The sequence below is a fragment of the Equus quagga genome, chromosome 1, assembly GCF_021613505.1.
Source record: "Equus quagga isolate Etosha38 chromosome 1, UCLA_HA_Equagga_1.0, whole genome shotgun sequence".
NCBI classification, from domain to species: domain Eukaryota; kingdom Metazoa; phylum Chordata; class Mammalia; order Perissodactyla; family Equidae; genus Equus; species Equus quagga.
Window position 1 is genome coordinate 105,663,960 of NC_060267.1, and position 114,829 is coordinate 105,778,788.

General features: G+C 42.4%; 5 protein-coding genes across 8 annotated transcripts; 2 read left to right on the forward strand and 3 right to left on the reverse strand.

Moving 5' to 3' along the window:
- Positions 1-5,433: 5,433 nt before the first annotated feature.
- VHL (von Hippel-Lindau tumor suppressor) lies at positions 5,434-10,589 on the reverse strand. Its single transcript, XM_046663819.1, has 3 exons — positions 10,038-10,589; positions 7,622-7,744; positions 5,434-6,358 (listed from the first exon to the last, which is right to left on the reverse strand). Exons 1-3 carry the CDS (start codon positions 10,348-10,350, stop codon positions 6,162-6,164), a joined length of 633 nt encoding a protein of 210 aa, XP_046519775.1. The 5' UTR covers positions 10,351-10,589; the 3' UTR covers positions 5,434-6,161.
- A 10,395-nt stretch (positions 10,590-20,984) lies between these two features.
- Positions 20,985-29,236, reverse strand: BRK1 (BRICK1 subunit of SCAR/WAVE actin nucleating complex). The gene is made up of 3 exons (XM_046679136.1): positions 29,079-29,236; positions 21,905-21,987; positions 20,985-21,631 (listed from the first exon to the last, which is right to left on the reverse strand). The coding sequence occupies exons 1-3, from the start codon at positions 29,194-29,196 to the stop codon at positions 21,605-21,607; spliced, it is 228 nt and encodes a 75-aa protein (XP_046535092.1). The 5' UTR covers positions 29,197-29,236; the 3' UTR covers positions 20,985-21,604.
- Positions 29,237-32,979: 3,743 nt separating this feature from the next.
- FANCD2OS (FANCD2 opposite strand) lies at positions 32,980-36,293 on the forward strand. 2 transcript variants are annotated; one of them, XM_046646388.1, is made up of 2 exons: positions 32,980-33,045; positions 35,496-36,293. In XM_046646388.1, exons 1-2 carry the CDS (start codon positions 32,988-32,990, stop codon positions 36,038-36,040), a joined length of 603 nt encoding a protein of 200 aa, XP_046502344.1. In that variant the 5' UTR covers positions 32,980-32,987; the 3' UTR covers positions 36,041-36,293. The 2 variants fall into 2 exon arrangements, with proteins under 2 accessions (XP_046502344.1, XP_046502352.1); XM_046646396.1 differs by lacking the exon at positions 32,980-33,045 and adding an exon at positions 33,229-33,270.
- Positions 36,294-37,072: 779 nt separating this feature from the next.
- Positions 37,073-84,983, reverse strand: FANCD2 (FA complementation group D2). 3 transcript variants are annotated; one of them, XM_046668557.1, is made up of 44 exons: positions 84,963-84,983; positions 83,155-83,247; positions 81,823-81,963; positions 80,919-80,986; positions 80,643-80,746; positions 80,198-80,258; positions 79,206-79,258; positions 76,277-76,355; positions 75,241-75,365; positions 74,379-74,466; positions 73,726-73,830; positions 73,140-73,240; positions 72,674-72,782; positions 72,173-72,208; positions 71,775-71,918; positions 69,526-69,660; positions 68,208-68,339; positions 66,191-66,301; positions 62,348-62,457; positions 60,788-60,842; positions 60,016-60,135; positions 59,525-59,598; positions 59,084-59,230; positions 58,445-58,545; positions 57,901-58,016; positions 56,754-56,862; positions 55,365-55,475; positions 55,005-55,117; positions 53,891-54,034; positions 52,504-52,620; positions 51,346-51,474; positions 51,115-51,233; positions 47,904-48,014; positions 47,160-47,290; positions 46,202-46,295; positions 45,586-45,708; positions 44,647-44,740; positions 43,874-43,945; positions 43,123-43,161; positions 42,068-42,142; positions 41,027-41,101; positions 39,907-40,053; positions 38,674-38,769; positions 37,073-37,495 (listed from the first exon to the last, which is right to left on the reverse strand). In XM_046668557.1, exons 2-44 carry the CDS (start codon positions 83,216-83,218, stop codon positions 37,421-37,423), a joined length of 4,353 nt encoding a protein of 1,450 aa, XP_046524513.1. In that variant the 5' UTR covers positions 83,219-83,247; positions 84,963-84,983; the 3' UTR covers positions 37,073-37,420. The 3 variants fall into 3 exon arrangements, with proteins under 3 accessions (XP_046524513.1, XP_046524505.1, XP_046524523.1); XM_046668549.1 differs by having other exon boundaries at positions 84,816-84,967; XM_046668567.1 differs by lacking the exon at positions 59,084-59,230 and having other exon boundaries at positions 84,816-84,967.
- A 76-nt stretch (positions 84,984-85,059) lies between these two features.
- Positions 85,060-104,636, forward strand: EMC3 (ER membrane protein complex subunit 3). The gene is made up of 8 exons (XM_046668579.1): positions 85,060-85,397; positions 93,313-93,370; positions 93,709-93,802; positions 95,257-95,361; positions 96,091-96,172; positions 97,960-98,039; positions 99,051-99,133; positions 103,439-104,636. The coding sequence occupies exons 1-8, from the start codon at positions 85,243-85,245 to the stop codon at positions 103,565-103,567; spliced, it is 786 nt and encodes a 261-aa protein (XP_046524535.1). The 5' UTR covers positions 85,060-85,242; the 3' UTR covers positions 103,568-104,636.
- The last annotated feature ends 10,193 nt before the right edge of the window (positions 104,637-114,829 follow it).

The window sequence follows — 114,829 nt, forward strand, 5'->3', positions numbered from 1 at the left end:
CTGGGATCTCCACAATGACCCTCCAAGGCGGGTTTATTGTTCCCTTTCTACAGATGAGGAAACTGAGGCTCAAGGCAATTGTAACTTGGCCTGGTCAAATTGGCCAAGTGACAGGATTCAACCAAAACCTGACTCCCGAGGAAGTCCTCCTTCTGCCCTAGGATTCTGCCTCGCCACCAAAAATTTCCTCTGATCCTGTGCGGTTCATTTCTTCCCCTAAGTAGCTATTTTCCATGGCTAACACCCTTTCCACCAGGATCAGTTAGGAACAGTTATTGAGGCTGAATGTAATTAGCTATATAGTTATGTCATTTTGACCTGTTTGTGTTTAAGTCCCCTGAAATTACTCAGTGGTTTGCAATCGCGGCCGCACATCAGCATTATCTGGGGAGCTTTAAAAAACTGCACACGCCCAGCCCTGCCTCCAGAGCGCCAGACTCAGTTGTTCTGGGGTGGGGCTCAGGCACCAGAAGTTTAGAAATCTTCCCAGGTCATTCTAATTACGTGCAGGGAGAGTTGAGAACCAGCATTACATCAGGAGGCCGTGGCGTGACGGAAGACTGATGAAAAGGGAAGGACAATCATAGGCTTCCCTGTGTACTTTGCACACATTTTTTTCTTTCCTAACAATATCTTTATCGGCTTTTTTGATGGTACATGATCATTGTCAAAAAAAGAGAATTAAGAAAAAACCCAGTCCTAGTCTTTCCTCCTCCTGTGTAGGGAAAAACCCAACGGTCCCTTCTCTTGTGTGTTTTTCCTTTACTTTACACAGAACACTTTCTGTACTTCTGGTCACCAAATGTGTGAGGGGTTTTCCCCACGACAAGCAATTCTCTCCGACGTTGGCTGGGTGTCCTATAATTTAGCTCAGTTCTGACACTGTCTGTCTGGAGATAGCGTCAGATCCTGTAGGTTAAGGGCTCAGTCCCACAAGACTGCCCCCACTTCAGATGCCAGTCACAAGTAGTTGGTCCCCAGGCTCCCCACAACTTCTGCCCGACTTGGCTACAAATCAGAGGTTCAAACGACCCCCTTCTCAGGTTCAATTAATTTGCTAGAGCCGCTCACAGAACTCAAGGAAACACTTACTTATGTTTACCAGTTTGTTAAAGGATATGATAAGGGATGCAGATGAACACCGATGAAGAGACAGGTAGCTGAAGTCTAGGAGGGTCCTGAGCGCAGGAGCTTCTGTCCCCATGGAGATGGGGTGCACCACCCTCCCAGTGTGGATGTGTTCACCCACCTGGAGCTCTCCGAAGCGCACGCTATTGGGATTTCAAGGAGGCTTCCTCACATGGGCACGATCAGTTACTGACTCCATTTCCAGCCCCTCTCCTCTCTCTGGAGGATGGGACGGTGGGGCTAATCATGGCTTGGTCTTTCTGGTGACCAGACTCCATCCAGGAGCCCACCCAGAGTCACCTCAACAGAACAAAAGATGCTCCTAGTGCGCTTTTTTTTTTTTAAAAGATTTTATTTTACTTTTTTTCCTTTTTCTTCCCAAAGCCCCCCGGTACATAGTTGTATATTCTTAGTTGTGGGTCCTTCTAGTTGTGGCATGTGGGACGCCACCTCAGCGTGGTTTGATGAGTGGTGCCATGTCTGCGCCCAGGATTCGAACTGACGAAACACTGGGCCGCCTGCAGCGGAGCGCGCGAACTTAACCACTCAGCCACGGGGCCAGCCCTCCTAGTGCTCTTTTCATGTAGGAATTTACAAGCGTTTTAGGAGCTCTGTGCCTTTTATTATGTCACAGAGAGAGAGAAAATGAACGCTTTCCCACAGTCTCATCCCTGATGGATCACCGTTAATAGTTTGGAGTATATACTTTCCCATGTTTTTTAGACTTCTATAAAATTAACTTTTTAAACATGAAATTTTTAAAAACACACTTAATTTTCTGTAATTTTTTTCAATTAATAGCTTTTCATATCAACAAGCAAGCATCTACCTCTTCCTTTTAATGGATTGTTTGGGAGCGCCATACTTTATTTGGCCAATCTCCTGCCAATGTACATTTCTTTCCAGCATTGGGGTATGTGTCGGAGGGGCCTGCCTTCGCCTGTATAGAGGGGGTAGGAGAGTCCTAAAGTCGACCAAGGAAAACCATAAACCAACATTTAGAAAACTGCTGCCCCGGGGCACACACCGGCCCACCCTCCAAATTCCTCCCTTCTGCCCGTAGCTGCTCTGGAGCTGCTAGAATGACCCTCACCTTCGGGTCCTGCCTGCTGCTGATGAGCCCTGGACACAAGGAGAGGTCTCTCCCTCTCGCGTTGGACCTGGGTAAATGGGCCCCTCCTACGAGCGAAGAAGGTCACCTCACGTCACTCTCTATCAAGCTAACTGCCGCTAAGCCATCCTTTGCCCAACTCACTCTCCTTCAATTTATCTGAGGATAAAATGGTTCACTGTGATTCCCTCTGGGCCTTTCGGTCACCTCATTCTGTTATTAACATTAGTGGGGCCAGCCCCAGTCCTCTAGGACTCAACATCTCCCAAGTGGAACAAAACAATCTTTTTTATTTTCTACCTGAAGAATAGGGAGAGAGCATCTGCTGTTTGTATGTTAAGCTGACAGACTTTCCTGAGGTTTCATGTTCTAAAGTCTGAAACAAGTTTTGTGGGTTTCTCTTTTACATATCCAGCATTACTGCCCAATCCTTTTGATTACCATCCCAAGTGTGTCTAATTTTCTGCAATCTGCCAATGGATTACTGGGTACGTGTGGTGAGTCAGGGAGCCCCCAGGAAAATGTTTTGTTGGGCAGGGAGTTAACTTAAGGTGTATCATAAGTTTGGACAAATGTATGATGACATATATCTACCATTATAATATTATACAGAATAGTTTCACTGCCCTAAAAAATCCTCTGTATTCTGCCTATTTATCCCTCCCTAACCCTAAAACCCTGGCAACCACTGATCTTCTTACCCCATAGTTTTGCCTTTTCCAGAATGTTGTATAGTTGGAATTGTACAGTATGTGGCCTTTTCAAATTGGCTTCTTTCACTTAGTAATATGCATTTAAGTTTCCTCCACGTCTTTTCATGGTGACGGCTCATTTCTTTTTAGCACTGAATAATATTCCATTGTCTGGATGGACCACAGTTTATTTATCCATTCACCTACTGAAGGATATTTTGGGTGCTTCCAAGTTTTGGCAATTATGAATAAAGCTGCTCTAAATATCCAAGTACAAGTTTGTGGACATAATTTTCCACTCCTTTGAATAAATACCAAGGAGCACAATTGCTGGGTCGTACGGTAAGAGTTTGTTCAGTTTTGTAAGAAACCACTAAACTGTCCTCCGAAGTGGCTGGACCGTCTTGCGTTCCCACCAGCGATGAGTGACAGCTCCTGCTGCTCTGCATCCTTGCCAGCATCTGGTGTTGTCAGTGTCCCAGATTTGGGCCATTCTAATAGGTGTGTAGTGGTATCTCACTGTTGTTCTAATTTGCATTTCCCTGATGACACAGGACGTGGAGCATCTTTTCATGTGTCTAGCTGCCACCTTAGCTCTTCTTCAGTAAGGTGTCTGTTAAGATTGGTTCTGTTTTCACGAAAAAATACACCACCACCTTTGTTCCCAATGTGAATAGTTTTCTTCTTAATATCTTTCTGTAGTGCTTAAATTTTTTTACAAAGATATTTCACTTTTACAAGAAAAAGAAAGCTAAGAGAAACAATTTTTTTTAAAAAATCCAGGGTTGGAAAGAGAAGGGACTGAGAATGAAGCTGGTTGCTTGTGTCTGCCAGCCCCTCCCCACCTTACGCCTTTAAACAACCAGCTTTCAAAATTCCCCAAGAGAGAAGAGCCTGGTTAAAATAACACAACACCCCCTACCTATTTCCTTTACTTAGCACCATTTAAGGTATTAAAGAACAGCTTTTTTTTTTTTTAACTCAAAATAGGAAACATCACAGTCTTATAAAAGCAATACATTTAATACATTCATAAGATTTCAAATGAAAGACGTGTATTATTCACACTACAGGTTTTCCATCTTCCTTGGACAACACAAGAAACACAGGACTCAAACCACATGTTTTAACAAGACGAACATGAAATCTCGTTTTGACACAAAGACAGGTAAAAAAAAAAATAAAAACACAAAAGCCAACGTTGAACTAATCCAGCAGCAGCAACTTCCTTAAATGCCCCATCTCTCCCACTCTCGGGCTCACACAGCTGCCTTCTGTAGCAGCATTTCTTCTTCCCTACCCCAGAATTCAACAAAAAAATTAGACATTTAGCGGGGTGTCACTGAACGAGTACTACAACATGCTGAAAAAAAAGGCCAGCGTATTTGCTGAATGTTGAAAGAGGGGAGTAAGATGAGGTGAACAGACGACAGTGGGGGACCCGGGGGCCTTGGCTCCCTTCCCTTCACTCTGATTTCAGGGCACGGAACTGCGCCCAAGGGTCAGCAAGAGGAACGAAAGACGCCAAGAAACATCCCAACAGTATCTAGAAAAGGAAGACCGTCTATGAAGAGCTTTTAATACCATGGAAAAATGTTTATGTTATAAAGGTAAATGAGAAAGCAGAACACAAAACTGTATATTCAGTATGATCTCAGCCATGTAAACCAAACCAACCAAAAGATGCCCTAAAAGGGGCTGAAAGTTCAAGATATTAGGTTAGTGGTTGTATTTAAGTAGTGTATCTACTGTGATCTTTTTTCTTCCTTTTACTTTTCTATCCAAAATTTTCTCTACCAGGAGGATTTTTTTTAACTATTAGTTACAAAAAAGGAAGCCTGACAGAAGTATTGAATTTGAGTTGATGACTTTAAGTCCAGCCTACAAGAAAGGATTTATACATTTACAAAACTAAAAAACATTCCAGGCGACTCTCTGAATCCACTGTGTGTTATCGCTTCTCAGCCTTTTGGCTAAGATTAGGTGTGAATCCACTGTGTGTTAGGAATAAGTTCCCAGAGGTGGGAGGGCTTCGGGCTCTCCTCCAGCCAGATGCAAAGCGTCACCAGATCCTGCCTGATGAAAAATATTGAACCCAACAGAAATGTCATGGCTTTACTGAAAGGAACAGAAATACCCACATTTGGCAAAAACCCATTTACAGTACAGTAGTAGCTCCTTAATACAAGAATTAAACAAGAGGACGGTTATTTTCTCTTATTTTCTGTGCAGATGTCAAGTTTCAAACAGCCATCATCACAATTACTGTAGAAAGCTAAACCTGGTTTAGAAACAGAAATGACAGCACTGCAACAATAGTGGACAGAGAAAAGCACAAAATTTAGAAAATTATGAAAAGTGCTTTCTATAAAAAGGATTCCTTTTTTTTCTTTTTTTGGTGAGGAAGACTGGCCCTGAGCAAACATCTGTTGCCAATCTTCCTCTTTTTGCTTGAGGAAGATTGTCGCTGAGCTAACATCTGTGCCAATCTTCCTCTATTTTATGTGGGATGCCACCACACCGTGGCTTGACGAGTGGTGCTAGGTCCCCACCCAGGAACCAAACCTGCAAACCTGGGCCACGAAAGTTGAGCACCAAACTCAACCACTACACCACAGGCCTGGCCCCAAAATGATTCCCTTTAAGACATGTGTTTACTGTACACACTTTAAGGTCCCTCCTCCTCCCCGACAAAAGGGCAAAACCTCCAAACATTTTCTACCCACATATTCACTGGTTTGTTCATTCAACAAACACTGACTAAAGGCTCATAGTGTGTGAGGCACTGGGGTCTCAAACAGGAGACAGACGTGTCCCTGCCTCAAGGCCATCCCGGTCTTCTCAGAGCAGGAGGTGGATACATCATCAATCATTATAAGCAATTATAAGCAGATGCCACTGCTTTCTTATAATTAAAGAAGATGCTGCAATTCTCATTGAATTACTCACACAAAAGTCCTTACACAGAAACTTTCCTGACTTACTAGGAAGCAAAAATGCACCTACTTTCCCTTGATAAATACTTCCAGAAGGAGCAGGCACTAAATTACATTTTGTGATATTTGCCCCTAAACATCACGCCCAGTGAAGTCAGCTAACTTTCTGGTAAGCAATGCAGCAGTTTCTACTCCAAGCATGAGACACCTGGAGACCGAGAATAAGTGAGCAGTCCCATACCTAGGTCAAGACGAGTCAGTGCCATCAAAAGCTGAGACTCAAGAGCACAAGTTTCAGTTAAAATCTGCAGTCTCCTCTTCCACCTGCTGATTTTCAATGTGCTCCTGCGTCAGCCGCTCCAGGTCTTTCCTCACATTCGGGTGGTCTTCCAGATCTTCGTAGAGCGATCTCACGATGTCCAGTCGCCTGTAATTCTCAGGCTTGACTAAGCTCCGGACAACCTGGAGGCATCGCTCTTTCAGGGTGTATACTGCAAGGGCAGAAAACCGAATCCTCAGCAGCAGACTCAGGCCTTGGGCCAGGGGACGAGCAAGAGGCTTTGCCAAAAACGGTAATCACAGTTACTACAGACGGACCTCACTTTGGGCAAAAAGAGTGAGTAGCTGTGTTGTGGCAGAGGGTAACGTGATGACCCCAGTGCACATCTCAAGGTATTCAGGACCCCTTATAGCAACTTCTCCTTGAAAGCGGCTGGGCCTGCGATGTGCTTTAACCAACTGAATGTGGGGAAGCGGCAGTGTGGCAATGCTGGGCCTAAGTCTTAAGAAGGCCTGGCAACTTCTGCTTTTACGCTCTCGGGAGCCCTGAGCTAGGCTGCAGGAGACCACCCAAAGAAGAACAGGCCCTGAGACTACCTGGGAGAGAGGCCCAGCCCCCAGCCAACCTGCCAGCAGAAGGCAGCCACACAATGACCACCAAGAGCAGAGTGACCAGTAAAGCTAAGCCCAGACTGCAGAACTACGAATAAAACGGTTCTTAGTTTTGGGGTAGTTGTCACATAGCAATAGATAACCCAAACTGAGTAACTGGATTGGAGGGTAACTCAAACCCTATTTTAAACTCACTATGAAACTTACTCTTTGCCTATGAGGCAAAATTTACATTTAACTTATCAGTGCTCATTTTTGAATACCCACTTCCTTAAAATAGAATCTATATATACCTATTAGTTTGAACCCTATGAAGCTGCAGGTATTTTCGTTTTTTTTTAAGCCACAGGAACATCAGTTTCTTAGGGTTCAACCTAATAAAATCATTGGAGTCTTAAATAGTAAACTATAATCCTAATGTTTGATTTGGTAATTTATTTAACCCCTGACTGGCACCGTAGCTTGACCAGGTTAAATAACATTAAAAGATACAACACTAGAAGTCATAAGAATAAGCCCCGATATCTCATTCTCTCCACCTTGTTCTTCTCCTGGGGCTCCAGGGCATAACTTTGCTCTAAGGCCAGGGAAACAAAATGCATTCATAATTCCACAATCAGATATTTTGATTTAGCTCACCTCTGACAAGCCCAAAGAGCTTCTGAGACACCAGGACATCTTTGTTCAATACAGAGCATACGAATAAATTACTTCCGTTTTATTTATGGTGGAGAATAGGGCGCAGACAGGTTGGAGACCTCGTGCAGTATCAGGTCAGTAAAGGCTTGGCTCCTTCCAGTGGCCCAGCCTCTACTTATCACAACTGCCTGGACTCTTTAACAAGTAAGGCGGAACATTAGTACCTGGCAGTGTGATGTTGGCAAAGATAGGCTGTCCATCGACATTGAGAGATGGCACAAAGAGTTCAGTCTGGTTAACCAGCAGCCCATCGTATGTCCCTGCATCTCGGAAGAGCCAAAGGTGACCTGTTAAGACAAGCAGAGGCTGGTCAGTAGCCACACCCACTTCCTTCACCTCCCCTGACCAACATAAAGCGCTTGCCTCTCATATTCCGCTTAACTATCACCCAGCGCTCTTCCAATAATATCGTCTCATTCGATCCTCACAAGAGGTCCATTTACAGACGAGAAAACAGGTCTGAAAAAGCCAAGTGACTTGCTCAAGGCCACAGGGACAGGAAGCAGAAGAGCACGGACTTGAGGCTCCAAACCCCACACCCTTTCTGCCACCGTGGTGGAAAAGCAAATCACACCAAAGGCTGCGAACTGAGAGGTCATCAACTTCTCAGATCTGTGCTTCTCAAAACCAAAGTGCAAAAACATCACGTGGAGAGAAAGAAGCCAGACAGAAAAGTGTACCTTCTGCAGGAACAGGCAAAACTAACGTGTGGGGTGAAAAGTCAGAAGAGTGGCTGCAGGCCGGGACTGCGCGTGAGGGGCAGCAGGCAACTTCCTGGGGGGGTGGAAACATTCTCATCTATCACTTGATCTAGGTGCTGCTACATTTGTCAAAACCCATCAAACCCAAAGATCTGTGCATCTTACTGTACGTAAATTATACTTGAATTTAAGAAACAAAATCATCATATGCAAAACAGGCAGGCAGGGGAGGAAGGAGGCAAACCCCCAGGCCTAAAAGCCTCATTAAGGAGGGAACAGGTTGTCTCAGAATAAATATAGCATGTGTTTCTGGGGCATAAACTTACTTGAAGATTTGGTAGGAAAATTTAAGAAATGTAAACTGGTAATTTTTTTTATTGTGGTAAAATATACATAAAATTTACCATTTTAACTCCTTTTGTGTGTGTGTGTGTGTGAGGAAGACTGGCCCTGAGCTAACATCTGTGCCCATCTTCCTCTATTTTATGTGGGATGCGGCCACAGCATGGCTTGACAAGGGGTGCTAGGTGCCAGCCTGGATCTGCACCTGAGAACCCTGGGCCTCTAAAGCGGAGTACGTGAACTTAACCACTACGCCACCAGGCCCACCCCCCATTTTAACCACTTTTAAGTATACAATTCAGTGACATTAAGTATGTTCACATGGTAAGTAATTTAAAAAAATTTTTATATTAAATCAGGTACAGATAAATTTTGGAGTAGAATACAAATTCAGAGAATTCCCTAGATAAAATAGGAGGCGAAACAAACGTTGATTCCTACCAGAACTGTGTGCTTCCTCACCTATTCTTAGGGGAGCTTGTGTAAAAGTTTGAGAAGCATTAGCTTATTAACTGTACTACCCTCCAGGTTTCTGATCCCTCGGGATCCTCCCAGGGTGGTTGTGAAAATCCGGCTGGAAGAGGACTATGCTGCTTGACAGCCATGGACGACAGCCGCCTCCTAAGGCAGGAAGGCCTGGCTATGCCTCACCTCGGCTGTTACTACAGCTTACTAACTAGTTCCTCACCAGTAGTCTCCCCACTCCAAACCATTCTGCAGCCTGGCTGAGCTTTCCAGTATGCAAGTCCGACAGAGTCATTTCTCCGCTTAAAAACTTTCAGTGGCCCCCATAAGGGTAAAAATCACCTTTGGGGCTTCCTCTCCCTGCATTCCATACCCTCTCCTCTTCCCCCGCGACTCCAGGCTTCAGCCCACGCGGCGCTCTCTGCCCAGAACTCTCCCCTCCGTCTTGGGGTGGTTGGCTCGCGTTCACCCTGCAGGACTCCCTTCTTCTCTGGGAAGCTCTCCCTAACTGAAACCATCCGCCCCCTCCCTTCACTAAGCAGGTACCTGTGCCAAGCTCCCGCAGCCCGCTGGGCTCGGTTCCTATCGAAGCAACGATGACACTGGCTTGTTCTTACCTGTTCATGCACTCGTCTGTCTCCCCCGCTGGACTGTGCTCTCCGGGAACGTAGGGACCCTACGCGGACCTGGCCCGCTGGGGACATCGAAATTCTCCCATTCACGGACTGAACAAATGGGCATTAGGGATGGAGCACTTCTTTCAGGGGTAAATGCACGTGAACGGGGAGGGGAAGCCACCATCAAATGCAAACTACTCAGTCTTAGAACGCTCTGCCACTTACTAGCAGCGTCAACTTGGATCTGTCACGACCTCTCTGGGGCCTCAGTTCCTTGAGCGTGAAATGGGCATCATGACTACAGCACGCGCCTCCCGGACGGCGGAGGGGCTTCAGTAAGATGGGGCCACCGTTCCCGTTGTCATCAGGCCTAGCGCGCCGGGCATAGCTCGGCACGGGCGCGGGCAGGCGCTCGCCAGGCCCCGGGACAAAGAGGGCGACCCCGGCGCGCCTACCTCGGTAGCTGTGGATGCGGCGGCCGGTGCCGGGCTGCAGCGTCGGGTAGGGCTGCGGCTCGCCGTCGAAGTTGAGCCACACGGGCAGCACGACGCGCGGGCTGCGGTTGCAGAAGATGACCTGGGACGGCTCGCGCGAGTTCACCGAGCGCAGCACCGGCCGCGGCCGCCCGGCCTCCATCTCCTCCGCGGCGCCAGGCTCCTCCGGGTCCGACTCTTCCGGGCCGGACTCCTCGACGCCCGCCTCCTCGCGGCCGTCCTCTTCAGGGCCGTCCTCCTCGGCCTCTTCCACCCGCCCCGCCTTCCGGGGCATTACCTCCCGGAGCCTAGACAACCCGGGCCTCGCGGGGCGGGGCGGGGCGCGCGTGCGTGCGCGTCCCCGGGCAGGCGTGCGTGCGGCTTCCGCGCGCTCTCGGTGAGGGAGGGAATACACGCTTGCAGAAATGGCCGGCTGGAGACTGTGCGCGTGCGCAGGTGGATCCTCTAGCTACAGGGGCCGAATCCTCGCTGAGAGGTAGGGTGGCGGTAGCACCACATCTCCCGGTTTCCTATAAAAATAAATGTTTCCCTCCTGTTAAGTTTGTGACAGCCTTTCTTTAGCTTCATTCTCTTGTTGATGGGGATCGAGGCTGCCCCAGGGAGAGAAGCCCAAGGCGTCCTGGCCTACATGCGGATCTATGTGACCCGATTCATATCTAAAGTTATATGACCGCACAATAACCAGACCCCACCTGCAGGAATACCATTTTAGAGACTTTTTACATCATCTTTCCTTTGTCTGGTAAAAATAACTCATGTACCCATGCCTTATAAATTTAGCCCTAACCCCTCAACACACTGCAGCCCTTCACTGCCCATCGGTCCTATATTGTGTAGTCCTATAACTTTAGATATGAATCGGGTCATACAGATTGCCGTGTAGGCCAGGACGCCTTGGGCTTCTCTCCCTGGGGCAGCCTTGATCTACATCATTATGACTTTCGCGGTTTTTGCTATATTTTCCCTACCATCTTCGCTATTATTTATTTAATAATTTTCTCATTAATCAAGTTTGTTTCATCTCCACTTTGGGTCACAAAATTCTAATTTTGTACAGAAGAATATAATAAAGTTAAAATTTTCCTCTGATCCCAGTTCCCTTAGCTACCCTGAAAGAGTCCCTGGAGGCCACAAGTATCACCAGGCTAGCGTACTTCCTTTCAAAGGTATTCTATGCATACACAAGCAATTAAACAGGTTTGAGAGGAAATTCTATATCACTGCCATCAGTGGAAATTCATTATCATTTGCCATAGAAGAGAACAGTGGAACTAACTTCAAAGAAAACAAAACAAGTTATTAAATTTTATCTATTGTCTGTTAAAGGCTCTAAACTTGGTTTAGAAACTCTCTCTTGGTTCAAAATGGTTAGCCAAGTGGTAGATGTTAGATGCCGAGTGTAAGCTGTCAAACCAGTTTTCTCCTGGACATGATCAGGAAGATCAAAGGAAACCGAAAAGGAGTAACTTTTCACATGCAGTTTGTGTGCCCTCTGAAATTCACACCCACCTGGGTTCTCATTCTGGGTCTAGATATTGCGCAAAACTCTAAATTCTCTGAGCCTTTAATTGCTCATCTTTGAAACTGGCTTTTTAAAATTTTTTTTGAGGAAGATTGGCCCTGAGCTAACATCCGTGCCCATCTTCCTCTACTTTATATGTGGGACACTGCCATAGCATGGCTTGACAAGTGGTAGGTATGTCTATGCCCAAGATCTGAACCGGCAAACCCCAGGCTGCCAAAGCAGAGCACGCAAACTTAACCACCACACCATGGGGCCAGCCCTGAAATTGGCATTTTTAAGAAGTACCTACGTCATAAAAGTGTAGATTAAGTGGAAAAGTGTTCAGTGCCTAGCACATAGTAAGCACTCAGCAAACAGCAGCACTTATTATTATAAAGATGAATTAAATACACCGTCTCTGCTCTCAAACTGCTCTTGGGCTACTGGGCAAACAGACAGGACGTGTTGTTACAGTAGATTGTGATATTGGTTGTAAAGGAGCAGGAGGAAAGTGACTACCTGGCCCTGAAAAGAATCAGGTAAGTCTTCCCTGGAGGGGTTATATCTGAGATGGCCTTCGAATAAAGACTATGAGTTTTCCCTTCCTATCTCCCATCGTACAAATATCTAGCCTGGATGTCGGATCAGGCTCATGCATTCAGGAGACAGGGCAGAACCCACAGTAGGCACTGATTCCCCAATTCAGTTTGCTTCTCACTGATTTTTTACCTACCACCTCCAAGCCCAGGACTCAGACAAACCCACCCTCACCTACTGATTGCCTCAAGGAATGAGGAACTCAGGGGTGCATTTGAAAGTATTTAACTGTTTTTCCAAAGTTTTTTTTTTCTTTGTTAAGGAGATGCAATCACCAACCACCCTGAACCAGACCTAGCCTCACCACAAGAGCTCTGCCTTTGACCTTTGCCTTATTTTTAATGCTAAAATCTCCTCTCCAGGAGGAGTTTAGGCCTTATCACCATAGCCTGCAGTGCACGTGTAAGCATGTTTGCCAAGTGAGCCTGCGCAAGCGAATACCCACCTCTCCCTTTTGAGTATTCATTCCCCATCTGAAATAAATGTCCCTGCTCCCTTTGTACAGGGACACCATGACTTTGGCGATAATTCCATACGGTCTCCTATTTACTGCAAATACACTTTACTTTGTGTGACAACTACTTCTGGGGGAGAGTCTGACTTAACTCACCAGGAGGGAACCCACTTTGGTTCTGGTAACACTATCACTTACTGAAAACCCACCTGGTGGCCTAGGCCAAAGAGGGACAAATGTCTATGTCCACAGACTAGCATTATGGCCCTAACATTTAAAAGAAATGGCAGGGAGAAGGGAACAAATAGGCCTTTTTCGGTTTTGGCTACACTCTGGCATCTTCTCTCAATCAAATCTGCAAATGAAGAAGAGGTTTAGATGTATGATTTCACCCATCTGGGCAACCTCTTTCAATTTCTTTGATTGCCTGACAAGGAAGACTGATGCAAACATACGGCAACCCCATTAAAATAAGGAAAAGCTTATTGAGGATATGGAAATGAAATAAAAGGAGGGAAAGAGCCATCAAATTGTATGTGTAGCGTGATGACGTTTGTGTAAAATATATGCAGTTATTCCCCCACCATTCTCTGGGATGGGGTTACATTACCTTTATAATGAAAATGAAATCAATTCTTTTTTCCCCCATTTTATTGAGATATAATTGATCTAAATCAATTCTTAAAAGCCATAAGCGGACTGGTAAAGAGGGAAAACTAATCAGACCCACTATGTGCAGAGTACTATGGTGCAAATTTGGGATATGAGACGTTCATTTCTGGGAGATTAAAACTACAAAGTATAAACACTCATTACTTCCTTCATTCTGTAAATATTTATTGAGGGCCTCCCATGTGCCAGGTACTGTGTTAAGTGCTAAGACTATTAGAGAGAACAGTCATGGTCTCTGCTTTCACAGCACTGCAATAGGAGGGTCACACAATAATCAACAACGGCACAAGGAAAAACAAAGTTGCAACTATGACTAGTGCAACAAAAGAGACCTGTGGTGAAATGGAAGGCTGGAAGATGGTACATAATTCTGTGTAATTAAACATCCACTGATGTAGAATAGACTAACGGGAGAGGCAGCACAGAAATAGCAGGGTTGAGAGGGTTTCATTTTAGTCAAAGATGAACTTCAAGAAAAAAATCTATCTATCTATCTATCTATCTATCTATCTATCTATCTATCTACCTATCTATCAAGGGCCAGGCTCAGTACTAAGCATTCCACATGCATTAAAGTTACATCATGGGGCCGGCCCAGTGGCACAGCAGTTAAGTGCGCACATTCCACTTCAGCGGCCTGGGGTTTGCCAGTTTGGATCCTGAATGCGGACATGGCACCGCTTGGCACGCCACGCTGTGGCAGGCATCCCGCACATAAAGTAGAGGAAGATGGGCATGGATGTTAGCTCAGGGCCAGTCTTCCTCAGCAAAAAGAGGATTGGCAACAGTTAGCTCAGGGCTAATCTTCCTCAAAAAAAAAAAAAAAGCTACATCATTATCTCCATTTTCCACTGAAGGGTACATAAGGGTGTGAAGACAGTGGTCAGAGGAGAGTGCTGGATCAGAGAGGCTCATCATCTGGTGCCCTGGGTGGAAATGACTTGTGAGTGAATCTAAGGAGTCAGACAAATCTACAAAGGAACTTAACACTCTGAACCTAGGTAATTTTGCAGTGGCCTCTCTTTGGCAGTGCATTATACAAAGAGATGGTGTCTTCTGATGGCCTCCAGCAGGATTAAACGACCAGCAGTGATGCTGGACCTCTAGTTATACTGAACATTAACAACATGGAAACATTTGTGGAGGGAAACCCCCGGGAAAGATGGCACTTGTTGTTAATCAAATTACAATGGCTTGGGGCCGGCCTGGTGGGGCAGCGGTTAAGTTCACACGTTTTGCTTTGGCAGCCTGGGGTTCCCTCGTTAGGATCCCAGGTGCAGACCTACATACTGCTTGTCAAGCCATGCTGTGGCAGGCATCCCACATATAAAGTGGAGGAAGATAGGCATGGATGTTTGCTAAGGGCCAGTCTTCCTCAGCAAAGAGGAGGATTGGCGGCAGATGTTAGCTCAGGATTAATCGTCCTCAAAAAAAAAAAAATTACAATGGCTCAGAGACATCATAAATCTCAGGATTCATGCAAACACATCCTAACTTGTACTCCCAGGCTACTGAGGTGAAACACACCAGTTTATTCTTACAAAAATGCCTGCATCCCTAAAATGAGAGTTGTTTAGATAAATGCAGGCCTTAAGATTGATATTGCATCACTGCAAATAAGGTTAAGGAAGATAATTTAAGTGCAAGAAAAACATGTTTAGGATATATTAAGTAAAACTACATATTATATCGTTCTTTTTAAGATTTTATTTTTTCTTTTTCTCCCCAAAACTATCTGGTACATAATTGTGTGCCATGTCTGTACCCGGAATCCGAACTGGCAAACCCCAGGCCGCCAAAGTGGAATGTGCGCACTTAACCGCTGCGCCACTGGGCCAGCCCCCATAGTTGCCTATTTTTAGTTGTGGGTCCTTCTAGTTGTGGCATGTGGGACACTGCCTCAGCATGGCCTGACGAGTGGTACCACGTCGGCGCCCAGGATTTGAACCAGCGAAACCCTGGGCCGCTGAAGCAGAGTGCATGAACTTAACCACTCGGCCACGGGGCCAGCCCCAGACTATATTGTTCTTAAAGTACACTTTCCACTATGTAAAAACAAACATGTAGAGAGGAATAGAAGAAAACCCTCCCAAGTGTTTTAAGATCACTGATGATTTTTTCCTTTCTACTTTTCCATCTTCTAAATTTTCTTTTAGAATATATTTTGCCTTGTTTATATTTTGATTAAAAAATACAAAGTATAATAACAAAGCAAAACTGATAGTCTCACCATATAAAATTAACAATATATTTTTACACTACTTTCCTTTAAAAAACCACCACCAGCACAAATGAGGAGGCAAAAACACCCTTTAATTTCCACACTGGTCCCATTTCCCTCATTCCTCCCCAGAGGCAGCAACTTTGATGTGTATCTACCCAGGCTATTTTTTTCTAAATTTATTTTAAATTTACATATAGTAGAATTCACTCTTTCTGGTATGTAGATCTGAGTTTTGACAAATGCAGAGTTGTGTGACCATCACCACAATCAAAATACAGAATATTCCATCAGCCCCAAAAATTCCTTTGTGGTCAAACCCTACCCCCAGGCTTATGCCTTGGCAACCACTGACGTCTCTCCCTTGTCCTTAGAGTTTTCCCTTTTCCAGAATGTCATATAACGGACTCATACGGTATGGAGCCTTCTCTGTCTGGTTTTTCACCTAGCATCATGCATTTCGGATTTGTGTTGCAGTACCTATCAAAGCTTATTCCTTTTTACTGCCAAGTAGTATTCCACTACCAACTCACCAACTGAAGGACGAGTTACTTCGTTTTTAGCAATTATTAATAAAACTGCTATAAACATTTGCATATAAGCTTTTTTTGTGAATATAAGTTTTCATTTCTCTTAGGTGAGAATCATCTAGGAGAAAGATTGCTGGCTCATATGGCGTTATGTTTAACTTCACAAAAACTTGCTAAGCCGTTTTCCCAGTGGCTGTATAGTTTTGCATTCCCACTAGCAATGTTTGAGAGGTCCAGTTGCTCCACATTCTTGCTTGCACTTAGTATTATCGTTTTTGTTCCTGTTCTATTTAACAATTTTTAGCCATTCCAGTAGATTGCATAGCTGTATCTCACTGAGGTTTTCATTTGCAATTCCCCAGTGACTAATAATGTTGAAAGCTTTTCATGAGCTTGTTTGCCCTCCTTTTGTCTTCTTCCAAGCATCAGTTCAAATCTTTTGTCCATTTCTTTATTAGGTTGTTCTCTTATGGTTGAAATTTTGATACTTCTTTATATATTTATCTAGGCCAGTTTTTAATGCTTTTCAAACACTTGTGTGTACCCATAATCTATATTGTAGTGATGTATCACTTTTATGATAGTAAAAAAAACAAACATTAAAATAACCAAAAACCAAAACAAAAACTTGATTTACATACAGTTTTCACCTCTTTTTTATTTAATAAAGTTAGCACTACCATGTTCCTGTGTCTATGTTATGTTTTCCTGCAAATGTCATTTTGGTGTCCTTTGGGTTGCTTTGGAAAACAGCGTGAAGAATGACTATACTGTAAGCTCCAAGAGGAGAAACTATGCGTCTGTTTCTCACTATTTTCTCTCAGTGCCTCACACACAGTAGACATACAATGACAAACAACTTCTCTGCCAAATGTCAAAGCCAAATTGAATTACTTAACATTTATTAAATTAGAACATTTTACTCTTAAAAAAATTATATTAATAAAATCTGTTTCACCTTCTAATGCACTTATTTTCCATCTTTAAAGTCACACCCGGATTGTCACATTGAATGAGTTCAGATTTCAGGATAAAATAAATCTTGATTCAAAAGTGTTATATAACGAATATACAGAAATTCTTTGTACTATTCTTGCAACTTTCCTGAGTCTGAAAATTATTTCACAATAAAATTCTTTAAAAAACATTATGGTTGGGGGATGCAGATCGTGAATACTGGAACCATGTGGATTAAGGCATAATACCAACCTCACGCTTTGTAGTCTCAACGAGCCCAAAGGTGCCAACGGGAGCACTGCCCCAGATTTTTTCAGATGCAAACGCTGATGTCAAGGGACACTACTTAGCTAGATGTGACAAACAACTGCCCTTTCCTCTCTCAGGTTGTCAAGGAAATCCAGGGAGAGGCTTGTAAGTGATCAGGAGGATCACAACAGAAAACAGAAAACTGACTTGGGAGACCCTGAACAGGTCTGCGCTGATTTGGAAATAAGGAGACCTGGGTTTTAGTTTTGGCTTTGCCACCAGGTAACTGGATGGGCATGTCACACAACCTGCCTCAGCTTATTTCTTCATTTTTCAAAAAGCAGGAGTGGACTAGGTTCTCTCTAAAATTCTTTTTCACCTTCAAGTAGTGAAACCTTTAGTTCTTGGTAATCCTAACCTTCAGACAACTAGTATACAGGCTAGCTTTTCTTCAGAAAATAAAGCTGACAGCCCTAAGTCAACTTGCTTTTCTTGTTGTATAATCCACTCGACAGACACACTGCCTTGAGAAAGCAGCTGTATTTTCCTACAGTTACTAACGGCACCAGTTTCCTAGCTCACACTCTCCAGAGGCAAGTGAGGGCAAAGCTTTTTCTGCAGACACCAGGATGAAACAGAGCACAGATGCAGGGAAGGAGCCTAGAGACGAACAGGATTTCCATCCCACTTAGTGTAGCCTACAGTAACAAACAATGTTTACAAACATGGCTTTAGCTTTGTGAGATAAAGGTGGAAAGTTCAAAGGACTGAGTAACAAGAGCAAGATGACACAACTTGGTACATCTCTTAACGTCAAAAAGAGCAGTTCCCTAGTTTCTTCCTGCTTCTGAAATCCAGTTCAAGCTGTTTTTAAAGACAGATTGAAAACTGCTTTATTATCAAGAGATTTGTAATCTATGAAGGCCTAATAGCTCGCTAGTTCAAACCCCTTACTCCCTAGTTTTTCAATAAATATGTGAAATAAACTAAATTACAGGGCAGAAATATTTCCAAGTGTAAGAGCATGAAGAGGTTTCCCTGAAGGCTCCTATGAATGGCTGAGAGAGGGTTTCTCATATCTAGCTCATTTCCCACTCACGGTAGAAAACAGGAAAGTCCTTCATAATTATCCTTCTTCAAAAATCATTATGATTTCATCAAGAAAGAAGAAAGGCACAATGTGGATAACTTCCCTACATTGTGTAACCTGGGAAGACAAAAAAGAACTCAATCCAGTTTTTCATTATGTGGCAACTGAGAACAATTTGGATTCTGAAAACCTCAGCATATTTAACCTCTCTAAAACTCAGTCTCCTGATAGTTCAAATCAAAATAACTATCCTGTCAGTGTCTTAGTTTTGTTATAAAGATAAAACATTATGCTTTTTTAAAAAAACAGAATTGAGTAAATAGAGGTTAAAATATAAAACAGAGCTTTATCATCCTCAGTGAGGGTGAAATGTTAGTCTATCAGAACTCTAACTGCATAAATCAAAGAAGTGACACATTGGGGACAAACTAAATGGGGGGGTCAGCGTAACACATTTATGGACTGCAGTGACCTGTGAGTAAAGATGTGTATGCCTTGAGAGTGAAATCGCAGTCTCTGGAGGCTGACCAGGGTCTTTCAGAAGGCAGATGTAGCTGCTTCTTTGGGCTCCAGAAGCATCTCTAACCCCGAGATCACCAGAGGAGGTACTAGAGTTGATTAAATTCCTTAGGCAAGACTTCCAGAATATACCACATAGAATTAAACCTTCAGAGAAAGGAAGCTGGAAGTGAAAACTAGACAACGCAAACATCAATGCAAACAGTGTTCGTCAGACACAGCAAGAAAAACCCATGAAGCCTCGTTTACAAAAGGAAGGCGAGGAGGCATACAACACTGACAGAGATGGGCAACAGCTCAAAGAGTGTCTCACATGAGCAGAGTAACGGGCACCGGACTAGAAACGAGAAAGTGAGTTTTAGGCGTGCTCACAGCGCATGCAGACGCAGAACGGTCACAGTCGTCTGAGTCAGCTAAGCCGAGGCTCAACTTCCAGCACCTTCATTTACTTCACAGGACTTTGGGCAAGTTTTAGCCTCTCTAAACTTGTTCCTCATCGGTTACATGGAGATAAGAATGCCTACTTCTTGGGGCTTAAGGATTAAATGAAATAAAGTGCATAAAAACCAGCACACTTAGCACATGGTCACACTCAATAAATTTCAGACAGCACTAGCTGTTTATCGTTTCCTAAGGGGGTGCTAACCCAGAAAGGCATGCTGACACCTTAAAGTGTCAGGTAAGATGGAGGAGTGACTACTACTAGACAAGGATGGGTTCACTCGTTTCCTACCCCAAATGTTACCAGTTGGTTTCCTTACAACCAGCAGATTACCATTGGCAACATGGTATTATTCAGAGCACTAAATTTTTAAGAAGTATTACTGTGATATCAATAAATTAACAGATTAGTATCTATAGGACCATAAAAAAATTATCAAGTCTTTTCACATATAATCTCATTAAAGGAAGGGCTTTTCCTGCTTATATAGATTACCATCACTTTTGCTCCTATTACTATCTTATGTTACAGTCCTTGCATATAGGAGGAACTCAATAAATATCTGTTAAATTGATGGCAGAGCACCAGATAACCCAAACTTGAGCTTTAGAAGTACTTCTTTCTTTATCCTGGAAAGGATAGGGGAACTATTATGAATAATAAATTCAAGAGACTGTTAAAAGCACGCTACAGATGAGCTCAACAATGTTCGAAAACAGCACTTACCAAAGTAAAGGATGTCTGTTTTGTCTCCATTGTAAAAATCCCATCTTTAAATGAAGGGACTACTTAAAATGGTCTTCTAAAGGTCTGAGCAGGGGTTCTAAAAAGATGTGACAGTACAAAGCAGCTTCAGCTCTACAAGTCAGTTCAACTGGTATTTACGACTACGTGCCTTCTGCAAGGCACCCAGCTGGGCAATACTACAGGAAAAGGTGCTCCTGCAGACACTACATCAGAGAACAATTCCTAACAAAATCAAGCCCAGAGCTGAAGGGCAGTGTTAGCATGGGAGGATGGGAGGGACTCAGAAAAAGAAAAGGCAAGTGCTGAATGAAAAAGTCAAGTCTGGGAGAACTTCCTGGAGGAAGCCTAGCTTGAGCTAGACTTTGAAAGGCAAGTACGAATTGAATAGAGGGAAATGAGTGTGTACAAAGTATGATGACTCCTATGTGACTAAAATGGAGATTCTATATAGGGGATATGCCTCTATAATTAGGCTGGCACAAGTTTATAGCAAGCTTTGAATGCTAGAATGAAAAGTTTTAGACTTTTCTGTTTAAACTATTTGCTCTTCAAAAGAAGGAGACATTTAGTTTGTACCTTATAAAACTAACAGTCTGCCCTGGATTGTGGTTAAATAGTGTGGATGCTGGTATTTCAACAGACTGTAGCATCACGCCTGATTCAACATCGTATCTTTTATTGGAGCATAACGAGCCTACACAGTAAGTACTTGGTAAATGTCTGCTGAATGACCAAGGGAGTCCCAGGATGAATCAGTCAGCTCAAGTCCAAATATGGGGGCTCCAGCTAGTGAGCCACCTGGGCTTTGATCAAACAGCTACATCTGAAAGTTTTATGTTAGAATAATAATCCCACACATCAGATTTCTGTGGAATAGGTGAATCCCATCTCTAGCTCCTCTCCCCACCACAATCACAGCAGTCAGATCAAGTTGAGGAGTTTATTCGGGAAATATGAGAGGCAAAGACACCCCAAATGACAGAAAACTCTGAAAATGTCCCTTCAAGCCAATTGGGGATCTGGGCTTGACCTCCCCAAGAGGACAAGAAACTGTTGGGATAGCAACAACATTCTCTGGCAGCCACCCTACCAGGACGTGAGTGTCTCAGCCAGGACTGCCTCCCACCCCCCATCAAAGGTAGGAAGGGGACACACACTGCTTATAGAATCAATGCAGAGGCAATGAGAGCTGTAAAGAAAGCCTGAGAGAGAGAAAGAGAGAGGTGGGGAGGACCTTAACAAAGAGTCCCAGGCTTTGGGCTCTGAATGCCTCAAACACATTGACAAGTAGTTCTATAAAATGTTACTGAAAAGGTAAAATGCCTAATGTTGTTTCCAAGACTTCCCCTGGACCTCTCCCCACATGCCACATCACACTCCCAGATGCACATGGCAGAGCCCAAAGGCCACATTTTTGAAAAAAGAAAAACAAGAATAAGCCCTGTTGCTCTTTAAGGAGAGAAGAAGGAGCTGAAGGCTGCTGGGGCCTTTCCCACGTAGGCCTGTGTTCTGTATAGCAACTTCCCAGCAGCAGCATGGCACAGTTCTAGGTGAGCGTCTCACCTTTTGTCACCTGTCAAAGGAAAATTGACAATTAGATAAATTCAAAAGGATAGAGGGGTCTAAAAAAAATATATCTTATTTTAGATCCTAGGTAATTGGGAATGGTAGAAAAGACAACAGCTTTGGAGTCCCAGACAACCGGTTCAAATCCAGGCAAGGCACTTAACTTCTTTAAGCCTGTTTCTGCGTGCAGGTTTGTTTCAGCAGTTAGCGGAAATGTGCATTCCGTCTTGCACAGCGGTTGCCTAGCCTCATGAGGAAGCACCTGGCCCATCATACTCACCCGGGCTTCAATGTACTCTATTCTCCGTTCAAGGGCTGTCAATTTCTCGTTTAGTGTTGCGAGTCTTGAACGACAAGACATATCTGGCAAAAGGAGACTGATGTTCAGGATTAATGTCATTCCAGACACAGACACACAGTCAGAAACACACACACAGAGCCTAAGTTGAAGAAGAGGAATGACATATCATGCAGGGGACAAAGAGGAGTGGGTAAGCAAAGCAGGGGAGCGGAGAGGAGAAGGTGAGAAGTACTTGAGGAGCACAGCTGCTTAGCGTGGATCTGCTGAGCTTCCTGCCAAATGTGGTGGGCAGAGAACAACGGCCCCCAAAGATGTCCACATCCTAACCCCCAAAACCTCTGAATATGTATCCGACATGGCAAAGGGGACTTTGCAGATGTGAGTAAACTTAAGGACTTTGAGATCCTGGATTATCCAGATGGGCCCAATCTAATCAAGTCCATAAATGTAGACAGGAAAGGCAGGAGGAGGAGAAGAAATTCGAAGTATGAGAAGGACTCAACCTGCCACTGCTGGCTTTGAAGATGGAGGAAGGGGCCCACGAGCCAAGGGATTCAAGTCACCTTCAGAAGTTGGGTACCTCAGCTGACAGCCAGCAAGGGTAGAGATCTCAGTCCTACAGCTGCAGGAAACTGAATTCTGCCAACAACCCAATGAGCAAGGGAACAGAACCTCTCCTGGAGCCTCCAGAAAGGCAGGCAGCTCCGCTGCACCTGGATTTCAGCCCAGTGAACCAGTGTTGGACTTCTGATCTACACAACTGTAAAATAACAAATTTATGTTGTTTAAGCCACTACACTGTGGTAATTTGTCATGGCAGCAATAGACAACTAACCAGGGCTGTAGAGATGGCCGTTTGCTAACAGGCAAACTAAGAGCTTCAAGAGATGGGAAATAACAAGAGGAAGAAAATACTCTCGATAGGGAGGAAAAGTGGAGGCCAGGAAAGCAGCAGAGACCATGAGGAGGAGGGAAGGGGCCAGTGTTTCTGAGGTCACAGAAGTCACATCATTACAGTTACTCCAGGGGCGTACTTAATGTTTCATCAAGATCCAGCGTTTCAGAACGAGAGAACACTTGGAGCCCACATTCCATCTGCAAAATTCCTTTTCTTCCTCTACCGAAATTTCCAGTCTTCTTTCACCACCTCCCCTAAAATGAAACCTACCTTTCCCCTAAAATACCTTTCCTTCTGCAAACTTCTCGAACAGAAACTACTTGACTACTATTCCTCCAACTATTCTCAACATACGGGAGAAAAAGGTTTCTGGGCAGGCAAATTATTTCCTACTACCTCCTTCAACACTGTTGCTCAGTCATCTCTCAATAACCTTCACTTTTTAAGTCTAAAATATCCGCCCCCAGACACTCTCCCACTCAGTGATTTAACACTTAGCTCACAACCTTCCTTTCCATCTCCGCCCTGGCTGTTATGCAAAAGCATTCTGGCACCCATTCTAACAAATCTTCCTACACCCTGATCTTCCTCAACTTTCAATACGTCCAAATCTTACTCATCTTGCCTGACTAAACATTCTCCTTCAAGCTTCAGTTCAAAGTAGACCTCTGAGAGGTCTGTGCCAGATGGATATAATTCTCCCTCTTCTGTACTTACCTAAATATTTATGGTTGAATTTCCAATCTGAAAGTCGGTCTTAGGTTATCATTTCCCCCTTTGGATAACAGATTTAACAAACAAGAATGTTCACCACTATTACTTAGGAATAGTTTGATAAGTATGCCATATTTACAAGAGACTATTAAAACAACCATTAATGCTACAAAGCCAAACGTTATTTATATACTTGTAATTTATAATTTATTGACATGTCTGTTTCCCACTAGAATCAGTTAGTAAAAGGCAGATCCTGCCTCTTCTTACTCTTTGTAACCTTAGCATCTTGCCTGGCACAGAGATGTTTACTGAACAAAATGATAGATTCTGTTATGTTAGTGGGACAAAAGAGCGACTCTAGTGTGACTCCACTAATTCTACAAGTGGGGAAAATGAGGCCCATCTTGGATCACTGACAGGACAAAATAGCAGCAGAGCTGAGTTCAGAAGCCAGTTCCCTCACTGCCCAGTATGGTACTCTTTCCCATCACACTGTCCCACCACACACAGCTATCACCCATCTGAACTTCTAGGCCATAATTTATTCCCCACATCTCTTAAAATTTGCTTCTAACCCAACTCTTCCACTTTCTAGTTCATTTTTTTCTTTTTGTTTCCGTATGAGATCCTTTACCACTCACCCATCTTCATTGCTACTCTTCATTATTCTTTTTCAAAAATAGCTTTATTGACCTATAATTTATATACCATAAAGTTCACCCACTGAAAGTATACAATTCCATGGCTTTTAGAATAAATGTGTGCAACTATCACCGTAATCTAACTGTGGAACATTCTCATAATCCCTTAAAACACCTTGACCCAATATATTAGTAGTCGCTCCCATTTTGCCTCCTCTCAGCCCCTGGCAACGACTAATCTTTCTATCTCTATGGATTTGCCGATTCTGGACATTCTTCATCCTTTTTAATCTTGTTTTTTTTTAATCTGCTAGTGTGTATCTTCTAATCCCCAGGTCTAGCTCGAGTAGAAGCACCTAAGCATCCTCCTTTTCCTGGATTCCACTGCCAGGAATGCCCAACAGGACTAAATCTCTTTCAGTCTGGTTTTTAGGTGCTCAAAGGCAGATCACGCATGCTCTTCAGTAACTGCATGAATGTCATCACCGACAACCTGTCATATGCCATAAAAAGAGACAGGCCAAAATTATCTGGAGGAGTGAGGTGGTGAAAGGGAGGGTTCCTTCCTGGATGGCTATCCTGTTCTAGCTCTGTCAATCTGGTAATGAATCAGACTCCAAGAACAACACTTCCGTATGTTACTGGCCTACACGGATAAGCACTGGTGAGAAAAATAAAATGTTCAACTCCAGAAACTTCAATCATATTTCAGATCCCATTAAATACATACTGCTTCAAACAGAATACTGGGAAAGCATTCAGTAGCTGGACAAATCTGAAACCAGAGTACATTTATGTGTACGTATTACCAGACATTAACTGAAAATGCCAGTTGTCCTCCTCAGGGTGCTTGATGGTACGTATACATTACCACTACTGACAAATGCCAGCTACCAGACAGCTCCTTCTCTGAACTCTTATTGCACATAACCTTAGCCTATAAAAATCAACACTCTCTTTTTCTTTAACTGGTTTTGCAGGTAAGTCTTATTTCTCCAACAAAATTCCAAATTTCTTAGGAGTGGCAACTATGCCTGTTTATTCTCATTTATTCCTTTCTCACAGCATCTGACACACCTGGGGTCACAAGAGGCATGCTAATTTGTTGACTAAGTATAAAAACTGATATGTTAAAATAGCCACATTCTCTATGTGTTTTCTTTACACTTCTCTGCACACAGCTTTAGAATCAGGGGGGAAAAGGTAGAAAAATGAAAAGCTATCATCTGTGAAGATCCATTTTTAGAAACTTCACTTCCAAAGAACAGAATAGGCCTAGTGTTAGGAGTTATCACTGCATTATGATCTCTGTGTCCTCAGATTCAGGTGGTGCTCCAACACCAAGAGAGAAAACCACAAAGAGATCATAACTCTACTCTCACCAGCTGGAATCCCAGAGTAACAGCTGTTCAGAAAGTCATTAGCTATCTTGAAAAACAGTTCCCTCTCCAAAGCACATGGCCCACACAGACTCTGTGGTCAGGGTAAGGATTGTAGGATTGCTGCCATTTTCAAAGAGCTCCAGATGGCCCTTCAAAGTCCTGTTAATTCTTTGCACCACCAAATCATGTTAGCATAAACACAATACAAGCCCCACAGATATACACCAGAACTGAGGAATTATGCTAAGAGCTTAGACTGGGAAAATACATCCCACACACGTTCATCCTGACTCATCGAATGCCAAGACAATGTAGTCAAGTCTACCCTTATGATTTATTCAGTTTCTCAGCCTGTTGGTCTTTGTCTAAACTCTTCTATCAGGATAGCTGTCAGTCTTCAGGAACTAGCCTCAGGCACACCTGTTACGTCAAATTGCTTTAATTTTTAATCTTGCTTCATGATTCTGTTCTTACTTGTAATTAATTGTTCTTTTCTTTAAAGGCAGTAAATTCACTTTCTAAAATCTTCAAAAACTACTTAGTAATTACTTCAAACATTAGGCCATTATCATCACTTTAAGGAAGAATTCCAGCTAAGCGAATGGAAGCCATTTCTTCTAGCTCCTAAAGATTGGACTTCTGTGTGTCTATTTCCTCAGTCTAGAACTTTTTGGAAATCTCAAATAAAAAGAAAAGCCTTTATTCTCGATCTGATCACAAAATGTGACTCACACACAGTTGATAAATTCTCAGAGCACATATTTCCTTGCTTATAAAGCAAGAAAAGGACATTTCTCTTTTGCAAATCCTAAGCTCAAAATCTTCGATTTTCGGTCAGTTTCAAAACTCACCCACTGAAAATTTAGTGGGTCTGGTATGTCAAGAAGATTTACGTCAAAGGTAAATGTGTATTATTAAAAGTTTATTAATACAATTCAGTAGTCAGAAATGAAATCATTACATTGCCTGGATCCAAATTTGGGGGACTGAGATGCTAGATAACTTTTAAATTTTGAAATACAGCCCCAATTTGACTTATTTTATTTTTTAATTTTTTGTGTGAGGAAGATTGGCCCTGAGCTAACATCTGTTTCCAATCTCCCTCTATTTCATGTGGGATGCAGCCACAGTGAGGCTGTACAAGCGGTGCTAGGTCCGTGCACGTGGTTCCAGACCCGTGAACCCAGGGCCACGGGAGCCCAGCACAGGAACTTAACCACTACGCCTCTGGGCCAGCCCCTGACTTATTTTAGATGCTTTATTGATGGAACTGACATTCTTTTTTTGGGGTTTGTTTTATTTGTGTGTGTGAGGAAGATTGGCCCTGAGCTAACTACTGCCAATCCTGCTCTTTTTGCTGAGGAAGACTGGCCCTGAGCTAACATCCATGCCCATCTTCCTCTACTTTATATGTGGGACACCTGCCACAGCATGGCTTGCCAAGCGGCGCCATGTGTGCACCCGGGATCTGAACCGGCGAACCCTGGGCCACTGAGAAGCGGAACATGCGAACTTAACTGCTGCACCACCGGGCCGGCCCCTGAACTGACATTCTTAATACTTTGCTTGGCTATTCTGTGTGTACATATCAGATATTAACTCCTACCAGATAAACGAAGTCTTTTAATTTTTCTTTTTAAAGGTGAAAGTCTCCATGTCATGATTTTTCCAACTACCTTCCACTGCCTCTCCAGACCAAGCCAAAGTCTCAAAGCTGTGATCCTGTCATTCCACCCTTTCCCTAGCAGGCCATATTTTGGTTTCTCTTATCTGGCCTTTCTGGATAGGGAATGTTATGAATAAAGAACGCTGTGAGGAACCCCCAGTAACAGCTTAGCTCTCTAGGAAAACAGGAGAAACTAATTACAAGAACTAACATGGAAAGAGTTTGCAAAGAATGAAAAAAAAACCCCAAAAACTCTGAGAAAACCCGGACTGATTAGCAGGGTAAATAGGTCAGTATGTCTCAACTGTTTTCAGTTCATCAAAATCAATTAGTCTAGAGGCCGGCCCCATCTCCGAGTGGTTAAGTTCATGCGCTCTGCTGCAGTGGCCCAGGGTTTCGCTGGTTCGGATCCTGGGCACAGACATGGCACCGCTCATCAGGCCATGCTGAGGCGGTGTCCCACATGCCACAACTAGAAGGACCCACAACTAAAAACACACAACTGTGTACAGGGGGGATTTGGGGAGAAGAAGCAGGAAAAAAAAATCAATTAGTCTAGCCTCTTGGAACTTGACTCTCCTGTCTCCAAACCCATGTATCTTTTTCTGTAAACCATACTCCTTCACTTACACTTAAAAAAAATTTCAGGGTACATGAGGTCTGATTTCTTGGCTACCATTCCCAGCCACGACCTCTACAGCAAGCAACGTGCATGACTATGTATCACTGACACATACAACACTCTCTTCTCTCATTACCCACCATCCCAAGACATGAGAAGATTATAATCCTCCACACTTTGCAGGTAAGCACATCAACACAAAAACGATGCTCTGCTTGGTTCTGAAGTTGCCATTGTTTCATCGTCCAGACAGAAATTCTCTGAACGCAGGAAACGGCTCTTATTCTGTGTGTCCCCAGTGACTGAGAGCGAACCCTGTCCTGAGACCCAGCTCTCTGGATGCTTCCTGGTACACGCATCTTCTGTCACCTTTCCATTCCTTAGGACTCTTCAGTCCTCCAGCCAGAACAGAATTAATTCGTTTCTAAGTCTTTTCACACATCGGTTTCCTCTACTTAATCTTAACTGCTTCATGTTGCTGAATTAGTGGGACAGAAGCACACCAGCTGGAAAGAGATCACTAACTGTCACCGCTACGCCTTGCGATTATCTAAGAAAGTCTCCCGGCGCCCAGTCCTCCTAAAGAAACACTTGGAGGACGCGGGGTGGGAGCCTGTCACAGGCGTGCTGTCCAGAAGGATGCGGAACAACGCAGAAGGAAGCAGGCCGAGCCCAGGCAGGATTCCGCTGGAAGCAGCCAGAACACCTGCTGTCGACCAGATACCGGCCACACAGAGATGCCCACGGCCGTCCGCGATCCGGACCTTCCCTCCGACCTCCCCCCGACCACTCCCAGCAGGGCACGCGCGGGAGACAGGCGGGGACCGCCAGGACAGCGGCCGACCGGGCGACTAGAGGCCTGCGACCTGACGCTGAAGGAGACGGGGAGCGGGCAGGAAAGCGGGGCACAACGGACGCGGGGGCCGCTGAGGAGAGGCGCAGAGGGCGGCAGGGGCCGTCGACACGTCCGGGAAGCCGAGACCAGTCAGTGGGTCGGGGTGACGGCGATGAAGCCGGTGAGCTCAGCAGGGGCAAGATAACCACCCAGGGACTGCCCAGGGAGCCCAAGGGTCAAGGCGGGAGGGGGAAGGTGGCGCCCGGAGGAAGCGAAACCCAGCAGGACCCGAGGGCGCCCAGCAGGCAGAGCCCCCGCACAGCTTCTCAGCGTCCCTGCCGAAACGCCTCAAAGGCCTCCCTCCATCCCGCCTCCCCTGCGCGCCCGCTGACCGAAAGAGTTGAGAAAGTCCGCGATTTTCTTGATGCTGCTGGTGATGACCTCAATGTACTCCCGGTTCGCCCAGTCCTGGTGAATCTCCCGCTGCACCGGATCCTCTTGTCCCGCCATGGCTGCCGCCTAAGGAAGAGCGACTGCGCAGGCGCCTCGACCCTGCAGGCCGCCAGTGCGCCTGCGCCGCCAGCCCACGCCCATCCTCGGGCGCTCACGAATCCACAGGCATTGTGGTGCGCCTGCGCGATGTCATGTCCTGGTCTGCGTTTCCGCTCTGCTCCCACGCCTGTGAAAACTGTCGCCTCAACCAGGGCGGGGAGAGTGGAGTGCGCACGCGCCAAGAGCCCCCTACCCAAGACCCACGGGGTCGCTGGCGGTTATGGGCGTTAGAGGGCGCGTGGTCCCGCGTCAACCCGTCCGTGACCTGCTCCAAACTAAGCTTGCGATCTGTGTTCGCAGTAAGATGGGCATAGCCGATTGAACCACCTTAAATATGTCATTTAAAAAATGCCTTTCACACAACACAGGTGATGTCCCACCTTGCATTTACCAAATGAACAAAACGTTATTTTTTTTTAAACGTTAATACCCTGTGACTAAAGGGAAATTGATAGGCTCGTAAATAACTGGTCACACTGTAAACTGGCACAGTCCCTTCAGAAGGAAATGTGTAAATTGTTAGCAAGAGCTGTAAAACTTTTCAAACTTTTTGACCTAATCATTTCATTAAGAAAATCATTGAAAAAGAAAAAAAAACTTTAGGCACAAAGGTGCTCTTTCAAGTGTAATCTATTAAAAAACAACTATCTCAACAGCTGGTATACCCACTTACAGCATATTATGCAGTCATTTAAATGCTAAGGAACACTATGGCAACATGACATGATAGATTGAAGGGGAAAAACAAAATAGAAATTTTTCTTTAATTGCAACTATGCAGAAATTGTCTGTTTGAGGACAAGGAGGATATACCAAAAACGTTAATATCTGGCTTGTCAAGGTAGTGGAATTTGGACAATTCTATTTTTATTTTAGGGAATATTTACAATCTGGTTTGTGCAGTAAATGCCTTTTGTTAAAATATATATGTATGTATATATATATATACATATATATATATATATGAACAGTCCTTTAGTAGTACAGTAGAAGATTTTACAAGCTATAAAGCTGCTTTTATAGCTTTTACCTCACTGGACCTTCACAAACCCTGTGGGAGGAAGTCAGGAAGAGATTTCTCATTTTACAGATAAGAAAATGGAAGTTCAAGGTCACACATCCAATTAAGTGATGGACCTTCAACAGCTGGTTCCAGACTCCTCTATGTTTTTACTGTACCACTCTAAAAACAGGTTAAAGTTTATCTGAGTTCTCCTATGTATTCCTATAAATGATTTCTAAAATAATAATAAATATCGAACCCCAGGCATCCCGAAGGCTCTCTGCCATTCAAGACTCAGCTTCCTAAGTGATCCTGTTGAAGTAGTATTTTGCTCACCGCAAGTCACAGAGAAGTCAGATAGACCTGCTTTTCCTTTAAAGGTAGGGCATCTCAGTTTCAAATCCTGAGTCTACCACAGAGGAGTCACTTCACCTCTCTGAGCTTTGGTTTCTTCACGTGTAATACAAGGAGAACAGCATAGATGGGTTAGGATTGTTGGGAGAATTAGGTGAGAAAGGATAAATGAAACTCTAATAAGCACAGTGCCTGACTCCTCACAAAGTATGCACTCATGATCAGTTTACATTTTCTTTTTATGCAGAAAGCGAAATACACATATCTATCACTTTTTTAAAAAATATCCAGTTGTCTTCCATGGACGAGTCAGGCCCAGCTCTTCTTTTGCTTGATTTCCTACACACCTGTTCCAGAATCTCCCCTGTAATTCCAAACAACTGAAGGATATGCTGCTGTCCAGAGTGAAGAATGTTCCTCTTGACTTTTGGAGCTTTTTTCTAAATGCCTCATGGAACTTGCTGTCAGGCAGTCCTCCATTAAAGGGTTTGCCAGTGTGGTCATTCTTCATTGTAGAAATTGTTTCTGATGTGTGATGCAGGGCTGCAGAGGGAAGGCTGCTGGTGCAACTATGAATGCTTCCTGCGGCAGGTTGCCTCAGCATAAGGGAACTGGGTCCCCATCTTCTCTTTCAGTCCATCATACGCTTCACGGAACTTGGGGATCTTGTCAATGACTCCAGGTATAAGAATCAGCGTGGAATCAACTTCTTGAAGAAATATGTCAGTTGTATTAATTGTGATCATTTGAGCCTCCTTTGCAATTATGTGTACTTGGACCATCATTTGTACAGCTATGGATATGGCGTGTGCATCACAGCAGTGTTTTGGGCTGCTTTGAAAGCAACAAATCGGCTTTTGGCAGAGGGAATGTGGCTATTGTCACAAGAATCCCTGAATCAGGCAACCAGAATGTTGAGTGCTGCATGATACGGACCCAGTTGATGTTGTAAGTCATCAGTAACGTGTAATATGGGAGATTCCGGTTTTCCATATGTGCATAGTAGCCACGGAGCTGAAATATCAGACTCACAGGTGATGGTAAATGATGCCTTAAGAATACATCCCTTAGAGCTGGGCTGCACAGAGGACTGTGGAGCAGATCGTCATAAAAGCATGAAGCCCTCTCTATCCAATAATTTTGAATTATACAATTTTGCTTTGGGGGCTTTCATTTAAAAAAAAACTGCAATAAAAACTACTGTTTTATTTGTTTTTTAGATAACAGTTATCTCTTTTATTCAAGAAGAAAATAAAAATAAACTTACTGGAAAAACAATTTTATAATTCAAAATCATTTTAGTCTCTTCCAAGATTCATCATTCTCTGCTCCTCTCTCCATTTTCTGACAACCCCCCCTGATCCCCACCACAAACTCTTTCCACTTACCTCTCCTTCCACGCAGTGCCACACACACACAGAATGGGCAACTGACAATTCTTGACAAGTCCCTCAAGCTATCTAGTCTTCCATACCAGGATCTCAGCCTGACGCCTCCCAGGGGCCCCAATTCTCTCCACTTAAACCTCACCCAAAGAGCTAGACAAAAGGTGACAGCTCTTATTTGTGCTGTGTTCTACAGTTTGAAAAGCGCAAAGGCACTTTCTGAGTGGATAAGAAAAGGGCAGGTGGGCCATTAGTTAATCCCTCCCACAGATGCCGCACACTGCCAGGCACCGCCATAGGCAGGCACCAGGGATGTAGGAGTCAACCGGGTTGACCGCTCTTCCCTCAGCTGTCCAAAGTAATTGCTTGCAGTGATGCTTACGAAGTTGTCAAATCACTTTCACTACAGTGAAAGGGTCAGTTTTTCAGCTTTGTGAGAATGGGACAGCACCCTCCTTTTGGAGGTTTAACAGAAGGCAGAGAAAAGTTTTCGGTCCAGAAGTCAAGGGAAGACATATATCTTTCTTCTCGTTATTGACAGGCAAGCATTTATAAATTCTGTCTCTTTGTACTGGGATCATTCCAATGCAGCGACAAAGGCCTTCAGAACTCTGGGTAACAGCCTGAATACTCGCTGAGCAGGGTTTAATGAATAGAGACTAACTTTTAACACTAACTACAGGTCCTGGGACCTTTATGCAGGTTCGTGACAGAAGCCTTTGAAGTGGGCGTGTCGTCCTCTGTGACTAGCGCAAAGGCACACAGGTGTGGCAGCGTGAGGAGGCGGAGGGGGCGAGGAGGAATGGAGGGGAACGGAGGGGACGGGATTCGAACCAGCACTCCTGAAGGCTGAGTCCTGGACGGGGAGTTCCAAGGTGGTGGGGGTGGGGATTCTAGCCCTGACGCCCCCCAGCGGGGCGCCTCGAGCCCCCACCCCCCGCCGCGGCTCGGGCTCCCCCGCGATCCTGGATCACAAAGGCCGTTGCCAGGCGCCTGGTGGAGAAAAGATGCGGCCCGGGAACAGCAGCCGCCACTCTGGAGCGTGCGTCCCACGAAGTTCAGCAGGTGAGCCCCCGGCCCGGATGGTGAGACCGGAACCGGGCTCCCACTGCCACCTCCGTCTCCGCCAGAGCCGTCTGGGGCCCGCCTCCGGGTAGGGACCCCCGGGGGACAAGCCCCTTCTTCCAGCTGGGAGGGGAAGTCTCCCCCACTCCGGGCAGCTCCAGCCCCTCGGGATCACAGTTCACAAGGACCTCAGCTGCGCTTTGATGCTGCCTTCCCCTTTCCCAGGTGGGGAAATCGAGGGACAGACTTCTTTGGAACGGGAGGAGCGGTATGAAGGGGGAGCCTTTTTGGCCAGGAGAACCAGCTCCCCGTTTGGGAGCTATTAGAGCAGCTCAGCAGACTTCTAGGTTCAAGCCCTCCTGAAGTGGATGACGGTGCCTTCCGGGTGGTGGGAGTGGTGGGGGTTGGAGTGGAGTGGAGTGGGGTCAACTATCTTCTTTTAAACTTTGTGTGAAAGTGGTGGGAAGACCTGGGGTCAGAAGCCCTCATCCCATGTTGGTTCTGCCAACTATTTACGCTGGACATTTGATAGAGCTTTTTATGTCTGGTCCCATTTCCTCTTAGGAAACAAGCCAGGAAAGTCTCCTGGGATTAAATACTTCTTTTGGGCACATGCTCAGAGGAGTTAACACCCTCCACTCCCACCTTGTCATGGTGGTGTACCAGAGCAGCCCTGATCTGTGATGTATGTTCTTAGGAGCATGATATCAACCATCAGAAGCCTTTCATACGCTGTTTGGAATAGAGAACTATCCCTCCAGTGGTTTCTCATGCTAAGGCAGGCCAGATAGTAGAACACAGTACCAGAAAGGGCCAGTGTATATCAGGAGAAACATACCAGTTGGAGGAAAACAACAAATCTCCTTTATACTAACCATTGTCAAGGGCAGGTCTTCTTGTTTGAAATGTCACCAACAAGTCTTTCAAAAAAAAAAAAAAACTTTGTCTCACAAACGATGGTGGAGGTGTCAACTTTCCACAGCACTTCCTGGGCAATTACTGGATGGGATGGGATGAGATCTGCTGCTGTTACCTTTTGGGCAAGAAAAGAGGAGGGGCAAAGAAGCACACTTGGCTGGAAAGAAATGGATCTGCTATGCCTCTTAACATAAGTAGGTGCTCAAAAATGTTAGCTGCTTCTGAATTCAGTAAAACCCTTTGTATACTGGCAATTTTAAAGTAGAATGATGGAGAATCCAGATTCTACGTGGACAATTTTGAGTTAACAACATCTTCCCAGCCCTTTCCTTTATCTCCAAAGGGGGAAACAAGAAAAATCAAGTTCTTAACCAGTGGGTCTCCCATAGCTAAGAAAACAAAACACAAAAACAAAACATACCTTGAAAAAACAGAAAATATTTAAATATTTTTAAGGATTGGCCTTTGGAAACTTTTTTCCTCCCAGCCTGGTGTAATTCCTCTGAGGTGGTACATAAGTAGCCCAGGTTTCTGAGAGAGCTGTTCCCTTGTCTCAGAAAACAGAGGTTTTTACGGCCAAGAGGAGACTATCTCCATACTTAAGAATAGTGAAAGCCAAAGCTCCTTGAAAGGAACAGCATAAGTTCTTAAGCTATCTAAGGTGCCTCAGAAAAATCCCTAGAGGGTTTGTTTAAACACAGATTGAAGGACCCTACTCCCAGAGTTTCCGATTCTGTAGGTCTGAGGTGAGGCCCAAGAATTTGCACTTCCACCATGTTCCCAGATGATACTGAAGCTGCTCGTCTCTGGATCATACATTGTGAACCACTGGTGTAAAGTACATGGGGTGTAGAGTCCAAATAATTAGCAAGACCTGGCCTTTCTTGAGCTTCTAACTACAAAGAAGGAGGCCAGCAACCCCTGGCACCTCAGAGGTGTAGATTCTGTCTTTCGCAGTTGTCAACACAGCGTAGGTCCTAGTGGTGAACTGGGAGACAGCCTTTTGGACAAACCCATTCCTTCATCTGTAGAGTGGGTGAAAACCTACCTTCAGAGGCTCGTGATAAGGTTTAATAAAGTTTTTGTACACAGCTGTTTCCAGATTCAACATTTGTTACCATCCCCTACTGCCCTTTTTCTTTTTTTTAAAGATTTTATTTTTCCTTTTTCTCCCAAAGCCGCCTGGTACATAGTTGTGTATTTTTAGTTGTGGGTCCTTCTAGTTGTGGCATGTGGGATGCCGATGCAGCATGGCCTGATGAGCGGTGCCATGTCCGCACCCAGGATCCAAACTGGCGAAACCCTGGACTGCCGAAGCAGAGTGAGCAAACTTAACCACTCGACCACGGGGCCAGCCCCGGTCACCCACTGCCCTTTATAGAATTACTAGTACCCTAACATCTATTGGAATCTGTTCATGGGAACGACAGAGTATGTTAGTCAATAATGAGACAAAGAAATGTGGATTTGAATAGCCATACCCTCGCCAAACGCATGCCAGGAAAATTCCATGTTCTGATTTCTCCCTTTAGGACTATCAATGGCAGGATACCAGCTCTGGTCACCATGGACCCCACTGGACGAGAGCTTCCAATGGCTGCGGCACACAACACCGACACCTTCTTCGAAGCACCCCTTTAGGGCTTCCCCCTGCTTCTCACACACTCCTTCTGATCTTGAAGTGCAGCTGTGCTTTCAAGAGGTCACTCTAGTCCGAGACAGCCCATTCCTGGAGGCTGGGGTGAGTCCTAAGTTACCCTGCCACACATCAGAGCTCCGAACCATGAACAACAAGAAAGGGCTGGTCAGGAAGCCCCAGCCTGTCCGCCTCAGTGGAGTGGATTCAGTCTTTGGCAGGGTCATCACAGCTCAGCCACCAAAGTGGACTGGGACCTTCAGAGTTTCAGATAAGTCAGCCTTTTGCAAAATCATCAGCCGGGAGCACCAGTGGCCCACTGGACTTAAGGAACCTCAGATTCAGATGACAGTGACCATGTGCAAACAGATGCTGCGCTCTATCCTCTTGCTGTATGCAACATACAAGAAGTGCACCTTTGCCTTGCAACACTCCAAGTAAAGGGTCCCCATCTGATTCGTTCCTCACACCATACCCTTTGCTATGTGCCTGAAGCTTACAGAAACCTGTCCACGTAAAGGGAACCATGACATGGCCCCAGCTACCTTGCTTTTCTTGCAGGCAGTGACAATTCAGGAGCCCCTCTCCTCCCTCTCCCTCCAAAAAAGGGCCAGTGACAGAGCGAGGGAGAACATTTTGACTGTAAAGTTGAACAGCCGTTTAAAAGAGAGTCAAACTACATGTAGATGTGATAAAGAACCATTAAACAAACCATATAAACCAATGAGGCTAGTGTGAACTCACTTCAACACCTAAGACCACAATGAGTTGGGGAAATGAAGGGTGTCAAGGAAGGAGATTATGGAGTTCTATGTGCACGAGGATGAAGGGGTCAATATGCGGGTCAAGGATTAATTTAAAAAATAACCTCGCCCACCAAAACAACAACAAACCCCAACCAGCCACACCCTAATACCACTGGAGAGTACAAAAATGGGTAGATATATTAACAAATATTAATATTTACAACCTGACAAGAACGAACTAGATAGCAGCACTGAAATTGGGCTTTCTGGCAGAAGATATGAGAGCTCCCCATTTTAGCTGAAGTGTACTCCTAATGTTCTATTTCTAATAAACTACAAGTAACTTTGTAGCATTCTTGTAACTAGATTATAGGAATAACTCAGAATAATGTGGAAATAAAGTAAACATAATATATACAAAGTCAATATGAGTTTAATGCTGCCTTTTCCCCCTTTGTCATATCTAGATGATGACTGAAAAATTTTAAGCAGCCAAAATATTCCTTTTGACTTTCTTTGGGCATTGACAAGAAATTTGTCACTCTTCCAAAAAGATCGCAAAGATCTCATCTCAAGTAAAAATGGTCCTTATAATAGGAAACAGATGATTTTAACTGTAGAACTGATGTGGTGGCATTAGTCTCCATTATTGCTTTGCACAAATCCCAATTCAATTCCATCTAATCCTTGAGTAATGAAAGAAATCTGGAAAGAGAAATGAGGTAGCTGAGGCAGAACTTAAAACAGAATTTATTTGTAAAACTGGTACAAGCCTAAATTCTGGAATAAATCAGTTTGAAAACTAGTTCCCAAAGCCCAGAATCATGACTACTCTGCAGCAAAGCACTGCCATGTTCGCCCAAGTTGAAAGTAATGCTACATTCAAATTCTGAGCCAGGGTCTTCGATGATGTTAGACAATCTATGAAACCCACAAGTTGATTCAATGAAGCCCCCTCTTCAAGGAAAAAATAGGATGCTTCCAGTTAGAAAGGCAGACAGCAGATATCAAATCCTGAACATAAAATGGTGAGAGGATGGCAGAGACAGAGAGGGGGCATCAGTCTCTCTGTGGTCTAATCAGAGTCGTCATCACTTTCATCACTGTCTTGCTCCTTTTCTCCATCACTTGCTTCATCTTCTTCACCATCCTAAGGGGCAAAGGATAATTGAATTATTTCGGGTCATCTGGGAGGCTCCCTGAATTGCAATGCTGCCCCCACAGGATATGCAACTGTACTGTGTCATTGTTAAATGGAGGATAGGCTTTAAACCATTCGTTTGAAAGATGAATCACAGGCTCCTCCATTCTTCTTGTATCATGACCTCTAAGCCAAGACCATGAAGGGAGGCCATTTTGATACTGACTCAGGTCATTCTGCAACTGAACCAAATTTGCATGATTTTTAAATAAGCCATCGCCCTCCAGATCTACTGCATGTATGTGACATAGAAACAAAGTGGGCATTTAATATAGAATTAAATCTTTGTTAAATTAAAAATTCTGGTGTATTTCAACAGGAATCCAGCATAAAATTCTCTCCAGACTATAACTCTAATCTGGGAGCTTTGCTTAGGACAAAGTACCAAACTCATAGGATACTGTCTGCTTGAAATTTTTTATGAGAACAAAACTTTTATACTATACAAATGAAACAGAGAGCCACGTAATAGACTTTTTCATACTAAATGATCTTTCTGCATCAGCCTCACATTGCATTACAGAGAGGCTCTAGAGCAAGGTTCTTAAATCTGAGCTGCTTGGTGTCCATAATCCAACTGAACTGTAAAAAATTTTATAAACATATATATTTTTCTTTAGCTTTCTTTAAAGTCTTGAAAGCATCTGTGGTAGCCCAGAAAAGAACAAGAAGCCCCACTCTTGTTTTAGTCCTCAGTGGTGGCAGCTTTTGATTCTGTTCTTTGGCTCTCACATTTCTATTTTATATATTCAAACAACATGTTTAAATGGTTTAACTCATTCCTCTCAACACTCGGAGAACATTTTGACCTCTTCTTCTCTCCCCTCTAAAATAGTTTCAGACATGAATTCAGGGAAAATAGGGCGCTATAACAGAAGGGAATGTTCAACTCAGTACGTATGCCACAACTTGAGATTCTCAAGAGTGATTATAAGATCATGTGGGGGTTTTTTCTGGCCCCCACAGAATTCATATGAGCGCAGAATTTTTGGAGGGAATGGAGACAGGCATAGAAGTATTTGATCATAAACATTAAGCAGGGAAAGTTCTGCACTCTCTGCCAACTCAGAATAATTAACAAAATGCCACCATCAATGCCACACTCTGGGTGCCTCCTGCAGAGATACCTCCGTTGCTTTGCTCTTGGAGACCTGGGATGATGCGTCATCCCCACTCTCATCTGCTGTGCTCTCCTGGGAATTCTGGGATATAATCTCTTCACCCTAAATGTGGATGGGCCAAGACAAATGGTGGGTTATGATCACATTTGGGGTCTCAAGGGGAGAAAGTCTTAGTTTACAGGCAATACAAAGGAAGACATTCAGCCATTCCAACATGGTCAAACATGGACACCAACCTATGATCCAGCATCTAGAGAAGTGATAATCAACCTAAGGTTTCTGAAATGCCTGTGGCTCAAATAAATTATGTAGTTTTACAAAAGGTCCATCTTTGTATTCTAATATCATACTAGATTTGACAAGGCCAGATTGTACTGGTGACTCTTCCAGTTAATGCTGAATACAGTTCTAAAATTTCCCAAACACCTTAACACACCAACCCCGAAAGGCCGCGTAGGGGCTGGTACACTAAAGTGGTTTAAGAACATTAGCTTTGGGTCAGAACTGTTTGGACTCAAACCCCGACTCTATTCACTTAGTGCTGAATGACTTTAGGTAAGTTACTTAAACTCCCTAAGCTTCAATTTTCTTATGGAAACAATAGTCTCTGCCTCATAAAGTTGATGTGAGGAAAGGAAGCTAACTCTCTGGGGTGCTGGTCTTTTGATATACAAGATTATAAAACTCAGATATTGTAAGCATGAATGAGAAGGGCTTGAACCCTTTTTGAAAAACGCCGTAACTCCAAAGTAGTAGTATCAACAACATGAGATTTCAGCCAGTCAGACAACTGAAAGAACTTAGAAATGCTCATTTGTTAAAATTAGCCAGAGAATAATTTCAGAAATAAGACAGAAATAAGACTGGTTTAGGGGGAAAAACCAAAATAACTAAACAAAAAAAGCAGCTTGTCCATATACAAAAATGTTATTAGGGCTCTACCCTCAGTAGGGCGTAAAGGTACCCCTCTAGATCTTACTGATCTGGCTCCTCTACCTCTGAGGCCTGGTTTCTATCAGTGGTATGTTTTGGTGCCTTCACTGCCTGGGATGAGGGGTGCAGCCTGTGACCAGGGCCCATAAGCAATGTACCCTAACTTTAAGAGCTAACAGCCACAGACTTAAGAGAAGAACAGTCTAATTGAGAGAGCAGGGCTTAGGTGACCCCCCTTACTTACTTTCCAATGCTCTCACAAAGAAACGGAGTAGGAGATCACTGCTGGTGGGGTCCCAGACTTACCTGCAAGTCCCGGTTTTTGAGATTGCCCAGCCAGAAAGCCTCCCTGCAGTTGTTGAGCACGAGCATGGCTTTCACTCTGCAAACTAACAGCTCCAGGGTCTTTTTGAGCAAAGGCACGTGTTTGGTGAGTTTTGTGTCCTGGTGAATCTGAACGGAAACAAATGCACCCAACTTATCTGCGTTTATCAACATGCTTTCATATTTCCTATACAGAAACTTTTGAATTCCTGACATCTTCAACACTGAATAGGAGCAGAAGCCCTGCCAGTATAGGCCAGAGACATGTTCCATCACACAGCAATAATCTGGCAGAGTACTCTGAGGAGAATGGGAGCTGTCCTTCAAGCTATAAGAGCCTAGAAGACATACCACCAACACCTCTAGGTTCCTCTTCATAACCTCTCATTGACCAATTATCAATGGATTGACCTAAAATATTCTTGAACATGTATTATACTGACATTAAACAACAGACAGTAGCCCTGTCTAGCTGAGGGTTCTTAAAATTCCACTGTTCAGCACCTTCTGAAGTTAGAATCAGTAGGAAGTGGATCAAAGAATCATTTTGTTTGCCAGTGACTGCAGAACTCTATGGATCTGTGTTCCTCCAGACAAAAAGTGACAACGGTTCGACTATAGGATTCAAGTGGAAAAGTCCTTTAATGCTAAAATGTTCTCACAAGAGGCAGATGTATTCCTTGACAAGTAAGTAGAACAGCTGAAAAGCTCTAAAGATAGCTCCTTTTAGAACTACCTCTCGTCTCCAGCAGAGAGTCATCACTTACATAATATTCCTCCTACCCAGAGTAATTTGAAGCAGTAACACAGCCCCCAACATTCTGTATCTCTCACCAAAGAAGAGCTTCTAGAGGAAAGAGGGCTATGGAGTTTGAGTCAAATTTCAGATAAAGAAATTCCCCTCTAGATTACTGCTCAATCTGAGCCACCAACTAAGGATTTGACCACTCTGAACAAACTGCTTTGGACAGACGCAGTCCCAGAAATAAAGGCTCAATAAGGGTAAAAAAGGAAGAAGGGACTGGAGCCTGTGGATCTCCCCATAACAATTGCAGATTAAACCAACAGGTGAGCTGGTGACATGACACGCTTGCCCTCTTACCTTAGAATGCCCACACAGGTGATGAAGCAGCCTTGTGTTCAACTGGAAGGTTTCCAGTAAGCTCAGAACATCTTCCTATAACCAACAAAATTCATAAATGCCCTGTGAAATGTTCTCATTTCACTTTAGATGCAAGACATCCTTGCAACCAAGGGCTCTCAAGAGGACAAACCCCGCAGGTTCTGGCCATATATCAATAATTATCTTAATTTGGCCCTCAAATAAGAGGAACGCTGGCTCGCTGTCCTCCCTCTTCTCTTTCCCAGTTATGAGGGACCAACCAAATATTGTGAGAGTGGTTTTTTTTAAACATTGGCCCTGAGCTAATATCTGTTGCCAATCTTTCTTTTTTTTTCTTCTTCTTCTCCCCAAAGCCTCCCAGTACATAGTTGTATGTCCTTCCAGTTCTACTATGTGGGACGCCGCCTCAGCATGGCTTGATGAGCGGTGCTGGGTTTGCGCCCAGGATCCAAACTGGTGAAACCCTGGGCTGCTGAATCAGAGCATGCACACTTAACCACTCAGCCACAGGGCTGGCCTCAGTGTGAGGGTGTTTTGCAAAGTTCAACTTGCTAAGTATGTGTAAGAAATCATCATCTCTGTTTCTGTCCTTATTTCACTACTCTAGCCCTGATTCCCACTTGGCTAAAAAAGCTCTCAAGACTGTCCTTTATAACAAGCAAAGAGTTTACGACACAAATGAGTTCTTTTTTTAATTATTCCTTAGAGTAGACCTAGAGAAGCACAAAAGAATAAGCAAATGACACACTGATATATGAGGTCCTAGGAGTGCAGCAGCACAATAAACTCAAGCTAAAAGGAAGCACCACCCTCAGATCTGGAGAAGTAGGAAGGAAGGTTTGAACCAGAGTGGGTCTGAGGAGTTCAGTCCTATATGGGCATCTCTGGCAATAGCTGAAGTGGACCAAAGGTGCTAAAGTAGAACTGTGGACAAGGGGACTGCCCCCAAGATCAGCCCATGGATCTATCTTCTGAACAGCTGTACCGAGCATGTCTTTGTTTTCTGCTCTCAGTTCTTACCCGGTGTTTTCTAAAACTGAAGTCTAAGAGCGGCATGCACTGCTTCAGAAACGCTTCCACAAAGAGACGCCCGTACTGAAGAAGAGAAGAGACACATTGGTGAAGACCTCTAGCTGAGGTGTTTCACCTGAAAGGCCCCTGCCTGGGCAGCATAGCCCAGGGGTTTTCTTTTCTTATTTGTGTATTGGGAGGGGTCGGAAAGGTTAATATAGAGAATGTAGCTTAATGGAAAAACTAAATGGGCCTGCTAACTAAGTCCCAGAATGAGGCCAACTTACCTACACTAGACACAGCCAATGGGCAGGGGACTTACTCAGCTTAAGAACGAGGGCACAGAAGAACAAAGAGGAACCCCAGCTCCCTGAGGACAACTTACTCCCAAGAGGAAAAAATTGGGTAGTGCTGGGGAAGCAAATGACAATTGCCAAATTTACCAATTCAATAAATCACTCCCCTGCTCACCCATCTCCCACACTGGCACGGGGCGGGGGGGGTGAGGAACAAGGAAGAAAGAGGCCAGAGATAACAAGATGGGGTGCCATCCGCTTGGAAGGAACCATCAGGAGTGAGGAAGAAGCATTCTTCCCATAACATTCCCCAGCCCTTAACCCATGGGGTTTACCATCAAATCTAGGGCCAATCTGGGCTATCCCCATGGGAGAGCAGCTCAGCAGTTATCAGGCTATCAGTTCCCACATTAAGCCACCCATGGGCTTTAAAAAGAAAAATCACCCTCTCCTCCTTCCTTCCTGTTGCCTGGGAAGGAATGCAGGGGGTGACTGCTGCTCCTGAAGTCAGCTGCTCTGAGGCCACTACTCCTTGTTCTAAGAGTGGAACCAAAAGTTTTCAAACTCATAGGAAAATTGGCTTCTCTATTCATCCAACTAGTGTGTGAAAACATATCCACTGTCTTTTCTAAACTATCACTTATTAGCACAGATTCTGGAGACTCTGGCTTGTGGGCAAGGTATTAAGCAATGCCTCTCAGCTGAGGCCCTCTCTAGAGAGATCTGCAGGAACAATAAACACTAAAGAGAGCCCAGGCAATCTCTCACCTTCAAACATACATGCAGAACAGGACGACTATCAAACACCTGGAGAGATGAAAGACAAGAAACAGAAGCTGAGGACTGCTCCTTTGAGCAGCCCAGCCTCTTTTCCATTGTGCAAAGCACAGCTCTGGGTGCTGTAGAGAATTCTAAAATGAAGAAGGCATGCCAAAAGTTAAATTAACTACAAAGCAGAATAAAGTAATCACCATAGCTGAAGTTCAAGAAAAGGAAGAGGGAAGCAAAGAGGAACAAGAAATTGATTCCAACTGGGGATGTTCAGAAGATGGCATTGTAGAGGTCCAAAACCTTGATCTGAAGCCTTAAGAAAGAGTGGATGAGAGGCGGAAAGGAGAGAATGACATTCTAAGCAGGAGGAATAGCCTGAGCAAAATCAGGGAGTGAGTGAGATAAAGAAGGCATTCAGGGTTGGAAGAGGAAGATAGTGGGGAATGTGCTCAGATCACAGAGACCCAAGGCGAGGTGAGAGAGTAGGGGAATGATATGTGGAAGGAGTCATTAAATAGTACATATTGTGGCACAGATGGGAAGGAGGAAGGAAGAGAAGGAAAAAGACACTGCCTAGGGAGAGAAGGGGTTATCCAGGATGGGTAGAGGGACAAGGGAAGAAGACGGGGGAGAACAGGTCCCCAAGGAAGGCTGAGGAGAGGAGCAGGGAGAGTCCATTTGGAAGCCAGGACCCTTGTTGGTTTTTGTAATTAGCTGATGAGATGGGTCAAGGAGCCTCCATACCCACCTTTATCAGGTTGATGAGGATACTGAAGTCTCGAACAGCCATGTTCCAGTAAAGGAGCTTCTCTTCATGAATCTGGGGGCAGCCAAGTATACAGGCACCTCTGAATCACAGCCAAACACTTCTTTTACTTTACTCCCACTAATATATGGGTCTTGAATTGCATAGCTATTCAGAGATTTTAGCCAATTATTCCCTCAAAGAGATATAGCAACCAGTATACCCATAAGGTGATTCTGAGGCCTGCATATACATACATGATAACATTAGGGTAATTTATAGAGACTTCCTAAAATGATGACCCCTCTTCAGTAGTTTCCAAGTAGGAAAAAGCCTCAGCAACATACCTAATGACCATCAGAGCCCTGTGGCTTCTGACTCCCTATGCTAGCCCTTGCTCTCCATGGTCTAGCTCGGTTCTGGTTAGCAGGCTGCCATGGCCCGGTACCACAGCACCTCAAACAGGCTTGCTCTCCTCATGCCAGCTCATATACAGCAAACCGCTGGGTACATGAGGCTGCAAGCAAAGACATGTTTTCCAGAGCTAGGGCTTATGGAGCAGTCCAAGCCCTCCCCTGGGGAAAAAGCCAGGGAAAAGAACCCAATCCTCACCTCCAACTAGAAGGACAGTAAATGAAACCAGGAGCTCTTTGAAAAAAAATCCTGGATCTTGGTAATTCAAAGAAAATAGCTTAGGAGAAATCCTGGATCCAGGAAATAGAAGACTCAGCAGCTTTCAATCAATTAAAGCTTAGAAGTGGGAGTATTTGACCCACCTGTTGCGAGTCTGCTGCTGTGCCAGCCTGAAGACCTTTCACTGTCTTCTCTAGTTCAGCCATCATCACACGGAAGAAAATGACAAAGGTGTGCCTAGAAGAGGGGAAAAGCATGCATGCCCACACAATGATGCACTGGTTAGAAAGAACTTCCTGGGAAGAAGCCGAGGAACCAAAAGTCATTTCCTTCCCCACCTCTCCAAACATCCTCTCACTAGGATCCACTATAAGAGAACAGGGCAGTGGAAGAATTCAGAAATGAGCCCAAGAAGATGGCCTGTGAAGGAATGGGATTAACTTTATGGAGGGAGATGGTGTGGTGGTATGGAAAGCGCAGTAAAGTCGTGCTGAGAAGATGCAAGTTTAAGTTCTTGCTTCCATGTTTACTTCACTGCTTGTGTCAGCTTGGCCAAGTCCCTAACGCTCATTTCCTCATCAGTAAAATAGGGGTAATGATACCTACCTCACAGAATCATCGAAAGGATCAAATGAGACAAAGAATGTGAAAGTGCTTTATAACCTGTAGAGACTATAAAAGTGTAATATAGCTATTGATATGAGGAGATGCAAAACCCATTAAGTGAGACATATATGATTAGCCACAACAATCATTTTATCCTTTAAAGGTGGTTAAAATATTGGAAAAATAATCTCACATTTAAAGGATGAAATTACTGATAGGACAAGTTTGGTGACTAAATATTCATTGCCTTTGAAGACTGTAACTGCTGAGAATTCCTTCCTCAATAAGGTCCTTTCACATGAGTTGGCTGAGAGCCCCTTGGAAAGAATGCATAGTAGACATTCTATGTGCTGAACGAATGATTGTACCGTCTGTATCAGAATTAGGTGAAGAGTAAGGTAGTTATTTGGAAACTACAGACAGTGGACAGTGTGATTCTAACTTAGGGGAAGAACTGGAGGAGGGAATTCCCTTACCTGGTGAGTGTAGGGAACGTGGAGGAAGACGCATCTTTAGGAGAGTTGATCAATTCTGGGACACCAACACCAGCAATCTCCTCTATGGCCTTCAGAACACTGTCCGTGTGCTCCAAGTAGATGCTACATGGAGACCCATAGGAATATGAACACATGCTACAGAATTCCTAAAGCAAGATTTCTCTGAGATATTACCAGGTATTAAGCTTTAAAACAACTACTAGCATTTATTTTTAATAAAATAAAGATTCCAGATACTTGTCAGGAGGAAAAGGAAATGCTATCTCAATTGGAAATACAGTTGGACACCTAGGAAGTGATGGATGTGTCTTGAATATGGTAGGCTATAAATAAATATCTGATTCATTGGTTAACAAGGCAGGATACAACCGCAGGCTCCCCCACTTCCTCTATGATTTGTTTAACAATAATGGACTAGTTGATAGTATAAAACAGAACTAGATGATCTTACGATCCACATATTCTAAATTATGTTAACTTCAAACCTACTTCATTGCTTCCAAGTTTCCCCTAACGAAGATAATTTAATTTCTCAATCTTTCACCAGATGAAGGATCCCAACAGTGGCAAAATGAAAAGAAGCGGAGCATCTCACCTGAGCAAAGCATGGAGCTGGTCATTAGGGATGTTGCTATTCTCTTTCTCTCCACGTGGCCACACCCGACAGAGAAACTGCCTGGCCAGGGAAGCTGTTGGAGAAACAAAGACATCTAATGCATGGAAAATGGACCTCACCTCTGTTTTTCAGGCTTTGGGGGATGACTGTTGATCAAAAGGAGTATTCTTTCATATTTACTATGAAGTTCCTGATGTAACAGACAATTTGAAAAGAGCTGTCATGTGTTCCTGCTCCATTGGCTCTTCTACCAGAAACAAACCCATTTGTCTAAGACCCAATGCATCCTACTGTCTTACCCTGTCCTGACACACACAAACATGGACTGCAGAGACACACATAGAGAAAAGGAATGCTGCTGGGCAGTGGGAAGGCCAATCTTGCTCCTCCTGGGCACGCCAATAAGCAGTGGCCACATCACACACTCAGATCAAACCCTCTCTTTTTAATCAACAGGGAATAATAAAGGCTTGCTTTGCATTTTCTTCTTTCTGTTTGTGTTGCAAATTAGGATGTATAACAAAGTGAGTTGTATTCCAAGAGCTATGAAAAAAGATAGTTAAACAAAAATATCAGGGATAGGGCCAAGCCTTTCTTTACACTTAATCCTGATTTCATGTCACGGTTTACGTCTCTTTTTGTCAAATGTCTCAGATAATTCAAAAACACAAACAAAAGGAAGGAGATGAATAAACAGAAGCCAAGCAAAAAATTATCTAGCCAACTGAACTAACCAAATTCAGACTAAAGTAACGTCAGCAGGGATCAGTCATAGCTCTTCTGCGAAAATGTCCTTTTAGGTATAGCAAGAAGGCACATCCACATCTAAAGGGGGATCTACATGTAAAATGTACAAGGTTCTAGGAAGCCCCAAGCATACAAGCTTGAGTTATTAATCCTATTCATGAAGGAAAAAAAAAGGATCTGGGCTCATCACCAATTTTTTCTTTGTTCTGAGTGGGAGCTGTAGATTTCTCCAAAAGGACCATCAAAAGTCTGATGAGATAAAGAGCACAGTGGAAACTGGGAATGCTGTGCCGGAAATTCTGCAAGTAATGGAAGCTCTGGCTGTAACGAGACAAGAAAAAAAAAGCATCACAAGGATTACAGATACATCTAAATCCCTGAGCTGTCCAAGTCCACTCAAGTGTTTGATGGTCTAGCCTAGGCTATCGGGGGGGTGAGAGGAAGAACAAGTTACTCTGGGTGAAGCTCGGGTAGGAGGCTGGGAGCCAAGCCCCTTAAATCTCCTTCTCACCTCCCTCTTCCACTGCCTAGCCCTCAACCTAGGCTCCTCTTCTTCCAAGACTGGGAGAAGGAGACAGGCAATCAGTGATAACTAGTTGCTACCTCATTACCCAACCCTACTGGGAGACAGAGTAGGTCCCTGGATAATCAAGAGTTGACCACAGATGATCAGTGCGTTCATCGTCATTACCTGAAAAGGCAAACTTTACAGGATGAAAGATCATGAAAATTGAGTATGATTTGTTCAACAGTTTCTAATGCTTCAGGATTTATCTGAATGCATAGGTAACAAATACATATAACTGAGGAAAAGTAGCTGACAATATCAATTTCTCTCACAACTACTGAGACACCCAAATTATTGCCAAGAAATCTCGCCAATCTTCCTGGGAGTTTCTTCAGACAACACTCTGGGATTTGTAGTCTGACCCACCTGAGCAGTTCCTCCAAGGGCTGGTCAGGCTCTCTCTGCTTCAGTCGGTTAGTAAGGACCTCAAGGGCTGAATATAATAAATTATAATTTTCAGGTTGAAAAAATCCACTCCTAAAGGAAAGTCAAGGTAAGACGGCTTAGCTTAGGTACAAGATTGCTTGGACAGCATTTGAGGATCCTGGCCTCCAATCTGTACCATCAACATAAGTCAACAGGGGAAAAACGAGAAGCAGAATACTGAAAGTACTCAAGTGCCAAATTCAGCCAGAGCTCTGAGCATCAGACTAGAAGCTGAAGTGCACCTGAAATAGTCGTTCCTTAAGGACCTTACAGTCCTCCCAGGTTTATTTTCAAGGCAAAAAGATCTCCTTCATTCTCTATATTTTAGAGATAAGTCTCGGTCTTCTCCAAAAAAACAGAATAATTTTTTCAAATTGCTAAATCAGTATCTAATTCACAGGTGAGCACAGTAGGTGCTCAATAAAGAGTTTATTCTTTCTTCTATATGAATAAGTGAATTCTATCTTCAGATTATCTTTTCTACTGTCCCTTCCTTTCCAAGCCCAGGCCATCACACTAGGCCAGGCCCTTATCATCATCACATACATGGATCATGGCGACACATTTGACTGGCCTTTCTGTATCCCTTTCCCATCTGTCCTGCACACTGCTGCCAAAAGGATTTTCTTAAAATACCGCTTTCATCATACTATGGCTGTGATCATAAAACTCCCAAATTGCTTCCCTGGACAACATTTAAATTCTGCCTGACCTTCAAGGCCTAGCACGGTCTGAGCCCCTGGATCTTCTACTCCTCTAGAAACATTTCCACATCACCAGTGGTAGTCCTTCTTCCCTTCAACAAATGTATTCTCAGGGGTTATTATGGGCCAAGTTTCTTTTTTAGACAGCTTTATGGAGGTATAATTGATATACAATAAACTGTACGTATTTAAAATGTTGAATTTGATCAGTTGACTATATAAACCCATGAAACTATCACCACAATGAAAATAATGAACATATTCATTACCCTCAAAAGTTTCCTTGTATTCCTTCGTAATCCTTTCCTCCCTCCATCCTTCCACCCAATGCTAGGCAACCACTGATCTGTTTTCTTGTCACTATAAGATTATATGCTTTTTCTAGAATTTTATATAATGGAATCAAATACTACATACTCTTATGGTCTTACTTTTGATTCAGTATAACTCTTTTTTCATCCATATTGTTGCATGTAGTATTCTACCATATGGATATACCACCATGTGTTTATCCATTCACCGGCTGATGGACATTTGAGTTGTTTCCAGTTTGGGGCTATTACAAATAAAGCTGCTAAAAGCATTCGTGAACAAGACTTTGTGTAGACATATGCTTTCGTTTCTCTTGAGTAAATACCTATGAGTAGAATGGCTGGGTTGTATGGCAGGTGTATGTCTAATTTTTTAAGGAACTGCTAAACTGTTTTCAAAAGTGGGTGTACTATTTTACAGTCCCACCAGAAGCACCTGAGGGTTCCAGCTGTTCCACATCCTCACCAACACTTGGCAAGGTAAATCTTTTTAACTTAGCCATTCAGTGATTTTAACTTGCATTTCCTTAATAACTAATACTACTGAACATCTTTGCGTGTGTTTATTTGCCATCCATGTATCTCCTTGACAACGCATCTGTTACAATCTTTTGTCAGGCACTGTTTTTAAGCAGTAAGGATACGACAAAGACTTGTCTCTGCCCTCATGGAGCTCACAGTCTAGCCAGGAAGACAGATGAATAAGCAATTATAATAAAATGTAATAAATTCTATCATAAGAGAATACCAGAGTATTAGGAGAGAACTGGGGTTAGAGAGGCAGGAAGGAGGCTTACCTGGCCTAGAGGTCAGAGAAGATGCCTCTGAGGAAGTGGAGTTTAAATCCAGATCCCAAGGGTGAGTTAGAAAAGACTGGGGATCAAGGAAGCTAGGGATCCTTGTAGAAAGATGAGTATGTGTGACGCCTTCCAGGTGAAAGGTATATAGGGTGCTGAGTGCTGGAGGGTGGAGTGCAAGACAGTGAGTGAAATGGCAGGAGTCAGATAATTAAAAGCCTTATAAGCTAGGTAAAAGAGTTTGAACTCAAGAAAAATCTAGGGGCAATCAGAAACCAAAGTTGGGATAGGACAAGATTGAGTTTATGGTGGGAAGACTGACTGCTGTGTGAAGAATAGACTGAGTGGGGCAACTGAAGACAGACCAACTGTGAAACTAATCTAGTCCAGGTGAGAGATGATGGGAGTCTGGAAGCAGTGGAGAAGGAGAGAAACAGATGGCTATTTAGATATTATCTAGAAGATAAAATCAACAAGATTTGGAGATCAGACGTGGGAGAGAGAAAAGGAAGAGGGTAGAGGAAGGGACAAAGAATAACTCCTGGTTTCTGGCTCAGACAATTGGTAGTGCCATTTACCCAGCCAGGCAAAGCTGAAGGAGCAGTGGTAAGGATGACACACTCGGTTATGGATGTGATGAGTCTGAGGTGTCAGTGGCACGTCTACGGGGGTGTTGAGTAGGCAGCTGGATATAAATGCCTGTAGCTCATAAGATAAATTTTAGCAAAAATTTAAGCATGGTGAGATTCCCCAGGCAACCTGTATAATGAGAACAGAGGGTCCAGGACTCAGCCCTTGGAACAAAAACACATAAGGGACACACCTCCCTCCTTTCTACTTTTGTCCATGCCGTGCCCTCCAACCCCTTCCTTTACCCTCACAAAGGACACCTACCCTTCAAGGGTCCCACAAAGTCCCACTGCTTCCTAAATGCCCCAGCTCACACTGCATTCAGCTCTTGACCACACAATCTGGAATTCATCTACAACTTGTTTAATAACAACTTCTTAAGTAACAGTCTCTCTGATGCTATTATAGAAAGCTTGCCAAAGCAAACTCGGCTAAGAATCAGAATGGCCAGATTTGTTACAGATTAGCCAATAGCAAGTCACCTAATTTTCAAATGAATTAATAAATGAGCAGCTCCATAAGACACAGAGGGTGCAAGATCAAATGAAATGATGCAGACAAAAACACTCCAAAAAGAATAGGCACCATACTTATGTAAGGCTTTTGAAGTCTTTTCTTTCTTTTCTATACCTCAGTGCCTTGGTAATGGACAAGTAAAAGCAAGAAGACACTCAATTATCTCTACCTACCATACTTGCCACATACTCACCAAGCAAAAAGCCCGTGAAAAATCTGCAGTAACCTCTGATAGCAGGAAGACATAATGTGGTACTCCTGACCTTTCACTCCTGGTCCATCAACCACACCCTGATTCTCAGCAGCTAAGCACTAAAAGGGAAAAATGCTTTTAGAACAGTTGCTTCAGCAATTGCCCGTATTTTCCTTCAGTATTTCTCTTAGTGACGTCTAAGTCTCTGTAATGATAAGATAGGCTTCCGACCTGAAAATAGTTGTGAATGTTCTCCAGATGGTTACACATGGGAGTCAGCAGTTGAACAATACTATGAGCAATTTCTTGTGCAGATCTCTGATGGAGATGTGAGAATCCAATGTTCCGGCTTCCTTTACTCTATAATAAATTCAGAGTTACTGGAGAAGAAACTGCTTGATAGCTTCTCTGGAACTAAGAGTTCATTATGGAGTTTAGTCCAACCTGTGCCACCAGGCAGGAAGGAAGAGAAGAAATCGTTTGCTTGCCTAAGACTCTATTCTGAAAGACGGATATATTCTTTTTTTTTTTAAAGTAGTCATTTTATTTATTATTTTTATTTATTTTTTTGGTGAGGAAGATTGTCACTGAGCTAACATCTGTGCCAATCTTCCTCTATTTTGTATGTGGGATGCCGCCACAGTATGGCTTAATGAGCAGTGTGTAGGTCAGTGTCTGAGACCTGAACTGGCAAACCCTGGGCCACTGAAGCTGAGCATGTGAACTTAATCACTATGCCACCAGGCCAGCCCCAGAGGGATATATTCTGACAGAAGGATCTTGCTCCAACTTCAAATAACCAAGAGACTGGCTTTTGGAGAGTACAAACAATGTTTGAGAAGTATAGATCCACAATTACTAATGAGATAACACTCACACAAAAACAGAAATCATTTAGGCTGATGAGAATGTAGAGTAAATAGTGAGTACAAAAAAGAAAGAATCAAGTAAATGGATATACTGTGTTTAAATGCTTATCCCTCAAATCTTCACATTCTGTTGTTTGCACCATCCAACTGCTTCACCAGAGGCTATGAGTACATTTGTGCATTATAAACACATTTGAGGCTTTGGCCTTTTCTAGAAAGCCAACTACTTACACTGAGGCTTGGGCCCAGGCTTACTTTGGGAGGCTGTTAAAACCAAAACCAGCAAAGAACAGGATTCAGGAATGCTCGGGACATTTAGAAATACATTTCCTGTTTTGGGTGGTTTTTTCGTTTTCTCTGTTTCAAAGTTCTTTTCTAAAGCAAGGTGAATGTGGTCTGGCACAGGGCTGCCCAGTGACCCAAACACAATGCAGAGAAAGTGACAACTTTTTCACTACTCAGACCTCTTTGTTTCCAAACCCACCAAGGCCAGGGCCTGTGCCTCCCCGCCTCTACCAACCTTGAGGAATGGGACTCTCCTGGCAACAGAAGGTGTCAGCATATTCTCCACCTTCTGGGAGAGATCTTCCAGCAAGAAAAGCAGCTCAGGGGGCTGGAGCTGCACAACTTCTGTAGCCTGTCACAAGAAGGAAGGGAAGAATAATTCCAAGCATGTTCTAGCTATCTTTTGGGGGGAGCACACTTCATGTTTATTCTTCCCAGTGGGTGAAGAATCCAACCATTACCAAAAAAGGGGAACATTTCCCCACTTCATATAAGTGGCTGTTGTGCTGTCAACAAATCAAAAAGCCAAGCATTTCTAAAGTAAAACAAAATTTCAAATTATGAAAATAGGAATTTGAGGCAGTATAGTTTTAGGAGACATACTTTTTCTCTAGAAATAAATGCCTCTGTGTATACTTACAGCTGTGGACCCGAGGTGCATTACTTAAGTTTTCTGGAATAAAAAATGACTAATTGAAGGGAATTTTGCTTTTTCCTGTTCATTAAATAATCCTTTCATATTTTCTTTCCCCTAATGTTTTGCTACTATTAACTCTGGGTAGGAAGACTATAAGTATATTACATTATCAGAAGTAGAATGGGCAAAATACAGTGTCACTTAAAACTGTTCACTCAATATACATTTACGAACAATCTCGAAGTACAAGCTGATGTAGAAAGATTGGGGGGAAAAGATACTGTCTATTCTGAAGGAGCTTACATTCTTGTAAAAATTCATGCTATTTCTCAATTTTTTTTTAACCTACTCTCTTTTTCTATTTTTCTCTACTCTACTCTCTGGTAAAATCCCATATTAAAAATCACCTTTTCTGTGAAAATGTCCTTTATTTTCAATGGCATTATAACTACCATTCTCTCCTCAGAGTTCCTCCGGTACTTGGTTCAGACCATCAATATAGCACATACTGCTAGTTATGTCTACTTCTTTTATTAGATTATGAGCTATCTGAAGGCAGCATCATGCTCTATGTAGTACTGACATGCCAATAGTTTAGATTAGCGGCAAACATAAAAAAAGGTCTTGATAAGCCTCTGATGGATGCTGAACAAATGTCATGGCAAAGTGAAAATGGCATTGATCTCTATAAACCAGAACAGTACTGCTCTACAAAAGCAATCTAAATAGCTTATTATTAGTAACCTAAGGTAAGGACCACATCATTAGCACGATCTTTTATAATGCCTAACCTACTATTAAGAACCCAGAATTATAAACATCAAGATAATGAGGATGATCATTCATCATTACTTTTACATATAAAGGCTTTGGAAGCCAGAGTCCAACTTCTCTCAATGTCATGGTGTTCTTTTTGAAATAAGAATAGAGCTGAGGAACTTTGTGAAAGAAGATTAAGTTCTGGGATCTCAGCTCTGTCACTTACTTCGGTATGCATTTCAGTATCTAAGATACACTTGGTCACAAGCCCACAATGCAGAATAGAGAAGACTTCAATGTCTAGCTCTCGGAAAAAAGCTCGGTAATTCTGTAGTGACACTGACGTCTTTTCTTCTTTCCCTTTGAAGTCCTGGTGAGAAAGTAGCAGCAGTCAACAAAATAATTAAAGCTTCTATATTAATCTAATTTTTGAAATACATTTCAAAGTATAATTATGCATTCATTTTATGCAAAAAAGTTGTTATTTTCAACACATCACTGACTTCCTTTCACTAAAGTCCCTAAATAGTCCAGAGACCTCATTTAATCCTGAGATACACGTCATATATCAAGACCCTTGGTAGGTTTCCAATGGATGAACCATTAGAGAAATGAAGGCATTATGCTGTGGTACAGAAAACTATGAGCTTAGGAGCCAGAAAGATCTGGCTTCACATCCTTGTTCAAACACTTATTAACTGTGTGACCTTGACCAAGTCACTTACCCTCTCTGGATCTTACTTTCCTTATCCATTAAATGTGGATAACATTAACCTTGGATTTTTAGGAGGATTAGAGGAGCTATACATAATAAGTACCCAATAAACAGAACCTAAAAAACAGAAATAATTAGTCCATGTGGTTCAGGCAATTTCATAAACACACGAAATCTACTCTATGAGTGGTGTAGAGTTACAGGAAAAGGGAACTGCTATTCATTAAGTACCAGAAACTGTACTAAGCATTTCATGTTATCTCAGTTCAAGAAGTTGATAACCTGGGATTGGAAGGGGAAAGAGGCTAAGAGAAGTATATCTACATCTACAGTCTATGACAAAATTTGATAATTGCTACAAGAGAGAATTCAAAGTACTGCTGGGTTACAAAAAAAGGGAGCAAAATATTCAAGAAAATAATTGGAAAAAACAGTGTGGCAGTGATAAGGACTTGGAGTCTAACCCTAACTCTGCTACTGAGAGGGCCACTCCAAGGCCCAGAAGAGTTTGTTTGCCTCTCCTTTCTCTAATTTTCCTCTCTGTAAAACGCAGAGAATAATGCTGACCCTTTGTTAATCTCACTGGGCTGTCACACACCTTCACGGACACCCATCATTCCAATACCTTTTCCAGCTGACTTCTATCAGACGATGTAGGGTCACATTCTGAACTATCCTCCTTTGAAAGTGTGTCAGAGGAGGATGTTTTGCTGTCATCTGCTTTTCGTTTCCTTCCTCCTTATGTTCAAAAAGAGAAAAGTGACTCAAAAAATCAATAACCATGTTTGCTAAATGTCAATGCCTTCAGGAAACAACATGCTGAAGACCACCTAGAGGTACAGAAGGTAATTTTATAACCATGCCAAAGAAAGGGTTCAATTACATAATCTGTCCAATTACTGATGACTTGACGCATATGACCTCTTAGGTTAATTCAGTGTGGGTCATATGCAGACAGAGAATAAGAAGAAAAGAACACACTCACCTATGTTTCCTTGTTTTCTGATTTTTGCTGAAACAGCAGTACTAGTATGAGGTGTTATATCTAAAGTTTCCAAGTCAAAATTTGCAGGGGGAGGAACATAGTCTGGGATGTCTGAAACAGAGAGCAGACAGAAGCTTAACATATATGCACCATACACCACCATTAGACTTGGAATGCAATCATCTGATCAGCTACAAACTAGTTTCTAGAATTACCAAGCGTGGCTAAATGCCTGTAAGATGCATTCAAGTCATCTGACATTAATTGTTTTGGCATAGCAAAATGGTCAGAGATATCTTGCAGGAATATCATATTAACTGATTATGATCAATTAATATAAAATCATTCTAAATAATGATATAAAATATCCAAGCAGTGGGGCCAGGCTGGTGGCGTAGTGGTTAAGTCTGCACACCCTGCTTCAGTGGCCCAGGATTCGTAGGTTTGGATCCCAGGCATGGACCTACACACTGCTTATCAAACCATGCTGTCACGGCATCCCACATACAAAGTAGAGGAGGACTGGCACAGATGTTAGCTCAGGGATAATCTTCCACAAGCAAAAGGAGGAAGATTGGCAACAGATGTCACCTCGGGCCAATATTCTTCACCCCCCAAAAATAAATAAATAAATCCAAGCAGAAAAGGATTAAAAATAAACTAACATTTAAAATCTAAAAATATTAACAATATTTGGTCACAGAGAAGTTTGTTTTACACACAATCATTTAGATGAGGGCTGAGGGAGGCTCCATGTTTTCCCCAGAGAATTAGGCTAGCACTTTAAAATGACAAGTTTACTTAATGGTTAGAAAGCATTAAGAGGCCTTTCAGCTTTACTCCTGGTTCACACCATGTTCAGGGAGGCAAAGAGGCACTGGAAGTTTGATCTCCAAAGAAGTAAAGTAACTACAAAAGCCCAACCAATGTTTCATATTTTTTATTTTCTTAAGCAGCAATATCTCTTGGAGGTAACAATGGGAGGAAAATGGACATGCTCATTAAAAAAAAATTTTGTTGAGCACATATTTTCTTTTTCTTTAGTTTTTTTTTAAAGATTTTATTTTTCCTTCTTCTCCCCAAAGCTCCCCAGTACATAGTTGTATATATTTTAGTTGTGGGTCCTTCTAGTTGTGGTACATGGGACGCCACCTCAGCATGGCCTGATGAGTGGTGCTAGATCCGCGCCCAGGATTCGAACCGGTGAAACCCTGGGCCACCAAAGCAGAGTGCGCGAACCTAACCACTCGGCCCCGGGGCAAGCCCCATGAGCACATATTTTCTTGTCCCAGATGAGTAGGGGACAGCTATCGCTGAGCCTGGCTTAAAAGCAGTTCTTTATCTCCTCACTGTGTCCTAGCAGGGCTACCAGTATACGACACCCCTTACCTGCCAGGTACTTTTCCAGGATTCTCTGTAGCTCTACGATGTGCTTTAACCGGGTGAGCACCTTCCCCTTCATCTCGGGTGACTTTTGCTGGCAGAAGCCATTTACAACCTGCAAAAGAACAAATTATATTCTCATACTTTGAACTGTCCCAATTTTAACCTTGTTTGCATTATTCATCCAGAGTTAAAAGACGCCATTCAGTGACAGGATCTGTGAGTTTAGTCTGTAATATAAAAGTGCTCTCAGCAAGATGCTGTAGAGAAAAAAAGCCCTGAGTCAATACAGAAGATCGGACTTCCACTCCTAGTTCTACTTGGATTAAGTAACAAAGTGTTTAAGTAACAAGGTGGAATAGTACAGTGGCTAGAGAGCACGCACTTTGGTGATTCAAGTCCTATTCTGCTACTTACTAGCTGTGTGGACCATGGCCAAGTCATTAACCTTTCTGAGCTTTTCTTTCTTCAACTATAAAACGGGAATGTAGTTGCTGTATGGATTAAATAGTATAAATAAAGAAATTAGCTCCACATTTGGCACAGTGTAAGTGCTTGATAAATTTTAATGATGTTGAACTCTCTGTACCTGCAATTCCACATGTGTAAAACAAGAATTATAATACCTGTCCTATGTCACAATATAATCGTGAGGATAAGAAGAGATAATTTAAGTGAACAAACAATCTCAGAAATAATATGCCTGAGAAAGGAAGCAAGGTATAGATGTAAGACGTTACCACCATTTTCATCATGTTTCATTACTACTGTGCATTTCATTAAGCACATATACATTCTAAAGGAAGGGGAAAGCTACTATTCACTTGATCTCACCGAACTGAAACTTTAAGTGCACACCTATGCAAGGAAGAAGAGTATTTTCACAGTGGAGAAGGTGAAGTTACTCCAGGCAGAAGTAAGAATAAACCAGAAGGCTTGGAGATAGTAAAGCATAGGCAATACTAAGTGAATTCTACGTATTTTGAATTGGCTACATTTAATTGGAGAGGGGTAGGACATAACAGCTGAAGAAGCATACAGGGGTTAGGGTTTGGTGGAGGATTTTTAAGGAGTCTTATGGGAACCAAGAAAATAGTTTCCTTTTTAGAGGAACTATAGACAATACATGAAGTGTCCTAGTAACTCTGCTCACCTCTCGGAACCAGTTGAGAGTAAGAAATATGAGCGAACACAGGAACGAATGCTCCTTAACAGACATGGACTCCAGCCTCTCTCCAGGCTCTAGGTCAGTGAGGAATACAGGACAATCTGAAAGGGAAGAAGAGACATTTCTAACGCCCTTTAAGTAGAGGTCAGTAGAGCCTGGATGCCGCCCCTAGAGCTAGCTTCCTTCTACTTACTTTCCCCTTGAACTCGTATTTGAAGGTCAAGCTTTGATTAGTCTCAAAAATACTTCCATATTATGCAGTGGTCAACAAATATAATTAAGAAGTCTTTGCAACAATTTTAGAGGAAAAGACCATAAAGCAACATGGAACTATGATAACAGTTGATTTGTTAATATGTTGGGAGTCTGTATGTATTATTTTGTCTTTGGAATTCCACTATTACTGCTATACTACTCTGTGAAATCAGAAAATTCCTTCCCACACACACCATGTACTGGTGTGCCCCCTCCCTAAGTTTACCAAAGAAAGGTTACAAAGAAGAAAGGATCTGATAACCTCACACTATACCTAATAAACCATCAATCTCCTCCAAGTTTCCATTATGTTGTCTCTCCACACAAAGTCTCAGTAACCGGAAATAGGGAGCCAGGCACAGTGGAGACACCAATCTGGGAAGGAAAAATTCATTTCTGGATTACACTTTACAGGCATATTATAGGCAAATTAGTTCATGTTTATAGGGAGCCCAAACTGATAATTAAGGAATTTTGTCCAGAATAAATGTTTCCTTTTAAGAACATATGACAAGAAACTGAATGGATGCTTAGCAAATAAAATAATGAACTGAACTGGAGAAAGGCAGACAGTGAGTAGAGTGACTGTCCTTATGTTAGGAGAAGCGAAGATAAGATGGAAGGAGGGAGAGTGGCAGAGGTAGACAAATAAGTACATGGGAGGGAGAAAGAAACAGAAACAAAAATAGCCTCACAGAATATCTGCTGGCTGTCATAAGGCAACGCAAATACCAACCCCAGGGTCCAAGGAAAAACAAGGAATCTGCCCCATTCTCGCTAACCCCTCCAAATACTACCTGTCTTGGGAGAAATCCTTTTCAAACAAGTTCCCCACAGATTGCAAGAACTGTGGAATTCCCTGTAAATATTCAAAACACCAACAGAGGTTTTAGAAAAGAAAAAGTGTACTGACTTTTGGTCTGATTCCTGTGAAGTCATTCTACCCCCATCTTTCGCAAAGTCCTCAGAGAACAACAGTGGCAGGAGGTTGATGGCGATCCCATCACAACTACTGTATTCTTCTAGTCCGTAGAGAGCTTTCACGGGAAATGGATAGTCACTGTGGAGAGAACCCAGAATCTGATCCCCAACTCAAGGGTATGCAAGTCTACGGTGGAAACCACTAGAACAAACCAATCTCCCCTATTATGAGGAGAAATAAGAAACAGAAAGAACAAGTGGGGAAGCTTTTAGCAATTCTGGAGCTGGGGTGTTGGGGTTGGGAGGAAAAAAGCTGTAGGAGCGGCTAGACTTGGCTGAGGTCAAGGGCATTCTGATGTCTGTACCACCTCTTGACATAACTGACATAATTTCTTCAGCAGTACAATCAAGTCAGTGGGTAAACAGTACTTACCCTTCTGGAACAGCACAGAAGTCCACCACAAAGGCATCTTGGAAATCATTAAAGATGGTCTGCCCAGCCCATTCCTTCAGGAAGCAAGCAAACAAAAAAGGTTGTGTAGCCCAGGGAGTACTTGCTGGGGAGCCCTAGATAAACTATTAACTTTTCTAAGACTCAGTGTCCTCATTTCTAAAAAGGAAATAACGATATATACTTCATTATTATGAAGTAGAAAAGACATAACGCATGAAAAGTGCCTAACACAGTACCCGGCATAGAACAAATGGTGGCTATCAACAACAAAACTATCATCCTCCTCATCATTACTATTATAATTGTTATTGTGTGAAGGAGGCCTGGGGCAGGGTGAGTCAGAACAGCCTTCCCAACTAGGATATGGAAGAGCCCACAGGATGATCTAATTTTGCAGTGGAACAGAGACAGGGCTTGCAGGGAAGCAGCCCTCACACTTTCTTGCTGTAAGAAAAGATACTTGGCCTCACCAGGGCTTTTGGAGCCAGCTTTCCTCCTTGGATCAGGTTGGCAAATTCATCATAATAAAGCGCAGAGGCCCAAGGAGACTGCTTACTGCAGGAATGAACCAACTGCAGCAGGGAGGTCACCTGGAATAGCCAAAGAGAAAGGACAGTTCAGCTCTGGCACTGTCGATGTTTCTTGAACACCATTCACCCATTCAGTAGTAAGAGTTTTCCTTTCCAATTTCACTGGCAAGGCTCTTATTACCTCTCACCTGAGGTTTTCTTGAGCCTCCTGATCAGTCCGTCTCGTTCCGATCTCTTTTCCAACTGATCAGACACATGTGGCCAGATTAATTTTTCTAAAGCAAAGCTTGGATCATGCCATTTCTGTGCTAAGAAACCCTTAAGGACTACCTCTGCATAAGAAGTTAAATCAAAATGTCTTGATTCACCTTCAAGGCCCTCTGTGTTCTATCTCCAAACTAGCTTTATCTCCAACTCTCCAATTACACACTTACTTGTCCCTAAGCTCCAGTCAATCTGCTATTCTTCAAACATGGCCCACCTTTCGTGCTCTCTAGGAATTTATAATTTAATTAGGGAGATTAGACAAATATAGAAATGAATGCAACCCAAGCCGGTAGATTCTAAGTCCCACAAGGGTGGTACAAACCACAAAAGCTATGAATTCAGGAAAACATATTTTGAAAAAAGCACTCTTTCTGGTAAAATGACAGTGACCAGAAGCCATTCTTCAGTTACTCCTAAGTGTACCAACCACATTACAAGAGCTCACCTGTGTGCACTGTTCACTGCTCAGGGCTGCTCTCCCTTGGGTCAAACTGGAAGATCTAATAAAAACAAGGAATTTTAGCTTGACTTTTGTAATATTTTGTAACAACCAGCAGTAAGTTTAAGAATCCTGCCTTCCCTGGGATAGAGGTGGAGATAAAAGTGCACAAAGGTACAGAAGAATATTTATTTAGACCATATAAAATGTGGATTAGAGTGACAGCTAACTTAGATTTTCTTTAAGTGCACACTAAATTAGTAATAATCATAGGAGCAAGCACTCGGCATTGTTTTAACCATTTAATGTTCTCAATGACTCTATGAAGTAAATACTATTATTACCTTTATTTCACAGATATAAGAATACAGAAGCACAGAGAGGTAAAGTAACTTGACCAAAGTCATTGAGCTAATAAATAATGGAGCCAGTATTTGACCCTAGGGAGGCAATATGGCTCCAGAGAATGAAATCTTAACTAGTACACTATGCAGCCTCTACAGATTACTAATGCTGATTCTAAGGATGTCTCCTGAGGTCTCAGGAATTCTTTTGGTTGGTTGGTTGTTTTTGATGAGGAAGATTCACCCTGAACTAACATCCGCTGCCAATCTTCTTCTTTTTGTATGTGAGCCACCACCACAGCATGGCCACTAACAGAGAAGTGGTGTAGGTCTGCGCCCAGGAACCAAACCCAGGCTGCTGAAGCACAGCACGCTGAACTTAACCACTAGACCACCGGGACTAGCCTGGTCTCAGAAATTCTTGAAAGATCATTTCCGAACTGAACTCCAAAGTCATTCTGTAATGGTAACATCTTATCAAGCCCCAACTCTGATGCTTCTTTAGATACTACAATTGTGGCATCAAAGTGCAAGTGGGAAAAAAAATCCACAGGAAGACTTTATTTGTATCAAATATGACGTCCCAGACAGGAATAACACAGCAACGGAGAAACCTGTATTGTCTAGTGCCTAGAACAGAAGCAAGTGGAGGAAAATGCCTCCCAGGAGGATCAGGGTTCCCTCTTTTGTTTTTAAGAAGATTAGCCCTGAGTGAACATCTGCCACCAATCCTCCTCTTTTTTTTTGCTGAGGAAGATTGGCCTTGAGCTAACACCTGTGCTCATCCTCCTCTATTTTATACGTGGGACACCTGCCACAGCATGCCTTGATAAGCAGTGCGTAGGTCCCCACCCGGGATCCGAACCAGTGAACCCCAGGCCACCGAAGCGGAACGTGCGAACTTAAGCGCTGTGCCACTAGGCCAGACCAAGGGTTCCCTCTTTGTGGAAACATTTCTAGAACTTTAGTTCTTGATAATCTCTAGTTTTTAACTATCAGACTGTAATGACTATGATCCAAATTCTGTAAAAATTATATGTGGTATATACAGTCAAGATTAGAAGGAAATAGGGGAAAATAGCAAAAAACAAGTGTTCACTTCTCTTATGGTTTTAATATCTACTATTATAATGATGTCTACACAATGTTACCACTTTATTTTGTAAGGCAGTAGCCTGACTAATTGACCTTGAGCCACAGAAGTCAGAATTTCCATGCATACCTGTCTGCTGCCATGATGCCAGCCATGGTGACAGCACCAATAATACCAATGAGTTTGTACTTGAATATGGTGCTAGAGAGCTGTTTTCGTATGACCAAGTGCATGTCATCCTGCAAGGAGACAATGACAGAAAAAGATGAAGATGCTGAAATGATACAGCAAGAGAGCCAATGACTATTGGTGCCAAAAGCCCTAGAATAGCAAGGGTTCTATCATTTATTAACTGTGTGGCAAGGCATTTCATCTCTCTGAGTCTCAATTTTTTTCATCTATAAAATGGGAAAGGTTTTGTAAGGATCAGATACAAATTCCAAAAAATTCCTAGAACAGTGCCTGGCACATGGCAGACACTGAATAATAATAGCTATTATTGTTATCGTTGTGACTTGCTCAAATTATTGTAGTATCATTGGTTGTTCAGTTAAAATAATGAAACAGAAAAAAATACTCAGGAATAAATTTAACCAAGGAAACAAATTAACTTTTTGACTTTTAACAATTTAACTTGTACATTAAAAACTATAAAACACTGTTGAAAGAAATTAAAGAAGATCTAAATAAACGGAAAGACATCCCACATTCACAAATAGGAAGACTTAATATTATTAAGATGATGATACCACTCAAAGTGATGTGCACATTCAATGTAATCCTTATTAAAATCCCAACAGCATTTTTTGCAGAAATAGAAAAACCCATACTAAAACACATATGGAATTTCGAGGGACCCTGAATAACCAAAACAATCTTGAAAAAGAACATGAGGGCTCACACTTGCCAAGTTCAAAATTATTACAAGGCTACTGTAATCAAAAGTGTGCTACTAGCATAAGGATGCACATATAAGGATTAGAGTCCAGAAATAAACCCTCACATATATTATGGTCAAGTGATTTTCCACAAAGGTGCCAAGACCATTCAATGAGGAAAAGACAGTCTTTTCAACAAAAGGTGCTGAAAAAACTGGATACTCACACACAAAAAGTGAAGTTGAACCTTTACCTCACGCTATATACAAAAATTAACTCAATAGAATCAATGATCTAAATTTAAGAGCTAAAACTATGAAACTCTTAGAAGAAAACATAGGAAAAAAATCTTCATGACTTTGGATTTGGCGATGGTTCTACTTAATTATGACATGAAAAGCACAGGCAACAAAAGAAAAAAATAGATAAATTGGACATCATCAAAACTGCATCAAAGGACACTATCAAGAGTGAAAAGAAAATCCATAGAATGAGAGAAAATATTTGCAAATTATATATCTGGTAAGGGATTAATATCCAGAATATATAAAGAACTACACATCAACAACAACAAAAAACAACCCATTTAAAAAATGAGCAGAAGGGGTCAGTCCTGTAGCTGAGTGGTTAAGTTTGCGCACTTGGCTTCAGCCACCCAGGGTTTCACAGGTTCAAATCCTGGGTGTGGACATGGCACCACTCGTCAGGCAGTGCTGAGGTGGCATCCTACATGCCACAACTGGAAGGGCTCACAACTAAAATATACAACTATGCACTGGGGGCTTTGGGGAGAAAAAGGAGAAGAAAAAATTAAAAATGATCTTTAAAAAAAAAAAAAGAGCAAAAGATGTGAATACACATTTTTCCAAAGAAGACATATGAATGACTAATAAGCACATGATAAGATGTTCAACATCATTAGTCATTAGGGAAATGCAAATTAAAACCATGAGGTATTCCTTCACATCCGGTAGGACAACTATAATTAAAAAACGGAAAACAAGTGTTGGTGAGGATGTGGGAAAACCGGAACCCTCAACTGTTTGTGGAAATGTAAAATGGTGCAGCTGCCGTGGAAAACAATCTGGTGGTTCCTCAAAATGTTAAACATAGGGTCACCATATGACTCAGCAATTCCACTCCTAGGTATATACCCAAAAGAACTGAAAACAGGGACTCAAACAGATACTTATAGACCAATGTTCATAGCAGCATTATTCACAACAGCCAAAAGGTGGAAAAAAGCTAGTGTCCATTAATGGACAAGTGGATAAACTAAACGTGGTCTATACACATAATGGAATATTATTATTCAGCCATAAAAGGAAACGAAATTCTGATATATTCTACAACATGGATGAACCTTGAATACATTATACTAAGTGAAATACTCCAGACACAAAAGGACAAATATTGCATAATTCTATTTAAATGAAGTAACTAGAACAGGCAAATTCAGAGACAGAAAGTAGATCAATACTAGGGGCTCAGGGAAGGGCAATGCAAGTTACTGCTTAATGGGTAGGGAGTGTCTATTTGGGATGATGAACAAGTTCTGGAAATAGATAGTGGCAATGGCTGTACAACATTGTGAATGTGTACTTAATGCCACTGAATTGTACACTTAAAATTGGTTAAAATAGTAAAATTTATGTTATGGATATTTTACCACAATTAAAAAATAAAATAATTTAAATTGGTGCAGCCACTATGGAAAACGGTATGGAGATTTCTCAAAAAATTAAGAATAGAACTACCATACAATACAGTTATTCCACTTATGGGTATTTATCTGAAGAATAGCAAAGCACTAATTCGAAAAGATAAATGCACCTCTATGTTCAGTGCAGCATTATTTACAATAGCCAAGATATGGAAACGACCTAAAGGCCTATTGATGGATGAATGGATAAAGAAGATGTGGTACATATATATACACAATGGAATACTACTCAGCCATAAAAAAAAAGATGAAATCTTGCCATGTGTGACAACACTGATGGACCTTGAGGGTACCATCCTAAGTGAAATAAGTTGGACGGAGAAAGACAAATACTATATGATTTCACTCATACAGGAAATATAAAAAAAAAACATAGAAGCAGACGACAGACTGGTGGTTACCAGAAGGGAAGGGGGCTGGGTGGAGAGCCAGGTGGGTCATTGTATGGTAACAGATGGAAACTAGAGTTTTGGTGGTGAGTATGCTATAGTATATACAGATGTTAAATTAGAATGTTGTACACCTGAAACCTACATAATGTTAAAACAAATGTTACCTCAATAAAAAAATAAAACAAAATAATGACATAGCTCTATATTGCTGATGTGAAGCAATCTCCAAAATATACTGCTAAATGAAAAACGCAAGATGCAGAACAAGAAGGTAAGGAGTGGAATATAAGTAAACAGCAAATTTGCAAATGCTCAGAACATCTGAGAAAGCTATAAATTAGTAACAGAGATTGACTTTAGAGGACTGGAGGGAGCGAGACTTGTTTTTCACCACCTTTCTATACCTTTCGAATTTTGTACCATGTGTATATATTACCCAGCCAATTTTTTTTTTTAATTAAAAAAGGGTGCTGATTGTTCAAAGTCACAGTCCAGTATGGATTACTGCCACGGGGTGGCACTAAAGATACAAAAGACTCAAAAGTTATGATTCCAACCTAATCTCTTATTTTAGTCCCTTTGCCTGGCTTTTTCAGTGAACGGTGTCACAAATGACAGTCGGCACAGATGAAGTCCATGTTAGATGCAGATGTTCCCTGGGAAACAAGGGAACTCTCTGTGTCCCCACGGTACTCGGTGCAGAACCTGAATGGTTTTCCTGCTGCTTCATAGTTAGCTGACTACAGACCCATTTCTACCCTCATAGACCGCCCCCTTGAGCACAGAAGGTCTATTATACCTACCATCTCAGTAGGCACAGCAGGTACTCAATGTTTGTGGTAAGAAAAGAATGAACAAATGCTGAGACTACATACGGCAATGTATTCTATTTCTACTACTCAAAGGCTAGAGTGATTTTGTTCAGCTGATTTCAGTTAAAGAGGTTTAAAAGAGTCTTTCTCAACACACTGCCTCTTACCTGGATGTGACTGCTGGCTTCATGCTGTTTGCTAAATGCCAGTGTGCTGAGAATATAGAAGAGTTTTCGTATTTGTTGAGGGGACATATTTTCCAGATAATCTAAAATGCCCTGTGAGGAAAACAATGCCAACAATGAGTTAACAGCTAATATTTTTTTCCTTTAAATCACAAAGTTAAAACCGTTATAAGAGGCACACACACAGATAGCCAGGCATCTGCTCCACCAAAGCTCAAGTTCTCTAAAGCTATACTCAGAGCCCAAAGGGTTGATATTCTGCTTAGTTTTCCTAATATATCTTCTAGTCCTCCCTATTCTGTCTCTACTCTTCCTTTTTTCTTAGTGAAAACAATATTCTGCCAAAAGTTACGTCTCAGACCTTTTTTCTTATCACCTCATCCCTTAGCTCCTACTCCATGAGTTACCTATTCATTCTCTACAGGTGTGGAAGGAGTCACAAGGGGACTACTTACTTTTTGACACTGGGCAAAGGCTCAGCTTTCTCATCCTTAATATGGGGATAACATGGCCTACATAGTTATCTTTTTTTTTTTTAAAGATTTTATTTTTTTCCTTTTTCTCCCCAAAGCCCCCCAGTACATAGTTGTATATTTTTCGTTGTTGGTCCTTCTAGTTGTGGCATGTGGGACGCTGCCTCAGCGTGGTTTGATGAGTGGTGCCATGTCCGCGCCCAGGATTCAAACCAACGAAACACTGGGCCACCTGCAGCGGAGTGCGCGAACTTAACCACTCGGCCACGGGGCCAGCCCCTAGTTATCTTTTTTTTTTAATTGAGTTTATGATAGTTTACAATCTTGTGAAATTTCAGTTGTACATTATTGTTTGTCAGTCATGTTGTAGGTGTACCCCTTCACCCTTTGTGCCCACCCCCAGCGCCCCCTTTCCCCTGGTAGCCACTAATCTGTTCTCTTTGTCCACATGTTTAAATTCCTCATATGAGTGGAGTCATACAGAGATTGTCCTTCTCTATCTGGCTTATTTCACTTACATAGTTATCTTTTTTTTTTTTTTTTTTTTTTTTTTAAAGATTTTATTTTTTCCTCCTTCTCCCCAAAGCCCCCCGGCACATAGTTGTGTATTCTTCGTTGTGGGTTCCTCTAGTTGTGGCATGTGGGACGCTGCCTCAGCGTGGTCTGACGAGCAGTGCCATGTCCGCGCCCAGGATTCGAACCGACGAAACACTGGGCCACCTGCAGTGGAGCGCGCGAACTTAACCACTCGGCCACGGGGCCAGCCCCTTACATAGTTATCTTTTAAAGCCTAGACTTGACTATGTCAACTCCCTGTTAAAAACCTGTAACAGCTCCTTATTGTCCATAAAATAAAGTCGAAACTCTTTAGTATGGTATTCGAGACCATTTATAATCTGGTCTGGTCCTATGTCTTCCCAGCCTGACCTCCCACCACCCCTCACCATATATCCTATTTGCCAGCCATGCTGGTCTACTTTTCATCCCTGGCACACCAGGACTTGGGTGCAAACTTGCTTGTGTTCAAACTGTCCTCTGCCTACATGCGCTCTCCTTACCTTCTCTCATGAAATCATTCCCATCTTTCAAATCACTCAAATGTCATCTCCTCTTTGAAGACTTCTTTAGTTTTCCAGGCATAATTAATTACTTCTACTCTGGCATATCTATAGCACTTATCTTTATTATAGAATTCATCATGTTATATTTATAGTGACTTGCTTATGTGTCTTACTTTCTGTCATCAAAGGCAAGGATTGACTTTCATATTCACAGCACCCAGAAGAGAGCCTGGCACATAGTTATGTATAAAGTATTTGCTGAGCGAATTAATACATATACAGATATGAGTTATATTTTCTATTATTTGCCCATAACCTCACTTCCTTCCCACCCCTCTAGCAATTATAGTGTTCAATATCTAGAGTACAAAATAAATTGTTGCTAACTAACAGATATCAGATATCTCTCAAATATATGTAAGAAAGAAAAGTGATTCAATATATGTCACTGGAAGAACCAGATACCTTCACAAAGACAGCATTCAGTCTCATAGCAGACAGGTTTACAACTACCAAGTCTAGGAGGATATCCAATGCAGTATCAACTTCGGCTTCATTCCCACTGCAGATATGGGTCACTAGCGCACCAACCACTTCCTATATGAAGAGTCAATAAAACAGTGTAAAGCAAAAATGTGGTATGGCCATCTTAAAGGGGTTCACACCTGAGGCCATTCTAATCTCAACTGGGTTAAACTCCCAGCCCAGCCTTCCCATTGTCTAATTCTATTACCTAGTTTTCATTAATGTTGGAGTCAAGAGACTTAGGATTATGCCAATCTAACTGCACTACCATCTTTACTTATTTCCCATGATTTATCAGGGAGCACCGTCTAAGCCCTCCTGTTTTTCCTCCTTGGTGTAGTCTAGTCTTTCTCTTTCTTTTTCTCATATGGGTTAAATACTATCCTTTAAGCTGTGGTTGAACTTAACCTGCTGAAATTTACTGAAAAGATAGCACTCAAGGAGCTAAAGGTTTTAAAGGATTTTATGGGTTAGACTTCTATGTTTCAAGCACACATAAGTCATGATAGTGTCTCTAAGACATTGATGTGGTTCCAAAACAGGTCTTAGATGCCATCACCCTTTCCTTTATACTGCTCTCCATACCAAGTCATAGGGTTTTCTGAATTGTAGTAGCTCATACCAGATGAATCTATCACTGCTTTAAATTTTGTCTTCATTTTTGAAAGTTCCATTCAGATGTGTTTTACCATTGTTAATAATAGTATAGCACATAAGACAAATACAAAATAAGACATTTTCTTCTTTGTTTTTGTAATCACCTTGCACCAATACAGCCCTCCCTCTCCGGAAGTGTTACTAAATTTTGTGTCTCATGTTCATGGGAATAGGGTTAGGCCCTCAGGCATTTTTCCTTTGTTTTTCACCACACCTTTTTCTAGAGAACAACTCCAAGATCCATTGGCAGTTGATTATTTGCAGCTGAATTTTAAAACTCATTCCTGTACTGTGAAAACTGCCTAATAACCCCAGTCCTTTAAGCCAAAGTCTATTTGAAGCAGACTGGATCTGGACCTTTGTTTTGGACTCAGAGAATTTTAGAGCTCAAAACACAGAGTTAGATCCTCCAGTCCAGTCTCTTCATTTTATCAAGACTAGGACTAGAATTAAGTTTTTCCAGCTTCCAGTTCAGAGTTCTTTCTCCTTCCATGCCCACCAACCAACAAGAAATAAACATTAGACCACACCAAGTCACTTAGAATTGCATTTCTTTCCTTTTCCCTGTTCCCTCCTTTCCAAAATAAATATTTCAACATACCTGCTGGCAGTAAGTGTCAAAAAACTTAAATGCATATTTATATAGCAGACTGCCAAACAAAATTATACTCTGGTCCAGGGAGTGCAGGAAACTCTGAGCCAGCGACAGAATGGATGGACAAACATCCTTAAGAACCTTGAAGGGGGAAGAGGAGAGAGAAAAGACGCTGTGGAAGAAACTTAGTTACTACAGCACCCAGAGTTGCTCGCCCTTTTGGAACATGAGAGCTCTCCTCATCAACTCTCATTCTAATCTTAATCTTTGTTTTATTCAGAATAATCCTTCATCATTCTGAGTTTTCTCTCAGGATCAATGGAATTCAACATATGGATATAGAATTGACCATGAAGCTCAAAGAAGTTAAATTACACACCTAATATTAGCACTGTTCCTATCTGCCCAATTTGGGACTAGAATCCAGACCTTCTAAATCCCAACTTCCTAGTCATTCTACCTCCCTGGGGATATACTGGGCCTGCTCTCCTTGGCTGTGATTTGAAATCAGTCTATAGGGTTCAATGCTAATCACTGATTTCTTTTAAAGAAGATCAAGAAGAGAACTGCTCATGTCCTACCAACAGGGCAGTAGATGGACATTAATGGACAGAGTAAATAACCAGTTATTAAGTCCAGCTTCTTTACTAATATCATCACAATAAAAAAAACTTAAATTAGGCATTGAACTGGGTATAATGCTTTACCAAGGAAAACACAACAAAAAATTATATTTGGGGGCTGGTGAGTGGTTAAGTTCATGCACTCCACTTTGGCGGCTCATGGTTTGCCAATTTGAATCCTGGGCACAGACCTACACACCACTCACCAAGCCATGCTGTGGTGGCATCCCACATAGAAGAATCAGAGTGACTTACAACTGGGATATGCAACTATGCCCTGGGGCTTTAGGGAGGAAAAAAAAAGAGGAAGATTGGCAACAGACGTTAGCTAAGGGCCAATCTTCCTCACCAAAAAAACGAGAGAGAGAGAGAGAGAGACAGACAGAGGGAGGGAGGGACGGAGAGAGAAAGAGAGAGAGAGAAAGAGAGCCACTGCTTGTGTGAATGGGTCTCTTGTTCTAAAAATTAAAAAAAAAAAAAATTACGGGGACCGCCCAGTGGCGCAGCGGATAAGTTTACATATTCCACTTTAGTGGCCCGGGGTTCACCGGTTCGGATCCTAGGTGAGGACCTCCACACCATTTGTCAAGCCATGCTGTGGCAGGCGTCCCACTTATAAAGTAGAGGAAGATGGGCATGGATGTTAGCTCAGGGCCAATCTTCCTCGGCAAAAAAGGAGGATTGGCAGCGGATGTTAGCTCAGGGCTAATCTTCCTCAAAAAAAAATTATATATGGTTTCTGCCCTCTGGAACATTATAGCCCAAAAAATATATGATTGCCAGAAACAAGCACAGAAAGGACTGCAAGATAAAGTAACACAAACATTAAATCTATTCCTGGATATAAAATATTTAAGATCCAACTACATATTCTCATTAGTTCCTAAATCAAGCCCCAAACCACCATCTACCCAGTTTTCTAAGAAACTATACACCGTTAGTATCCTGCTTATTCACCTGGAAAACACCATTCCTAGCTTAGAAAATTCCAATTTAATGGTTTATATTTCAACAGGAATGATCACCTAAAGCTCACAGTGTTGAATAGCCAAATAGTGATGGCTCAGGATGCATAATTATGTCTCTACTAGCATTCCTCTGGTCCTGTTATGCTCAGGGCTTTTTAAAACTACTCAGAAAAAAACTACTCAGAACAGGATACAGAAGGCGAATCTGTCAAAGCTGCAGATTGCACAGAGTTAGACAACTGAAATGATTAATGTAAAATTAAGGTTCAAAAGTCTCAATGGGCTCAAACAAACAAGATGGAATTTTATATGAGGGTGGTAAAGCTTTTCATTTTAGGTTAAAAATCAAGTTACATAAATACGTAATTAGAAGACCTGAGTTAAAACATTTACTACAAAAAAGAATTTGGGGTTTGAGTCTAAATTCAACACAAACCAATTTTGTGACCTTTTTGATAAAACGATGAAAACCAATCTTTGGTTGGTTTTATTAACATCATAATGTCTCAATCAAAGTAAGTAATAATCCTACTATGTTTTGAAATATACTGAGCTCCCTGTCAAAGATCAACACTCAGCAAAGGAGGCGTCAAGATTCCCTCACTGGGTAGGAAACGTTAAAATGATCTCTCTGTAACTTTCAGACTGATTCTCTGGCACTCACCAAGTAATGAACATAGAAAGTACTCTGTAGCAGCTGTTCTTGAAAGCAGCCTGATCGAATCTTATTTCTTAGCACCCTCTCAATGTACTTCTTTGTCTGAGTGTTTGTGCTATAGATGATGAGAAGCATCGTCAGGTCAAAAATCTGTTGTCAACAAATATGCAACAAGAGGAAAACAGTTTAATAAATCAGTACATGCACTACAATAAAACAGTAGCTCTCAACTTTTTCCCATTAAAACACTCCCATGGGAGGACCTACATTTTCACAAAACCCAGAAATATTTTTCAGAGAAATAAAGTACTACAATTATTTATCACTGGCATCTTTTAAGAAAGCATTGGAAAACAAGTGAAAGTGCCTGCAATACTTAAAATTCATAAATACATGAACATTACCTTGTGTTCAGACCCTGAGGGAGTGCTTTCAATCGCCTGGAAAAACAAGGGTCACAAAATATTACAACACATAAGTAGAACACTTTTTGCCTTATTCAAGATGCCCTGTTCTCTTGAGAACCAATCTGCCCACCTGGCAACCATTATATATCATTTCTACTTGATTGACTTTTAAGACTTTTATTTCAGGGCCGGCCCCGTGGCCAAGTGGTTAACTTCCTGCACTCTGCTTCAGCAGCCCAGGGTTTCACAGGTTTGGATCCTGGGTGCAGACCTAGCACAACTCATCAGGCCATGCTGAGGCGGCATCCCACATAGAAGAACCAGAAGGACCAACAACTGAAAATATATGCAACTATGTACCAGGTGGCTTTCGGGAGAAGACAGAAAAAATAAAAAAATTAAAAATACTTTTATTTCAACCTGGCTTTACTTACACATCTGTCACTGATTGCCACCCGTTTCCTCCCTAATGTTCAAAGTTCCAAAGATCTCACTCACCTTAATCCAGGCTTCAGAAATGGTTTTCTCATATCTAACAGCTGACTTTATTACATCAAAGAGAAGAATAACACAGTCCTGACCGCTGTTTTCTTGATTTCCTGAAGAACTACAAGCAGCAGAGGGGAAAAAAAACATTCTTTCACTTACTGGAGAGGAACCTGTAAGAACTGGGTTCCTGTTTACTAGCCACCTGCCCTGGAACAAGTCATAGCTTCATATGTAAAATGGCTAATAAACTTGTCCTGCAGCCTATCTGGGATTGATCTGAATAGCCAAGAGAATACACACACACACACACACACACACACACACGATTTGAAAAACTATACAATATTACATGAGTGTAACATTACTACCATTATTTGTTGGTATTAAGATCTACTGACTTGGCTTTAGGATAAATGTCACGCAACTTTCCTTGCCTATTTGAGAAAAAGGGTGGAAACTGTCTATGAGCTTATACCTTCTTTGTCCTTTACTTTTCAACCTGCTTTGGGAAGTCTGCAACTGTGATGGCAAAACACAATGCTGCAGATCCAACTGCTCCCGAAGCTCAGAAATTACCTGAGGAAAATATATATTAGCTATGTGTTCGGCTCATTCATAGTGGACAGGCACAGTCCATTCTCTCAGTAGGAGAACCATAACAATCTCCTGAAAGACTAAGAATTATTATTAAATGTTAGACAAGGTATTTTGAAAAACAGAGTTGATGAAAATAGCTAATGCTACCCTTCAAAATTCCAGAATTCCTTGAGGTATTATGCTAAAACAGCAAATATAACCTGTAGCAGCTTATATAGAACAATAAATCTGGCTAATGGCTCGACTCTCTCCCCTGAAAACTATCTGGATTAATCAGCATTACCGATTAGTTTGGAGAAAGACCAAGGCAACTGGAACCTATTAATTTAAATAATTTATCTTGATGTACCCTCATCTGGTTAGTCTTTTTTTAACTTCTGAGTTTCACAAGGGCACCACTGCTGTTCTCTTTACTCTCTAGGATCGAGCACCCTATTGGTGCTTGTTGGGAAATTATAGAGTACCTCAAGTGCATCCGTGGTTGTTACGGAATGAAGAATGAACTTGATTATCACAGGTAAATCGTCCAGTCTGACAGATGACAGCTTACCCATCACCAACTGTCGGACCTAAACACAAAAAAGCATGAAAATCTTAAATATTTTCATGTTAATAACTCAACCTAGTACTGACCTGTTAGGTAAAATTAGAAAAATTACTTCTGTCACTCAGTTTTCTCAATTGTCATTTAGCAAGAAAAGCACCATGTTTTATTTTTTTCCAAATTACAAGCTTTCCAGTGTTAATGCCATAGTGTCTTCAAAAACAGACAGGTGATAAATGTAAAAGTCTTATTATCTTACATTTTGGAGCCTGAATTTTCCAGTGGCTAGGGGGAGGCATAAAAAATTCTTATTCCTATGGGAAGCAGTTTGTAAATATGCCGGCAATATAGAAGATTTCCACTAAAACTTATTGCTTAAAAACAGAGCAGCAAATCTATTATGGTATGGCATATGAAATTCATCGAAAAGAAAAAAGAGATCAAGTGTCATTCAATATTATTTCAAAATGAAATTTTCATTACAGAAGATTGCTCCTAGGCAATGACTGACTGACACTGGTTCTGGGAGGTGAGAAAGCTGTCTGTGTTTCTGGAGGGGAGAGTCCTTCCTACCTCAGATACGAGCTTTGGGTCAAGTCGGAGGCTGGAAAGGACATCCAGGATCGGGACTGTGAGTGAAGTATTCTCTGTTAGAAGGTCACTGTGAATGGTGGAAAAAGAAAAAAGTTGTGCAACTTGAGAAGGCTACACAAAAGGACAAGGTGGAACTAAGCAGGCAAAGTGGATGGTATAGTGCTATACCCAGAGGGAGCATCCTGCCCAAAAGCACAAAGGCAACAAATGACTGGACATTTTTGGAGGGAGCTTTGCAGACAATTATAGAAAAGGAAGTATTACAACTGAATTTTTTTTTTTAACTACTTCTAGGATAAGCAAGGTGTTGCATTAAAACAGAAACACTATTACATAGGGATACTGTTCTCCCCTTCTTAACTACTGCCCTACCAATTACTATTTTTCACGTAAATGATAGTAAGCAATGGGTCTCAGAAATGGGTCTGACGCAATTATGTGCGTTAGAATGAACCATTTAGGGACAAAAGAATGTAAGTGTTTAATAAGCTCCAAAAATGATTTGGATGTGCAGTCATGACTGAGGACCCCTTGGGTGGAGGAAATGCTAAGGAAACAAAGGGATCACGTTTCAGTCTCCAGATACCAAATTTATATACCTAATCCTAAGCCAGACTTCATATTTGCAACACGTATACCATTTAAAAGAAAGTAGATGGATCCTCTCAAATATATAATGATTATTAGAAAAACAAGTCAAATCCCATACCCCACTCACGAAAGGCAGGTATCATCCTCTTTTATATAAAGAGGAACACATTACTACTACTCTTTTCATACTGCAGTGACAAGGCTCCCAGAGCGGAGCCTTGCTCTGGATAGTGACAAGGTGCTTACCCACCTAAGTTCTTTTCCCACATCAGCATGCTGGGAATCCCCAACGATCTCAGGTAGGCTGGTGATGAAGTCATGCTGCAGGTACACTGGAGCAATACTGATCAGCTGCATGATCTTGGTAGTGAGATCCTGCAGTGGAGAAGACTATTAGAGTTGTAGCACGTTACACAGAATAGATAAAGACTTTCTACTCACAAAATGCAGAGCTAGAATTATTTTGTGTACAATATGACAACTATACACACTTAAGCTCAAAGCCTAAATTCAGAGGTAAATGACCCAGAAATTTTCACACATGGGATGGTATATAGAAAAACAAGCAGGGAAGATGGCAGTTATCTAACAGGTCTGTTATATACTTTATTTCATTTAATCTTTACAACTCTATGGAGTTTGTGTGACAATCCCCATTTTTAAAATGTGAAGATATGTGTTGTTCAAGGACACATAATTAATTAAGTGGCAGACTCAAAATTCCAGCCCAGAGAGACTCTAAAACTTATGCTCTTCCAAATAAAGATTTGGCCTTGGAATGTCTGACAAAAATTAGTAGAAAGAGTTAAAGAACTCTGAAAAGAAATGGTTCTTAAGCAGGCTCAAAACAGATTCAATTGTCCCAAAGTGCTTAAAAACAAATGACATAATTGCAAAAACTTTCTGAAATTTTCCTCAATATGTAATCAAATTAAAGCATTTGCAGTGAAGTATAAAGCATGGTTTGGGATCTCATCACTTATGAAAAATAAAATATAGTAATCTCTGTACTTTGAAAAATTAATGAATTTCTTTCCAAATATTTATTTATCTAATAAATGATATCTAGTCATCATAATTAGATAAACTTTTTTAGAGGAAATTTAAAGGGTGAAATACCCATGATTCTTAAATTATGAAAGCTGAAAAAAGCCAATGGATGGATAGAAAAATCTGCATTTTCTGTTTAGAAAGGGAAAAAAAAAGCCTGCAAATTCCAAAAGTTTGGTTAAGTGTGGAAAATTCACTCTCTAAATCCAAGAGAAAGAAAAAGTTCCAGACCCTACCTTGCCATCCACAACTCTGTCAAGCCATTTCAGTTGACTGATGATGAGTCGAGGCATGCTGATTCCATCAGTGTTCACTCTGAAATGTTAGGATGGGAAGACAAGGAACTTAGCCTTTCGCACTTAGACAACAGCAAGCATTAATACTGCACAAAACATTTCAGCCATTCAATTAACATTTACTGAACACTCACTATGCGCTGTGCTAGACACACAGGTAATACAAGAAAATCATAAGACATGCTTAGATATGTTGAGAAACGTCTGGAAGAAAAGGCACTAAACTGTTAACAGTGGCTACATCTGGGGAGAGTTTAGAGAGAGGGGAAGAAAGGTCTGGAGAGTACCTCTTAATAATAATGTAAACAATTAAACATAAATAAAAGTAATAAACTTTGACAAATTGAGTAAGATGAATATTTTAAAAAGGTAAAAAACTAATTACATCAATGTAGTAAGTACTAAAAAAGGCAAGCATATTCTGTTACAGAAACATAGAAGGTCAAATTAGACTGTTCATGAAAATATTGAAAACCATTTATGGATGAAGAAATGTTGGCTCAGTTATTATTACTTCCCCCCAAATGACATTCTCTGCTTCCTCCCAACCTCCCATGTCTAAAGTTCTGGACCACCTCCAGTTCCTTTTCTTGACAGCACGCTCAGTCCTTGTTTACTACAGTCAAATTTAACTGCCCTAAAAGACTTAGCCAGGACAGAAAGCATGTATGTGAGCCATTTAGGCAAAGCACAAATCTTTAAAGATAAATCTTCAAGTTTATTAATACCACACATAAGACCCTGAAAAAACACATATTAAAAAGGAGAAAACAAAATTGATGTATAATTCTGTCGCCCAGAGATGTCCACTATTAACATGCATATGTATATGCATGTATGTGTATGTATGTATCTTTTTTTTCCAACAAAATACTGGGCTGAAGTGTAAATAGTAATTTGTAGCCTGACTTTTTTCTTCAATTAACGTGTGATAATAAGTAGTCTTCTTTATAATTTTTAACATCCACATGATATTCCATTGTGGGGTTGCACCTAATTTACTTAACCAATCTCCTACAGTTGGAACATCTCAGTTGTTTACAATTTTTTGTTATTTTAAACAGTAATCTTATTCATTACTGTTTTCATTCAGAGTTATTACCTTAGGATAATTAGGAGACATGGTTGAACACTAAAGATTATGTAAAACCTAAGGTTTTTTTTTTTTTTTTAAAGATTTTATTTTTTTCCTTTTTCTCCCCAAAGCCCCCCGGTACATAGTTGTATATTCTTAGTTGTGAGTCCTTCTAGTTGTGGCATGTGGGATGCTGCCTCAGCGTGGCTTTTGATGAGCAGTGCCATGTCCGCACCCAGGATTCACTTAACCACTCGGCCATGGGGCCAGCCCCTAAGGTTTTGATACACACAAGCTACTGCCCTTCCAGAATAACTGAACTGATTTATATGTTCCTTAGCGATGTATGAGTGTGCCTGTTCATTACACTCAAAAAGAAAGATCCTTTGAGAGTGGAAAAAACGCATTTATTGTTTTAAATTTGTATCTTTGATTATCAATGAAATTGAGCATTTTTAAAAATGCTTGTATTCCTTCTTTATGCATTGTATGTTCATGACTTTTATCTACTTTTCTATTAGGCTGTTCATTTTTTTTCTGACCTAAAGTAAACTTTTTTTTTTATTAAGGTTATGATAGTTAACAACCTTGTGAAATTACAGTTGTACATCATTATTAGTCATGTTGTAGGTACACCACTTCACCCCTAGTGCCCTCCCCCCACCCCCCCTTTCCCCTGGCAACCACCGATCAGTTCTCTTTGTCCATATGTTAACTACCCCCTATGAGTGGAGTCATACAGAGTTCGTCTTTCTCTGTCTGGCTTATTTCACTCAACATAATACCCTCAAGGTCTATCCATGTTGTTGTGAATGGGACGACTTTGTCCTTTTTTATGGCTGAGTAGTATTCCATTGTGTATATATATATATATACCATATCTTCTTTATCCAATCATCAGTTGCTGGGCACTTACGTTGGTTCCATGACTTGGCTATTGTGAATAATGCTGCAATGAACATAGGGGTGCATGGGACTTTTGGAATTGCTGATTTCAGGTTCTTAGGATAGATACCCAGTAGTGGGATGGCTGGGTCATAAGGTATTTCTATTCTTAACTTTTTGAGGAATCTCCATACTGTTCTCCATAGTGGCTGCACCAGTTTGCATTCCCACCAACAGTGTATGAGGGTTCCTTTTTCTCCACAGCCTCTCCAACATTTGTCAGTCTTGGTTTTGGATATTTTTGCCATTCTAATAGGTGCAAGGTGATATCTTAGTGTAGTTTTGATTTGCATTTCCCTGATGATTAGTGAAGATGAGCATCTTTTCATGTGTCTATTGGCCATCCGTATATCTTCTTTGGAGAAATGTCTGTTCATGTCCCCTGCCCATTTTGTAATTGGGTTGTTTGATTTTTTATTGTTGAGTTGTGTGAGTTCTTTGTATATTATGGAGATTAACCCTTTGTCAGATAAATACTTGTAAATATTTTTTCCCAATTAGTGGGCTGTTTTTTTAAATTTTAAATTTTAAATTTTAAAAAATGGTACACACATACACTATAAAGTTGAAAAGGTACAGAATAGTATTCAGAGAATATCTAACTCCATCTAATTGGCTCCCCTCCTTAGAGACAACCACTATTACCAGCTTATTGTGTATTCTTCCAGGAGTATGTAGTTATTTAAACAGACAACATTTCAAAGAAAGACACCCCAGTAGTCACTTAAGAAACTGGCATCATGATAAAAATGACTTTCCGAGAAACCAAGGATGTTTCAGAGTAACCTTTTCAGAGAGAAACTTAGGTTCACCAGGGTACTTTGAGGATTCCAAGATAACTCCACTTACTTTTCAAAAAGAAATTCTGGCAACTTTTCAAATAAGGTTTTGATAATGGCAGGCTAAAAGAGAAGACATAGGGAATTAGGAGATGGTCTCAAGATAACCAACAGAAGTGTATAATTAGCCATAAGTGTCTCCAACAAGAGCTCTTGGAGGAAAAATTCTGCTACAATTGAAATCCTCTTATTAGAAGAATGTCCACATGAATGCCACCAATATTTTCAATATAAGCTGTTGGAATGCAAAGACTTTTCAATAATTTGTCTTCTGAAAAACTGCAAAATGACTATCAAGGCAATATTAGAATAATCAGATAACAAAAATATTATTAAATATGATGCCAACTGTTAACCCATTAAATGCAGACTTTAAAAGATTACCAAACTGTTTGCAAGAAAAGAAGATTTCTCTTCAGAGGAACATGAGGCTCTTAGATTTAAGCTAATTAAATTATATTCAAGATCTCCAATGAAAAGGAAGAGGTAAGAGTGTGGGAAGATTAATACTGGGAGAGAAGAAAGGAGGAAAAATGGAGCCCAGGGTGGGAGGGAGACTTTTCATTGTATATATGTTTTTATAATTTGAGATGTTTAAAACATGTCAATGTATTGTCTACTAAATAAAAGAGAGAAAAAGGAGGAGAAAAGGGCAAAATCGAGTTAATAAGCACACAAAAAGCTAACTGGGAGGTGACACAGATGTGAATGTGGCAGAGATATAAAAGGTACTCAGAGCACACAGGATGAAGCTTTACAAGACAGGAATCAGAGGCTGAGGAAATAAACGAGACTTGGAGATGTACTGGGCTAATCTGCTCAGTCCAAAGATGCAGAAGCTGCCCTACCAGACGCAGTTCAGCAACAGGGCTATGGTAAACTGCTGCAAACCCAAGCTCTCCCATTAAGCTGACTCCACCCTGTGCTCCGGCCACTTATACTTGGGCATACACCACAAATTGCACCCATCAAATGTTCACAGAAAAAGTGGTACAGTCTCACCTGTAATATGTCAATCCCCAGAAGCAATTTAATGAGGCTCTTAGAGTAAGATGTGCCCATGCTGTAAAAAAAGAAATATTTGCTTTCTATTTTTTTCCTCATTTTAATGATTCTGTTATCCTTTCTTCATAAAATTGGTTAAACATATAAAGAGAAACTATTCTGTCAGATAAGAAATAAAGAACATGAGAAGACGGTTCTTAAGCCAGAGAGAAGTAGAGAGTTGAAATTCTATCAACACAAGTGAGACACATTCTAGAAGACACTCTGGTTCTTAGTCTCATAACTATAAACTTAATAACTTAAAGCCTAGGTTAAAACTCTGAGGAAAAGAGAGCTTTAAATCAAAAGTGAAATTCCAAAAAATTGCATTCTGCCCCACCCCTCTAGTCCAGTTAGTGTAACAGACTAAAGTTCAGCAAGACTCCAAGCCTCTGCTCCACACCTGGCTTCTTCATCCTGCAGACGTTCACAAGACACAAGGCAGTTCCTGAAACTGTCTTGGTCCTCAATGTAAGACTCCAGGCCACTGATAAATTCTTCTATTATCTTAGTGACATTAAAAAAAAAAGATAGGGTAAGAGTTAGATTTTTAGTTCAACGTTTGCTGTGGGTTAGCTAAATATCATTCTAACCCATTCAACTTTATGCCAGCGTCTTTAAATTCCCAATTCCAGAGCACTGCTGGCAAAAGCAAAAGTACCAGAGAGAAAATACATACTTTGGGATAAGAAGGATGTTTCTTCAGAGTCTGAAAGAGCTTCTTTTGAAAAATGATTTGATCCACAGCTATGAGGAAAGAATAGCTAGTCACCAGAGTCTTTATCATCTCCTTCCATAGTTTTACTTTCCTAAAAACCTACGTTTCCTGTCTGATGAAACCAATAAAGATACTTTCAACCAAATTTCAGAGCCAAATCTTCTAAACCCACAGTAAAACAGACTTAGCTTTGACAGAGGATAGTTCTTAAATGTTCTAAAAAAGACATGCCATAACCTTAGCTGAATAACCTATACCCTCAAAGCAGGGCTGTACATGGTTTTATAAATTTTCTCCTGAAATTATTCCAACACAGACCCAATTGTTCTCTGGGCATTAATTAATTTTATTTTATTTTTTGAGGAAGATTAGCCCTGAGCTAACTGCTGCCAATCCTCTTTTCGCTGAGGAAGACTGACCCGGAGCTAACATCCGTGCCCATCTTCCTCTGCTTTACATATGGGACGCCTACCACAGCATGGCATGCCAAGCGGTGCCATGTCCGCACCCGGGATCCGAACCCATGAAACCCGGGCCACAGAAGAGGAACATGCGCACTTAACCGATGCAGCACCGGGCTGGCCCCTAATTTATTTTTTCACAAGAAAACACAAAGTAACACTAGGATATAATATTTTTTCTTAAAAAATAAAAAAAAGATTAGGGGTATTTTACTTTTAACATGCATTAATCAGGACCAAAGACTATAACAACATTCTCTAAAAAGCAATTTCAGTTTCATTCTTGTCTCAAGACGGATGGTGCTCCATTTCTAATCTTCATTGCCTTTCTACTTAGAAAATCCATGATTCAGTTCTGAGCCCTTTCAGTATACCCAGAGAAAAGATTTAGTTTACAATATTACCTAGTTGATGCTGACTCTCTCCTGTTTTAAGAATAATTCCCGATGTTTTAAGAAGCTTTACAAAGACACTGTCATTTTCTTCAACTTCACTATGAACACGAGATTTCTTTGTCTTTTTGGAAAGTGGTTGCTTCCTGGCTTCTGAAAATAGACAAAACTTTCAAGAATGTGACAAATAGTCAAGGAAAGATTAAAAAGTAAACCCTAGAATACAAACCCTAAGAGGAAAGTTGATGGATTCCTAAAGAATTACACTGGAATTGATGCTGTCGTGAAATTTTATCTCTAACAATGGTCAGTGATAGTGGTTTTCAAACAAACAAAACAATCAAATGGAATTATTTTCACCTATTGACTTTTCATTTGAAGAATTCAAAATGTGCTACCTGTAACAAGAATAAGCATGGAAATGTTTTCCACTCAAATTCTAAAGCAGTCAGGGTCTTTCAAGCTGTTGTCTGCAAACCACTGCATTGGAATCACTGGGAAGATTAAAATCATTCCTTAGGTCACATCCCAGAGCTACTGAATCACAATCTTGGGGATGGGGCCTAGGAGTCTGAACTTTTCTCAAGTTCTCTAGATAATAATCCTGATGCACATCAAAGTTTGAGAGCCAATGCAGTGCATGCAGGGTAGAAAGAATGGGGCAGGTCCTCTTGCATCATATCTTGGAGTACAAGGCTCAGACTGGTTTCATCCCAAGCCTTTTAACCTACGAAAAGTAATAAACGAAAACAAACAAGGAGTTGAAGTATGACTATCCCCTCTTCTCCTTTACTCATATAACAAGTTAGAATTGCCTTAATAGAGTAGATGAGGGTAATAAATGAAAAAGACCATCACTCTCTTCCTGTCAGAACTCTTAGGCCTCTGTCAACCACATTCTTACATGGACAGAGTCTGCACTATTTCTTTGCCTCTGGTGTGCTTGCTTTGATATGACTCCTTTCCTTCACTCATCATCATCATAGCATTTATCTAGAACATAATTTTTAAGGGAGGAAAGGGGACCATACGATTTTTCAAAGGGTAGGGACTACGTTGTATCTTTCTGTCCTAGCACCTAGATGATGCACAGCAGATACCTTCTGTAATAGTAACTCCTCTTAGGGATGTGGAGCCTGAGGCTAAGAGGCTGTGGGCGTGCCCAACGTCACACATGGAAGTAGAGGCAGACACTCAATCCCAAATCTCCTGAGACTAGATTCTATGTGCTCTATCCGTTAAGACTTGATGACTCCCAGCACCTGAAAGTAGGAAGTCTACGTCTCTTTAAGTGCCTCACACATTTGCTACAGGAAATTAAGCAACAAGTGACTAGACACTTACGGGAGGCATCTTCTGTCGGGCTCTCTTTCTCCTCAGATTTTGACAGTCTTCTTTTGGAAACCATTTTGATCAAAGTCTTCTGCAGTTAAATTACTTTTTAGAGCGAAATCAGAGAACAGAAGTTACCCTCTAGAAGGTAGACAAACTCTGAAAAGCTAAAGCTCTAGCTCAAAGAAAACTACTCCATCCAAAACCAAGGAGGTTCCAGTCTTTACACTAATGCTATCTAAATGCAGGTGCTGAGGAAACTTCCACTCCTCTCTCTGGCCAATACTCTGTTGCTTTCAAGACTTGTTTACTTAGCTGCCTCTTTAGCCAGACCACTTTCTCCTGCTGAAGGATAAAACCCACAGTTCTCTGTCTGACACTCAAGATCCTTTACCATCTAGCCCCAAGCTACCTCTCCTTTAATTCGTTAATCCAATACTATACCTTAGGGACTGTGCTAGGTGCTGGGGTTACAACTATGAACCAGACACGACTCCTGCCCTCAGGGAGCTTACAGTATAGCAACTAGTCTTGATATAGTTATTTAACTACATTTGTGTACATGCTATAAAGGAAAAGCACAGAGTGCTATGCAGGCTCAAAAGGAGCTTTAATCTAGGCGGGGGTGGGGGTGATGAAGAAAAGCAGGGACAATTTCTCAGGAACAATCTCTTTGGGAAGGTGACTTTTAAGCAGGGACATGAGGGTTGAAATAGGAGTTAGCCAGCAGAAGAGGTACAAGTCCAGGCAGAGAAAAACTCAACACTGAACCGGAAGGAACTTGTAGAGTTAGACAGGAGGCTGCGGAGGCAGGGGAGGGCCCGAGCCACAGGACCTTCCAGTCTGTCTCGCAAACCAGAACCTTCCCGGTCCCAGCGCTTTTGCACAAGGTGTTCTTTTCCCCTGAAATGCTCTTATCTGCCTGGAAACGACCAGTCATCCTTAAAGACAGGCAAATGTCATCTTCCCTGAAAAATGTCCCTCCTGTCCCCACGGGAGTTTGCTGCTCCAGCTTCCCTGCTCCAGAGTTTCTCCAGGAGCCCCGACCACATCACACTAGACTGGGGCTCCTTGAGAGCAGGCACTCAGTCTCATTTATCTCCGCATCCCCAGCGCCCAGCAAGTCCCTGGCATAGACAGAATCCCGAGAATATTCGCTTAAACGGGAATGGCCGGCAGGCAGGTAAATACTAAGAGCTAACGAGAACTATTTTAAGTGCTCCACACTCCACACTTCGCTTATTCTTCACAAAGCTTTGTGACGTAGGTACCCTTATTACCCTCCTATGCAGCGGCAGGGCTGGGATTCCAACTGCGACAGTCGGGGTCCAGAATCCGCACTAACTACAGCCTACACTGACCCTTGATTATAACAACGGCTTCCAAGAACGGCTAACCTTTACTATGTACCAGGCACCATGCTGAGAGTTTCTTATTCGCTGTCTCGTTTAATACCTATAACCAGTATCAGCCACTGTGCAGACGGGAAAACTAAGGCAAGTCAGGGCAGTGTGACTTGAGGGCACACGCCCTGAACACGTGCCATATCGTCTCGCTGCCAGAGAAGCCTGAGAGACGGGAGGTGGGGCCGGCCGCCCGGACCCCGTCATCCGGGAGGGCGTCAGAAGTAAAAGCCCTTCTCGTTCCGGCATTTTAACGACGCAGGGAGGTACCTGGGGATTATTCCACGACAGGACAGATGAGGAAGCCGAGGTCCGGGGCGCGGAGGCCCAGAGGGAAAGCCCGGGCTTGGCCGCGGCCTAGAGACAAGGCCACAGTGGCGCGGGGCCTCGACCGACGACGACCGCTACTCAACTCACCCGCCCAGAAGCCGTCGCCGCCCCCCGTTTTCGACTTTCCCGCCCGGCGCGACGTCGCGCTGACGTCATCTAGGCGCGCCGTGCCGTCAACCTTCCGCGCCGGAAGTGGGCGGCCGGGCGGCCCGACTGGTGGCAGTGCGCAAGGGCCTAGGCTGCCGTGGAATCCGGGGCTAGCCAGACTGAGGGGAGTGAGAAGGCCCAGAGGCGAACTCGAAGAGGAGCTTCGGCGCCCCGAAGAGAAACCCGGCTACACCTGCCCGGGAGCCGGCGTTCTGTGAAGATGGCAGGGCCAGAGCTGCTGCTCGACTCTAACATCCGCCTCTGGGTGGTCCTGCCCATCGTTATCATCACCTTTTTCGTGGGCATGATCCGCCACTACGTATCCATCCTGCTTCAGAGCGACAAGAAGCTCACCCAGGAACAAGTCTCCGACAGGTCAGCGCCCTCCCCTCTCTAACGACCTCAGTCCCTCGTGACCTTGGTCAGGAAAGTGTAGGGGGTTATGTTAGTTTACCCGGGTTCGCATCGCAAACTGGGTAACCTTGGCCGAGTTACCTCTGTGTTTCACTTTCGTCATCTGTAGAAGGAGGATGATGACAGGACATGCCTCATAGAGCAAGCAAGAGGATTAAATTTTAGACGATGTCTGTAAAACCTTTAGCACAGGGCTTGGGACGTATTAAATGCTCAAAAACAGGTTGCTGTTAATATTGTTAGGCTAGTCGCCAACCATCGATGGATTTATCAATGAACTATAGATAAGGTGGGTGTGATTATACTCTTTTACCAAACTTTTGTGGTGGCCAGATGAGATACTAAGTAACCAAGTGCTTTGCAAAAGTAAAACTACTATAGAGATGTGAGGGGTTGTAATTATCATTTTCCCTCCTGAAGTGGAGGCAACTTCTTCCTCCTGTGCTTCATTAAAGTATTTATCTATGGAGAGGTAATTTGAGACGGTTTTAGGTGGTATCTAGACGTCTGTCCCCGCCGTAAATAAAATACAATTTTCCCTCAATCATTCCGATTATTTTCAAAGACCATCTCAGATAAATGCTAATATGTCTCTAACACTTCCCTGTCATTTATTAATCTCCCATTTTAACAAAGAGCAAGTCTCAGGTTCAGAACTATCCACTGGCAACAGTATCTAGCTAAAATTTTGTAAGGTTGTTTTGTTTTTATTGTATTCATTATAACAGTTACTTTCTACTTATGGCAAGTAATAGTGGTTTTCCATTTGCCGGTAATTTAAAGGTTTCTTTTAAAGCTTATATAAGCAGAAAAAGTTGAAATATAAGAAATACTAAGTTTTTTTTTTTAAGATTTGCACCTGAGCTAACAACTGTTGCCAATCTTCTTCTTCTTTTTTTTTCTGCTTTTTTCTCCCCAAACCTCCCCAGCACATAGTTGTGTATTTTTAGTTGTGGGTCCTTCTAGTTGTGGCATGTGGGACACCGCCTCAATGTGGCCTGACGAGTGGTGCCATGTCCGCACCTGGGATCCAAACCAGCAAAACCCTAGGCCGCTGAAGCAGAGCGGGTGAACGTAACCACTCAGCCATGGGGCTGGTCCCTGAGATACTAAGTTTTTAATTGTACAAGTACTAGGTGAATAAGACAAAAATCATAACCACGGAATAAGAATACTGAAGTTCGGGAAGCACTGCTTTATCATTTCCAATTGTGCTTCCCAATTATGCTGAGAGTAATAATAATAAACCAACATTTATTAAGCACTTATTCTATGCCAGGCACTCTGCCAAGCAGTTAGATTCATCAACTTATTTAAAATTCAAAGCAACTCTGAGGTTGATGCTGTTGTCCCATTTTATAAAAACAGGCTTAAGAAGTTCCATGATCACACCTGGTGAGTTTCAGGACTTCAGCCCAGTCTTCTGGTTCCCAAGTCTGGAGCTCTTTCTAGTCCACCACAGCAGCCACTTCAATTATTTTTCCATGGCATCAGTTTTAGAACTGATCAGAAGCAGCCTCTTGGAGATAACCTTAAGAAATCAGTTCGTCACAGAAAAGAAGGCTGTAGAAAGATGCAAAGTGGAGAGAGCTCAGACATTCAGCATTTATTTATTTATTGACACCAATAAGTTGTTCTCATTTTATCCTCAAATAGCATTGAGATAATCCTGAACACATTTTTACAGTTGAACTCCCAAGTTCAGTTTTCTTGACCAGGATTCCTGCTGTCATAGATTCTCTGCCACAGTTTTCTACTCATGGTTCACTCTGTAATTTCAGAGTGATGGTTCTGAACGATATCCACCCCCAAGCTCCCTTTTCTAACCTAAAATGGAATTCACAGTTCCTGCAATCTACATACAAGAATATTTAAAAAAAAAAAAAAAAAAAGGCGACATAATGTTCTAATTGTAACAATCAGGAGAAATAAAAGGAAAATACTTTAATTTATATTTCATAAGTGCTTGTGCACAAAGGTCCTAGAAGGTGTAATGCAGAAGTCAGATGCATGCCCCTGGCTATAAAATTGCCATAATTGGGACAGGTTCTATTGTAGGCTGATACATTGTGGTAACTGCTTCAATATCGCAGAAGGCAGTGCTGTCTTAGATGTCACTTTCCTAAATGGTGAACTACTCTTAATAAAGTTCTGAACAAAACAAAGTCCAGGTTTCCCTATGTTTACTCAGTAGTTGCATACTAGGAAGTTTAGTATATATAAAAATCATCATCCCCTCCTCCACAAAAAGTGGAATTAGGTTTGAGACTCAGATGGTTAAAAATGATTTGGTGAGATATTCAAAAGTAGTGTGAGGCATGGCACAGTTCTTTGTGTTGCCCAGCTGTCCCCAGCCTTGTAGGATCCTTAGCGTCCCTTAACCCCTAACAAATGACAGTTTGTGCTCTTTCCTCTCCACCCCATCATTTAGGCAATCAAAAAAGTTCCACAGGTTTTCTTAGGGCCCCCTAGAGGGCAGTACCACCTCCATGGAGAACCACTGCTTTACAGAAAACTCAGCATCTCTGGCCATAAATGCTCCATCGCTTAAGTGAGGTGGTTGGATCATGCCAGCTCTGACATGGTGTGACTGTACCCCACCAGGTCATCTTCTGAGCTGGGGTAGAATGCTGAGCACATGATTCTGAGCTGGCCAAAGTCCAAGGCAAAAGATGTTTTTTAGTTGCAAAACATTTCTCTAAATACAGTCTTCCCTCCATATCCCTGGAGGATGGGTTCCAGGACACAGACACACACACCCACAGATACCAAAATCCGAGGATGCTCAAGTCCCTTGTATAAAATGGCATAGTATTTGCATATAACCTGCACACGTCCTCCCATGTACTTTAAATCATCTCTAGATTACTTGTAATACCTAATACAATGCAAATACTATGTAAATAGTTGTTATACTGTATTGTTTGGGGAATAATGACCAAAAAAAATAGTCTGTACATGTTCCATACAGACACAACCATCATAGGCCTTTCCATCCGAGGTTGGTTGAATCTGCGGATGTGGAACCCGCAGATGCAGAGGGCTGACTGGACAGTTTAAGTTTTCATTAGCCTGAATGATCACAAAATGGGACATTTGGTTTCATAAGTTATTAAGCTTTTACTCAAAACTTAAACTAAAATTTTTCTAAAATGTATTAAACCCAAACTAAAGAATACATAAATAAAATATATTAGACCATATTTGGGGATAGAACATGTGTAAACAGTGGTTCTCAAGCTTGAGGAATATACCTACTCTTTGGAAAGGAAAAGAGCAAACACAGGTCTTTAAGAATATGGAACTCCAGTTTGAGAAATACTGACTTTAAAAACTAAAGTTTTATTTTAAGAAAACGTCTTTCAGTTGCAAATCACCACTGCAAAAGAGAAGCTTTATCTTTATAACCAGTATGACGACTTATTTTTAGGTATTAATGGAAATGAAAATGCAAAATTAAAAATTCCTTGTAGAACCTGTAGACCCCTGAATACATCTGTGGATTTCAGTTTAGGAAACTAAGTGTTTAGAATATACAGGATAAATTAAGCTTGCCTTGATTCAGGATTGAAATGCCTCGAGGTCGTGGTTCTCAACCCCAATTCTACAAAATTGCTCAGCAATTTAGCAAGTATAGGAGATCCATCCGGATTTCTGTTGATTGCAGTGCCTGTAGAAGTCCCGGATTATCTACAGTGAACAAGTTTCTACTGATGACCCACCACAATGCCATATGCTGTAGGGTACAAAACGAGACAAGGTCAAGACCCTACACTCAGGGAGTTTTGGTCCAAGCAATAAAACATACGAAAGGAAAATAATAGATACCATTAATGTAGTGCTTAGGATGTGCCAAGTACAGTGCTACTTACTTTAAATGAGATAAAATATATGAAGAACTTACCTTAAAATCCTTCAGTATTTCTCTTTGGCTCTTTTTTTTTAAATTGTGATAAAATATGCATATCATAAAATTTACCATTTTATCTGTTTTTGAGTGTACAAATTCAGTGGCATTGAGTACATTCACACTGTTTTGCCACCGTCACTACTATCTACTTCGATGGTATTTTGATCATCCCAGACAGAAACTCTGAACCTTTTAAGTAGTAACTCCCCATTCCCTTCTCCCTGCACCACCTCCACCCCACTTTCTGTCTGTGAATTTGACTACTCTAGGGACATCATGTAAGTGGAATCTTACAATATTTGTCCTTTTATGTCTGCCTCATTTCACTTACCATAAGGTTTTCAAGGTTCATCCATGTTGTAGCATGTGTCATAATTTCAGTCCTTTTTATAATGGCTAAATGAAGTGTATAACATGATGATTTGACATATGTATATTCTGTAAATTGTATACCACAATCCAGCTAATTAACACATACATCACCTCACATAGTTACCTTTTTTTTGGTGATGAGAACGCTTAAGGTTTACTCTCTTAGCAAATTTCAAGTACACTCCCCAGCTTTATTAACTGTAGTCGTCATTCTGTACGTTAAATCCCCAGAGCTTACTCATCTTATCACTGAAGACTTGTGCCCTTTGACCAGCATCTCCCCCGTCCCCTAGTAACTCCCATTCTACTTTCTGTTTCTATGAGTTTGCCTTTTTCTTTTTTTTTAGATTCCACATATAAGTGAGATGATACAGTGTTTGTCTTTCTCTCTCTGGCTAATTCTACTTGGTATAATGTCCTCTAGATTCATCCATATTGTTGCAAATGGCAGGATTTCCTTCTTCCTCGTGGCTGAATAATATTCCATTGCATATATATACACCATGTCCTCTGTATCCGTTCATCTATCAATGGGCACTTAGGTTGTTTCCATGTCTTGGCTATTGTGAATAATGCTGCGATGAACATGGGGGTGCAGATGTCTCTTTGAGACTGATTTCATTTCCTGCAGATATATACCCAGAAGTGGGATTGCTGAATCATCTGGTAGTTCTATTTTTAATCTTTTGAGGAACCTTTATACTGTTTTCCGTAATGGATGCACCACTCACATTCACACCAACAGGGTTTCCCTTTCCTTTCCCTTTCGCTCTTTTTTTTTTTTTAAAGATTTTATTTTTTTCTTTTTCTCCCCAAAGCCCCCCGGTACATAGTTGTGTATTCTTCGTTGTGGGTCCTTCTAGTTGTGGCATGTGGGACGCCGCCTCAGCGTGGTCTGATGAGCAGTGCCATGTCCGCGCCCAGGATTGGAACCAACGAAACACTGGGCCACCTGCAGCGGAGAGCGCTAACTTAACCACTCGGCCACGGGGCAAGCCCCTCCCTTTCGCTCTTAAGATAAACATTAAAATACAATGGAACCTTAAAAGGGAAGGAAGTCCTGTCACATGCTACAACATAGATGAAACTTAAGGACATACTAAATGAAATAAACCAGACAAGATCATAACTGTATGATTCCACTTATGTGAGTTATCTAAACTAGTCAAATTCGTAGAAACAGAAAAGAGAATGGTGGTTACCAGGGGCAGGGAGAAGAGGGAAAAAGGGGAGTCATTTATTGTTCAGTGGACAGGGAGTTTGAGATTTCAGATGAACAGTTCTGGAGATCTATTTCACAGCAAGGTGAATATACTTAATACAACTGAACTGTACACTTAAATATGGTAACATGGTAAATTTTATGTTATGTCTTTTATCACAATTAAAAAAAAATACAGTGAGAGCCACATGGCCTTGTAGAGTCCGGCTCTTGCCCACCTCTCACACCTTGTTTTCACCACATTTTCCATAGCTCTCCTTCTTTTGGCCGTATGGCCTTTCTTGGGTCTTCAGAGACGCAGTGCTTATTCCTGCCATAGAGCTTTTGCCCATGCCCTTCCCTCCAGCACATTGCCATGTGAGTAATCTCTACTCATCCTTAAGATTCTTTTTTTTTTTTTGAGGAAGATTAGCCCTGAGCTAACATCTGCCACCAATTCTCCTCTTTTTGCTCAGGAAGACTGGCCCTGAGCTAACATCCGTGCCCATCTTCCTCTCCTTTATATGTGGGACACCTACCACAGCATGGCTTTGCCAAGCGGTGCCATGTCCGCACCCGGGATCCAAACTGGCGAACCCCAGGCCGCTGAAGCACAACATGCGCACTTAACCCCTGCGCCCCCAGGCCAACCCCATCCTTAAGATTCTAATTTAATCATACATCCTCAGCAAAGCTTTCTGTAAGACCTTGACTTCCTGGACTTGGTTAAATCCCCTTTTACACACTCCTATCGTTCATACCATCCCTCACTCCTCCCTAGGACATAACAGGTGAATTTCACGTTTATTCCTGTGGTTCTTTGATTAATGTCTTTCTCCCCGACTGGATTTTAACCTTCATGAGATACTTCCTTTTTGATCACTGTTGTTCATATCACTTAACACAGCTCTCAGAAGCTCAAGAAGTATTTGTTCGAAGAGAATAAATCTGTTATTGTACAGAACATGAGTGGAGGCTTATGGGATTTAAATGAGTTGCCCAAGATCACATACCTAATAAGTGGCAGAACCAGCATTTGAACCCATCTGTCCAACTCCAGAGCTTAAATTTTTCCCTATTATTCTAGACCCAGTGCTGCTTAAACAGTCAGTGGTGAAGGACCAATTTTTTTGTTTTTTAATTTTCGATCTATAGCACATTGATGCTTTTGTGAAATATTTTGATCACGCATATGGGTGTTATGACAATGTGAAATTACTATAAAGGTTTCTAAACCCTTACTCTTAATGTCTGTACTTCTCTCATCACAGACCAGCACTAGTACACAGGCCACACTTTTAGTAGCTTTAAGCTAGCTCCCAGGGTAAAGAACATATTACATGTCACCTCTCCAGGGCTGTGTATAGAGAAGTCAACTGTACAGTATAATGAAGTCAAGAGGAGGAAGACCAGAGAGAATTCCACGAGGGCACCAGGCATCGGTGGAATTTCTCTTCGTGGAAACTCCATGACGTGTTTCATGGAGAAGGTGTTAAGGCATGCGGGGTAGAATTGGTGAAGGAGACGGGCACCAGAGCGTTCCAGGTGTGGAGAAGCTGGAATGTGCGTCAGGTGACAGGGGGACCCTGGGGTGTGGACTCACTGCCTAGAGCAGGTGGTTTGTACCGAGGAGCAGAGAGAAAGTGAGCACAATGTTCTCGTGTTCATTTCTGTCTGGTTTTTTCTTCCCTTCACTCTTCAAGAAGGATTAACTTAAGGGTTCCCCCCCACCACCATTAAAACAACTTTTTAAAACCTAGAAAAAATTAGTATTTTGATCTCTATTGTTTGGTATTTGTATCTTAACACCACCCACTTGTTGTATTGCACTCTGTTATCTTTAATGATTAGTTATGTTCAAATATCACCGAATAATTTCATTTATTAATTCAGTAAGTGTTTGTTGAGAGCTTACTAAGAGTCTCAGTCCTGGGTGGAATTTCTATTTGTTTCTGTCAGATCAGAACCCTGTCAAGTCCTCTACTCATTTCTCTGTGGACTTTAAAAAGTTCCTTCTTTATCCTCACCCTTCCTCCCTCCTCCGGCCCCCAAATCTTCTGAGTAGCATCCAAATGCTACTCTTTCACTCAGAGAATGTTCCTTCTTAGCTCATCATAAAGTAAGAAAAGGCTGAGTGTAACATGCCAAATGTGCCTTCTTCAGACATCTTTGTTCAGAAACGCAGTCACTTTGGAAAAATGCTCTTTTGAAAACTTGATCATTGGGTTAAATGTATTGTGTTGATTTAAGGATACTTGTGTTGTGTGAAAAGTTTCCACACAGAGCTGTGGCCGAATAGGCCGTCTCTTGTATTTAAATAGGTCTTCTACCTTATTCTCTTTCTTCTAGTGTTTCACTTTTAAAAATCTCATTGTCTTGGTTGTATTTTTCAGTCAAGTCCTAATTCGAAGCAGAGTCCTCAGGGAAAATGGAAAATACATTCCCAAACAGGTACTCATTTATCTTTTATTAAAAGCTCCACGATTCACTGTTGAGGGCAGTAGATAGCTGAGTGTTTTATAAGGGGACTCTTTGGGGAAAGCTGAAGGCTGGCAAAGTCGGTAATTAAGCTGTGGCCTGGTGGTGTTTGCTGTCATTGTGACTCCGACCTTCTTAGGAAATTGTTTTTAAATGTGACTCAGCTAAAGTGTCAGGTTGACTGCCAAGTAGGCTGCCAGCTCTGAGTGTAACAGCATATTCCAAGGGCCGTCTGACTAAGCCTCTGGGGAATAATTTGACAATTTGCTATGTCACAATTTTAAGACTTAAAAAGCTCTTTTTTCTACTAGTCTTTCTTGACACGAAAATACTACTTCAACAACCCAGAGGATGGATTTTTCAAAAAAACTAAAAGGAAGGTAGTGCCTCCTTCTCCTATGACTGGTATGTTTATTCCCTTCTCTCATCTTTGAAGAAGATTTTTAACATGAGTTGGGGGAAAGGGAGGCAGGGGGGATGTTGTTTTATTTAAGTGTTAAACTGTAGAAGAGAGCAACCCCTGGGACCCCAGAGATCATCTGTCTAGTACAGGGATCTACGGAAGTGGAGTTCTCTTTTTCAGACAAATCTTCTGGGGACCCCAATGTTTCAAGTGTATTTTTAAAAAGAGCCCTGGGCTGAGGGGCTGGGGAGGCCAGAGCCATTGTCCTTAGGCCACTCCCCTTTGCTGTTCCTCAGGGTCCAAGGCTCTATGGAGCACGGCTGGAAGAGCCCTCCAGTCCCAGCTCCACCCAGAGCCTGCGTCCTCTTGCTGACGGATGGCCCCCAGCTTCTGCCTGATGCGGGGGAGCTCTCACTGCCTCCCCAGATCAGGCATTTCCTTGTCACACAGATTGCTTAGCCCACCTGACAAGTTCTGCTCTTAACGATTTCTTACTTCCACTGATCCCAGTCATGTGAAAAATACAGCATCTTTAAATAACATGAAATAATTTATTATTCTGTGTTGACTGTCCTCTCATTTTAGTACCCATTTCTCTAGGTGGGATAACCAGCTATTTTAAACCCAGACAGAAGGTACTGGAATTGATTTTAATAAGTCTTTTAGAAAACCTAGAAGAAACAAAAGACCAGTAAATATATGAAAAGATACTTGACTTCACTAAAATCCATGGAATGCAAATTAAAACAAGATGTCCTTTTTAGCCCATTAAACTGGCAGAGAATGGAAAGCGTAACCAAAGGCACTGCTGTCAAGGTCGTGGGAAGTTAGGCCCTTTCACTGTTGTCAAGACAGTCTCACAGTATCTGTCAATTTTAAACGTTCAAACCCCGTGACCCAGAAAATCTTCTAAGAGTTTCTCTTACAGAAACACTTACATAAGCATGCAGATTTATGTACAAGATAGTTGTTGGCAGCATTGTTTATTGGCAAAAAAAAATTGGAAACATTCTGCAGGTCCACCCAGAAGTGGTGAGTGTGACCACACAGTGGACTCCTATGCAGACATCGAAAATAATAAGAGCGATATTATGCCAGTGTGGAAATGCCATTCACAGTATAGTAATTTTTGTAAATTAAGCAGAACAGTAAACATAGTATCCCTTCATTGTGTATATATAGAAACTATTTTGTGTATATATATGTGTATACACGTATAGGCATGTATGTATATTTATATATAAAAAGATGGAAGGATATGCAGCAAACAATTAAAAGTGTTTAGAGAGTGGGCTCAGAGGAACTGTCTACATCCTGTGTTTCTCTGTCACTCGAATTTTTTACAATGAACTTATATTACTTTAATTATCAAATAAATAAAAAATTTACAAAAAATCAGCAGGAAGTCCCTGCCAACAGTGGTAAAATGTGGTGATCTCTTCTGTTTTTGTCTTAGATCCCACTATGCTCACAGACATGATGAAAGGCAATGTAACAAATGTCCTCCCTATGATTCTTATTGGTGGATGGATCAACATGACATTTTCAGGCTTTGTCACAAGTAAGTTGCAGACCCCGAAGACTTCAGGTTGACTTCATCTCTGATCCTTTCCTGTGTCCCTGTTCACAGAAATCCAAGTGCTGCTATAAGACACTAATATCTTAGGTCCTCTGTTCTCTAGTGGAAACTGATACCGTTCTTTGAACAAAAGAATTTAGTATGCTATGATTGGATGGCCCTTATCCCAAACTGATTGTAATTTCATGATAAGGATGCTTTTTTACTAATAGGTACTCAAATGAGTGACTTGCTAGTTTGTATCTAAAACTAATTTGGTGTTCTAGATGAGTAGGGTGAGGAGAGGCCTATTTCTATTTTGACTTCATTTCCTAGGTATCAGGGTAAGTCGTTTGTCTATTTGTTTAAGTTGTTTTGATTTGGTTTGAATCAGTTTGGTTTCTTAGTAATATGGTTCTCTGTGTATATATTCCACTTGGGTTTAACAGATTGGTGCAAGTTTATTTTCAAATTTTAGGTCACAGCTCAGTTTGAGTCTCTGCTTCTTAAGCAATAGAGAAGCTGGAGTTGTTCAAGGTTCTATAGTAGAGTCACATTTGACTGATATTTCTTCAGAAATTGACACAAATTCCCTTCTGCAAATCATTTTCCAAAGTCTGTATCTACAGAGTTCCCACCTCCTCAGGGAAAGAAAGTGTGCATTTACATTTAAACTTTTCTAAAAATAAAGAAGCTAGGAGTGATTGTGAGCTTTTTCCTTCTTCTCTGCAGCCAAGGTCCCGTTTCCACTGACCCTCCGTTTTAAGCCTATGCTACAGCAAGGAATCGAACTTCTCACGTTAGATGCATCCTGGTGAGGACTTCCTTTTGTTTCATAAGAGCAAACCAAAATCTAAAACCAATGTCTCTTAAAGAACAGGATTTCCAGTTTGCATACTTCACTGTAATAGGCTTTTGGAGTTTTTCTCATTGAAACTCCACTCAAAATGCCAGGTGGATTATGACAACTTTTATATGGGTCTTCCAAAAGGAGAGAATGTGTCAGCCTCTTTTCTCTAGCTTTTTGGGGCTTGGGAGTAGATGTGTCCACCCCAGAAAAGTTAAAAGATAAAGCCAGGGACTCTCGCCAAGGCGCACCTTTTAGCAATACCTGGAGCTTGTGGGAATGGATGTTTGTATTTTTTTTCCCAAAATACATTACTGCCAATAATAACATGAATCCTTTTCTTTGGTACCAGTCACTGTGCTAGGTGTTTTCCATATATTATCTTATTTTGTCCTCATAGCAACCGTTTGAAGTAAGTGGAGGGATTGAGATTTGACCACAAAATCTGTCCAAATCCAAATAAAATAAATTTACCATTTTATTTTTTAGAGCAGAGTAATAAAACTCAGTCTGAAAAGTTCTTAGAACACTGCTACAGCATCTGGAACCCAGTAGCACTTCTTCATGTGGTCTCTCCAGACTGTTTTGTCTATGGCTTCCCAGAGACTGGCATGAAAAAGAAGCCAGACAGGAGGACCACCAGTGGGAATCTTTCTCACTCCGTAGACTGAGCACAGCAGTCTCTGGCTGTAAGCGGGGGCAGGACAGACCAGATGCTGGGAGACTCTTGACTCTGCACACTTCAGCTAGAGGAGAAGAGCTGGGCTTTGTATGAGTAGCATGACTCGATGAAACCTTGACCTTCCAGGCTCGTTTGGGCTAAACAAAAACTTCATGGGCTGGAGAAAAGCTTTTTTATCTTTTCTCGTCATCTGGGCAGGTATGTGACTGACACGCTCATGTGGACGAAGGAGACTGGAGCCTAGGTATACAGCTAGCTTACCATTAGACACAGATCTGCAGCGTTACCTACAGATAGGTCATTTACTTCCCTGCACCCTGTGGGAGTAACCAGAATAGACCCCAGTTGTGTGATCCAAATACTAGAATGAAGCGTAGATTTCTTTCCTGTATCATTTCTCATACTCTTAGTTTTTATTATTTGCGAGCATGTTTATTTTCTGGGGGCAAGATGAGAAACCTAAACTAAGGAAAGCTTCAGTGATAAAGTTCAAAACTTGGAATGGCTTTCCCAGTAGCTGCCGTCCGCAGTGGGCAGCTGTTTCCTGCAAGCCACCTCCTATCCTTAGTTGTAAGTCTGCAGCTCACCACCTCTTCTGACTTCCTTTAGAGAGTGGGATTCAGGAGAGGAGGCCTCTTTCAATCGTTATTTTACGTACTTCTGTATTGTTTTACGTACTTCTGTATTGTTTGCATTTACTCTATATAACAAGTATCTGTTGTTTTTATAATTAAAAATAATAAATGGCTTGAAAACTCATGTAGAAAAGAAAATTAAACAAAGCTTACCTTCCCTGATGAAATGGAGCACACCAGTCGTGAGTTCGGTTCCTGCTCCCGAATGCAGAAGACTTTATTGCATATGTGGAAGTAGCAGCTTGCCTGCTGAGAGCTGTAACTATTTGTAAGACTGCTTTCATAACTTGCATTTCTTCTTTGGTTGTGCTTTGGATGAATATAGCCTACCCCAGGTGATTTCTTTACATACTCTGAACAATTTTCGGTGGTAGAAAGGCATGCACTACATTAATTCTGAAATAACTACCTATATTGTTTCACTTGTGCTTTGCTAGGGTGAGTTCAGCATCCTGGTACTTCCTCAATGTCTTTGGGCTTCGGAGCATTTACTCTCTGATTCTTGGCCAAGATAATGGTAAGAAGCACATCAGGTTTAATAAGCAAATGCTTTGATAAATGAATCATCCATGCCAGGGCCAGAAGAATCATGTAGGCTGTGCTGTTTGGTAGCATAATCAAATACAAAGCTTCATTCCTTAAACTTGTTCTTAAGTTTCTGAAGTATTCCGAAAGAGTCTTAAAAATTCCAGGGTTGGGGCCGGCCCAGTGATGTAGTAGTTAAGTTTGCACGTTCCGCTTCTGCGGCCCAGAGTTCACAGCTTCAGATCCCAGGCGTGGACCCAGCACCACTTGTCCAGCCACGCTGTGGCAGCATCCCACATACAAAGTAGAGGAGGATTGGCACAGATGTTAGCTCAGCAACAGTCTTCCTCACACACGTGTACACACACAAATTCCAGAGGCAAACCGCAGTTCTGCATTCTCCTCGGCAATCACGGGGACAGTATCCCCCAAATCTGATACCCTCCTGTGTGGGACCGGCACCAGCCATGTAAGCCTGTAAACCTGAAGCTGAAAGAAGACCTGGTTTATCAGTTCATTGACTGGAGTTCTTGCCAGTACTGAGCCTGGCTCTCTTACTTAATGCCTGGGGCCTTGGGCAAGTTACTTAACCAGTCTAATCCTCTGTTGGCTTATCTGTAAAATAGGGACCTTTATAATTAACTTGAGGGTTTGTTGTTAGGAGTGGATGAAGGAGAATACGTAAAGCCCTTAGTGAAGTACCTGGCATACCGTAGTTGCTCAGTAATTTGTGACTGTTGTTGTTGTTGTTTAAATTTAAAATGAAGTTTAGTGCTTCCTTTAGTTATCTTTGTTCTGCGATTATCATCCTCATTTTTCAGAAGAGGTAAAGTGGCTTTCCTGGGATCACGTAGCCAGTGTGTGACAGGGCCAGTCAGTGAATCTGTCATATGGTTCTCTAATCCACTGCGAGCATCTCTAAGTGTTGTGTAAGGACTGTTCTTCCTCAGGGCACTGTGTGCTTGCTGAGCCCTGGCACTCAGTAGGTGTGTCTTACCTGCAGCTGCTGACCAATCACGGATGATGCAGGAGCAGATGACGGGAGCAGCCATGGCCATGCCCGCAGACACCAACAAAGCTTTCAAGGTACACTCACTTCTCCTTCCAGTTTCACTGAAACTCCGAAAGGCCTTACCAGAGTTTCTTTAAAAATGGGTTCCCTGGGAGCCAGCCCTGTGGCCTAGTGCTTAAGTTCACGCGCTCCACTTCCACGGCCCAGGGTCTCGTTGGTTCAGATGCACTTGCTGGGTGCAGATATGGCACCGGTCATCAGGCCATGCTGAGGCGGCATCCCACATGCCTCAGCTAGAAGGACTCACAACTGAAAATACACAACTATGTACAGGAGGGCTTTGGGCATAAAAAGGAAAAATTTTTTTTTAAAATCTTTAAAAAAAAAAAATGGGTTCCCTGAAGTGAGTGTAGTATGTATGGTGCCATCGTTTAAATTTAAATTTAGCAAAAATGTGTTTTAGTTCTCTTATTCCTGAAGCAGAATCATCTGTTAAGTAAATCAGAGATTCTTAGTACTTTCCTGGTTCTCAAATGCTCACCCACATTTAATCAACACTGTAAATGAAGCTGTAAAAACAGTCCAATCAGGTAAACATTTGGAATATTTTGAACTTTTCTGAACTCTGTAGACATCATATGTAAATTTCATTTTAAAAAAATCAACAGTTAGAGCTTTTTCATGAAATGATTCTGGAATTTGCAAAATCCACTATAATTTTTGTACAGCAAAATCTCCCTAATTTTTCATGATAAAAACTAGAAATAGAAGGGACCTTGTTCATCTTGATGAATGGCATCTGAAAATCCCACAGCTAACATCATACTCATACTGAAAACTTTTCCCCTAAGATTAGGAACAAGACAAGGATGTCCACTCTTGCCACTTCTATTCAACGTTGTCCTGGATGTTCTGGCCAGGACAGTTAGGCAAGAAAAAGAAAAGGCACCCAGATTGGAAAGAAAGAAGTAAAACTATCTCTGTTTGCAGATGACATGCTCTTACACACAGAATGTCCTGAGGGATCCACAAGAAACTGTTAGAGCTCATAGACTAGTTCAGCAAGGTTTTAGGATACAAGGTCGATATGCGAAAATCGATTATATTTCTACACACTGATAATAAAAAATCCGAAAATGAAATTAAGAAAACCGTTTCATTTACAATCATATCAAAAAGAATAAAATACTTAGGAATAAATTTAGCAGAAGAAATACAAGACTTGCACACTGAAAATTACAAAACATTGCTGAAAGAAATTAAAGAAGACTTGAATAAATGGAAAGACATCCGTGTTTGTGGATTGGGAGACTTAATATTGTGAAGACAGCAACACTCCCAAACTGACCTATAGATTCAACACAGTCCCCATCAAAATTCCACCTGCCTTTCTTGCAGAAATTGACAAGCTGATTCCAAAGTTCATGGATGGAAATGCAAGGGACCCAGAATAGCCCAAATAATGTTGAATAAGAACAAAGTTGAAGGACTCAAACTTCCTGATTTTAAAACCTTCAGAGCTACAGTAATCAAGACTATGTGGGACTGGCAGAAGGATAGACATATAGTCAGTGGGACAGAATTGAGAGCTCAGAAATAAACTCTTACATTTTTTTTTCTTCCCCCCAAAGTCCCCGGTACATAGTTGTATATTTTTTTTAGTTACGGGTCCTTCTAGTTGTGGCATGTGGGACGCCACCTCACCGTGGCCTAAAGAGTGGTGCCATGTCTACGCCCAGGATCTGAACCAGTGAAACCCCGGGCTGCCGAAGCGGAGCGCACAAACTTAACCACTAGGCCACGGGGCCGGCCCCCAGACCCATACATTTAAGATCAATTGACTTTCGACAAAGGTGCCAAGACAATTCAGTGGGGGAAAGAATAGTCTTATTGCTAACTGGGTCCAGAGTTTCTGTTTCAGAGAATGAAAAATTTTGGAAATAGACATGGTGATGATTTACAACATTGTGAATATAATTAATGCCACTGAACTATATACTTAACAGGGGTTAAAAGTGGCAAATTTTATGTTATATATATATCTTACCACAATAAGAAAAGTAAACAGTTTTTCAAAAAATAAAAATTTTTAAATGGGTCAAAGACCTAAATATAAGAACTAAAACTATAAAGCTCTTAGAAGAAAACATAGCTGTAAGTATTTGTGACCTTGGATTAGGCAATGACTTTTAGATATGACATTAAAAGTATAGGCAACAAAAAGAAAAATAGATGAATGGGACTTTGTCAAAATGGAAACTTTGGTACTTCAAAGGACGCAAAGTGAAAAGGCAACCCACAGAATCTGAGGAAATGTTTGCAAATCATATATCTGATAAGGGTCTAGTATTCAGAATAAAGAACTCTTAGACCTCAACAGTAAAAAGACAACTCAGGGGGCCAGCCCAGTGGCGTGTTGATTAGGTTCGAGTGCTCTGCTTCAGTGACCCGGGGTTCGCAGGTTCAGATTCTGGGCACAGACATGAAAGGATCTTCAACAGGAGTAGCCATTGGAGAAATGCAAATCAAAACCACAATGAGATGCTACTTCATACCCACTCAGATAGTTAGAATAAAAAAGATGGACAGTAACAAGTGTTGACAAGGGTGTGGAGAAATTGGAACCCTCATCCATGCTGGTAATGGTGCAGCCACTTTGGAAAGTGGTTTTTAGCCTTTCCTCAAAAAGTTAAACATAGTTACCATGTCACCCAGCAATTTCAGTCTTAGATAAATATCCAGGAGAATTGGAAACATATGTCCACACAAAAACTTAAGACAGGAATGTTCAGGGGCCAGCCCGGTGGCCGAGTGGTTGGGTTCATACGCTCTGCTTTGGCCACCCAGGGTTTTGCCGGTTGGGATCCTGGGCACAGACATGGCACCGCTCGTTAAGCCACGCTGAGGCGGCATCCCACGTAGCACAACCAGAAAGACCTACTACTAGAAATACAACTATGTACTAGGGAGCTTTGGGGAGAAGAAGAAGAAAAAGAAAAGAAGATTGGCAACAGATGTTAGCTCAGGTGCCAATAAAAAAATAATAAATAAAAATTTAAAAATAAGGATGTTCAGAGCACTATTCATAATAGTCAAAAAGCAGAAACAATGTGGGGCTGGCCCAGTGGCGCAGCAGTTAAGTTTGCACATTCTGCTTCGGTGGCCTGGGGTTCATCTGTTTGGATCCCAGGCACAGACCTTTGCACTGCTTATCAAGCCATGCTGTGGTAGGCGTCCCACATATAAAGTAGAGGGAGATGGGGATGGATGTTAGCTCAGGGCCAGCCTTCCTCAGCAAAAAGAGGAGGATTGGCGGCAGATGTTAAGCTCAGGGCTAATCTTCCTCAAAAAAAAAAAGAAAAAGCAGTAACAATCCAAATATCTATGCATCATCTGATGAAAAGATAAACAAAATGTAACATTTTGGAATATATGTATAATGTATGGACAATGGAATGTATAAGATGGAATATTATTCAGCTATAAAAAGGAATGAAGTACTGAATCATGCTACAATAGGGAGGAACCTTGAAAACATGCTAATTGTGAAAGAAACCAGTAACAAAAGATCATACATTGTGTCCAGAATAGATGAATTCAAAGATACAGAAAGAAAAGAAGTAGTTGCCAGGGGCTGGGGGTCGGGGGCATGGGGAGTGTCTGCTGTTTGATGTGGAGTTTCTTTTTGTGGTGATGAAAGTGTTCTGGAATTAGTGTGATTGTTGCACATCTTTGTGAATCTACTGAAAACCACTAAATTGTACATATTAAAAGGGTGAATTTTATGGCATGTGAGTTATATTTTTAAAAAACCCACACCCATGAGCTGGCGTTTGTATTACATATTAAATTTTTTTTTTTTTAAAGATTTTATTTTTTCCCTTTTCTCCCCAAAACCCCCCAGTACATAGTTGTATATTCTTCGTTGTGGGTCCTTCTAGTTGTGGCATGTGGGACGCCGGCTCAGCGTGGTTTGATGAGCAGTGCCATGTCCGCGCCCAGGATCCAAACCAACGAAACACTGGGCCGCCTGCAGCGGAGCGCGCGAACTTAACCACTCGGCCACGGGGCCAGCCCCTAAATTTCATAAAGTAGTTTTTTAAACCCACTGAAGGCAAAAGTAGTCAGCATTAATAGACTTTTTGAGAAATGTAATTAGTTACCAGCTCCAGTGCCTTGAACAAATTATTCTACCTTAGCTTTAGTCTCCTTGTCTGTAAGTTGGGTGGGGATGAACGGGGCGGATAGCAGCGCCTGCCTCATGGCCTTGAATGAGCCCATCCATGTAAATAGCTTAACCAGCTGGTGGCTTGGAGTGGGTGTGCGCTGAAGGTCAGTGCTGCTCTTGGTGACAGCCCTGGTGTTCTCTTCCTTTGCAGACGGAGTGGGAAGCGTTGGAGCTGACGGATCACCAGTGGGCACTAGATGACGTCGAAGAGGAGCTTATGGCCAAGGACCTCCACTTCGAAGGCATGTTCAAAAAGGAGCTACAGACCTCTATTTTTTGAAGACCAAACAGGGTTTAGCTATGTCAGGACCTCGGAGTAGCGCTTAACCTTGTCACTGCCGTTTGAGCTGGAGCCTCTCAGAATAAAAAGGAGGATGCATGAGCTGGTGGCGGGTGTGCAGGAGGATTGTTCTTGTCTGAGCCGGGTTCTCTTTCACGCTTGACACTAGAGGAAATACGAGGGATGTGTGCTGGGTGACTTACCTGGAAACAGCTATTTTTAAAATGTTTTAAATTTTCCTTCTGGCGACTCTAGTAATAAAAGAGAAAGGGGGAAGACTCAAGCTAGTGATTATATATAAAACTTAGCAAAAATTCAACCTTTGGAAAAAGCATTATCAGTTATAACTAATTATTATGTACAGTCAGCCTGTCTTCTGACCATGGTAAACTCCTGTTCTCTTGGGAGCCAAGCACCCTGTGTTTTACCTTTAATTTTCGTTAGTATTTTTATAACTTTCTTTATACAAATAATACATTTTCATTACTGAAAATTTTGGAACTATGGATGAGCAAAGTGAAATTTCCTGTGGTGTTCATTTTGAGCCTACAGAATGACAAAGAGCAAATGTGTCAAAACCTGATTCAAATAAACTCTTCAGAGTGAATACCCGGGGCCAGGACAGACTTAGCAAACCTTCTATGCTCTCAGTGCTGCCCAGCGAACATCAGGGCCCTGAGACACTGCCAGATTCTCACATGCCTTTGGGATCGTCAGAGAAGGGTTCAACAACACGAGGTCTTGATCTGGACTTCAGAATGTATCTAATCCATTGACGAATCAATGGTGCTGTGCTGTCAATGGCTACTCGGTGGAACAAAAGGCCCCATTTCCCAGTTATTCTGCATAAGAGAGAGTTGACATACCGCTGTAAGAAGGGAAAGAGGGTGATTGCTGGCAGACACATAGTTAAGGGTTGCCCCAGAATAAATCTCTGGATTAACTCTCCCGGGAAAGTGGCAGGGTGCCGTTTCTGTACCAAGAGGCGAATGTAATTTGCATGTTGAGCACTGTAATCAACAACAAATGACTCTTGACTCTACAAATTAAACCATCCTGTTTTCTCTTCTTTGACTATAAAAATGTTGCCTCTATGGGTCACTAACAGCTTTCTGCCAACAGTTATGAGTATCTATTGTGGACTAGTGCTGGAGAGTCTAAGATGAAAAGATGTGACACTTGACCTCAAGGAACTCATAAGAGAGACACATAAGAAATTGGTGGTTCTGAACCCTTTTTTGGGTCACAGAACCTCTTTGAGAATTTGGTGGAAGCTCTGACCCTCCCTTCCAGAGTAGTGTACATGGGCACAGACACAGAGATTTCCCGGGTAACCCAGGGCCATTGATAGGCCTTCCAAAGCCTGTTCTGAGTGACCCATCGACCCAAGGTAAGAAATGTTGATATTTAAAATAGCAGCTTAAACAAAATGTTAAAGGAGCAGGTGTTCACGTGAGAGCTAACTTTTGACCTGGGCCTTACAAGGGTTCTGCAATGTATAAGGGCATCCTAAGCCGAGGGAACAGAAGCAGCAGAGGCCCACAGATTAAAATGTCCACAATTCATCATGCCCGAGGATATGGGGAGTGGTGTGGTATATACGGCTGGAATGCAAGCAGCAACTGGTGACTGACTGACGTCACCCTCATTCCTACAAGGCATCCTCAGAGCATTTCAGTCTGCCTCTTCACCCACAGTGTGTCTTTTTCCCCGTAGCCAAGGTACCTGAGTAAAATGTGAGAGACTTTCCTGACCCATCATGTTGGTGGTCAACGCACATGTCCTTGGCACCAGCAAGTCACAGGGAAAACCAGGTTTGTTCTAGCAGGCTCTTCCCAGAACCAGCACACAAGTCCAGGGAGTGGTGCGTATCGTGTGTGTTTCTGGGAGTTCAATCTGTGCCAAGCTACTAAATGAACATTTTACCTTTTCCATCAACCTGGACTTATCACCCAAAACCGTTTAGGACCATCTAAAATGTCCACTTACTGATCGTGGTGTAGAAGGTGACTTCCCAACACAACTCAGAAAAATAATGAGGACTTAGATTTGAGGCGAGTAGGTAAACGTGCACTTAGGGACAGAAGTCAGTGTGGTTCCCCTGTTTGCTCTGTAAGAATGTGTTGGGCATGCGTGTATGTGAAAGACATGGAGGGTTACTAACCGTGACAAATATTGCAGTTGCAAGTGAGAGAGACTGAACTCAACCTGGCTTAAGCAATTTAAAAAAGAGGAATGTAATTGGCTCAGTAACTGAAATGTCCACTGGTTTGTTGGCTACAGATCCCGGTCCTCAAGTGCTGTCATCGGGACTCAGTTTCTTTATCAAATATGGTTTTTTCGATTCTCAGGCAGTCTGTCTTCTCATGGAGACACCAGCTTAGTAACCCCAGTGAAAAGAAAGTCCCCCTTTCTGAAAAACTTCATTAAAAATCAGGATAATTGATCTGATTAGGATCACATACAAATTCCAGAAACTCCTTAGCCCCACCTAAACTGCAAGGACTGAAGGTGGGATAGGGGTGATTCCCTAAAGGAAAACTGGGGTGTCGCTTCCAGAAGAAAGTGGCATGGGTACCGGCAAGAAAAAATAATGTTTTACCCTTTAATCACCCAAACTGTCAGGAATGTTCCTGAAAGGAGCTTCAGCTCCTGTTTAGTAGGCAGGGAAGCCTGAAAACACTTATTGGATTTCTGCACCATGCCTAGGCCCATGCTAGGTATTTTCAGATCTTTCTGTTCAGTCAACAAACATTTATTGACCATCTGCCAGGCACTGTGCATGTGAACAAGCCGCACTCCCAGACCTTAAGAGAGACTGCTGGGTCCCATGCCGTGACGGGGAATCTGAGGGAGGCTGCGGGAAAGTCCTGCAGGTCATCCCACCAGCCTGGGTGGTCAGGGAAGTCTTCCCAGCTGAAGTGTCATCTCGAGATGTGAGGGGTCACAGGAAATACATACAGAGCCAGGGAAATCTGTAAGGAAAGACTGCGTATCGCAGGCAAAGGTGACTGTATGCAGGGTCCCAAAAACAAGGGTGGTGGTGGTTTCCTGAAACTGAAACGAGGCCCAGGTGACCCCAAAATGTGGAGAATAAAAAGACGTGATGAGCATTGGGTTGTACACTTTAAATGGGTGAACAGTATGGCATGTGAGTTATACCTCAATAAAGCTGCTTAAAAAGCAGACACAATGAGATGAGGCAGCACACGGCCGGGTGGGAGAGAGCTCGTAAATCATCCCTCGGAGGTGCACTTGATGCTGGTGTGGCAGCGCGGAGCCTTTAGTGAGGGACTGTTGGGAAGGGATTCTCTGCAGGCGGGGAAAGGAATGGAGAGGTACACGTGGGTGTGGGGTGCCAGGGCGAGACGTCAGCGGAGAGTGGCATGGAGTTGAGGCCGGTCACACGACCCACTCCTGCTTTCCTGCACTGACTCAGGGCTTCGCCTAAAACGTTCCCCTCTCCGGGCCTCGTCTCCCCGTCTGTGAGAGATCATGTGGTGCAGCCACTTTGGAAACCGGTCTGGCAGTTCCTCAAAAAGTTAAAGTTTCCATATGATCCAGCAGTTCCACTCGTACATAGATATATACCCAAGAGAAATGAAATCATTTGTCCACACAGAAACTTGTACACGAATGTTCACAGCAGCATTAGTCATAAGAGCCACAAAGTGGACCAACACAAATGTCCATCACTGATGAATGGATAAATTATGTATGCTGCATCCATACGATGGGATATTATTCAGCAATAAAGAAGAACGAAGTGCTAATATAACCCGGGACACAGAGAAACCTTGAGACATAGTAAATGAAAGAAACAAACGACCGCATATACGATCCTGTTTCTTATGAAATGTCCAGAATAGGCAAATCCATAGAGAAAGGCAGATCAGTGGTTGCCACGGCTTGAGGGGAGGAGAGTAGGGAATGATTGCTGATAGGTACAAGTTTCTTTTGGGGGTAATGAAAATGTTCTAAAATTAAATGTGGTGATGGTTGCACAACTTTGTGAATATACTGAAACCCGCTGAATAATATACCTTAAATAGGTGAATTTTATGTCTGTGAATTATATCATTAAAGCTTTTAAGGAGGGGAGGGATTATCAGCCCCTGTCAGCTGACATCGAGACCCCTTATGATCGGGGCCATGAGGGGCTTTTGTAGGCTAGCCAGACTGCAGATGGAGGTCCCTGAGGAGCCCCCTGCAACTGCTGGGTGCAGGGGGGTCTCAGGGGTCAGCCAGCGTGAACACACGGAGCTTCTCATTGCTTTCACCCCCAGCCCTGCCAGCCCTCCCGCTGACCCTGCTCTCACCCTGCCCCACCTCCCCACCTCCATTCCGGGGGTCCTGGCTCTGCCTCACTGGAGACAGCCTGGGAAGATCAGCGGGGTTCGGAAACCTGCATTCTATATCCATGCCCCTCCAAGACAGATTAGACCCCAATAAACAAAACATTGTATCTCTGCAATCAGCTCACACAATGCACAGCCAGCCCTGCACAGCCTTTTCCTGTCTCCTATTCCTTTGTGAATTTCTTTGTCATTTTGAAATTTTTATTATGGAAAACTTCAAAACATACAAAAGGGGAAAGAATAGTATAATCACGTACCTATCACCCTGCTTTAATAATTATCAATATTTTGCTAATCTTTCATGCATCTCCCAAGCTCACTTTTTTTCTGAAATGTACAATATCATTTTACACATAAATATTTTAGTAAGTGTCTCTAACAGATAAGGAATTTTTTAAACATAACCCACAAGCCATTATCTCACCTAATTAGACATTTAGTATGTTCTAAGGCCCAAGGCATGTTCAAATTTTCCCAATTATCTTAAAATGTCTTTGTACAGTTGGTTTGTCTGAATGAGGATCCCAACAAGGCCCCCCGCTGCCATTTAATTGCTGTCTCTTAAGTCTCTTTTGTAACAGTTTCTCCTCCCCCACGTTTTTTAAAGCCATTTCTTTGTTGAAGAAACGGTGTGCTTGTTGTGTAGAATTCTGTGAGTCTTTTTTGAAGTATTCTTATCTGGATGGGAAATCAAGCCTTCAGATTGTTTTTCACTTCAAGGAAGGATTAAGGAGAATGAATTAGTGAAAGACGCAAAGAAAAGTAATCGAATGAAAAACCAAGCCATGCTTGCCCCAGGAAGAGCAGAGCTCTAGCGGTGGAGTTATAATCACAGTACACTTCTTGAATCAGCTTGAATTATTGTTTCACGGTTCTAGTATTGTAAATACAGAATAAGGATTCAAACAAAAGTGATACAAAAAAATGTAGAAAGTGATATAAGAGCCAAATCTTCATGTTCCTTAATAGTCAAACCCTAAATCTAAAACTGAAAAAAAGATTAACATTAGCAGTCTAAATCTGATGCTTAGAACATAGATATAAAAACAGAAGAAATGATCAGAAATACCAGAAAGACTTGAAAGGAACTGTGAGTGAGAGGAAATGGGAACCATTATTTTAAAGTATGTATGTACTAGACTGTCAGATTTATTAACAGAAAATATATATCTTTTTAAAAAGATTAGGTTCATTTAGCTGGTATCTCTGGGGGCTAAAATCTGAGAAAGAATGAGTTAAGACACCAGGACCCCTGAGGCCTAAGGTGGACAGTTTAGTGAAAGAGTGTGACTCTCCATGCCCTCGGAGTTAGGACATTTGACACAGCACAGAGAGTGTCCACCAGGCCGCACCGTCTCCCACCCGTTCTGCCTTTTCTTTCTTCGCTCCTGCCTGCCAGAGTGACCAGCCGGAAAGAAAATGCCAGCCAACCGCCCTGGGCGCTGTCTGGGCGGAGACTTCACCGCTGCCAGCCACGGTGACCACCCTTTCCTTCTCCTCTCTCCCCGTCCGTGGGAGTTTCCGAGGTCCTCTTGTGTGGGAGCTCCCAACAACTCCCAGCCTTGTTGGTTTGAAGTCCCTTCAACAAAGGTCCAAGGTGGAGGCCTGTTTTCATAGACTCAAACTCCTAACACAGCAGGGGGCACCCAGAATGCTTGGGGTTTTCATCTCCCCTTCTCTCTCTGAGGTTCTTCCAGAGGGGCAGGATGGTGTCATCACTAATAAGACCACTGGCTCTAAAGTCAGACTTGTAGCTTGGCCTTTTATTTGCTGTGTAACTTTGAACAAATTACTTAACCTCTCTGAGCTTCAGCTTGCCAGCTGTAAAATGGAGAGCATAGTAGTATATAGGGTTGTTGTGAGGGCTTGAAAAGAATGATGCATGTAAGGCGTGTAGCATAGCTCCTGGCAGACTGAGTGCTTGGTAAATGGAGCTGTTGACCATCCCCATATACTTGGAATCATCCCCTACTCTTCACCGTTGTCCCAGCATCTCCAGGATGATACTGGGAGCCCCTTTTGGAGCCAGGGTGCTCCCCACCTATACCTGGCTCCCCATGGTCCCCACTTATGTTCACCTCCACCCGCAGCCAGTCTCCTCTTTCTGCAAGATCAGCTTTTATCTTGGCCTCTGGCCAAAGGGATCATAATCTCTCGTGCCTCTGTCTGGAATCTCAAAACCCCTACCTGTTGATGGTTTGGAAACACAATGGGATTGGGGCTCCTGCCTCCAAAGGGGGCAGCCAGGGAGCAGCTGGATGATCCTGCGTGGACTGGGGGGTTTGGCACTGTCAGGCCAGTGAGGCTGCAGGGGCACGAATGGGTGCTCCTAGCATACACATCCCACCCTCCTCGAGGGAAACTGAGGAAGGGAGCCAGGCCAGCTCTGAGCCTGCTCGGGGAATCTCAGCATCTCCAAAGGAGGCTCACCAGAGAGTTCACAGGAAACAATAAGAGGAGGGATCTGGACCCCTCAGCCTCTGGAGTGGGCCCCTAGAACTGCCCTCCCACCAAGACTGCCCATGGGGGAAAAGACACAGGTCCCCCCCAAAATTAGGATGCTGTCAGGAAGAGAAAGGGATCTTGGACAATGCCCCCAAGTGCCAATTATTTATTCTATATAGAACCAGGATCCAGATAACGTGCCGTAAGATCAGAACAACTGGCTGGATCTAACAATATAAAATAAACAACAAATGTAGAATGCTACATTGAGGGTCAAGAAGCCAACTGGCCACAAAGAGATGGGGAAGAGCTAGTAGATCAATATTGGCACCAAAGTGAAGTGGCTGCCGGAAATATTAATTCACTGTGAGGCCATATTAATGGAGGAGTAGGATCTAAGAAAGGGGAGGTGAAACTTCAGCTTTATTCCCAACTGGGTTCAGTTCCAAGAGTGATACTCTTTTTTGCAAGAGTGATTGTTGACCTGGTAAGAAGCAGACAGAGGAGAGCTGTCACAATGGTGAGGGTCCAAAATCCTGTCCTTCCGAGGAAAGGCTGAGAGAACTGGGAGTGTTTGACCTGGAGGGGGAAGATTCTAGAGAAATGAGAGATGCCTTTATGAGTCTGAAGAGGTTCCCACAAGGAAAACAGTAGAGCTGCTCAGATGATTTGGTGAAATGGGAAAAGCCCGAACTCTCTCCTGGAGTCAGAAAAGCTGGATTCAGACTCCACTATTTATCGGCCATTAGGGACTGAACATGCTTCGAACTGCAACATGTCAGACACGACTGAGGGCTGGGTGTGGCTTTTCTGTGAGAGCCAGAGGGCGGAAAACACTGGGAGGGAGAGTTCAGCTCCACCCGAGGAAGAATTTTCTTTCTTTTTTGGATAACATTTACTGTTCTTATCTCTGATCACAAAAGAAATACATGGTTGGGTAGAATATTGGTAAACAAAAAAGCAAAATTATATAAAAATCACAGCAACTACTATTTACCCTTTAATATTTAGGGATAGGATAGATAGATAGATAGATAGATAGATAGATAGATAGATAGATAGGCAGGCAGATATTAACAAAAATGAGATCATACCAACAACTGTCTGAGAAAACCGGGTCTCGGCAGGTAGAGATGTAAGTACTGGCATGTAAGGATGTGTATTGCAGTATTGTTTCTAGTAGGAAAGAAAAGCTGTAAATCAGCTGATTGCCCATCAGTAGGGAATGTTCGAGTAAATGACAGTGTCCACAGCTTGCGATAGTGTGCAGCTAGTTGAAAGAAAAGGGTGAGGCAGATATATATTGTCTTCAAAATGTTTACAACATCTATCACTTAAGGCAAAACAAAGTTATAGAGTAATATGCATAGTATGAGCCCATTTTTGTAAAAAGAAATGCATGCACATATATGTTTTTATAAGCAAGGAAACAGTAAGGAGTTAACAGTGGGTACGTATGGGTGAAGAGTTGCAGAGGCAGAGGTAAGACTGTTAATGGGTTCTTTGAACATGTCTGTGTTGCTTGAATTGGGACAGTTAGCATATATTATTTTCATAATTCGAATGAATGAAAGTTAAATGAACAACAATCTACCCTGGAAATTTCTCCATGAGATGAAAGTTTCCACGTCATATTTAATGACCACGTGTATTCTTTGTGTGGATTTCTCTTAATGTATTGAACCCAGTGGGGGACATTTAGTATGCGGGAGCTGTCCAAAGAGGGACCAGGAGCATTTTGATGGTCTGTCAGACCTGAAAATGTGCAGACCCACAGATCTAACCATACCTGGGGTAGGAAATCATCTGATCGGTACACTAGTGCATGTGCACAAAGATGTCTATGCGAGAATGGTCCCTGCCTCATTATTCCTGCTACTAAAAGGCTAGAAACAGCCTGCTTGTCCAACCTCCGGGACCGGATAAATAAAAATTACAGGTGCACCATATGCTGCAATTCTCAACAGCGAATACAAGAAATGAGATGGATCTGTAGAAATTTACAAGGAAAATGTGCCAGGATATATTGCAAAGTGAAGGGAAAAAAGGCAAGTTAAAGAATATGTACAGTATGATCTCATTTCTATGTAAAATGCGTATGTGACTGCACTGAAAAAGAGCTGAAGGATACATATCAAGCTGTAGGTAGGATTTACCTATAGGTATGCATGTATTTTATATAGCCCTATAGGGATATAGGTTTAAAGCTCTAAAGGAAGTGAGCTCCCCGTCCCCATGAGGTATGCAAATAGAGATTAGCTGCCCCGTTTTCAAGGATGCTGCCGAAGGGATTTCCACATTCCTCGGAGGTGACCTCTGTTCTGCTCTTTGCGCTGAGAATCTCTGAGAGAGGGGAGGTCTCGACCGGGAGGAGAATCCACCCGTAAGGGGAAAGGGTTAAGCGGGGATGGAGCTCCTGTGGGCGGGCTCGGCGATCGGCAGCGCCGGGCTCTGTTAGCCAAGTCTGAGCATCTCCGAGGATGCGGCGCGGCGAGCGGCTGCAGGGACGCGCGCAAGGTGAACGCGGGGGCTGCCGGCGTGGCGCCCAGGTGAGGAGCTGGCCGAGGGAGGGGGCAATGGCGGGGCCCAGGCAGGGAGCATGGCCTGCAGCCCCCCTCTCGGGCGCGAGCGGCAGGGCCTGCACCAGCGCCCACCCCCACCCGGGACACTGCGGGAAGGCGCAGAGCCAGGGGAGAAGAGACCAAGGAGGAGAGGTAACCCGAGATGGACCAGCTCCTGGAGGCTGCCCTGCGGCGGCCCTCGCCCTGCCCCCAGGCCAGCCTCTCCCCAGTCCCTGGAGCAGGGAGAGACCCCCCACCCCCACCAAATCTCTCCAGCAGCGGGAACCCAGGGTTGGGCAGCCGCCTCCTTGTCCGCAGATGCCTACATCTTTTGGATTGGGGGCGGTGAGCAGATGGTATATGCTTATCATTGAAGGCCCAACTCAACTGTCTCCTCCTCTGCAAAGCTTTTCGGACTCCCTGTGCAAGATGAGCCACTGCAGGTTTCACAACTTCTAGAATGGCTATGTGCTGGCTGTGTGACCTTGGGCAGGTTGCTCAACCTCTCTGAACCTTGGTTGCTTCCCCTATGAGATGGGTATAGCCGCACCTGCTTGCGTTAGGAGGCTTGGATGAGATTGAGGACATGCAGTTAAGCTTGCCACAGAAGAGCTGACACAGGAGTACTGTCATTAACCAGGACCTGTGTCAGTGGCCTCCCGGGCCTTCCCTCAGCTCCCCCCGACCCCAACACTGGACCCGAGGCTTCTCTTTGGGTCCCCAGCACCTAGCCTGGGTCAGAGCAGAGCATGGGGCTGGGTGAATGTTTGAGAAATGAACTGAGGCTCTAAGGCAGAGTCTAAACTCGGTTTGGGGGGTGAGTTTAAGGGGATATTGAACCCCCTGAAATCATCCACACCTTAGGTGAACCTGGGCATTTTCCTGGGGAGAGAGCCTCGAGTTTTCTCTGTTTGTTCTTTTTTTTTTTTTTTTAACCATTTTTCACATGAAGATTTTTTTAATTGAACTATAGTTGACATAAAATATTATATTAGTTTTGGGTGTACAATATAGTGATTTGACATTTATATACATTACAAAACGAGCACTGTGACAAGTCTGGTAACCATCTGTCACCATCCAAAGTTGTTACAGTGTTATTGACTATGTTCCCTGTGCTGTCCACTGCCTGCCCGTGACTTAGGATTTCATAACTGGAAGTTTGTACCCTGTAATCCCCTTCACCTCTGTCACCGCCCCCGCCAGCCCCCTCCCCTGCATCTGGAGTTCCGCTTCTCAAGGTGTCTGTGAGCCACGGAGGGTTAGGAGCCAGGGGGCTTTGGGCACGGCTGCTTCCCAGAGAGCAAAGGAGCAAGGCCTCTGGCCCTGAGCACACCCAGGCCGCGCTCTCACAGCCGCTGTCCCCCCTCTCCTGGCTGAGGGTCCCTCCCTGGCTCTGCTGGGGACTCTCAGGAAGAGGAACCTTCAGTGAACATCCACCTGGGCCCAGGCATATGTGGGGGGCTGGAGACAAGAAATGAAGGATGCAGATGCACCCCTTGGGGAGCCTCCGGTGGGGGGTGGGGATGGGGGACCAGGGGGTGACAAGAGATTATTACACTCTGTGACCAGGTGACAGGAAGCGGTGGAGGGGCCGTCAGGTAAAAAAAGGTCTAAACTAAAACGAGCCACCATCATATCTTATTTCTGCCCTGGCCTCTCTGCTTCTTTTAAAACACTTCTCAGACCTTGTCATTCCCATGCTTAACATCTCATTGGCTTCCTGTGATGAAGCAAAGAATCAAATCCAGGTGCCTTATGTAGTTTGCAAGGCCCCTTGTGACCTCCTTCCTGATTTCATCTCCTTCGGCCACTTGCTCCTTCATTTGCTGTGCCTTCTCATTTCTTGAACTCACCTCGCTCATTCCTGCTTCGGGACCTTTGCACTTTCTGTGCCA

What these genes read in the sequence shown, in the direction of transcription:
- VHL (XM_046663819.1), bottom strand. Translation starts at nt 10,350, where the DNA reads ATGCCCCGGAAGGCGGGGCGGGTGGAAGAGGCCGAGGAGGACGGCCCT. An exon ending in CCGCATCCACAGCTACCGAG is followed by an intron (nt 7,745 to 10,037) that starts GTAGGCGCGCCG and finishes TTGTCTTAACAG; the next exon opens with GTCACCTTTGGCTCTTCCGA. An exon ending in TGCCAACATCACACTGCCAG is followed by an intron (nt 6,359 to 7,621) that starts GTACTAATGTTC and finishes CTGCCCTTGCAG; the next exon opens with TATACACCCTGAAAGAGCGA.
- BRK1 (XM_046679136.1), bottom strand. Translation starts at nt 29,196, where the DNA reads ATGGCGGGACAAGAGGATCCGGTGCAGCGGGAGATTCACCAGGACTGG. An exon ending in GGACTTTCTCAACTCTTTCG is followed by an intron (nt 21,988 to 29,078) that starts GTCAGCGGGCGC and finishes TCCTTTTGCCAG; the next exon opens with ATATGTCTTGTCGTTCAAGA. An exon ending in TAGAGTACATTGAAGCCCGG is followed by an intron (nt 21,632 to 21,904) that starts GTGAGTATGATG and finishes TTCCTTTGACAG; the next exon opens with GTGACAAAAGGTGAGACGCT.
- FANCD2OS (XM_046646388.1), top strand. Translation starts at nt 32,988, where the DNA reads ATGCGGCCCGGGAACAGCAGCCGCCACTCTGGAGCGTGCGTCCCACGA. An exon ending in CGTCCCACGAAGTTCAGCAG is followed by an intron (nt 33,046 to 35,495) that starts GTGAGCCCCCGG and finishes TTCTCCCTTTAG; the next exon opens with GACTATCAATGGCAGGATAC.
- FANCD2 (XM_046668557.1), bottom strand. Translation starts at nt 83,218, where the DNA reads ATGGTTTCCAAAAGAAGACTGTCAAAATCTGAGGAGAAAGAGAGCCCG. An exon ending in CTCTCAACTGGTTCCGAGAG is followed by an intron (nt 56,863 to 57,900) that starts GTGAGCAGAGTT and finishes GTTCTTTTGCAG; the next exon opens with GTTGTAAATGGCTTCTGCCA. An exon ending in CAGCAGCAGACTCGCAACAG is followed by an intron (nt 43,946 to 44,646) that starts GTGGGTCAAATA and finishes GGCTGCCCCCAG; the next exon opens with ATTCATGAAGAGAAGCTCCT.
- EMC3 (XM_046668579.1), top strand. Translation starts at nt 85,243, where the DNA reads ATGGCAGGGCCAGAGCTGCTGCTCGACTCTAACATCCGCCTCTGGGTG. An exon ending in GAAAATACATTCCCAAACAG is followed by an intron (nt 93,371 to 93,708) that starts GTACTCATTTAT and finishes TTTTTCTACTAG; the next exon opens with TCTTTCTTGACACGAAAATA. An exon ending in GCCTCCTTCTCCTATGACTG is followed by an intron (nt 93,803 to 95,256) that starts GTATGTTTATTC and finishes TTTTTGTCTTAG; the next exon opens with ATCCCACTATGCTCACAGAC.